Below are 140,956 nucleotides of genomic sequence, written 5' to 3'. Positions count from 1 at the left end.
TCTGCAGCCAGTATTACTTGGTAACTTTGACTTTTTATTACCTAATCTATTTGCAACCGTAACAAATTTTTGTTTCAATGTTTGTTAAATGTTTTTGAAGTGTTCTAAATAATATGTAGCCCTGGCTGAAATTCATTTAGATATTTATTGAAATTATTTTAATGCAATACAAATATTTAAATATGGTGAAGAAAATATAAGTTAATGCCATATGTTGAAATGGTTTCGTTTTTAAGATAAGAGTTATATTTACAGTTTTTAAAAGATCAAAGTTTGAAGATCATGCAGTTGACTGTGTAATCTGCCACACAGCTTAACCTGATAGCAGCCTAATATGTCAATCATCGTCTTTCTTTACTTTTGTTGGGAGGTCATGACCTATCAGCCAATGTAATTACAATCCCAGGTAGAGGGGCGGGGCTTAGTTGTAACCTGCAGAGATCCAGTCAGAGAGACAGAGACGGTAAGTGAACGGATTTGGTAAGGTTTAGTAGGTTGTAGAAGGACATTGTTATCCATTACTGAGGCTCGCGACCAGTTATGCTGTGTTTGGAGTATTGTAATCTACAACAGGTAAATGTACATGTGTGTGTGATTCTATATGCTGTAATTAGCTAAGTGTTGTAGTATGAAACCATCTAGCTATTGTGTCGCTAACTGTGAATAGCCGTTAATAGCACAATTTCCATTAGCATTGCTTTCGTAGCCTACTGTTAGCTTTGCATGTGAAATAATTGAGACAAGCTACCGATAATTCGCAGTGAAATAGTGTCTGGACCTGCTGGCTCAGTTAATTTATTTGATTCAGGAGACGGACATTTGTGACAGTAAAAGAGAGAGGATCGGGGATGCTCCTTTTGGACCACACAGAGAGCGATCTTCCATCCTGCTGGTGTGATGTAGACTGTCGCTGCTGTTTTCTGTTCTGCTGATCTTCCTGCTGTGGTTTACCCGGTGCTCTGCCTGCTGCCATCGCCAAGTTCGCCTTTATATCCCCTTGACTGGGATTCGTGAGTACTGAGTATATTGCACGTGCATTTTATTTTATTGGTTGTGTAAACAAGTGAAACGGCCGTCACATTTTTAGGCCTCCTCTCCCAAGCTTCGATTCAGGCCTGCAACAGGGTTTTTTTTGTTATGTATTGTGATTGCTGAGTATGAATGTGTGAGTGTGGGCCCACAGATAACTATTCAGGTTTACATGTCAAAATTATTTATGCATTTATTTTATTGAAACCTAAGCAGAGGTAACAATTTATAGTATACTCTGATAGCTATATTGAGGCAACATATTATTTTGGGTGTCATAAAAAAATAGGGCGTTATTTATACTGCCCTCACTTGTGTTTATGTTTCTAATACACCATCAATTTTGGGTCTTAGATTTTGTACATGAGGTGTCATTCTGAGTTACAATTTAAAAGAGTAATCAAGGTTAACACAAAACTTACCTAATTTATATTGGAGGCACCAGCAGTTATTTTAATAATATTGAGAAACTGGCAAATTAGCAGTAAAAGAAAATCAAAGAATGAAAACTTCCAGCCAAGCATTGTTTGAATTATGAAAGATATAATGGAAAGTTTCCCACACGGCGCCAAATGTTAGACAGTGTATCGACTGCACGGCAGTGACAGGATCAAAGAAAACAAACGCACATATAATTTTTCTTCTTCATGTATGCTCATTTATCTTTGTTTCAAAATCAGCCAGTCACAGGTACTCTGGGGCACAGGGATCTGTCCTACACTATATACTCCATACAGACAGAAACAGAAACAAAAGAACAGGGATTTCTCTATTTTCTAAGTTTGAGTGGATGGAATAACCAATATTTTGTGTTGCTTGTACGGAAGTGAACTTTGAATGTCTGTCACTTCCACTAATGTCATCTTCTCTCTGTACCCTAGTGACTCCCATTCATCCGCTCCATCTACAACTTCCTGTAAAGGAGATCACATTCTCCGAAACAGTGCTGATCCAGTTCAACTTTTCCCGAGGAGGCTGCGGGGTCATCCATTGTTTTGAAAGGTGTCACTTGACTGTCAGCTCTCCATCGCAGCCCTGCATGGCAGTCAAGAAAAGAACCTCCTGAACCATTCCTGCTTAACTCACCTCCACTGGACCTTGCACATTTTTTTCCATCTCAACATCAAACATAGTGAACGATAATCTAAAATTTATATATTAGTACATTACACGCCATGCGCGCGCCCAAACTTACTTTTCCTGACACATTTAACATTAACTTGTACGTAATACATCCCCATACACTGGGGTATCTCATGAGTCCAGATGCCCATCAATACGCTGTTGCAGGAGAGGTAAATGACACCAAGATATGGCAGTTGAAGAAAAACAAATGTACAGTATGTGATAACAGGACATGCAAGTCATCAATTATCAACAGTGTTATTTTTGTGGTGGTTAGTCTAGATTGATCATGCTAGTAACGTTAACTAGCAAGTTGTTCAGTATAAGGGCGGACGGCTGGGTTAACGTTACGGACAAAAACTATTTGTTCAGCGTATTCTGTGTGTGTGTATCACGTATCCGTCTCCTCTAGCTGTTGTGGTTGATATGACGTAGGTCCCCTAGCTTTGACCAGACACAACAAAAGGTGACAGCAAAGCACTGTGATGTCACGTGGTCCTTTAAATATAATTATAAATATAAATATAAAAATATAAATATATACCAGAAACTATGCACAAAGGACTACTTGCACCCTACTGCTGCTGAATTTTTGATGTTATTTAATAAATGTCATGTTTTATATCTAATAATAATAATAATAAGTTGAATTTATATAGCGCTTTTCATGCTTTTGTGTTTGTCAGTAAATTTTTCAGCTTTACATTTTTAGTAATGCATGGAATAAAAATAAATTAAAATGCTTATAATGATTTATTATTACAACTTAATGTCCAATTGAGTCAAGATCATAAACCATAGTATTTGAATGTGTTAAGGGATCTAATACCTGCTGTTCCTGTGTCAAGGTAAGTCTCCTGAAAGGTCAAATGAAGTATGACACGTATGTTTAATTTAGTTGCTTGGTGGGTGCGATGGTGGGTGTTTTTTGCATAAAGATATGAAAGTAGAGGAAAGAATTAATATATCTAGCCATCTTCGGGTCAAGTGCTCTCTTACTGGAATTAAAATAAATGATAGTGCCCTATGCTGCCATTATAATTTTAATTTAGTTTTTATTGAGATATAACTAATTATTATTTAACTGACTATGTGAAACAGCTGTGACTGTCTGAAATTGTACCAAAATATCATTTTTTTGCAGTAATTAAATAAAAAACTTATTTAGGTTTGATTGTTGCATGCACTTTACAGAAACTATTAATCCTTTTTGTCAAGAAGATTTTCAAAGTTGTCCAATTTCCTGGTAAGCTACTCTCTGGTTCCTAGTAGTTGAATTAAGAGTACAGTATTTTTAAAAATCTGCTTACTCTTCGTGTTAACCCCTCTCTTGGTCTTGTAGTAATAGACTGGTATTTGCAGCAATTAAATATCACCATATCTGAAACCCTTTTAACAATAGACCCAGATAAAATGTAATGCCATTGGGTTCTTAGTGTGACAGCGTTTAGTCAGGTTTTAGTGCTTCTTAAATTTAAGCAGGTAATAGCTCTTCACCACTTATTACATTTTTGGGAGGATGATTTGGATTGATTAATTAAATAAAGTATGAGCACCCAGTGCCTACTGATGTCTGGCAATACAAAACGAACATACTTCAAAGTTGTGGCATTTTCTTTGGGCTACTCAAACAAGCTGCAAAGGAGATCCGTGCTTGATTAGTTTTGCCTGACCTCCTTCTTTACTGATTGGGTGATTAGAGTTCAAATCTATTGGCTGTGAAAGCCACAGGGCGGAGTTGATTATCAAAATGCCACCAGGTGTCGAATAAGCATCTGGTGGCGTTTATTAAACGCCTGGTGACGTCACACGCGTGGTGGCGTTTATTAACCGCCAGGTGGCGTTTATTAGACGTGTAGTGGCGTTTAATAAACGCCAGGTGGCGCCACAAACGCCGTTCAAAATGCCGTGCGAATTGTGACGAATTGTGACCTTTTTGGCTTTCAATATTTGATCGTCGTCGACCCGCAGTATTTACATCTTATCTGCGGACGTAAGAGAGGACAGATGGCGCGAGCTTCTGTGGGCGGAGCCAAACTCAGCAGCCATTTCAAAACTGAATGATTGTTATTCATTTATGTAGTACTATATTTTAATCATTCGTGTCTACCTGACCTTTGGTTAAGAATTTATCTAATAATATTTACAAATACGTTTCTCTGTACATAAGTTAATTAAAGTCCTTAAAGTCCTGTTAATAATATTTAGATTTGTTTGGGTTATTTTCAGTATAGTTCCAGGATAAAGACTTTACTTTATATCGCCATTGGAATCCAATCAGTTTAAAAGGTGTAATGTCTTGATATTATCCAGTTCACACAGAGGTTCATTATGGCTGTAATGTGTTACGTTGGTGAACACCAGATGGCAGCAGGAGATAACATGATGGTGAGCTGGGAGGGAATCATTTCCTAATGGAACAAATCACAGAGAGGAACTCTCACTTTATATGTTTGATCACATCTGAAATGATACAAACTAAATACTGTAGCCTACAGTTACAGTTAAAAGTTCACATAGGGAACATTTAGCTCAATGCAATTTGGTGATTTTAATCAAAGTCAAAGTAAACTTTATTATCCCGCCACGGGGAAATTCATGTGATGAAGGCCATGTGATGACACCGGCTCCATTCACTGAAAGCTCCTGCACACCCCCAACAAACACACAGGTATTCCAGTTATTTGGGCTAAAGACAGGCATAGCTATGCTGCGATGTATGTCAAGTCACCACTTGAACTACAAAGATAAAGATATGATTTGTTCCACTCTGACACAGATGCAAGAGAGCCAATATAAGTCAGGGAAATGTTAAAAGAGCCTGAACACATCCAGCCAGGAGTCCTGAGATGAAGTTTTCTCAGCCAAAACAGTAAAATCCCGAGAGTGGGTTTGACATTGGTGTGCAGGGACTAAAGGGCAAAAGATAGTGAAATGTTGTTAAAAGCTCAAAATACAGCACTATACCCTAAACATCACACCCAGTGGAAAGGGACCTTAAAACAATTGACAAACTATCGAAAATGAATGTTCCTGCAACATTTGAACTCTCCAAAATACATTGTCATATACATACATATATATATATATATATATATATATATATATATATATATATATATATATATATATATATAATTGTTTTACTGCTAATTTCTTATAATTTGTTATACTGCTGCACAGTGTTTGAAGACTGAGTGTAACAAGCCATATAGCCTGAAAGGCCAGAAATTATAGAGGCTTAAGGAGGGACATATTTATATGGCACATCAGTCATGAACAATGTGAATGTTCAATATTATTGTCTTTGTTTTAGTTTTCTTTAGTTTTGTCTTTTGAAAATGCATTTGTATGGGGATAAGAATATGTGTTGTATTTGAGGCAAAGTATTTACAACACATTAATTGACATCCCTTGAAGATCACTTTGACATTTCAAACCCAATATCAGTTATCTTGTTTCTATCTGTTTTTTAGTTTTTTATATAATAAAAGAACTGAAATTAGTTCTTTATAATAAGCCATTTCAGCAGGTACCTTATCTAGCTTGGTTGGTTAGTGCTCCTGCTGTTGTAATGACAGTCGTTATGGTCGTTGGAGACTTGAAACCAAGTCTGAACCACCATCGTTCCACATCAGGCCAAATAGGAGCGTTTGGTTAGTTTCATGTCCCACTACCCAAGTCTGTATCCTTTTGTTTGTGCTAATGGGATCAGACTCAGACTGTGCCAACATTTCCATCTCTATAGACATCTTTGGATAGGTATAGCCCCCACAAACACAGCTAGTTAGCTTATCTAACAGCTGGAACTGACAAAAAAATGGTAAACTCTTAGCAGTCAGGATTCAGATAATCCCATTCCACTGAAAGATGGCTTATATATTTAACAGGCCACATCAGAAAGGAAGTTGATGCAGGTTAATTCTGTAGAATGATTTTATTAGACTTTCAAAAGGCCTTTCATGTTGTGGATCATGGTATCCTGTTGTTAAACTGATGTTATCATTTTTAGATTCAAGAGTTCAATGGACAGAAATGCATTTTTATACACAGCTGCAGTTGAATGAAATAAACTTCCAGTATTTCTAAAACTCAGAAGCACGGAGATATTTTAAAGGGATACGCCACCGTTTGTTGAAATAGGGCTTATCACGGTCTCCCCTAGCTGTAGATAGGTGGGCCAACGCATTTTTTGTGCATGCATTGTTTTAGTCCGGTGCAACACCGGCAGTGCCGCCGCTAGTTAGCATAGCGTAGTAAACGGAATCCTATGTTGCCGGTTAACATGTTGTGAGTAAAAGTGAGCCAACAAAAGACAAAAAACAACCTAGTTACTTGCACTGAGACAAAAAAATGCGTTGGCCCACTTATCTACAGCCCTATTTCAACAAACGGTGGCGTATTCCTTTAAGAGTCTATTTATGTAAATATATGTATTAAATATATATTATATTATATAATAGGAACCTTGTATAAAATAACTTAGTCTTGTCCCTTTATTTATTTGATGTGAGTTTGTCTTGCCAGACTTGTCAACCCATCTCTCCATCGTTGAGTGTGTGTTGTTCAGTTCAGTAAACATAAAACCTGGGAGACTTCTGTGAGCAAACCCTAGAAACTAATGGCACAGCACTTGACCAAATAACTCAATGTGAAATATATTGTGATAGTTTGGTTTTAGTTGCTGGCTAATGTTAGCTTGCTGGCTCACTAGCTAACTGGTCAGCTACCAATACAGATCGAATCAAGAAAAACATAAATATGTTAGGGAAACTGCTAGCCTGACAAGCCAGACCCACATCAAGATTTTGGGTCTGGGAACTCACCATTGACAGGGCTCAATCCGAGAGGTGGGATAAACGGTTGTCTTTCAAATTCCCTCTAGGATAGCGCTACAACCAACCAGAGCAACTCTAACCGACTCTATACACAATGTGATTGGCCCGACCAGAGTTTGGCTTTTCCAGCTCGCAAGCCAACGGAGAGTTGCTTGACCCCCTGGCTGCCGCTAGGGTGCGTCTAGATTTCTAGGCTAGGAAACTGCAGGTATTTTATCAGAATTACATGAATAAACGTTACTAAACGTAACGTGAATAAACTTGAATGCATTCTAATCAGCGATGGTGTTTAACAATAAAAACTACAACTCCCATAATTCCACGCAACTTCCCAACGTCATCAAAAGTCCATGTTTACAATCCATTGTTTTGGGTTGAGAGACCCCTAGCAGCAGAAAGTTACATATTGTTCGTTTAAATGCAAAGTTATTGTGATGGGACCCAAGCACCTCCGAACTTCATTATCTAAGGATATAGCTACTCTGGATGGTATTGCCCTGGCCCCCACCACTGCTGTCAAAAATCTAGGAGTTATTTTTGATTAGGATATATCCTTCAATGCCCACTTAAAACAAACCTCAAGAACAGCCTTTTTCCATCTTCGTAACATTGCCAAAATTAGGAACATCCTATCTCAAAACGACGCTGAAAAACTAGTCCATGCATTCGTTACTTCCAGGCTGGACTACTGTAATTCCTTACTATCAGGTTGCTCAAATAAGTCCCTTAAGACTCTCCAGCTGATCCAGAACGCTGCAGCACGTGTTCTGACGAGAACGAAGAAAAGAGACCATATTTCTCCTGTACTAGCTTCCCTGCACTGGCTTCCTGTGAAATCTAGGATCGAATTTAAAATCCTCCTCCTGACCTACAAAGCTCTAAATGGTCAAGCACCATCATATCTAGAAGAGCTCTTAGTACCTTACTGCCCCACTAGAACACTGCGCTCCCAAAATTCAGAGCTACTTGTGGTTCCTAGAGTCTCTAAAAGTAGACTGGGGGCCAGAGCCTTCAGCTATCAATTCAATTCAATTCAATTTTATTTATAGTATCAAATCATAACAGGAGTTATCTCGAAACACTTTACAGATAGAGTAGGTCTAGACCACACTCTATAATTTACAAAGCCTCAACAATTACAGTAATTCCCTCAAGAGCAAGCAGTGCGACAGTGGCGAGGAAAAACTCCCTCTTGGGAAGAAACCCAGGCTCTTGGTAGGCGGTGTCTGACGGTGCCGGTTGGGGCTGTGATGAACAGTGGCAATAATAGTCACATTAATAATGGAACAGTGACTTCAAATGGTAGTCGTAGTAGTTCATGTCATATCAGTGCGCTGCAGGGCATTACAGGATGTAGCGTGGCCCAGCAGAGCATGCATGGACGTAGCAGGAAGCAGCAGGGTTCAGCAGGACGCAGCATGACATTGCAGGGCACCTCAGAGCTTAGCAGGGAGTGCAGCAGGACCATGGTGACAGCTGCAACCAGGATCTTGGTGCCAACATTCTCCAAGGAAATACGCTGGGTGACAAAACATAAGGACTCCAGGGAGTAAACTCCCCAGAAGCTAGGATTAGTAACAAGCATTTCTGGAACAGGATGCACACAAATGGAAATAGAAAGGGAGAGGAGTGAGCAGCTCAGTCTATCAGGCTCCGCTCCTGTGGAACCAGCTCCCAATTTGGGTTTGAGGGGCAGACACCGTCACCACATTTAAGAGTAAACTGAAAACCCTCCTCTTTGATAAAGCTTATAGTTAGGGAGTGAGGAGTTGCAGCGTCCGCCTAACCAGGCCCACCTGCTTCTCTTCATAGTCGTCAACTTAGGGAGTGAGGAGTTGCAGCGTCCGCCTAACCAGGCCCACCTGCTTTTCTTCGTAGTCATCAGATTTATTTATCATATAATCAATAATATAGTGAGAGTAGAGGGAGGCAGGCCAGTACAGCCCGATCTGGCAGGGGAGAGTTCAAGCCCGATCTGGCACCTCTCTCTAAGCTAACCTGCCTCTCTTAGTTATGCTATTATAATTCTAGACTGCCCGGGAAGTTCCTTCCTTCCTATGACACACTGAGCTGCTCTCTCATCTCTGTTTTCATTTGTTTCCTTTTGTATGCATCCTGTCCCAGAAATGCTTGTTACTAACCTAGCTCTGGGGAGTTTACTCATTCATGTGTAATTACTTCCACCAACTTATCAAAGTATTCTCGTAAGCGTAGAATCTGCCATTCAGAATCGTTCAGAATACATACGAGCGACTTGCTCGAATGACGGCAGCCATGTTGGCCTCCATCTTTAAAATACATTACCCAAAGATGGACATACAGTACAGGCCAAAAGTTTGGACACACCTTCTCATTTATTGTGTTTCTTTATTTTCATGACTATTTACATTGTAGATTCTCACTGAAGGTATCAAAACTATGAATGAACGCATATGGAATTATGTACTTAACAAAAAAGTGTGAAATAACTGAAAACATTTATATTTTAGATTCTTCAAAGTAGCCACCCTTTGCTTTTTTTGATAACTCCGCAAACCCTTGGTGTTCTCTCAATGAGCTTCATGAGGTAGTCACCTGAAATGGTTTTCACTTCACAGGTGTGCTTTGTCAGGGTTAATTAGTGGAATTTTTTCCCTTATTTATAAAAAAGCAAAGGGTGGCTACTTTGAAGAATCTAAAATATAAGACATAATTTCAGTTATTTCACACTTTTTTGTTAAGTACATAATTCCATATCTGTTTATTCATAGTTTTGATGCCTTCAGTGAGAATCTACAATGTAAATAGTCATGAAAATAAAAAGGAAACGCATTGAATGAGAAGGTGTGTCCAAACTTTTGGCCTGTACTGTACCTCCGCCTTTTGCTCTTTTACAGTCAGTGGCACTGTGACGAATGCCAGGGAGAGATTACTCGCCAGGGAAGCAAAAAAGAGAATTAAAACGGCAAAGCAACAGGCAAAGCAACAAGAACAATGTTAATATTGGAGTGGCTAGAGCAGCTGCGTGTAAACGATGGAGACACTAAGAGCTAATTTCGGGTTCGGCCACCGTAGTAGTTAAAACGTGCTCGGAATGGAGGGGCTAGAAAGTAATATTCAGTTGGTTGTCATATACAATTTCACCGCTAGATGGGAGAAATTCTTACACAATGTAGCTTTAAGTATTCCAGCATTCACTCGTGGTAAGAAACAGTTAGATCCTGTTGACTTATGGCGTTTTTTCATTACATGGTACCTGCCTGACTCGCCTCGGCTCGGCTCGTGCCCAGTCCTCCTTCTTCCATTGCAGGTTAATAGTACCGCTGGTACATGGCTGGTTGTCTGCCGCGACCTAACACGACACACACAGAACATGGAAGATGTGTTGTTTTTACTCTCGGCATGTGGCTGTTACCACAGCCAAAAGACAAATTTTGTTTCAAAAGAAGCTGGAGTTAGCAAAAAAAACACTGCTGGTTTAACTATTTAAAAATGGCGGGTTTGTTCAGGACAAACCCATCTGTCGCTAGCCATGATGACGCAGTGATTAGTGACGATTCTCTCTGACCAATCAGTAGTCTGCTGGTTTTCACATCACCTTTTGGTATCGCCTCGGCTCGCTTAGAACATCGACGGAGATGGTACTAAAAAAAAGTACCTGTTAGCAGGTACCAGGGACTTTTTTTCGTAATGGAAAACCAAAAAAGGCAAGTAGAGTCGAGCAGGTACCATGTAATGGAAAAACACCATTAGAGAGCACCAGATGCTTAGCATCTCTTCGGATACACATTGAACGAGTCATTGGAGTTCTCCATCAAAAATATACTGTTTTGCAAAGCACTATCTGAATAGGTTTTACTGAATAATGTAACATACCTAGACAAAATAGTTATGTAAGTATGTTGTGCTCTTACAGATGTCTCTGAATCTGTTGTACCCTCTCAGTAATCCCCCCAAAAACTTAATTTAGACAGATGTAAAATTATGTTTAACAACCCTACTTTATTAAAATGTCTTGTGACAATTTCCTTTTGATGAAATGCTGATGTGTAACATGCTGTGAATGCGTATAGCGTAATACTGTGGACTATTGGTGTAGTGTTGGTGAAAGACAAAACTAGAAGGAATGTAAAATGAAAACCAAGGAGGATTAATTGTTCTAGGGCAATAATGACTATTAGGAAATAATGACAACAAATAAGTATTACAGTATTTTTATTTATTTAATAGCATTTTTTTTTTATCATATCACCCCTTGATTTCTTTTCTTCTGCTGTTATAGTTCTCTGTCATGTCACCAAATGTACAACATTTAGTCTTGTCTATTTTTACTAAATAAAGATTTGTGGCAACACACCTATTCTAATCTTATCACAAAACTAATTATATTTATTTGTTTGTGAATTGATTACTTTACTTTTTATGAATTGCTAGGACATATCCACTGTTTAGAAATTATTTTAACCGCTCTGCTCATCTGGCAGGTGACTCAGCAGAAAATGCGGTGGAACATCGTGCTGCTGCTGGGAGGCGGCTTCGCTCTGGCCAAAGGCAGCGAGGCGAGTTCAAGATCCTCCACACACCTGAAACACACCACCATCAAAACAGATCCTTTACTGACACACCTCTGTGTGTGTGAGTGTGTGTGTGTGTGTTTTCCTTTACACCGAAGTATAAATTGTCCTACAAAATGCTAGTACTGCAATATATCCTACTGTGTGAGGTACTGTGTTCTCCTTAAAGAACACAGTACCTCAAACCCTAATAAACACGAGACAGACAGTGTTTTGTCTTTCCTGATTTGTAGCGAACTGTAAAGCTGTACAGCTTGAGGGCAAATACCATCCAGCTAACCATGTTGGCATGTTTCATCCGGTGATAGATGATTCATGAGCTCCACCCAAACTCTCTGCCTTCAGGCAAACCATGTTGGCAGGTGGTACAGTTCAGGATAGAACACATCAGGCTGGACTTGAACAGAGATGTTGTGGCTCATTGTGCAATCATTACCTGTGAGAAGTCATATTACAAAGAACTTTGTTTTTCCAAATACTTTGTCAAATCAGATGAATGTCTTACTAACGTTTAATAAATTTTTTCTCCCAAAAACTTTGAATTGCCACAACAAGCACAAAGGTTTATGTCCATGACTTATTTCCAGATAGCTATAAATATGTGCAGCATATATATATATATATATATCATTCCTGCCTTTTTCTCCCCACACACTCCTCATTCCTGCCCCCTGCCACTCCTTCCAGTGAAGAGAAATCAGGAACTATGCTTTAGATGAAGGAAGTGGCTCTTAAAAGTGTTTCAGGTCCAGGTTCAACCTCAAAACTCGTTCAGGGACCCAGCCTTATCAGACTGTACACGACACATAGGGAGTCTCCTCCCTGCTCCGTCACACCAGGTTGCCTCGCTCTGTCACATCGGGTTGGCTCCGCCGTATCGGGTTGGCTCGCTCCGTATTGGGTTGGTTGGCTCGCTCCGTATCTGGTTGGCTCGCCCGTAACGGGTTGGCTCGGCCATAACAGGTCAGCTCGCTCTGTATTTTACTGGAAGTCATCACAGAGTTACTGTTGGCCATTGTGTCACCGTCTTTTTTTCTCCTGTCAATAAAACACAATTCTTCTTATTATTATTCAAGATTAGGAGATATTAGCCTGATTAGTTAACATTAATATTACCTTACAAAAAAAACTTTATGAAAAAAAGAATCTGAATACTCACATTTCCTGTAAGATACTTAAGACAGGATCCATCACCACACAGTGACTCACCAACACTGTTAGGATGATGGTAGTCTCGCATAACCAGCTCTATCCCCACAGCGCTGTGGGGTAAAGGTCAGGCTACAGCACAGATGCATTCTGGGATAGGAGAAATAAAAACGCTTTGGGTTGTTTGCATTTCTTTTAACTAATCACATTCGTCTTGGGCGGCGCTAAGCTCCGGACGCAGCGACGGGAAGGAACTTGTTTGGGTGGAACATTTGCACCTCGCAAAAGAAAACGCCACATACAATATTAAATAAAGTTAACTATTGACACAATACATTAACATTATCTATTTCAATTAGCTGATACACGGTTAAACCTCATCAGCTCTTACCAGTGTATCTCTGTGTGTACTTCGTCCACAGCAATCCCACCAATCGGTCCCAAAACGTCCCAGTTAGAGAGGAAATTCCATAAACATATTCTTCTTTATATCTTTACAATCATTCCCCGAAAGAACCAAGCAGGCCTGCCTTGTTGCATGATCAAAACTTTCTTCAAAACTTTTTTTCAGAGAGTATAAGATGAGGGACAAAGCCTGATAACCGATGCGTGTATGTCCGGTTTTAATCTTGAAATGTACTTCCATTGTTTCGGACTAGGGTGGCAGCCATTACCATAGTGTTAACAGAGAGAAAACCAAGATACGTAACTTTTTTTTTGTTTATTGAAAATTAAGATTGACAATTAGATCAAATGAAGCCACAATTAAAGAATCAGCCTTTCCTGTGCGGTGTCGGCCGTGTTTCCCGTTCCCGAGAGATGCAGCTCGTTCCAGCTGCGGTGCCCGTTCCCGATCAGCGGTAGTACGGTGCCCGTGCCAGTACAGCGCCCGTTCCCGATCGGTTCCAGCTGCGACGTCCGTTCCCAATCGATTCCAGCTGCAGCGCCCAGGGCCGCCTTAACCTAATATTAGGCCCCAGGGCTGAGAGGTTTTGTAGGCCCCCCATCTCCTCCATTTATAGGGTCTCATTTTAAAAAAGTGTACTATCTAGGTAATCTTCATCACAAAATGCATTAGTTTTTTCGAGACATACAACAGTGAGTTTTCCCTCTCTGAGCCAGAAAACACCATAATATTGTTATTAACATATCACTGAGTCCACTTGAGCATAAACACAAAACACTTAATTTAACAACCACACACAGCAACTTATGGTGATAATAAAACCAAAATGTGTGAAAGTATGATTTCAAACGATATTATGAAAAACATCACCAACCATCACCTGTCTGCAGACTCTGCACAAACATTGATAATAACTGATAACAGCATAAGCAAAGAACAGCAACAGATCAAAGGAGGAGCCTCTTCTCTGGCCTCAGCGGGCTCTGTGAACCAATCACATGCAACTGCAAACACACACAAACACACTCAATTCAGCACCATGGATAGCAACATGGCCTAATGCCAGGTACCAAAAAGATGAAACTAAGCAACATTTATAGAAGGTTTGCAGTATAAATGTGCATTTCTCTTAAAACAATGCACAACCACAACAATTTAAAACCTGCACAAGCTATAAATACAGCACTTTCTTACCTTTTTAGAAGTGCTTTCGTCTGGTCTTCTTTGAAGAAAAGGTCCTAATTATGTCCTTAAAATCCAAATCACGAAGGATGTCATGCTCAATAGACATCAGTGTGAGATGACTGACTCGGTCTTGCTGCATGCTTGATCGCAGTCTATTTTTCACCAAGCCCAGTTTGGAGAAGGACCGTTCTCCGCTCGCGTTGGTCACTGGCATAGTCATGAATAGCCGTAGAGCTATGTCTGTGTTTGGAAACACTGTATGGAGTTTTCTTCTTCTTAAAAATTTCAGTAACTCCACTGCAGACGAGCTGCTCACATTTTCACCCTGTACAAATTCTCTGAACTGTACCACCTCCTCCACAAAGTCCTCTTCCAAGTCACTGTTGTATTTCCTCTGCAGGCTCAATGCTGCTGAGCGGAGGTCTTGGGGGGAAATCAAGTGCAACCCATTTAAAAACTCGAAGTTTTCACACACCTCTTTGTATGACTGGTACCTTCTGTCCAGTTCTGACACTAAACGGTCAATGATGTAGATATACACAGATGTACAGAAGCGTTTGCGGCCTGATAGCTCGCACTCAGGCTCAGATGACTCATCAGCATGTCTCTTTCTTTTTTTCTTTCGCTGGGTGTCTGCTTTGTACTCATGAGACACAATGGGCGACATGTTCCTTGCAGCTGTCTCAAAGCTATCAAACTGATCCCGGAGGCCTGCTACATATTCACGCAATTGATCCACAGCATTGCACAGATCCAATTCCACCGCTTGTAGTGCAGTACTCACACCCTGGAAACGTTGAAGGATGGCATTCCACATGTTGCACATTAATGCAATTTCCAGTTTGTTCATCTTTTTGTGCAGTGCCCTAGCCTCCTCTCTTGTGCTCAAATTCTGGTGCTCGTCATCAGCAATGTTGAGTAATGACTGCTGGATCCCTGCATAGTTCTGACATAGGGCTTTGGTTGCAACAGCGTGCGCTGACCATCTTGTGTCAGAAAGCGATTTCAAAGTGTCTATTCTTTTATTATCATTGGGCTGCAACCCTGCCCTGATCAGCTGCCAGCGTGAAGTGGTCTTTGATGAAAAGTTGAACAAAGCTTGTACAAAACTGAAAAACTGTTCAGTTTCCTCGCAGCAGTTCACAGTGTTGACCCCCACCAGGTCTAGGGTATGTGCTGCACAGGGTACCCACTGTGCCAATGAGCTGATCTGCTTGATGCGGGCCTGCACGCCTTTGTAGGCTCCTGACATATTATTAGCATTGTCATAACATTGTCCTCTACAGTTATTAATGTCAATGCCCATCTCCTCTAAAACACTAATAACTGAGTTGAACAGTGCTTCTCCTGTGTGGCTTTCAATAGGGAGGAACTTTACAAAGCGCTCTTCTATACAGCCCTCTGGTGATACGTACCGCAGGATGAAAGTCAGCTGGTCCACATGTGTGTTATCTGGCGTGGAGTCCACACTGATAGCGAAATACTTTGCGAGTTTCACTCTGCTGATTACTTCCTCGAGCACTTTCTGTCCCATCAGCTGTATGAATTCCTCACACACATTCAGGGAGAGGTAGGATGGGGTTCCTCTGCCAGCGTTTCCATATTTTTCAATATGAGCCTTTAAAAAAGGATCAAACTGGCTGATCAGCTCCATGCACCCCAAATAATTGCCGTTGTCAGTGTCTCCAAACCTGTGGCTGTCACCCCTGAAAGCAAGTCCCCGTTCAGCCAAAAACTTCACAACAGTAACAACTCTCTGTAGAACCTGTGTCCAGTATTCACACTCCTCACTGAACTGTTTTTTGAGTTCTGAGTCCACTGTCCCACTGTCAGCTGCTTGATTGATGTAAGCGATCATGGCTTTTCTGTGAATGTCACAGCTTTCATGTTCTGCTATACGATCATTAGCATGTTTCCAGTCAAAATAACCCCCACTCACAAATGCTGACTTTTCCTTGTTCTCGCCAAATATTTTGCATGCAAAACAAAACACACTACCTGCTGATGGTGAATAACAGAGCCATTCTCTGGACACACACTCTCCGTTACTGAGTTTGCGTTTGAAAAGCATTTTTGAGAAAAATCTTCTCTGCTGTTTATATCGGCGTTCCGATGCTGACACGTCAGCATCTTTATTTTGACAGGACTCCGGTCCCATTCTCGCCCAATAAGCCCGCACTTTTGTGTCAATATTGTTTCCCCAGCGGCCCGGGTCACTGTTGTAAGCGTCATCTGACTCGTCTCCCCCTAACTGGTTTGCGGCCCGGTCCTCTCTCTGGGGCTCGTGTGCTCCCCCCTCGTCCTCCCCTCCATTTCTGCAGGCGGTCCCCTGCTCCTCTCCAGCTACATCCACCTGCGCGGCCTCCTCCGCCTCCGCTCCCTCCGGTGTGTGGGATAGCGATCTTCCTCCGGTGCTGGGTCCATCTTCAGCATTAGCTGCTGGTTTAAAAAATCCGGTGAGCTTTGGGGTGCTCTTTAGTATTTCTTTTTCGCGCAACTCCTTCTTAATACGTTTTTTCCTTTTCTGGGCACCACTCTCAAACGTTCTCCCCGACATTTTCCACTTCACTCAATCATAGAGGGACACACCCCAAAACTAACTAGAGACATTCTGATAGGTAAGCCCACGGGCCATAGGCTATAGAGCCACGTGGGTCACTCCTAATTTTGATCAATCAGCAGCCACGTAACGTGCGATTAAAGTGATTGACAGAAAACCTGACAAGTTACAAAAGAATATGACCTTTTCAGCTCATCATGAACCTCAACATGTGAGGCCCCTGAACTTGGGAGGCCCCTGGGCTTCAGCCCAGGTAAGCCCGTGCATTAAAGCGGCCTTGGCAGCGCCTGTTCCTGATCAGCGCTAGTACGGCGCCCGTTCCCGATCGGCGCTAGTACGGCACCCGTGCCAGTACAGCGCCCGTTCCCGATCGGTTCCAGCTACGGCGCCCGTTCCCGATCAATTCCAGCTGCGGCGCCCGTTCCTGATCAGAGCTAGTACGGCCCCCACTCCCAATTGCCGCTAGTACAGCACCCGTTCCCGATCGGTTCCAGCTGCGGCACCCGTTCCTGATCAGCGCTAGTACAGCACCCGTTCCCGATCAGCGCTAGTACCGCGCCCGTTCCCGATCGGCGCTAGTACAACACCCGTGCCAGTACAGCGCCCGTTCCCGATTGGTTCCAGCTACGGCGCCAGTTCCCGATCGATTCCCGCTGCGGCGCCTGTTCCTGATCAGAGCTAGTACGGCCCCCGCTCCCAATTGGCGCTAGTACGGCGCCTGTTCCCGATCGGCGCTAGTACGGCACCCATGCCAGTACAGCGCCCGTCCCCGGTCGGTTCCAGCTACGGCGCCCATTCCCCATGTGGCACTGGTTCCCATGCGCTGCTGGTTCTCGTCCACCGCTGGTTCTCGTTCACTGCTGGTTCTCAATGTTAAAGGAATATTATTTAACATAAAAAAGGACTAAAATTACTAGCCCTTGAAGTTAAAAAGTACACATACCATTAAAAGCTCCACACAACAAATAACCATGAATATTTGTAAATTAGGGTTAACTGTGGTGCTGGTTCTGGAATCTGTGCTTATGATGCGGTGACCTGCTGTTGGGGGTCACCGCATCATATGATGCTCTTGCCTCTCCCCCTCCACTCGTTTAAACGTTGGTTTCCAGCTGGAGGAACAGCCCTACACAATCATGGGGATGATTGGTTGCTCCTCTTCGATGCCGTTTCTGAAGATCCTGCGTACCATCGTCGTCGCAGTGCTGTGAAAATAATCGCGCAACTGCCTCCAAAGCCACAGAGTGGCTCGAGACGTCGCAGACAGCAGGTTTTCGAGAAGGGTTTCTTCATTGATCTTAACACATGTGAGTAAATGGCAAACAATTCCAGGTAAACTGTAATTGTTCCAGTTACTGAATGCGTAAGAGATCAACTTCGCCCATGGCACGACGACGCTCATTCTGCCCACTCCAAGAAATTTTGTCGCCGCTGTCTTCTATTTTCTCCTTCCTTGTTCTTTGTCCTTCTTCTTCTTCTTGTTGCTGTGGGTAAAATGAGGATGTTTCAGCCTGCTCTCTGATTGGACGAGGAAGAATTACGTAATATGGTACGATATGAGGGCGAATCGGTGAGGAGGGAAAGGAATGTAACAAATTCACAAACTAACTAACCAACAGAGGCAGAGAGCAGCAAGTCACATGTGCTGCAGGGTAAAATTACTGTTTTTATCAAAGGAAACAGTTGGGTTTAGGAAAAGATCGTGGGTTGGGTTATAAATTACATCAAATTAGCTTTATTGACACCAACGTTAAAGGACGGTACAACCAAAGACAGTTGTTCTAAGTTTAAAGTGTAAAATAATTCTGAATGTTCATCACAACATAGTATGATGAATCAAATCATAGAATATATTTGATATTATTTATATTGAAGAATATATAAGATGAGATATCATTGAACATTGTCATTGTAATGGTGGAAACAAAAAGCAATTATAATTATATTACAATTATACATGAAACTTTTAAGATCATATCCAGGCAAAAATGTCAGTAAGTTCAGGTTAAATACTTCAATTGGTCATATGGTCTAATGAAATAAACTAAGGCTATGTTTAGACGGAAACGATCTGAAAAGAAAACGCAAAAGTGCCGTTGCGTTCTCACCAGAGATGGCAAAAGTATTCACTTCCCGTACTCAAGTAGAAGTACAGATATTTGTGTTAAAAAATACTCTGGTAAAAGTAGAATTACTGATTTAACTTATTAGTTAAATCAGTACTTATTACTTATTAATAACTCTAATAAGTTATTAACTTATTAGAGTGGTAGCTGAGAATCTTCAGTGGACTCTTTTTATGCCATTGCCTACATTTTAAATGGATGTCTGCCAATAGGCCTAAAACATGACATATATGATTATTGTGACAGAGACTGGGACTCCAGGTTAATAAGATTCTGACTGAGTAGTAAGATAGAATTCACAGATCCAGTTTCTCTTTTTTAATCTTCCCCTTAACATTTAAAGGAATCTACATGTATGTGTGTGTGTGCTCAAATATGGCTTCTGGAATGAAAATAAAAGATTTAATATGAATTACTAAACAGACAATAAACAAACATCCATACTACTAGTGCTAACGTTACCACCATCAAGCCACAATGATTTGCCACAAATGAATGCCGCCGAATCTGTCGATTCGCTGCATCAAGGCAACGTACAGTATATTCCCATCCAATTAGATCCAATTAGATTGAATTCGGTAGGCCTATTGATGACGCGAAAAATAATAACGGTAACTCCAGTGAAATGATTTGAAACTTGTTAGTGAGGACTAGATTAGGACTATATTTAAAGCTGATTCTGGTTTCCAACTTTGCCCCAGGTGTGTCTGTTAAAACACGGACGGAGACAACCTCTCTCTTTTGATGCTTTAATAAGATCAAGCAATGTGCAACCTAGCTAACAGGTGAAGAACACAAACAACAAAATCACTAGCTAACTTACTTTAAGTTTGCAAGAAATATAGACCAATACAACAACAGGCTTACATTAACTGACAACATAAGTTACACAATTTACAGTTCTCTGCGCACACACCATCTCAACTGATTTATCCTCTTTTCTCTCACTTTTTTCTCTGTGTGGCGCGTGCCCGCTCACGGTGTAAGGCGCGTGTCCGCGCTATTTTCCGACGTGCACTCACAATCACTCCTGATAGACGACCTTTTGTACAAAACTAAAGTAATGAGCCAATTTTCTAAAATGTATGGATTAGAAAGTACCGATATTCTTGTTAAAATGTAAGGAGTAAAAGTAAAAAGTCGCCACAAAAATAAATAGTAAAGTAAAGTAAAAATATCTGAAAAATCTACTTGAGTACAGTAACGAAGTATTTGTACTTCGTTACTTCCCATCTCTGGTTCTCACTTTTTATTTATCGCGTTGCACTCTCCACACCGCTGTCATCAGACTTTTGCATTTTTACCCTCTGGAGGGTTTTTTGAGTTTTTAAGCCCCAAAAACGCTATCGCCATCTAAACAAAAGGCACATCTGATAAAATATTTTGTTGTTTAAACCCACAAGCGTTATCGTGTAAACAGGGCCTAAAAGTCCAAAGGCCATCTGGCCTAGAGCAAGACTGTGACAAGTACAACGGTTTTGTAAAACGTTGTACGCAGCAATACAGGAGGCCAAACAAGCCAAACTATATTCTTCAGTATATATATATATATATATATATATATTATATATATATATATATATATATATATATATATATTTATTATTATTATTAATATAATATTAATAATAATTAGATTTTATTCATCATACTACAGTGTGTACAACATTATTATTACACTTTACAACTTAAACAACTCTCTATGGTTGTACAGTTCTTTAACATGTTGGCGTCAATGAAGCATACTTGAGTTTGACGAGTCAACTGAAACTTCAATTTTTTTAAATCTCTCACAAAACTTTTCTAACTGAATTTGAAACCATATGTGAAGAATAAAAGGACTGCAGATGCCGTGTTACAGTTGAAGCACATAGAGCTCAACAGTCCCGCCCACAGCGGGTTCCGGAAGTAAAAATACAATGCAATTTCTCCATTGACAATTGGAGTATAAGCCATAAAATCGTAACCGTCGATGGTAGACTTTAAACTAGCTACGACATGACTGAGAGATTGTATATGCTCATATAGACACCAAAAGTTCATTGGGCACCAACCTTGTTTTGAGATAAATGTCTTTTATTCGCGGTGTCTTGGATAAGTACTCCATTACCCACAATCCTGAACAATCCCACAATCCCACAGTGATGCCTCTGATTAGTGGAACTCATGCTGGTGAGGAGGGGGAGGTGCCTGCACGAGCCGTCATGCACATGCGCAAGATGAAAATCCTGTTTTACGAGGATTTACGACACTATACGAATCACGATCTGTTCCACGCTTCTGCCATTAGCCTCCACCGGGAAGCTTACGTTAGTTTAGCTAACAGCTAATTCGCCTAACTGCTAGCTGACAGCTTGATTCAGTCTAAAATAACGTTAACTCAAACTAAACTCTGGGAAAAGCAGGCTACAACTGACGCAACAGCTGTTATATAGTTATTTTCAGGTTTTATTTTGAGGGTCTTTTAAAGTTATTACATGCTGTCTCAGCTAGCAGCTGAATTAGCTGTTAGCTAAACTAACGTTAGCTTCCTTTATTCAGTGGTTTATGGGATGAGTAGTTCCTTTGCTCGATAATACAAATATGTAAACAGTCTTGTACCTTTTGGGGATTTTCTGTTCGTGTTTTTCACTCAAACTATGTTGTATGCTTATGAGTCAAGTTGTAGCTGGTTAGCCTAAGGCCAGTTACACACTGCACGCGTCACGCGAGTGTGTCAGCTGCGTGGCATGTCCGTTTATATTTCGGCTCCCATGTTAACAAGTTAGAGCTTACAAACTGCCTGCGTGAGACGCATGTATGGGCTGAAATATGTGCCACCAGAAACTGAATTTGAATCATTTATATTTGAATTTGAATTGCTAAACTTGAATAATTGCATTGAAAAACTGAAATTAAATCACATAATTTGAAATTGTATTGTTTAATTTGAATAATTGCATTGAAAAATTGAATCTGAATAGTATAATTTGAAATTGAATGTATTCGTTTGTAACTGAAGTCCAATAAAATTTGATCTTCACTGAAAATTGAACTCTCTATATATTCTCACATTCAGTTCTCACTACTCAGATTCAGATCAGCAAATTCAATTTCAAGTTACTGAGACAGACATCCGGGTACTTGGAGGATGAAGGAAGAGCAATCGAGCGCAGATCGATAGGTAGAGTTCAGTGGCGCAGGAATAGCACTAAAGATACCAAACTGTTTTTGGATGTTGGAACGAAAGAAATGACAAAAACCAAACAGCAAGGGATAACAGTTCACAGGTGAGAATGTGTTTTATGATATATATGCCGCCTTGGACCTGCAATCTGAGCTCCGGCGGCAGCGGGAGGTGGAGAGTTCCATGGCCGGCGGCAGCGTCTCTTTCCCCGGGCAGGAACACCGCTTCGTCTCGCTGCTGCGCCGGTCAGAGTGGTGATCGGCAGGATCTTCCACGTAGTCCAGGACGACCTGTATGTAGATTTCGGCTGGAAGTTCCACTGCGTTTGCCGGCGGACGGAGAGAAGCTAAAACGGGGCAGCAGAGTCCGTTTGCGGCTGCAGGATCTGGAGCTCACTGCCCGGTTCCTGGAAGCCAAAACCGACACCACGCTGCTGGAGGCCCGGGCCGTACTGCTGGGACGGCTGGAGGGAAGGGAAGCCCGGGAGAACTAGAACCAGGACTCAGCGGAGCGGACTGTCACAGCCTGCTGAAGTTTAAATCAGAGGTTTCCTAAAGGGAGTATGGCGGGACTCGGACTGTGGACGACGAAACATGATTTTAAGTCTCGTTAAATAAATAACTACATGCAGAAATAAATGAAATGAATAGTGGAGGAGTGAGCCTGGACATTTCAGTCTGTTTAAACTTCACTTTGAAGCAGAACCTCTGAAGGGTGAAGTTTCTGTTTGGACTCAGATCTGTGAACTGATTATAATAAATTTTCTTTTTATAAGCACATGAATTAGTCTCTTTGTTTTGTTTGTTAATGCACATGATGATAAAGCTACACTTTTAAATCACAAACAAAACTAACTTTAATATGTATATAAACGCTCTAAGGAAGGAGACAAACGATCAGATATTAGAGTTGATTAAAAATATTTACTATTTTGCGTTTTAATGTGGAAACATCTTGTATAAACTCAGGGGACTGGCTCTTACATCACATTGTATTGCAGGCTTGCTGATGTACAAAGTAAACCAATGCAATTCAAATGTTTAAATTAATTAACATGTATTTTCAAATATGGATAGTCACAATATTTTGCATGCAGTAGGCTAGGCTAAGGTAAGTAGCGATAGTTCATTTTAAGTTTACTTAAGTGGAAGAATGTGACTAATAAACCTAGGCTTACTTACACCAGGCATTACATTGTGAACATTGTGAACAGGTAGATTATATTATCTATGAGTCTCTGGGTCAAGGCGAGGCTGTGTTCCAAAACTTAGGTGCTGATTGGCCAAGTGGAGTCCTGTGTATCTGAACTCTACCTATCGCTCTGCGCTCGATTGCTCTTCCTTCATCCTCCAAGTACCCGGATGTCTGTCTCAGTAACTTGAAATTGAATTTGGTAATCTGAATTGTGAGAACTGAATGTGAGGATATATAGAGAGTTGAATTTTCAGTGAAGATCAAATTGTATTGGACTTCAGTTACAAACGAATAAATTCAATTTCAAATTATACTATTCAGATTCAATTTTTCAATGCAATGATTCAAATTAAACAATACAATTTCAAATTATGTGATTCAAATTCAGTTTTTCAATGCAATTATTCAAGTTTAGCAATTCAAATTCAAATATAAATGATTCAAATTCAGTTTCTGGTGGCACATATTTCAGCCCATACGCATGCCTGCTAGAAATAGAACCGACGCCTATTTTTCATGCGAGACGCGAGCGTGTTGGAAGCGTTTCCAGGCAACATAGAATAGGAAAATATGTCATTTAGACACAAATACATATTAATAAATGACATCTTGATGTTTGAAAGTCTCTAGGTTTTGACATTAATGTAGATATAAATGTAATAAAAAATTTCAGAGAAAAGATTTTCAAGTGCACCTGTCATACAGAATGAAATATTCTGTAACATATTTTGCAGTCAATACTGCCGACGTTGTCTTGCTTTAATCAAATCAGTAGGCTATATATAAAGGGTAGGATAGACTACAATAACAACGTAGTGTGTGTTCTGAGTGACGGTCCAACATCAGATAGGCTATATAGGCTCTTTACAGCTACACAAAGTTGTTATAAACAGACAGCCCACTTACCCATTTTTCAGAGTTTGAATCTGTCGGCACCACGTCCCGAGATCAGCCCTCCCTGTACCTAGCAGCAGGAGCAGCTCCCTGTCAGACACACTTCTGGTGTGTAGGACACAGAAAACCCCACACCCCCCCCCCCCCCCAACAAAAAAACCCCCCCCCCCATCAAGATATGGACAAAAAAAAAAACAGAAGATCCACGTTGCTCTGGACGGAGACCAGTGAAGGATATTAGAAGCACTTTTCCGGTGAGCGCTGAGCGTTACTGCGCAGCCTTCAACTGAGAGAGACAACTTAAATGTGACGTGAGCAACCTGTCTGAAAGTTGTCTGGTAGCTTGGCCAAAAGAAATCTCAATCGCTCCGAATCTTGCAGAGACGGAGAGCATAGGTATATGTAAAGAGATAACATGGACACAGGCTAATTATTGCTAACTGAAATGCTAGTTAACATTAGTAATTAAACCTAAACAGCTCATGTAAGTCAAAACTGCCTGCGAGCTTCTCCTGTACTATATGGTAATTCCTCTACTATGCGACAGTAAGTCGCTTGGTTATGACACAGTCGTTAGCCTAGTTTACAAAAACGTCTGCTACGGAGCCATAACGTGAGGTACAAGGTAATGGAGCCTTTTATACATTGTCGCGTTTCTTTAGAAATAAACAATGGACCAAATAGAGTGTTTAAACGCTTCAGATGTAAAGTTATTCGCTGTCAAAGTGACGTCAAAATGAATGGCAGTCAACGGAATGCTAATGAGAGGTGATATTGTTGTAGCATCAAAATGGCGCCCTAGGAGGTTCGAGTAGTAGGTTCGAGTTCTGAAGCGAAGCTTACCCCCTTGCCGGAACCCAAGGTCTCTCGGAGGAGGGGCGGGACTGTTGAGCTCTATTGCACAATCCATCAGCAGATCAGTCAGACAACAGTTTTGATCCGTCACTGATGCAACTCGCATGACTCTGGATGTGACACCCTCCCCTGATATCACCCCATTTCTTCCTCTACCAATCAGAAGGCAGGCTTGAATGGATGAACCATGTACCAGAGCTACTGTTTCTCATTTTACCTGTACAAAGTACATCGCCGAAACTCACTCAAACCACCAAAACACTTCATACATGTAAACAGCAAACATTGACATCACACTGACATAACTACCTAAAAATGAACTAAAACAAATTAAATGGTCACTTCTGGCTCCAAAATACCAAGATGATAACGGCCCAAATGCCAACTGCTGCTTCAAAATGGCAGTCCACAAGCCAGTGGGTGACGCAACTGATTCTGCATCCACTATTTTTACAGTCTATGGTCCATCCACACCTTAATGTGCTGATCAAAGGGTACATCAATGAGTCCTGACTCATTGATGTCAAACTGGTGTCTATGTGTATTTACTGTAGGAAACTCTAGGAAAAAGACTGTGTTCATTCAGATAAAGCAATCCGGACGAGCGTTTTCTGCACCTTTGATTAATAAGTAAATTAATCTTATTGGCAGTTTCACACATTAGGGTTTCCTGTTTGTTTAAAATAATGCCAAATATCCATTCCAGTGTTTCCCCTATTCACTCTCAGCAGTGCACCGCCGTAAGTCCTTAACAAGGTTAAGGTATTAAACGGCACTGTAACGTACTATACTAGCTAGACACAGAACATTCGGTTAAAACCGATCGGTGATGGTTTTTTCTCTCCTTTGTTCTCTGTGAAGTTAGCTGGAAGTGAAGTAGCCCCGGTGCGTTTTATGTGGAGTGACTGCGTCGGACTTTTAAATGATTGTCAGCAGCGGATCTTAGGTGTAGGAACCAGAGCTACAAGTACAAGTAATGTTGAGTCTGTTTGTATTTGCACATGTTTAAGTTTCTATATTATTATAGTTATTTGATGTTGATGTACATTGTATTCAACTCAGTGTGTTGTTACAGATTTAATGTACTCTAGTTCTATGAGCTACTGTGCAGGTCTCCTTGCGTTTTGATCAGCGGAAGCTACGGGGCAAAAAGTTTTTTTGACCGTAAAGTAACGTAACATTTGTAACGAGTAAGTAATGTAGAGCAAAGGTCGGAAAATTGGAACAGCAGGTTGGATGTTTTCAATGTAGATTCCTGTCTGAGAGAAGCTCGGGGAAATGTTTGGATGAAATAGAAGACTTGGCTGTACAGGAAAGTTTGCTAATAAATGTGATCCCAGCTAACAATTTATGATTCCCAGAATATTAGTTTTTTTGGTGCAGGAACGTTCCTGAACCTTCCCTGAAGGTTAGGTTTTGGTTAGGTTTGGTTCCCATGAAGGTTTTCTTAACTATCAGGGAATGAAAGTTTTTGGTTACATCAAACATTCCCCTAACGTTGCAACCTTTAGGGAAAGTTCACCTAACTTTGTAACCTTTAGGGATCGTTCCCATAATGTTCTTTTTTACGTTCCCCTAACCTTTAAAAAACTTTAGCAGCATGGTACCAATTTTATTATTACTTTACTGTCTGTGCATGAGCAGGAATGAATTAATGTATATTAGCAGGAATGAATTAACAGGCAAACTTGATGGGATTTAAAACTTTAATATACAATATAAAATTAACAAAATACAAAAAATATAAAAGGCCTAAATAATATATATATAAAAGAATCAGAATCAGTTTTATTGGCCATATAGTAGGGGTGGTACGGTTCACAAAACACACGGTTCGGTTCGTATCACGGTTTTAGGGTCACGGTTTTCGGTTCAGTACGGTTATTATTTTTTCTTTAACAGCATATAGCTAAAATTAGCATATTGAATGCATGTTGCACAAAACGTGCACACAGTGGCAGTTCTATATTGTTTTATTTCATCATAGGTAACGTGAAATCCAAAATGTTCCCACACACCAGACTATAAACGACGCTGGCGCATCCTCCAGCTCTGGGCAGCCTCTCTCCCACTTGACATTTCTGCAGGTGACGTGACGTGACCTGCAGCGGCACCCCACTCCACTTGAGGAGCGGTCGGCTCGGTGTCTCTTAAAATCTGATGAAAATCTTTTAAACTGACCTTTGTCGATCTGAAATGAAGACAGATTCAGCAACTGCATGGCCTATTTCTCGCTTAAAATGTTTTCAGAAACACGTTTCGGTGAACTATTTTAGTACAATATGAGATCGTATTCTGAACGAGCCGCCATGACAGTCTGTTTTGAAATTTGGGACCAGCCAGACCCATGTGACGCGATCGTCCAATCAGCTGCCATGGGTTGCGTTTGTCACGCCCATCCCGCTCGTCATTTCCAATAAGTGTTTTAACATAGGTGTCGAAAGTGGGCACTACGGCAGTAAGAGGTTAGTGCACATTAACAGTGTACTGACGAACCGTGCGGTACACACACGCTCCGAACCGAGACTAGCGAACCGAGCGGTTCGGGTGTTTTTTCATGAACCGTACCACCCCTACCATATAGACACATAATAGTGCAAATGTATTGTGCAAGATGCATATTAGAATGATAAAGTATGTATTGTGTAGGTGAAAGGCCAAAGTGAGGATGACCCCACTTATCAGCAGGTTAGGAGAGTGATGGCAGTGGGAAAGAAGCTGTTGTTGTGTCTGATTGTTTTTGTGTGCAGTGATCTGTAACGCCTGTCAGAGGGGAGGAGGCAGGAGGATGGCAGCAGTGTAGAAGATGGCCAACAGTTCTTGTGGTAGGCCATGCTTCCGCGAAAAAAAAAAAATAGAGCTCCATGGTTTGAAGGCTCAGTCCTTCTCAGCTGGCCTAAAAAGAAAGAAACAAAAGTTTTATATGTCATACTAAGAATGAACACGTTGACAAAAGCAAGACAAATTGCCTTACTAACAACCCTGTTTTTTTCTGATCACAATTATTGATAGTTTTCCCATTCATTTGATTATTATGAACATCACATAGAAGAATTTCAATTTACCGTCTGTGTGGGGCGAACTTCAGTGCTTGCCCAATCAAGTCCTCCGCGTCTGCTGCAGGAGGCCACTAGAGTAGAAGTCAAAATGAAGCAAAGTTGCAAGTCAAATGAAAACCTCTTATCAGCCAAGCTAAGCATAATACTGATGTGAACAATAAAATAACACCTGCCTGTTATTACCCTGCAGATTGTCAGGTCCTGGAAGGCATTCTTTGCCTTTCTGCCCCGCAGGCTATACGGTTTTATTTATCAATTTGTTCCAAGGACTCAGAAGCTCTTACAGTGAGCGATTGGTAATGCCTCGGTGCTCTAGTGAGCGCATGAGAAGGTCTTTTGTTCCCGTAGCGGTTAGATATTTTAACCAACACAGTTAACTGTTGAATATTATTTTTGTCTTTTATATTGTTTGTTTTTTACATTTATGTATTGTGAAATTGAATGTATCTTAAAACTGTGTCTCTTAATCAGGGTCTATTAGTCTCCTAATGCAGAATTATTTATTTATTTGTCTGTTTGTTGTTTATTGTGTTCGATGGCAAACCAGTTTCCCTATCAGGATTAATAAAGTTTTTCAATTCAATTCAATTCAATTCAGAAAATGAAAGCTCAGATGGGCCGATCTGGAATCTTGCTCCTTATGAGGTCATAAGGAACAAGGTTACCTCCTCTTTCTCTGCTTTGCCCGCCCAGAGAATTTGGACCGCCCATGAGAAAGAGAGAGACATCATTGCTTGCAAACAAACAAAGTGGCAAGGCCTCACCCCCACCCTCCACCTTGCCCCCCCTCTTTCCTCCTCATTAGCTACAGACATAGGCGTCGATTTCGGTGGGCGCGTACCTATCAGATTTCGTCATGAGTCCTTTTGTACCCACCACTTTTGTTGAAAACCTCAAGCTCAATTTAGTTAAAGGGGTGATAGAATGATTATATAGAGTATTTCACACTGTTACTTATGGTCTCCTAATGGGGTATGTAACATTGGTTGGGCTGAAAATGGCCTGGTTGATATTTTATTGGCCCTTATGCATCCCTGTGTTTTGGCCCTATTTGTAACAAGAGCTTTTCTTCCAAATATGGTATGGTCATGAATATTTAGATGAGCTGCGCGCTGATTGGTTGAGCGACTTGCCATACGCACACATTAGAGACGCGCGCTGATTGGTTGAGCGAATCCCCAATACACATACATTAGAGAAGCGACAGAATCTCATATTCCAGACACTGCAATGTTTCATTACCAAATTCACTTCTGAGACTTTTTTAAGCGAGAAATCAACTATATAAAGCTGAAATATGGGCTGTGTTACAAAGATTGATGGCTAATTGCAAATTTGGTAAGACGTGTCGGACTTTAGGAGCTCCACACAGTCTGACGAGAAAGCGGCAGCCTGCTGGGCTCCATACCCAGGGCAAAGTCACCCTTTGTGGATACTGCATACGGGGCTCCGCGGCCAGCTGCCGGCATAACTAAATTATATTTACAGTTTGAATTTCGTCACGCCACTTATATAACATCATTCCCCAATGTCTTATAAAGCTAACCGTTGTGTCCGATTTGATTTTAAGGCATTTTTATGAACGCGAGGCGTCTTTGTAGGACGAGCAGCTGCTTGCTATATGTCCCATTCATTACAATGGGGAAATACCGCAGCTAGCTAGCTACACTTTCGCCATAACTAAATTATATTTACAGTTTGAATTTCGTCACTCCACTTATATAACCTCATTCCCCAATGTCTTATAAAGCTAACCGTTGTGTCCGATTTGATTTTAAGGCATTTTTATGAACGCGAGGCGTCTTTGTAGGACGAGCAGCTGCTTGCTATATATCCCATTCATTACAATGGGGAAATATCGCAGCTTGCTCACTTTCGCATAACTAAAGTATACAGTTTGAATTTCGTCACAGCATGAATATTACAGGTTCCTCAAGGTCTTACAAAGCTTAGCTAACACTTGTCCGATTTCGGATTTCAATTGGTGTATATTTTTGTGAATGTCAGAAGTTTCAGGAGGCTAGCTAGCTCTCATTGATGGACTCCAGCTCACCGCGGCTCTATCAATGAGACTTCGCGGACAAGAGGCTTACTTTTTCCCCCGATTGTTTGTTTAAATAACTCAACACACATACCCATTATAAGATTTACTGGAACCTGCGGGCTGCGGTAAAAGATTGCCGGGGCGTAATACAGCTTCGCTGACACTGCGGTCGAGGGTGTAGCGAACCCAGGCAGCACCAACACCGGCACTAAACTCCGACAACACTCGGAGAAAATTTGCAATTAGACATCCATTTTTCGTAAAAGCGGCCCATATTTGAGCTTTATATGGTTGATTTCTCGCATAAAAAAGTTTCAGAAGTGAATTTTGTAATGGAATAGCAGAGATCTGCGTGACCTAGCTAGATTCAGAAAACTACCTGATCTCAGGTCAGTTGTGTAGCCTATGTAAATGTTGGGGCGTGACCGTTCTCTTAATACACCCATGGCTGTGACAAAGGTTCCGGATTTTGGAGGTTGACGTCAACTTCCAGCTTTGTTGGGATTCGCTCGTTTTCAGCGGCAGTTTCAAAAAATGAGATTTTCATAGTAAAGGGGTGTCAATGGGATTTTGAACTTCTATGTATGTCCTATTTACCCACCGAACTGTCGTTATTCAACTATGACAGGGTAAAATCGGTTTTGCATTCTATCACCCCTTTAAACAAAAAAAACACACATATAATTCTTGAGCGACAGATGCCAACAAATCCACAACAATCTCTATCCACACAGGGCAGGCACAGACACAGCCGTTCTGCTGCTGCGCTGGCTACAGGCTTCTCTGTTCACAACACTGCCTGTCGGGACACCCAAAGCTTAACATGGTTTAATGTACCCAAACAACGATAAGTGAGCACCAAATTTCTCTCTTATACTGCTCCTCATAACCACTGAAAACTGTCAAAAAATCAGGGACATATTCCATATCACTGATCGTTGTTTATTTATTTAACCACGTTAAGCTTTTTCCTTACAGCCTCAATGAAGCAGAAACGCGTCAGATGTCAGATAACGTCCATAACAATTGGATTTTGGGTTAGATTGTTTTGACAGTTTTCAGTGGTAATGAGAAGCACTCGAAGGCGTACAAATAACACGGGTTTCTGCCTGTGAAATACGTGCAATGTGTACGCGAAAGTGAAATTCTACGTGCATTACATACGCGGAGCGCTCCAATTGAAGTAATGGGGACCGGTGCGTTTTATATGCACGCAGAGAACAGCATCACACACAAAAACATAGATATGGTTGGGTTTAGAAAAATAATGCAGGGAAAGGCTTTAGTAACACAAGAAAGTCACAAAAACACACTAATAAACGGTTGGGTTTAGGGAAGAAACATTGGGGAAGGCTTAACAAAAAAACACTACAAAGTCGCAAAAACGCGCCACATAAACACGCTAATAAACGGCCTAACAACAACAAAAAAAACACATGCTGAAAATCGCCAAACACGGGATACTGAAAATCGCCAAACACGGGATGCGAACCCCGGTCTCCTGGGTGAAAGTCCTGTGTTTTACCCATCCACCACCCCAACCAACCTCCTTACGCGGTCTCACGTCCCTTTATACTATAAGCGCAGTGGGTTCCATTACTGTAATTGGAGCGCTCCACGTATCTACTGTACGCACAATTTCACTTTCGCGTACACATTGCACGTATTTCACAGGTAGAAACCCGTGGTATTTGTACGCTTTTCAGTGAGACTGGGCTGGAGAAGCAATATGAGAGAGAAATTTGGTGATCACTGATCGTTGTTTAGGTGCATTAAACCACGTTAAGCTTTTTCACGTTATAATTTATAAAGCCCATGAGAACTGTGGGGAGTCAACCCACAGCCGCTCCGCTGCCCCTGCTGACCATGTCAATAGACAACACACAGGCATGTGCGCTCCCCCTCGCAGTGCACAGCACAGCATGGAGCAGTTTGACACACATGGATTCATGGATGTCAATAATGGACGTTAATAACACAGGACTACACGAGCTGGAGGAGCTGCTGACAAAGGGGGCCATTTCTTGCGTTCCTCTGGGGGAGGAGAACGGAGGATTTTACTCCCGTTATTTCCTCACACCAAAAAGGACAGGCGTGGTGCGTGCCATCCTCGACCTGTCCCAATTCAACCAGTACATCAAGGAACGTCCATTCCACATGCTGACGGTCAAGCACGTACTGGAATGTGTGCGCCGGCACGAGTGGTTCACATCTGTGGATCTGAAAGACGCATACTTTTACATCCAAATTATCCCCAAACACAGGAAATTCCTGTGTTTCTCTTTTCAGGGGGCCCATTTCCAATACAACCGACTGCAGTTTGGTTACTCGTTGGCCCCTCACACATTTTCCAAGTGCATGGAGACGGCACTCCAGCCGTTACGCAAAAAAGGAATCAGAGTCCTTTTTTATCTAGACGATCTGCTCGTTTTGGCACCCTCCCAAGAGGAGGCTGCGCTCCACATCTTGGAAACTGTACAGCACCTTCAGACACTGGGCTTTGCCATAAACTGGCAAATGAGCTCACTAGTCCCCGCAAAGACATGTCACATCTATGTCATCAAGCTCAGTTGGAGGCTGCGCCAACGGCAGAGTCAACGCGAGCAAGCACGCGAGCGAAACGATCCCTTTCATTGTCTACACAGCGGACGCAAGCGTCACGGGCAATGCGTGAAATGCAATACTCCGCTCACACAACAAGGGGTAGTAGAGTCGGGTGACTTTGATTCAGATCAAAATGGCAACAGAAGAGGAGTGCATCCTATTGCTAATTTTACAGCAACAAAATAGGCAGCGCAGAGATAGGCGGTGGTATGTTCACCCTTTAAACAGAACAAGAGATCAGGATGGGGAATTTTTGTCTCTGGTGCTTCCCTTTTCCCTGGGGGATGAGGCATTTCCCTTTCAGGAGAACCTGATGCGACCCTATCCAGGTGAGAATAAAAATAATTGATAGCCGATGGAAATAAATGCAGACCAGAAAATAGCCCAGAAGCAATGAAAAAGAAAGTGTGCACGGGTCATAGCTTGTTTATCGATTGTTATATATTTATTGTTAATGACATTCTGCTTCTGACCACACACACATACACATACACATATACACACACACACACACACACACACACACACACACAGTGCTATTACGCACAGTGTGCGTAAAGTTGGCATCAGCCAAGTTATCTGTTCTTCTAGTTCCTGCATGACACTTATTTGTCTTCTCATTAAAGGCATGAACCTGCAGGACAGGAAGCACATTTACAATTACCGATAGGCCAGGGCGAGATCCGTGGTGGAGAATGCCTTCGGTATATTGGCTGCGCGCTTCCAAATTTTCAGCTGCCCGATTGACTGCAAACCTGAAAAAGCGGTGAAGCTCGTGAAGGCGTGCGTGGCTCTTCACAACTTCCTGCGGGGGACTGGAACATTGTTGACGGACCGCGGTGTTCAGTCAGCAGCTGGCCGACTTCTTTTTATCAGATGCTGGCGCGTTTCCCCACCAGTACAGTGTGCTACGATTGGGTAGCACTGACCAATAAATTGATAAAAGGTCGCTTGGAAGCATGAGTTTTGATTTATTAGTTAATACATTACACATTTTAACTAATTTGGTATTATGTGAAAAACATTAATTCATATCCATATACAATACTAAAATTAGGCCTTCTGAACGTACAGCCTAGCCAACATTGAAATGGTGACAGTGTATTTCAGGCTACTGATAACATGTTTCACACAGAACATGACATAACACATGTCAATAACAAATAACGTCAGTAACAGCATGTAGCCTACAATATTGGGAGAAAAATTAAATCAAATTAAAAGGACTCATACTGTCGCATGAGCTGTTTGATGTCGCGCATCAAAATAGCGCTTTGTTTCTGTAGGAGATTTTGTAGAAAATGGCACAGGTAATTACAGAAAGTGGTGTGTATGTCCCTCTTCTCGCTTTCCCTCACCCTCTCTCCTGCCGTATTTTCTGCAGCCTATCGAGGAGGGTACTCTTACATGGATCCATAATCAACCTGTGGCTTTTACGCTTCCCTTTACCACCACGGGAGGCTGATGATGTCGGGGTGGTAGGGGGATGAGATTGTGGGGTAACTGCAGAAACGGTCGAAGGCACTAGTGTTGGGGTGGTGGGAGGGTCAGATAAAAGTGGGGAAAACTAGGATATAGATGAGGCGGGATTGGGGGTAGATGGAGGCGCCTGATCTCCCTGATCCCCCTTGTGCAATAATGCTTTCCTCCTCCTCCTCCTCCTCCTCATCATCATCATCATCATCATCATCATCACGTCGCCCTCATCGTCTCCCTCACCTGCCTACACAGAAAGAAAATGTATGCCTACACCTGTTTCAAACGTCCTGACCAAATCAGTAGCCTACCATTCTCAGTAAATACGCAAGTGCTTTTAGGCTACAAAATTTTGACAACACATTGAAAATACATTGAAAACATTGTTTGTTTGTTTACATACCGAAAAATTTGAATGGGTAGTCCTATGCTTCATGAATTCACTCAACCAGCTAAGTTGAGTCAATATTTTTGGGTAGCCGAAACTTAGCTGCCTCGCACCACTTCTGCACGCCACCTTCCACTTCTTGTGCGCCCTAGTAAATCTGTCACGGGTAACTTTCCAGTCCATTTTCACCTTATCTACGGTCTTTCCAGGCCTCTTTCCAGGCATTTTCCAACGCTATTTTATTGGAGTGTAATTGCGATCTATCATATAAATGCGGATGTATACGTATAAGCTCGCATAATTTTTCCTCTTCGCCCGCCATTGTATTCAAACCTTCTTCTGTAAATATAACATATACTTGAACTAATGTACAATACTTGCAATGTCGCCCCCACCGACAACGCATAGTATTGCGTGCATCAGCGCGTCGCGTAAGAAAAACTGGGACGACACATTTTGCTACGCATTATGGAGGCCGAAGCGTAGCGATGCGTTGAGTCTGTAATGGCCCTAACACTCAGCTCTCACCGGAAAAGTGCTTCTAATAGCCTTCACTGGTCTCCGTCCAGAGCAACGGGATCTGTTGGTCCATTTCCAACTGTTTACTGTCTATGGTCGTGTATCCAAGACTTCCAGAAGTGAAACAAGGAAGTCAGGACAGGACTTCAATTGGTCACCTGAAAGCAGAGGCACTGTCTTCCCCCTACTGGCGTGGGGGTGTAATGGTTGGATTGACCATTACACTCCCTGAGCCACTTGTAAGAAGTGAAATGTGAAAGTGAATTTTCTTAGTTGTGAAAATCGTTCTATTGATAGATTCTTGTTTGAAGTATCTTACCTAATATAGTTAAAAAAACGAAATCAAGCACGAAAGTATTGTTTTAAGCAAAATTGATATCAGCCTAAAAGTAAATATATTCTCTTGCTATGAGACCAATCATTTTTGAGTGAATCTAAATCAAGTAACTGCAAACCTTTTATATGCTACTTCAAAAACTTAAATGGAGCTGGTTTGAATAAACATTTCAAAATCGCACTCAAAACAACCAAAAACAACCAAACGGGGACGTTTTGTGGAGGTACAGTGCAACCACAGCAGAACATTTCAGATGGTTGGTTCCCTTAACGTTTAGGGAACGTTATAACCCTGAGGGTTAAAAAAAAAAAAAAAAAAAAAATAGTTTTTGGTTTGGTTCTAACTAACGTTTAGAGAACTATTAACTAACGTTCCCTAAACGTTCTGTGTTAGTTGGGATGTCTGTTCTCTGGTTATGTGACTGCAAACTTAACTAAAGAAGTGGAAATAAAGAATGAGTCAACACTAACTGTGCATACTTCTGACAGAAGTGGATTTAATACAAGGTTTGATGTTGCTACATTAGGGTTCCCCCACCTGCCAGATCCCATTTTAACCCTTAAGCACAAATATTTGACGAACTGGATCATACACAACAACACAAAGATAAGCTATTAGTGACTCTAAAAGACTCAAGGGAGAAACAAATGATCGACTATACTTCTTGAGAAAACTGTAAGCGACAATGTAAGACATGAGGAATATCAATTGTCTCTAGCTGTGGTATCATCACTTATTGAAGTGCTTCCTACAACTTCCCAACGAACAAACAACATTTTTATAGCTATCTGGAAATAGGTCATGGACAAAAGCTTCTGTGCTTGTTGTGGCAATTCAAACATGGTTAGCCTGAAGGCAGAGAGTTTGGGTGGAGCTACTCTTTTCTCTTTAACAGACTACTGATAATATCAGAAGGTATCATTGGTATGTGGGTTTTACAGTTTAAACTTGTTAAAGTTGATGTAATCAAAGAATATAAGCAACTAACTGAAAGTTCAGGTGAAAGGTGAGTTGTAATTTGGGTTGTAAAGGTGGAACTGTAAGTAAGTAAGTAAGTAAACTTTATTTATATAGCACCTTTCACAGACAAGAGTGGTCACAAAGTGCTTTACAGAAAGAACAAAATAAAAAGAAACAACAACAAATAAAATAAAATACAATACAAAACCATATTGCTAACTAAATGCTTGTCTAAAAAGATGTGTCTTTAAGTGTTTCCTAAAAGTTTCAACAGAGTCCAAGGCTCTCAACGCTAAAGGGAGAGAGTTCCAGAGCCTTGGAGCCACCACAGAAAAGGCACGATCACCTCTTGTTTTAAAACGTGTTCTGGGAACAGTTAAAAGGTCTTGACTTGAAGACCTCAGAGAGCGACCAGAAATGTGCGCGTGCAATAGATCCTGGATGTAAGAGGGAGCTTGGCCATGCAATGCTCTATAAGTAATGATTAACATTTTAAAATGGACTCTAAAACCAATCGGTAGCCAGTGAGGAGCCTTAAGCACAGGAGTAATGTGCGATCTCCTGCTGATCTTAGACAAAAGTCTTGCTGCTGCATTCTGTACAACTTGCAATTTGTCCATGGATGATTTGTTTAAACAAGTGTACAGTACATTGCAATAATCCAAACGAGAGGAAATAAAAGCATGAACAAGCATCTCCATCTCTTTCTTAGAAACCACACATTTATTAAACTGCTAAAAGTGACATTTTACAGAGGAAGAAGACATATAACTCAGATGTTTTAATTCAGTAGAAGTAGCAATACCACCGTGTACAAATACTCATGCATAGCAAGCAACGGATGGATGACTTAATATTATTATATTTCAATCAGAAGAGACTTTGTTTGCAGATATGCAAAAATATTTATAATAAATGTATAATAAATGTACAACGTCTTTTGGAGATTAGACTCCATCGAATTAATATTTGTAAAGGGGTAGAGAACAGGAACATAACCCCCCCGATGGAGACTAAAGACTGGTGGTGGCGGAGAAGGAGAAAACGCAACGGAGCGGTCAGCCGTGAGATGAAATGACAGCTGACAGCACAGGGAGAGAACAGATTTAGAGCAGAGTTGTAATGCTGTGATTGGCCCTTTAATTTCGTGGCTGAGTCTGATTGGTTTAACTGAAAGTGTCACTTCTAAATAGCCGATTTGATATAAGAAGAAAGAGTAGTGATTGACGTCTTCCTGAAGCTTCATAAGAAGGAAATCCAAAGGCCAGGAATATAAGGCCCATGTATTCATCACATTATTATACAGGCAGACAAACAAAACTAGAAAAAAAGAGACTTTGGTGTCAAACAGAATTCAGATTTTCCAATGTCTTCCAAACAAATGAATTTACAAGGAAATCAAATTTATTCAGCAGACCAGAAACTCCTGTGTTCTGAAAGGTAAAATGACCTGAATGTTTGTCTCAATGGAGTCTGGTTCAGCGCACTGTGATGTTACCTCACTGCTGCCATCTTGTGTTGAACAGTGCGTTACAAGTTACATCATTACAGCAACAATGAACCTCTGTGTGAAACTAGATAATATCATTTTTAAAACTAATTGTATCACATTGATAATGTAAATTGAAGTCTGTATCCTGAAAACAAGACTAAAGGAGGCAGGTCACTGCGCCAAACTCCAGAGAAATAATGCTTGATTTAGAAAATATCTGAAACAAGTCAGAATATAGGAGAATATACGTTACTTTGTCAGGAGGTAGGAATGCCGAAAGATTATTAGAATAAAATATTAATATGGCACTAGATAATGCTAGCGAGACATCATGTAAGTAAGCATTGCATTCATAACTTTGAGAACAAATAACAGGAAGGGTGTCTCAGCTAAAGTTGCATATGCTAACTATTCTAACGTTACTCAGGATTAATGTGTTACAAGTTACTTCATTGCAGCAGCAACAATGAACCTGTGTGTTAACTAGATATCTGTTTCAAAAAGATTGATTTAATTGGAAAGCAGTGAAAAAAAACATTTATGAAGGATAATTAGCCTTTCATCAAGTAGCCTATTCCCTATAATAGTTGTATTTTTTTCTTATTTATTACTGCAGATTTACCTCCTGAGGCCTCTAAAAGTGATTTTGTGTTCATGTCTTCAGAGTTCTTTTAGGTTTTTTTTGTATGTTTTTAAAGACTAATTCTGGTATTTTTTTAAGGGTATAACTTAATTCTGTAAGATTTAGGCCAAAAACTTGCAGTAAAATGAAGGGATGTTGTATTGTATTCCCAAGATAGAGCCTATCTGTTCCTGGCATCGCATGGAAGGCTTTGAAACTGAATTTAGACATTTGTACATAGAGAATGTAGGCCTACTGAGGGATGTAAAATAAAATTACTTATTATTATAATCAGTGGTGTAGTCTATAGTGATACGCAGGTATATGCAGTATACCCACTAAGAAAGCTCTAGAATTTTCATATACCCAACCATAATGCCCAATGACACGCAACACCATACTTTGCTTTATTTTTATATATTTTGAATTGTTATCTGTGTTTTACTTCGTCAGATTAAATAACCATAAATTGGTGCATAAAAGTGTATCAGAATAAAGGAAACAAAGTCGTTGATGCTCAAAACTTTCCTGGGGGAGGACACCCAGACCCCCCACTATGATATGTCCCTCCTCCCCCCAAAAGGCACATTCTGGCCCATATATACAGTACAGTATACCCACTATAATACATTAGACTACACCACTGATTATAATAAATGTTCACCAAAGGTCAGGTATATGAGGCTCTAAACATTTTGGAGTGTAAAACTAAACTACAAAGGTAGGAAAACACCAATTATGACTAAAATATATGAATAAGGAAGGAAAAACGGTTACATTTTGAAAAACCGCCCCGCCCACCGAAGGTCGCGCCACCAGCTGGAGTCCTTTACCTCCTTTCCTTTTTTTTTAATAAAGAGCTTTATTAAAGTTTTTACAAAATATAATTTATGAACAGTAGGCTACATGGCATATCAGAAAAACAATAAAAAGAAAAACAAAGCAAACATAATTAATAACAATAAGCTTAATTAATGAGATGTAAAAATGGGCTATTAAAGTGCATTCATTACAAAGAGTCCTTCGTAAAGTGCATAGAGTCTTTCATAAAGTGCAGTATATCACAAGGTCAAACTGTTCCAAGGAAGAAGCTGTTTTTTGTCCAGAGTTCTTCTTCTCCTTAGCTCAGTGAGCACTTGTTTGCACACGTCATCACTATTTATGTCTGTTGAAAAATCACACAGCATCTCGTTTTCCACAACTTGAAGCATACTATACATATGATTATTTTTAACCGTTCCATGTGTTTCTCTGGTAGAGTCTCATCAATAATACAGTACATTACAGATTTATATAAAAGATAAAATTTTACACCATACACTTTAAACTTGTGCCAGACTTGCTCTGTAGCAGTCCATTAAGAGGTGCTGTTGTGTCTCACCTTCGTCGCAGTAAATCATTGGACATTTTTGTTGTTGTTGTTGTTGTTACATAGCAACTCCAAGACACAACAGCTCTGACAGCAAGTCTGTTTATGGACATCAGCCATCTCACATCACGAATGCTCTCAGAAAGGTTTTTCTTTTTTTTAAAGTTTCAGGAACTGGGTTCCTTCATTGTTTGTTAGGTATTTATAATTTATATACCCACCATATTTATAATCATTAATTTTTTTTAAATCATTTTGCTCGGGAGGCCATTCCAGTCTATTTGAAGTTTTTCGTAATCATACATAAAATCACCATAAATCAGGTTATATTCTGGACCTTGTCTGGCTCTCCCTCTCCTTTTCCTCCACTTGGAGCGATCCCCGACCCAGAGAGCATTCCTGGAGATGGCTACTGACACATTTTTAATGAAAGCAATGTACAGTTTTATACCCATATATATTGCCCCTAACCCCCCATATTCTTCGCTTTTATACATGATTTCTCTTTTTGTTACTTCTCTAGTTGTTAGTGATGGGTCGTTCGCGAATGAGTCGGCTCTAAGAACCGGCTCTTGTAGATGAACGATGGGATATCGCATATCGGAAGAGCCGACTCTATTTTTAAAAATATAGCCTATAGAAATTAAATCATTATGTAATAATGAAATATTGAGTGAATTTTATTTTTATTTAAAATAATTGACTAATTCAAAGAACAAAAAAATAATTATATAGGCACACATTAGTTTCGACTGTCTGATCAGCCTCACATTCTGTTCCTTTCGATCATACACAAGGTGTCAACCAATTATACGGCATGAGGGAGGGGCCGAGCCATCTCACACACACACACACACACACACACACACACACACACACACACACACACACACACACACACACACACACACACACACACACACACACAGACACACTGTCAAACTCGGAGGAGAGGACAGAGGAGAGGAAAAACAGCTCTGAAAACAAAACAAAAGCAGGAAAATGAGTCGGAAGCACAGCAGCATTATTATTTATTTATTTTTCTTTAATATGGGTTCTATTATGTTGTTCAGATTCAGATTGTATTTGTTTTGAATGTTTCTATACGTAATTTAAATGCAAATGTTTAATAGTATTATTTTTTCATAACAAATCAATGCATTTTTAAAGAAATTGTGAGACATTCTGAATATGATTTATTTAATAATTTAATTAGAATTGTTTTCACACCTATCATAGTCAAAACATAAATTTTTTTAAAGAGCCGTTTGTGAGCCAAAAGAGCCGGCTCTTTTCAGTGAGATGAGTCAAACGAGCCGGCTCACGAAAAAGAGCTGGAATGCCCATCACTACTAGTTGTACCCCAAACTAAGTTTACACACTGTTTATTTAATTTCATTATCATTTTGTGAGATGGAGGAAAGATGTTTGCTAAAAACAGAAGCTTGGATAAGATGAAAGTTTTGACAATATTCACTCTTGATTTATAATTGGTGTTTTTATTTTCCCATTTTTTAACTCCTTTAACTTCACACAGTTTAGTTTCCCAGTTGAACTAGGACTCTCATTAGCGCTTTCATAGCTCTGCTCTTTGCCTTCCTTCATCATCATCATCACGATCACTGTCATCACTCAAGCTTACAATACCACTGATCGTCACCTCGTCATCTCATTCTCCTCACCTGATTGTCGGGAGACCTCGGAAGGGGCGTTCCCGGTCTGCAGAGTAGAGGGTTGGATGAGATGCTGCTGCTGGGCTGCTGGTTGTTGTTTGGGTCCTCCAGGCTGCTGGGCTGCTGGTTGTTGATTCGGACTTCCAGGCCATTAGCATCTGCCATTGTAGTCCCTGCTTTTTTTTGAGTGACCCCTCCACCGAAGGAATCTATTCACTATTTGTGTTGTGTTGTTCCACTGAAAAGTCCCATTAAATGATTCAAATGGAAATGTGGATGTTGCCCACTGTTGTAGCTTTACGTACATACTACTTTAGTATTACTGTTTGTGGGTTAGGCTACTATTAATGTATTTAATAATACACACGGAGGCAAGGCTGCAGTACGAGCACGTCTTTACTTGTACATAACTCCAACCAACAGGGAGCAGTAAAAACTTCCCAAGCACACTGTAACAACACAACATAGTCGAGCACCGAGTGCTCGATCTAATATACCACACCCCTCTCTTCCAAGACTGGAAAGTGGTCCATGAAATCAGCTACCTAAACTTTAGCCATCAACTCAGGTGTATCACCATTAAACATACCACTTGTCAACATGCACATTTCAATGATCAATAAAGCACGTTTTCCATGAACCAATGGCTTCCAATAAATCACAGCAAACCACTTTTCTGTTCGGTGTTCTGTTGGGTAAGGGATATAAACATTTTGAACATTCATAAAACATTTCAAGTTAAACACTCCTTTACCCCCTACTTTCAACTGTAAACTCTTAGTGTCTTTTTTTTTTTTTTTTAAATCCCTTAAGGCACACTTATTGAATAACAACATGAGATGTCCGTGAGATCAGTCTCTGTACCTGGCAGGGCGTCTGACCGCTCTACCAGCTCTGGTGTAGCATGTGGGTCTGCTGTCCTCGATCACAGGGGAGCGGAAGCGTGCTCCGCAGGATTCTTCCCATCAACATCTGCGCCGGTGACATGTTCAGTCCTGTCACTGGTGTGTTCCTCAATGACAACACCACCAGATGTGGATCAGTGCCGGTCTGTATGGCTTTCTTCAGTGCATGTTTTATAGTCTTTATGGTCCATTCAGCCATTCCATTTGAAGAGAGAAACCATGGGCTGGGCTAGAAAGTGTGAGTTTGAAGTCCCATGAAGCCGCAAATGACTTAATTTCATAGCTGGCGAAGGGGACATGATCACCCACCAGCTCTCTGGGGATCCCGTACCTGGCGAAAACTGACTTCATTTTCTGAATTACTGTGTAAGCCGTTTTATCAGGTATATTGAGCACTTCAGGATATTTGGTCAGGTAATTGACTAACAGAAGATAAAACGGACCATTCTGGTGGTGTGAGCACCATTGCCATGCTACATCCTTCTTAAGCAGCTGTCTGAGGGGCGCCGTGAGTGAGGCTTCATTTGGTATGTATTGCGCCAGGAATTTTGTCATTCCCAGCAGGCGTTGGAGACTTTGTTTGTCTTCTGGGGCTGGCATGTCGACAATCGCTTTAATCTTTGTGTCGTCAGCCCTCTGTCCTGCTGCCGTGATGACATGCCCCATATAGCACGTCTTTACTTGTACATAACTCCAACAAACAGGGAGCAGTAAAAACTTCCCGAGCACACTGTAACAACACTGAGCACCGAGTGCTCAATCTAATATACCACACCCACAGTGGTCCCAGTTACGCACGCCTGCTGCCAAGTGCATTAATAAATGCACATTAAATTTGCAGCCAGCACCATACAGTTTCTCAAAGCTGAGCAAACTTTTCACAGAGCTTGTTCTGCCACATCCACATGTCTCACTTTGATGGCATCCTGTAGAAGAGTGTGCAGTCTAGGGGTCCTTGATGTGAAAATGTTTGGGAACATAAACAATCACAGATGGCCAAACTATGGACTCATTTTTAAATGCCAGGGTGAATTTAGATAAACTAGCATAAGAGTTTAATCTTAAACATTCCATGTAATTAAAATGTATTGAGATAAATAAAACAGCTTGGTGTCTTAAGAAGTGTGCGGATCTTTAAAGAGCCATTGTCCTTCAATGTTTCTGGTCGGTTTTTAATTACTACACACAGTAGCAATCAAACTAAGCAATGTATGAGAACAAAAATAGATGTGACGTTATTCAGCGTTTTATTATTCAACATAGTCCAAATCAAGTGTAATATACCCACACCGATAGATAACATGGCACAGTAACTTGCAAAGGTCTAAACTTCAGGATTTATAACGCAACATCAAGTTAGTATTTTAATGGTGTGGCCAGAAACAATGACTTAGGTCTAATGAATAACAGATATAGTTCACATGAGGAAGTATTTCTCTAGAGGTATTGTGTGGGTGGCTCTTAAAAGAGCCGTTGTGTTGTTGTTGTTTCTCCAGATCAGGTTTAACCTCCGAAGCCGTACAGAGTGCGGCCCTGCCTCTTCAGAGCGTACACCACATCCATGGCGGTCACAGTCTTCCTCTTGGCGTGCTCGGTGTAGGTGACGGCGTCACGGATCACGTTCTCCAGGAACACCTTCAGCACACCGCGGGTCTCCTCGTAGATCAGACCGGAGATACGCTTCACTCCGCCGCGGCGAGCCAGACGGCGGATGGCGGGCTTGGTGATGCCCTGGATGTTATCACGGAGGACTTTACGGTGACGCTTAGCGCCTCCTTTACCGAGTCCTTTTCCTCCTTTCCCGCGGCCACTCATCTTCCGCTAGTTGTCGTCAGAAACGAATGGCTTGAACTCCGTCGACCGGCTGTATTTATATCTTATCGGCGGACGTAAGAGAGGACAGATGACGCGAGCTTCTGTGGGCGGAGCCAAACTCAGCAGCCGTTGCCTCGTTTCAAAAGTTAATGATTGTTATTCATTTATGTAGGACTATAGTTTATAGTTTAATCCTTCGTGTCTACCTGACCTTTGGTTAAGATTTTATTGATAATATTTAACAAATACTTTTCTCTGTAAATAAGTCTTTAAAGTCCTGTAAATAATATTTAGACTTGTTTGGGTTATTTTCTAAAATCTATTTTTTATTTTTCTTGACTCACAGCGACCTGCCATCTTTAGTCTAGTTTCAGGATCAATATTTTACTTTATATCGCCATTGGAATCCAGTCAGTTTAAAAGGTGTAATGTCTTGATATTATCCAGTTCACACAGAGGTTGATGATGGCTGTAATGTGTTACGTTGGTGAACACCAGATGGCAGCAGGAGATAACATGATGGTGAGCTGGGAGGGAATCATTTCCTAATGCAACAAATCACAGAGAGGAACTCTCACTTTATATGTTTGGTCATGAGCCTGATCATCAACATCAGGAAAACACATAGGAAAGGATACAAACTAGGCCTAAATACTGTTAAGTTCACATAGGGAACATTTAGCTCAATGCAATTTGGCGATTTTAATCAAAGTCAAAGTAAACTTGATTATCCCGCTATGGGGAAATTCATGTGATGAAGGCCATGTGATGACACCAGCTCCATTCACTGAAAGCTCCTGCACACCCCCAACAAACACACAGGTATTCCAGTTATTTGGGTTAAAGACAGGCAGAGCTATGCTGCGATGTATGTCAAGACTGTGCCAACGTTTCCATCTCTATAGACATATTTGGATAGGTATAGGCTAGTCCCCACAAACACAGCTAGATAGCTTATCTAACAGCTGGAACTGACGAAGAACTGGTAAACTCTTAGTCAGGATTCAGATAACCCCATTCCACTGAAAGCTGCCTTTTATATTTAACAGGCCGCATGAGAAAGGAAGTTGATGCAGGTGAATTCTGTAGAATGGTTTTTTTGGACCTTCATAAAGGCCTTTGATGTTGTGGATCATGGTATCCTGCTGTTAAACGGAGGTTATCATTTTTAGATTCAAGAGTTCAATGTACAGAAATACATTTCTAAACACGGCTACAGTTGAATGGAATAAACTTCCAGCATTTCTAAAACTCAGAAGCAGAGAGACATTTTAAGAGTCTATAAAGAAAAGAAAATATTAAATACATATTCTAGGATAGGAACCTTGTATTAATGAAAAAAAACTGCGGAGGTAGAACTTTGGGATACAGAGGAGACCGGCTGAGGGGGATCTGAGGGACCGTGAGGGTTGACCAGATGATGGAGGACCAGGATTATGTAGGTGATCCGATGGTAAGGAAGTAGGCCTACTCAAAATATAGGTCACATCAAAAACGTGTTTAAATTGGATACAATGAAGAAACTGTAAAACTTCCACAATATAGACCGACAAATAAGGAGCTCTCTCTTTAGTTAGATGTGTGTGGCTCTTAAAAGAGCCTTTGTTGGATTGGTGGAAGCCAGTACCGGGTGTTTACTTCTTTGCAGGCTTCTCGGTCTTCTTGGGCAGAAGGACGGCCTGGATGTTGGGCAGCACGCCGCCCTGAGCGATGGTCACTCCGCCCAGCAGCTTGTTAAGCTCCTCGTCGTTGCGGACAGCCAGCTGCAGGTGACGGGGGATGATACGGGTCTTCTTGTTGTCGCGGGCAGCGTTTCCGGCCAGCTCCAGGATCTCAGCGGTCAGGTACTCCAGCACAGCCGCCAGGTAGACGGGGGCGCCGGCTCCTACACGCTGAGCGTAGTTTCCTTTGCGGAGCAGCCTGTGGACGCGGCCGACCGGGAACTGGAGCCCAGCACGGGAGGAGCGGGTCTTAGCCTTAGCTCTGGCTTTTCCTCCGGTTTTCCCTCTTCCAGACATTTTTAGATGCTCTCGTGAGTCTCAACTCAGAAAAGTGTTTCCCCAACAGCCGAAACCCTCCTATTTATGTCCACAGAGAGGACCGCGCCGCTTCCAGACAGACCAACCAGAAAAGAGGCTTCCAGCAGAGCAGCAGAGGGCGGCCCGCTCTCACGTTTGGCGGGCATTTTGAAAGGATTGTTCGCCAATAAGCAGCAGAGATCCGGGCGGTGGGTCGCTCCTTGAGGCGGTGCTGAGCTCCAGGAAAGCCCCTCACCAATCAGGAGCCGGAGGTCTGGAGCAGCGTCACCGTCTCACATCCGGGTCCCACAGTTTAAGAGCCGTCTGTCTTTTTGATTCACTACATTTTTTCCTGAACAGAGACAGAAGAAGCCATGGCAAGAACCAAGCAGACCGCCCGTAAATCCACCGGAGGTAAAGCCCCCAGGAAACAGCTGGCCACCAAGGCTGCCCGTAAGAGCGCCCCGGCCACCGGCGGCGTGAAGAAGCCTCACCGTTACAGGCCCGGTACCGTGGCTCTGAGAGAGATCCGTCGCTACCAGAAATCCACGGAGCTGCTGATCCGCAAGCTGCCCTTCCAGCGCCTGGTCCGAGAAATCGCTCAGGACTTCAAGACCGACCTGCGCTTCCAGAGCTCCGCCGTCATGGCTCTGCAGGAGGCCAGCGAGGCTTACCTGGTCGGCCTGTTCGAGGACACCAACCTGTGCGCCATCCACGCCAAGAGGGTCACCATCATGCCCAAAGACATCCAGCTGGCCCGCCGCATCCGCGGAGAGAGGGCTTAAACTGACCTGAGATCAGCCTACAGCCACAAAACGGCTCTTTTAAGAGCCACCTCACTCTCACTCAAGGGCTTGTTCCTCTGCCGCAACACGTTTCACCATCAACTATAAAAGATCAATCATTTTACAACAAAGCGCTCTACTCGGCTACAGTCCAAATAATCCGTACATATCCAAACCTTTCTCATAGCTTAGTAGCCTACAGTATTTGCTATCGATCGAGCAAATAAAATAGACATAAGAAATTGGTCTCTGTAGAGAAATTCTACAGTCCGATTTCAGTTAAATATTTATAGGCTTACAAATAAAAGTTCAACATCAGAAATGTATATAGGCTACAGTAAATCAGTGTGCATGTAGGCCTACATGTGACGTATGAAAACCAATAGTGGTGTTTCTTATTAATAAACGTTACACAGTAGGCCTAGTTACAATACATTTGGAGTGTGTATTATATAGCCTATATGGATTAGTAGGCTATATATGTTAAATGAATAATCAAGCACAATGTGAAATAAAATACCATTTTAATATTAAAAATAACTTTGATCAGCAGAGGGCGCTAAAGCATCAGCAGAAAAGTCCTGCTGCAAATTCCTCTCCTCAGAACACACACCATGGAAGGACACACTACAGGAGAACTAACATATCACCATCACACTTCCACAGCTGATTACTCACATTAAGACATTGTGTTTGTATTACAAGTTTACTGACATTTCTATGTTTAAATAATCCAAATGAGGCATTATTTAATTCTAACTTTTGGTGAATTTAGGAGAAATCTACAGACACAAATAGACAAAGTCTTATTATCCAAATCAACAGCTATGTGTATTTGGTTTGTTTTCTTTCCATCCGTCTGATAATTGTGTTTGCCTGTTGTGTGTGGCCTTTAAAACACCTCCAGACTGCAGTTTACCTGCCGAGATGGAAGATTTGAAACTAAAGTCATGCCATCACTTCTCTTTGTTCGTTATAGTGAGTATATTTCCTTTTTTTTTTTTTTTTTAAATGTGCTCGCTCTACGTGACCCAGACAGATAATTATCTGATTCTTCAGTGTTTCCTTTAGGATTTATTTGTTTTTAGCACTGTCAACAACAACAACCCCGGACAGACAGGCTTTCCAACAGACAGGATCATTTAAAAGGCAACCGCAACTACTGTACATTGGGCGTCTGCCCTATTTCTGATACCGTGGCGCCAGAAATTTTGCCATGGCGGGTTGCCATTTTCAAATAAACATAGAGGAAACACTGTTCTTACATCTTAGTCAAACAGGTGTTGTACTTGAAATGGTTGTGTAACATTTCAGCTGGAGATTAAAGGGTACTCGCCATTTCCTGGTTTCCCACACATGTCTCATGTGAACGGATTATATTTTCTAGCTGATTATATTATTTATTATTAATGATATTGGCTTAGCATGGCCTGATTAGCAAAGTGGAACACACTATACATGTTGCAATACCTGAATCATTTCTGGGTCGTTGATCATATTACCTTGGAACGGAGCCAGGCAAAGTGCGTTTTTATAGTTTTATACATATACGGAGGAGTTTTGTCTCAGAGAGAAAACTCCTCCGCTCACTGACAGGATGCACTTCCCTGCTTTCACTTGTGTCCCTAACTTTGTGAACTAAAGACAGCTTTCAACCTGCAATTCCTCTCTCCCTCACACAGAGAGAAGAGCCTAAAACATGAAGCATTAAATTACAACATGAACACAATGTGTACTGAATAAACAGCAACCTTGATACGTGATTGATAGTGAATCTTACTAAACTTACAGAAAGAAAACTGAGTGTGTGTGTGTGTGTGTGTGTGTGTGTGGGACTTGTAAATGATCTGGATCCACAGTGTGACTACACAGTGAGGTTATATTTAGCCTATCTGGTTTTTAGATTCTAACTGACTGAGGCAAAATGAGCCACAAGATCACAAACTAAATGAAATCATTTTACATATGACGAGGTAAACAGCAGAAACAAAGCCCATTGTCAAACTGAATAACAACAAAAATAAAAGAAAAAAACAAGTAAAAGAAAAAAAAACAATTTGCAAACATCATGAATATAATCATCCTCTTGATCTCTATCTGCTCTGTTCCACTGTCACACACACCTTCACCGGTAATATCTTCACTATATCAGCAATGTTAATGAATGGAAACATCCTCTCAGTGAAAGTGTGTGTGAAGGTGTGTATGTCTGTGTTAGTATCAGGATCAGAGAACGACAGCTTTCCTCTGTTCCAGTCCAGGGTCACTCTGATCCTCTGGAGCTTCTTTGGCACTACCAGTTCAGTGTGATCTGATGATGATCGTGCAACATATTCGCCTTCATAGTACCCTGTTCCCCATAATCCAGACTCTATGTCTCCCTTCCTCTGGCCGGACTCTGCTAACACACCCAGAAACCAGCATGTACTGTCTCCAACCTCAACATCCCAGCTGTGAGTCCCTGAGTTAAAGCCCTCAGAGCCCAGGACACAGACATATTTATCAAACCTCTCTGGATTATCAGGAAGCTGCTGTTCCTCTCCTTGTCTCACACTGGTCAGATCTTCTGACAGGATGAAGTTTGGGTAAGCTGTGTTTGGGTCCAGAATCACAGGAGTGTAGCAGACCATGTCCTTCATCTTGTTCCAGATGTTGAAGCTCAGGTTGCCCAGGTGTTTGGCCTCGTCTATCAGAGCTCCTGAGAGCAGCTGTGGATCATCCAGCGGGGGGCGCTGCTGGACTCTTTCCACTGCAGCCTTGTAGTTCTGCAGGAATGAGATGTCTTCAGCTCTCAGCTGCTCCTCTGTGGCTCTGACTGTGTCTGAAAGAGCTGCTATCTCTCTGCTCAGAGCCTCCATCTTCTCCTTCATCCTCTCGCTCTTCTGCTCCTCTTCGTCCCAGAGTGCAGCCAACCTGGCCACCTCTTCATCTTCTAGAAACTAGTGGAGCTTTTTAAACCGCTCCTTGATCCGCGTCTCTGTGCATTGGGCCTGGACCTTCATGTGTTCTGCTGTTTGATCACACTTCACCTTAACTTGTTCAAAAAGCTTTAACTTCTCCTTTAAGGGCTCCAGAGTTTCCTGAAGTTTCTTCTTGTGTTGTCGTGCAGCTTCATCGACGGGTCTGATTCTGTGGTTGATGTGTTTTTCTGAATCTCTGCAGACCAGACACACCGGCTGCTGATGATCCAGACAGAAGAGTTTGAGTTTCTCCGAGTGCAGACTGCAGAGAGCCTCTGAAGCTCTCTGATCTCTCTCCAGTAAGAAGGCCTCACACAAGTTCTTTAGGGCCAGGTTACACGGTGGGTCCACTGCAGATCTTTTCTTACAAAGTGGACACTCTCGTGTTTGTTTCTCCGTCCACCAGCTCCGCAGACAGTCTTCACAGAAGCTGTGGCTACATGACAGAACAACAGGATCTGTAAAGACGTCGTAACAGACCGGACAGCAGAGATCCTCCACTGATCTGGAAGCCATTTCGTCTCTGAGTGAAGCTGGAAACAGCAGACAGACAGTGCAGTCAGTCATGGCTCCCCTCCCTCCCTCCCTCCCTCCTCTACTAACTTCACTGACATGTACTTTCACTTTGAGTCGTGTTTTTAGTCATAGCCTAGGCCTACTCACCTTCAGTGCGTGGAGTGTCAGCAGGTTGAAGCAGCAGTGTTGCAGTATTACACTTTTCTCTACTGTAGCTGAACTCACTCAGAGGAAGTTGTTAGTTTGGTTTGAAGGATAACCTGCTCGTCTGTTTCTCAATCTGTGTTCTTGTGGTCTGAAATTCCCGGATGTGATTTGCACCGCCCAGTTTCATCCTTATTGGGGATGGATAATATTAGATGGAGGTGACTTGTGTGAACCGTAAATATTAATAGACTGTTGAACCCGATATGGCGCTTACCCACTACTAGTACCAGCTCTAGTCGACTTGGCCGCTGTACCCCGTCCTCCTTTTTCCATTGCAGATTTAGTATTAACTATAAATTATAATTTTCGAAAATACTACTGTTGTGTCGCGAAATGCAGTTTTAAGATTATTTTATGCGAAATGATAAACTTCGAATCTATGGTCTATTTATCAAGATAGAGCCTATTTAAAAGTTTGCTCGACGTTGTCGGAGATGTGAGGTTCCGCTAAATCTAGCATGCCTCGCCACGGATCAGAGGACCGGGCGGCCAGCGCTCAGAGTACCCCGCCAAGAACAGCCCTACCGAAATGTGGCCTAATACCGCATGCCCAGTTGTCTCTGTAGTGGTTGAAAACGAGATATAATTAGTTTGGGATTTAACTAAAGGGCTATCTTGGTCTCAGAGAGCAAATCTTTTAATTGTTCAGCAAATAAGTTTAGGCTGAGGGGAAACATTCATTTATTTACTTAACTTTAACGTTGTAACGTTACCTTTGTCCGAATAGTTTGCTTCTCTTATCTAACGTTAACGTTTTATGCCTGTTATAATGGCAATTATTGTGCATTAAAAGTAAAATTTAATCTGTATCAAAAGGTTACTTAAGTATTACCAGCAAAATGTACTTAAAGTAATAACAGTTAAGTATTTATTATACGGAATGGCTCCTTTCATGTAAAATAATTTAAATGTTGTAGTTTGTCAATGTGGAGCCATAATTTGATAAATGTATTTAAGGAAAAATGTTCAGTACTTGAGTAAATGTACTACTTAGTTACTTTCCACCACTGAAAATAAACATATCTGTCCATCTATTCTAATCTAATTTGAAACAGAAAGGGGAAATGCGTGATTTCAAAAGAGAAAGAAAATAATACCTAATAGGCACCTATAGTGTTCACTATTATAATCTTACTTTTCCAAAGCTCAAATCAAAGAAAGAGACAAAAGAACTTTTACATTAATAGAATATTTTATTTAGAGGAACAAAACAGCATAGCGATGTCCACATCTAAATCAGTAAATAACATCCAAGGGGACAAGAAGGAACTTCATCCTCAGACCAGGAATAAATGATGAGGAAGAAGAGCTGGGGAAGAAAACAAAGATCAACAGTGAAATTGAGTTCACATGGTCTGTCTACATTGGATCTTGCACTGCAATATGAGGGGTTGTTGCTAATGTTTCAGTATGTACTACGCTTTATGTGACAAACCTCTCCGAGTCACAGAGACCCATTTCTTTAATGGTACTTTGTGACGAGCTCGTCCTGGAGAAACATTAGCCCTGTTTCCATTCAAATGTCAAGCAAAACATAAACAAACTTAAAATGTCGCAAAAAAAGAAATGTGAAAAAGGTGTGTTTTCATCAAGTTTGGAGCAAAAAACAAAAGTTACAGCATAGTTTTGTCAGAACTTGGCTCTAAAGGCTACGCATGGCTGTAATCCGCCAGTATAGACTAGACTAGACTAGAAGAAGTAGAGGTTGCTAAGTGGAAACAGAACAAGTCGCCTTGGCCATCTAACCATCTACGAGAAAAACATGGAGAGGTCTTTAGGAAATCTATTTTCTTATCTTATTTGTTCGTTCAGCTAGTATTGGCCACGTTTAATGCCGTCCCAAGACGAAGACATGTTATGGGAACATCCAGGTAGACACCGACAGCAGAAACAGCTGATCATCCTGTGAGTTCAATGTTGGCTACGTCAGAACTTATTCTATTATTTCATTTAGACTAAAACCAGCTCAAGCGAGCTTAAACCCTCATTTGCCCAATTGAGGACGTTTTATCAAATTGTGCCATTTCTATTCAGCTTTTCTAATGCCATACTTCAAAATGCACGTAAAAATACTTGTGAATGGAAACAACTAATGTTTATTCTCAGTTTGAAATTAGAATAAACTTGAAATTTATAATAAAAGGCTTTATTGAACCCCAGAGGCTAAATTTGGTTGTTGCTCCAACTACACAAAATCAGTAAATTTACAGATAGGAAAAAGTTAAAATACGATGTATATAAAACGTTAAATAGAGGTAAAAATAAATTACCAATTAGAAGACAAAATGTCAAGTTAAAAGCGACCAGGGGTCAGAAGCACAAAGAGTCAGCAAGTCTAGTTGATGTAAATGCATACATATACAGTAGGTTATTGGGCTCAGACTCACAGAGAGTTTACTCCCCAGAGGGCCGCACGCTCTCAAAGACGCCGGCTTCCTTCATGGCGGTGAACTCTTTGACGGCGTCGTACTGCTTGTAGAAGTCAGCGTAGGCCTGTTTCCTGGGCTCCGTCACACCGTACTGCGGAACAAAAGACGGGCCGGTTTGGTTTGCAATTAAAACCAAAAATAAATAAATGAGACAGCCGATTGTCAGAAAAGAAAAGCTAGAATTAACCTCAACATTTTGGCCCTGGAAATAACCACAGAGTTAAAAGGGACAGTTATTATATTCTAGGGGGTGGGACTCTCTTAGCACCTTTCCATGCGTGGTTTAAAAAAAAAAAACATATATATATATATATATATATATGCGTGGTATAAAAGTATATATGCGTGGTATAAAAGTATAAAAATCTGAGTTTGCTACTCAAGAGTTTGCTCATCACTTCCTAGACAAAAGCAGCTAGACAAAGCTTAGATTTTGACATATATTTGTCACACACACGTTTTTATGAAATGTTTGTCTACTGAGGTTTTTGTTGTGTAGTCATTCCATGCTTAACCCCTAAACATGCTTTTGGAAGTCACCTTCTCTCCCAGTAATCTTCCACGTCAGAGGCCCAGTCATGTTTAAAGGTGGACCATTGGCTTCTTACATCATGAAACATGAGGTGGTCAGATGTCATGTGATACAGTAGATCAACAGCCTATATGTGTTTTGCCTAATTATTTTATGTACGTCTTATTAGATCATTTGGAAATATTTTTTTCTGTTGTCCATTATACCATCCTCTTTCAGTCACTGTTTTTTCATTTGTACTTGTCTGGAGACAGTAACTTTTAAATAAAAATCAACACAAAAAATAAAATGATGAACTTATCAGAATCGATAACCGAATCGTTCGATGCATCTAAGAATCGCTTATTTTTCCCACCCCTATTATATTCTGAACGTCTGTTGCTGAAGTAGAAGTTAGTCAAGATGCCGTCATGTCTATAAAGTCATTTTAATTTTTTTTTAAATCACGTCAGAGTTGGGATTGGAGCCACGTGGCTGCTGCGGCTCACTCTCACCTTGAAGCCGATTGCAGCCACTAAGGACAGAGCAAACGCAATGGGCAGGTGAAACCTCAGACGCTTTCCCAGCAGCCCCCTCATCACAGGCTTTGCCAAAGACATGATGGATCACCTGCAGAGATAAAAAATAAATAAATAAAAAAAAAGACAAAATTGAAGCTCAATTATTGAGGCGATCATTGCCGTCAATATGAAAGAATATATCTTATATACAGAATGCCTAGTCGAGACAGACTGTAGTCCGAGTAAAGACCCAAACTGCTTTCTACTCATTTCTATGTGGAACGACATGAGACACATTTCCTCTTCCAATAAATTCAGCCCCACAAATACTGGTTTATTTTTGTTTGCTGCCGATACTGATATCAATATTTGGAAGTTTTAAAAATCTGATAACGATCAATAGCATTTTTTTTTTTTAAACATACAAAACAGTCTTGATACAGATGGCTTAGATTTGTTTCTCTATTGTGACCATGATACATAATAAGCAGGACATTTTACAGTAAAAATAAACATGAACGCATAAAAAGGTGGACAAACAAACGCTGCAGCTGGTAGCTGCCGGTCGCTGCATGCGCCCTCCCCAAGCTCAAAGTTCAAAAATAAACTTGCTTTATGATGGAAGATATGTAACCGTGACACCGTTTTTATATCTCCCTAACGATGCGTTATATATCAACAAGTGCATCGTATCGGCCAATGTTAGTCATGTTCTTATAAGACATAAGCAAAACTGGCCCAATGTCAACAACCAACGGTAATGGACTTAAAGAACTCATATTATGCTCATTTTCAGGTTCATAATTGTATTTAGAGGTTGTATCAGAATAGGTTTACATGTTTTAATTTTCATAACACCATATTTTTGTTGTACTGCACATTGCTGCAGCTCCTCTTTTCACCCTGTGTGTTGAGCTCTCTGTTTTAGCTACAGAGTGAGACATCTCACTTCATCTTTGTTGGGAGTCACAGATGCACATTAGCTAGATAAGGACTACTAGCCAGTCAGAAGCAGAGTATGAGGGCATGCCACGCTAGCAGCTAGACGAGCATTATAACGTGTGTTACAATAGAGCTGTTTGGAGCAGTTTGTGAACAGTGTTTTCTGTTGGAGATGGTAAGTCCCTTTGGGCTTTTTCACTTTGTAAACCTATAATGTGCACAAAAAAGATATAGAACATAATAAAGGGAAAAAGGCAAAAAGCATAATATGAGCACTTTAAGGTAGACTACCCGCCAACTTGGCCAGTAAGTCAAAAAGTTAAATTTTGGACACTGATGGTTAGGGTGCATGCCACACAAATGCAACGTCCACAGTTCAATTACAGACCAGGTACGTCATCTCCTCTGACTTAACAAAAAGGCAAAAATAAAATGAAAATAATCAAATGAGAAAAACCTAAAAGAAAAGATGTTACTACACTTCTATTTGCGTGGTTTAGATTTCTCCTAAATTCACCAAAAGTTAGCATTAGATATAGCCTAGTCTCATTTGCATATTAAAACACCCACACGTGTTTATAGTTAATGTGGGTGTTTTTTTTTTTTTTTTTTTTTTTTTTTTTTTTTTTTTTTTTTTCTGCGTTCCTTTTTTGTGGTTGTTGCACCTGTTAGGGCGGGACAAATGACACCGTTATCATACTTATGGACCTTTTTTCACAGCAGACATTTTCCTTGTCATAGTAGGAAAAGCACAGCTGAAATTGATAACCTTAACGATGGCTCCATTCCATCAAGTGTCCCAGTAAGTTATTTCAGTGAGTCAGCATTAGAGCTGGGAGATATGGAAAAAAAATCTAATATCACAATATTGTTGACCAAATACCTCAATATTGATATTGCGGTGATATTGAAGTGTTGACAAAAAATATTTACACAATGAGATTTTTGATAAATAATCATCAATAATAGGCAAATAATAGAAAAGCTAGAACAGTCTGGTAAGTTCAAAAAATTACATCACTTTACTGTAATCCAGCCATTAAAACCAGGGACAGATAACACTGGTCATATTACGATATCCAAAATCTAAGACGATATCCAGTCTCATATCACGATATCGATATATTGCCCAGCCCTAGTCAGCATGCACAATACAAGGGCCTCTTCTACGTGGAATGCAGCCATCATTAATGGTTTTGTATACACCTGTGCTTTTCCTACTGTGTCTGCTGTGAAAACTGTCCATTAGTAGAAAGAACTTGTGACCTAATAAGCTCTGGCCCATCTTCAACCTGAACAGAGCCTAATCACCTGGGGACGTTTCATGGTGAGCTCTTGTTCTTACCCATTTCTGTAGTGTCTTGAAACTGTAAAAAAGGTTTTGTTCTCAAGCCAGAAATCTCCACTTCAGTAGCACTCGGGGTACATAAACCAAACTTCATTCCCATCTACATTCTGAAGGTCACAGAGGGCTTTGTTCATGTATTGCACAGCAGAAGTTAGGCCTATCACACATTTATTCCTAATAACATGGAGTAACTGTATTTTATACAGCTGGTGACACGTTGGTTCTCATTTAAGGAGTGATAAAAAAATAAATTTTGAACCTGGCTTTATCCAATGTTCACATTTCTGATCCGGAAATGTATGGGAACTAGAACATATTTAATCCACTGGGGAAGTTTAACGGTATTATCTTTCAGTTAAAATAATTTCCCTATTCACCTTGAATGTCTCCCCTTAACAGAGAGTAGAGTCAGTGTGGTGCTAACAGCTGCAGCATTGCTAGGGTCAAAGTAGCATAATGGCTATAAGCTTCCTCTCTTCGTCGCATTATATAGTTTCTCTTAACCTACAAAAACAACATAACTAATTTACTGCATGTGTAACTAATATAAGTGTAACTAAGGGAATAGAATATAGGGACGAGTCAGTAAGCATGTAGCTAATGTCTGCGGCACGATGAGCCAACATTAGCTCGTTAGCTCATACAGCTAACTGCGTACCATAAGGAAAGCCGTATATATATCTATGGAGGAAAACGGCAAAATTCCGGATAAATGGTGAAATGCAGGCGTCGTTATTAACGTGACAAAGCCACTCACACACTTAAGTAGTTGAAATTTTAAGAACACTCACAGGTTGGACTCACGACCTTCACAGAAACGGCTAACTCTCAGCTCGGCTGCTTTCCTCTACCGGAAGAGACGCTCTACTGGAGCCGCGGAAGGACAAATTTGAGTCCCATGAAAAGCGAAGTCTTGGCAAGTTAGGTCATTGGCACTCGTCTTCTTTCTTTTGGTTTTAGCGGCAGCTTGCATCCTTAATGTTGCACTACTACCATCTTCTGGAGTTAGTTCACTCCTACAGTTGTCCAGGAGTCAGATGTGTCCCATCAGTCCTGTTCTCATTAGGAAGCTGACCAAGCATCTTCTGCCTTGTCCACTTTCACCACACTTCATTATGTTCTTTGCTCCTGCTACTGTTATCCAAAATCATTTAATTTCGTCATGTTCTTTCTCTCTGATACATATTTCCTTCCACCAACAAGCACATCCTCCGCAGTTTCTGGTAGGCCTACCTCGTAGTGATCATAAAACCCATTTGGCTTCTTCCCTATAATGTAATGTAATTCTCAGCCTGCTTATTGTTACTTGCTCTTTCTGTTTTGTTCTCTTATTTCTCACCATACCTAGCCATACTGAACAAGAGACTGCATTCAAATAAACAAGTTACTGCAGGAGTGTTTAGAGTAAAACTACATGTGTGAAACTAGATCATAAAACACATACTGCTGGTTAGCTGTATGTGAATTCCCTCCCGAGGATCAATAAAGTTGTGTACATCATATTGGAACAATCACCGCTATAGACTACCTCAGTGTTGGTGTTGATATACTTATGCAATTGTGAAGCTGCGTGGCATTCCTGCGGCGACTTCAAATTGTAATCAATCATTTGACATCAACAGGTGTTCCTAAAGTGTTCAGTAAGTGTAATACAAGTTTAAACATCCTCTTAAAATCATCATTATGATCCCTACTGAGTAAAGGGTAGAATACATGATACGCAATTTGACACCAGTAATACATTCAAAGTGTTTATTGCCCTCCAAAATATTACAAAAAGCAAAAAGACAATTAACAAAACCCACCACCTTCTGCAAAAAAACATTTAGCGTTCATATTTTGTGCCCAGAATCACTATCCATCCAAATGCAACTTCATTCACTATGTGATTTCTAACAAACAGAGTGTAAATTGTAATTTCCCCACTGGGGATCAATAAACATTATAAATTATAAAATTATATTTGCTGAAACAGCTTCACTTTGCTGTGGGAAGTCCTCCAGAATTGCTGCCACTCTGCGTCAGGGGGAGGGGGGGGTTGTCAAAACTTTGATTTTGTTAATAAAAAGAAGTATATGAGTTGAAGTTGATAGAAAGAGTATGTAACAACTGGGCACATCTTAAGGCAGATGGCTCCGCTGCAGAAGGGCTCGACAGTCCGTTTCACACTCATTCCCCGTGTTGGCTTCGTAGCCTCGAGGAATTGAAGCAGTGACACGAACGCCTAAATGTACATCCCTCATTAAAAAGTCAGAGTTTAAAAATCAATTTACTTTTCTCAAAGGTAGACAAACTACAGACTTTCTAAAACTCATAAATAATAGGAATGGGTGGCATGAAAGTATGATGTGTTAAACTGTTGTGTAGGCACACACAGTGTGTAAATCTAAAATGAACAAGCATCGCAAGAAAAACAGAGGATGCTGCTTCTTGCCGCACCTCCAAAAAAAGCGATTTTTGCTACCAAGAGATGGTGCTGCCGCTCCATCAGGAGTCAGTTACCTGTACTATCAAAGAGCTAGTTTCTATACCCAGAAAAAAAACATGATCCCACTGCTGTAATGTGGTCTCCAGGCTAGTGCCCCTTCTCCTGTATTTGTATATGTATATGTAAATATATGTAGAATAATAATACAAAAAAGTAATCTGACTTTCTTTATCAATATACATTTCACAGAAAAATAGCATTGGTTCAAACTTGTGTAAATATATCTGACAAATAATTGATTTACTTCCAATAAAAACTGTAAAACTTAATCAAATGATGCATAATTATGATACATTAAAGGTACGTTTATTGTGTAGTCTAAATTGCGGCCTCAAAATATTAAATGAGATATACAACTGGCATGTATTCAAAAAACCAAAACGCTATCAGTAAAACTTTATGAAGATGATTTTGTTCTGTCTTTTATTTTAACAGATGAGAGACAGAAACAGGAAGAAGCTTTATAAACATTTTTATTTGACAAAATACTGCAGATTGTTTAAAGGTCCTATGGCATGAAAATTTCACTTTGTGAGTTTTTTTTAACATTAACATGCGTTCCCCCAGCCTGCCTATGGTCCCCCAGTGGCTAGAAATGGTGATAGATGTAAACCGAGCCCTGGGTATCCTGCTCTGCCTTTTAGAGAATGAAAGCTCAGATGGGCCAATCTGGAATCTTCCATTTGTGACGTCATAAGGGGAAAGGTTACCTCCCCTTTCTCTGCTCTGCCCGCCCAGAGAATTTGGCCCGCCCATGAGAAAGAGAGAGGCATCATGGCTTGCAAACGAATGAAGCATGGCAGTTGGTCAAGGCCACACCCCCACCCTCCACTTTGCCCCCCCCCCCTCCCTCCTCCTCAATAGCATTTAAAGCTACAGACACAGAAATGGCACATCTTAAGTAAAGCTCATTGTAGGACTGGCTCTAGTGGCTGTAATTCTGCACCAAGGCTGAATTTCGGGAAAGGGACTTCAGATACAGTATTAGGGGACCACTAAGACCTATATAAAAGCATCCAAAAAGCAGCATGTCATAGGACCTTTAAAGTTGAGTGAACAAGCTTTGCTAAACATACTCAGTTAATAAAAAAAACAAAACAAGTTTAAACCCGAACAAGTGAAATTTATTTTAGATGTTAGCAGTAAACAGCTTTAACCCAGTTCCCCAGAACAACCCACTGAAACAATGACACTAAAGATGAAACTCCGTCCATCCTAAACTTCACCACCTTCTCTTCCATAAAGTGCATTTTATTCAGGTAAGTATAGAAAATTTTTACAGGCTTCACATACAAACTGCATTGACGGATATTAAAGGAACACGCCGACTTATTGGGAGTTTAGCTTATTCACCGTAACCCCCAGAGTTAGACAAGTCGATACATACCCTTCTCATCTCTGTGCGTGCTGTAAAGCTGTCTGACGGCCCCAGTGGCAGCAGGCCAGCACATAACATGCAGGTGAATGGTTCCAGTAATCCTACTGCTCTGAATTGTGACAAAATAACACCAGCATGTTCCCATTTACATGTTGTGATTTGTAGTCACAGCGTGTACAAAAAACAACGTAACATGAGACACAGCCATCTTCTAACCGTAAACAAACAGGGAACTATATTCATTCTGCTACTTGGGCGGAATGATTTGCTTTGCAGCAATCCTGTCTCACTCCGCCCAAGTAGCAGAATGAATATAGTTCCCTGTTTGTTTAGGGATAGAAGATGGCTGTGTCTCATGTTACGTTGTTTTTTTGTACATGCTATCACTCTACAAATCACAACATATAAATGGGAACATGTTGGCGTTATTTTGTCACTTTTTCGGAGCAGTAGGATTACTGGAACCAGTCACCTGCATGTTCTGTACTGGGCTGCTGCCACTGGGGCCGTCAGACAGCTTTACAGCATGCACGGAGATGAGAAGGGTATGTATCGACTTGTCTAACTCTGGGGGTTACAGTGAATCAGCTAAACTCCCAATAAGTTGGCGTGTTCCTTTAAAAAAAACAAGGCTGCAGGATTATACTCAATCACTATTATCACATGAAGACCTGTATCACCAGAATGTCAGCTTCTCAGAGAACAGATACAGGCAGCTCTTTTCATCTAAGAGATTACCTTAATGTTGTTTTTTAGGTATCATAAACCCCAGTGATTGGTGTCTCCACTCCAAAGAGCAACATGCTGCATGTTGGCAAAAGTGTGTCATGGTCCTGGGTTTTGTTTAGTTTCCAGTTTTATTTTGTAGGGTCGTGTCTTGTTTGACCTCCAGCCTTGTGTGTTTTCCCGCCTATGTGATTGTCTGCGCCTCCCTAGCATAGACAGTTAAATAAATGGACGATGTGACGCCGCAGATTTCCATGGAGACCAGTGAAGGATATTAGAAGCACTTTTCCGGTGATGGCTGGGCGTTACTGCGCAGCCTCCAACTGAGATTGAAGACGTAGATGTGACGTGAGCAACGTGTCTGAAGTTGGAAGTCTTCTGGTAGCTGTGCCAAGAGAAATCTCAATCATTCCCAATCTTACAGAGACGGAGAGTGTAGGTATATGTAAGGAGATAACATGGGCACAGGCTAATTATTGCTAACTAAAATGCTAGTTAACATTAGTAATTAAACAGCTAATGTAAGTCGAAACTGCCTGCGAGCTTCTCCTGTATACAGTAATTCCTCTACTATGTGACAGTAAGTCGCGTGGTTATGACACAATCGTTAGCCTATTTTTACAAAAGCGTCTGCTATGGAGCCATAACGTGAGATACAAGGTAATGGAGCCTTTTATACATTGTTGTGTTTCTTTAGAAATAAACAATGGACAAATAGAGTCTTTAAACGCTTCAGATGTAAAGTTATTTGCTGTCAAAGTTGAGCCAAAATGAATGGCAGTCAATGGGATGCTAACGGCAGGTGATGGCTTGTTAGCATCAAAATGGCTCCATAGGAGGTACACTTTGTGGAGGCTGGTTTACCCCCTTGCTCCCTAGTCTATGTCCTCGACGTTCCACTTCCGGGATTGCTCCGGTGCCGCAGGAAATTCCGCCAGATGCATGTATTTTCGCCGAATATACTCTCTTTGTGTTGGCATTTTATACTCCGGTGGATTGTGAAACTATGTGTCCAATCTGAGTTTTCTCTCGCATGACTAAAACAACTTTGAACGTACACATGTTCCACCAAAACAAGTTCCTTTTTGCAGCGGCTTAGCGCCACCCATGACGATCGTGCAAACTGTGGAGGAGGGTCTGGCAAAGCGAGACTAGCCCCTCCCTAGTCTCGCATTGCCAGACCTTTCTCCACAGTGCTGCGGATGAAGGGTCTGGCTAGTCCACACAGCATTCCGGGACAGGAGGAAAAACATGCTCTGGTTCATTGGCATTTCCTTAAACCAATCACAATCGTCTTGGGCGTAGCAACTGTGTCTCTGCAAAATAGCCTCGGGAAGGAACTTGTTTTGGTGGAAGATGTGCACACAGGGAGGCGAGCGCTGGAATTAAAATGGCTGTCGAGTGTCTAATGTCGAGTGTCGGAGTTTAGAATGCCAACACAAATAAAAGCGGAAGGTGAGGGACATTCCAGAAAATTAACCTCCGGGGGCACCTGAACAGTCCCGTAAATGAAGCGTTGTCGATATAGACAAGCCCCTCCCCGATGTGATAACCTGTTCATCAGCCTTCATGTCACCTGTCTCTCGTTACAACCCCTCGTTGCCTTGTGTATTTAGTCTGCGTTCTTCCTGTTCTCCCCAGTGTCAACTTTACCAGCCTTCTCCCTAGCGTGAGTGTCCCTGTGTTCACTGTTCCTGGTTTTTCCCGTCCTTTTTGATTTCCTACTTGTTACCTTGGGCGTCCGAGTTTCAGACTCGAGTCGCCGTCTCTGCTGCTAACGACACATGAGCTATAACGCCATCTCAGCTGTCTGCTATCCTTTTTTGTCGTTTATCTGTGGCTGTGAGTGTATTATATACCAGGAGTGTAACGTGTGTGTTTGAGACAGAATAAAAACAGTTTAGAGAGCAACAACGCAATACAAATAGGGTCTGCAACTCATTTGATGTGTGTATGAGTGCCACGAGAGTGAGGGTGTGTTCACCAACGAAAAAACAAGGAAATAATCAAAGTTGGGATGATAATTAAAGCAACATTTCTCGGCTTCAGAATCTGGACCCACCCACAGTCTCTGGTTTGATTTCTTCTTTGTTGAAATCATTCTTTCTTTGATCATCATCCAGACTTTCTATCCAACATATTCTAACTGAATAAAGCTCAATTTGGACTTTTTTTTACCGTACATTTCTTGTTTAATTGTTTCCTTCATTCACAGGTCAGAAATACAGCGTAGAGGCTGCAGTTTGTCGATCCAGATTGAAAGTGTCGTCCTGTCAGACGTCTGGGTACCGATCCTTCAATACATATTCGGCTTCTGATTTTGGCGTTATCGTTTCTTTGCCTGAACAATAATTAAAACCATGTCCACCATGTTCATCGTGTCCAGCTGCATGTCTCAGGAACCCGTCCTTCAATCATTCGATCCGTTTCCATTTTTTTTTATGTCCAGGTCTGTTTCACTAACAGTGAACGCACAGTAAAGGGGAATTTGACCACACTGGTCTTTGTGGTTCTCAAGAGTCTTTCAACATGGCATCATGAATTTGCATAAACATACACGCCACTTTCCTAAAGCCAAATGGCGTGTTATCTGTACGAATTTTCAGCTATCCACGTGTATGTCTACGTTGTATACAGCAAATGTAAACATACCCACCACGTGGCCTTTCCACGTTGCATGTTATCGCGAGAACATGACGTACTATCGCGAGAACGTCACACACGTGTAAAAAAAAATTGGGTTTAGGAAAAAAACACAGGGAAAGGCTTTAGTAACATAAAAAAAATGACAAAAACAGGCTTAGGAAAACAATAAACGGTTGGCTTTAGAAAAGAAACATTGGGGAAGGCTTAAAAAAAAAATACACAAAAAAAAAAAAACAGCTGAAAGTCTGAAAGTGGGTGAAAGTCCTGTGTTTTACACATTTTTCTTCCTGTCTCTGAAGCTAAAGGGATTCTCACACCACTGTCACCGTCCACTGGTGTTCTAATGTTGATTCATATTAAAGCTTTAGGGGGCGGCCTCTAGCTCACCTGGTAGAGCGCGTGCCCCATGTAGGCTCAGTCCTCGTCAGAGTCCCGGGTTCAAATCCGACTCGAGGCCCTTTGCTGCATGTCATCACTCTGTCTCTCCCTCTCGTTTCATGTCTCTCTTCAGCTGTTCTAAATGAAGGAAAAAAAACTAAAAAATACTATAAAAAAAAATAAACATTAAAGCTTCAGTAGTCCGACCTAGGGATGATAGTGATTTGACCGTTAACCGGCAATAAGAATTTTGAGTTTGAGTTTTCAGTTAAAACGTTAAAAACAATAAGTTGCATTTGAATCTGCTCTTTTTTTCTCTGCTCGTGGCTCTCTGCTGCTGGACGGCGCTCACAGCGGAGAGCTCCGTGCCACATGGCACTATATCGATGACGAGTGGCGGATTAAATTGTCCGTCCTACACACAGAGTATGCCAGGTAGACGCACAGCTGACAACCTTGTGGGGGGAGGCGCTGCGGACAGGCTCAGACACGCCGCGGGCCGCTGTGGACTTGTGCCAATCGCACAAGCGGTTCCAGGAAAGTGGCTGCACGTGTCCGAGACAATGCACGGAACATCGTGGCTGTCCTACAAGTCTGCAGCTGGACGCAGAAAGTGTCCCAGAGTCCTGGACGGGTGAACTGGGACTCTGTTGCCCGCTTGTCGGTTAACAGTTAATAATCATTTGACGAGGGTCGGCTATCGGTCAGAAAAGAAAAAAACTCGAAATTAGCATCCGTAGTGCGAACTGTGTTTATCAGAAGTCTACGGGTCAACCAGTTTATTTGAATACACAAGCATCCTTGGTACAATTTCCTGTGTTGTTTTCTTCCTCTGTTGGCACATTACTGTCTGATTGTCTTCGTCTGTAACCTGATGGTGACAGAGTACATGACTGGACTTTGAAGCTCTGACGCTTGTCATCATGCGCCACTTCCTCTTTTCAGTTCACGACATCTGTTTGTCTAATAAACACACTCCTTTACTGTCTGGGTTGTTTTACTACCAAATTCAAACTGGTCATCATGGTAGAAAGAGATGTTTTAATGTGATTGGAGGACAGCGTGATATTCAAAGCCATTCTTCAGTGAAACCACTCGCCACGCAACGTTGGTCAGAGAAGAAGAACTAGCCCCTGATGAAGAGGAATGTTGCAGGTGTTCTCCATCGCCACAAGAGGTGCTTGTCGGATGGTTAAACAGCTTCGGAAACCCTCTCCCTGCCAATCACAACTTCTGACAGCGGCACTTGGGGACAGTCCTTATCCCAAGTCAGAATAAAGACAGCCAAGTCTGTCTTTATTTTAAATGTACAAACACGTGCAACACCATGAATGTGTTCCAGGAGAGACTGCCTGAAAATGTGCACCGTTATCCCCACAATTAACGTGTCTCCCACCTTTCTATGATGGCCGTCCAGGCTCAGGAGATAGAGCAAGGCGGGTCGTCCACTAATCAAAAGGTGGATGGTTCGATCCCCAGCTCCTCCTGTCCACATGTCAAAGTGTCCTCGGGCAAGACACTGAACCCCAAACGGACGGTTGGACGGCACCTTGCATGGCAGCTCGGTGTGTGAATAGGAGAGTGAGTTGCAGAGTGCTTTATCAAGGCAGCCATTTAACTAAAAACACTTCTGCCTTCAAACTGCACTTTATATGAACTTGCTCTTTCCTACCCTTATGGATCCAGGGTAAGTCATAACAACAAAGTCCCAGAGAAGAGACACAAAGCAAGACTTTGAAAAGCATAAAGCTGGGGCAGAGGGGTTTTAACATTATGGCTGTCAGTCTGAGGGAAGGCAGGGTTGTTGTTCAAAGTTGTAGCCTTGTACCATCATGGCAGTGGATTGGAGGGTTGTGAGTTTGGAAGGCATACTGTAGGATCATACCATCATGGTGCTTAAATCGAGGGGTGTTGTTAGAAATTCCACATCATCAGGAAGCCATTGGAGCCCTGGAGCGGCATTGGGAGCCATAGGGTCATACCGTCATGATACTGGAGAGGGTCCTAAGGCTGTGGGTCGTACCATCGCTGGGGGCTGCTGTTAGAAGTCATAGGGCCGTACCATCATGGAGGTGGAGCGCAGGGAGTAGCTGGGGCCCCTGAAGTGGTGCCACTTGATGCCGTTGAGCTTCCTGATGTTGTGGCCGACGGTGTAGTAAATACCGTTCAGGTTGGAGAAACCACAAGCGTCAAACCACCAACCTGAGGGAGAGAGATGGAGGAGGATGATGAGGAAGATGAGGAGTGTGATAAGAGGAGGGAAGAAGAAGGGAGGGATTATTAAGGGAGAAGAAGGTCAGATGGATGGAGTCTATTTGTACTTTCAAATAAACACATTAATGTCAGCAAACAACATGTTGTTAGTCAGTATATATGTAATATGAATATATAAAAACAGCCACTGGCCCCCTCACAGTGCTCTGAACCCGGCTTACAGTCACCTTTTCTTGGCTAAATTTAACTGTAAAGACGGCTAAGCTTAACTTTTATGTGACCGGTCGACCGTCGTCGTAATTTCGTGTGTTGAAATATTTCCTTGAGGGAACACTGTGGATGTGTCCTATCTTTGCTTTTGTTGACACACTTTTGTTCCCTCACTCTCTTTCCTCATCTTTTCTTTATTCGACCCTGTTCCCTCTTTTGTTGCTTTTTCATCTTTGCCACTCTTTCTTTTCTCTTTTTAAATTGCAGTAATTTGAAATGAATCACTGACTAACGGTGACCACTGGAGTCGTTTGCCGAGACAGTATTTACTCTCCAAACCTGAGGAGAACTAAAGAGCTGTTTGTGTTGGCATCAACACGAGGTGAGGGGTGACACATGATTGCCTTTAAATATTTTGATCCACAAACAACAAAAATGTGGACTCATCACGGTTTTTCCTATTTGGTGAGATTCATGACTCTCTTCTATGAGATTTATTAATGAAAAATCTAATCATAATCATGGTTCCATCTGCTGAAATCACATTAATCAGATTATAACTCCAAAATGTGTCCATCTTACTTTGGGAATATTTCAAGTGAGAAAGTGCTTGATTTGACAAGATTGATTTTGAAAGTATTTGTCCTGGAGGATGGTGTAACCCAGAATGGAGCGGAGATTTGAAGCCTTACCTCCAGTGAGCATCAGGGCGCACTTGCAGTGGTCACAGTTGTCGTTGTCCTGGTCTCGGGTGCTGAAGCCGGTCCCGTGGGTGGTCAGGCTGCTCTGCCTCCCAGCTGTGCCGCTGTAACCTCTCAGATACAACCTGAGTGACAGGAGACAGGGTGATCCGTTGGCTGGCTGATCCATGAAATGAGCATGTGCAGTTATAAGATATGGTAAGATAGAACTTTATCCCAAAGGGAAATTGATGTGCAGTCGTTGCTGTACAAAGTTGAAGCACCATGTGAGGGCCCTCTGTCCCCAACAATTCAGAGACAAAAACTTATAGATGTGCGTGATTTAAAAAAAAAAAAAAACATTACCGTCAAGCCTCACCATCTGCCTTTGCCCTAAATGTGTGTGAAATAACAATAAATGGCCTAAACTGAAACATTAGTTGTCCCTCCTACATTCTTGCCGATGTACCATGATGATGCTCAAACTCCTGTGAACCAATCCTAGAGACTGGCTCTGTTTTATCATATCATCAGTGTGTACAGTATATTTGTGTGTGTGTGTGTGTAACTGTTAGTTACCTGTACTGCTGTCTCTCACTGGTGAGTGTGAACCGGTCGTACAGGGAGTGGGCGGGGTTTCCCTCCCAGTCCCTCAGCTCCACTCTCAGAGAGTACTGACCCTGGCTGGTCAGCAGGTACATCACTTCGTTACCCAGCCAGTGTTCTCCAAACACGTCCCCGAAGCCCTGCAGGACGGGACGAGGTGGGGTTCAGTGATCCAAAAATTTTTTATTCTGACCTTGACATTAGATTGCATCACTCTCAAGGGACTGACGGACCATTTTGTATTCCCTCCAGCTCCTTTGGAAGTCAACGCTGCCATTGAATCGCCGCTGGAACACCGTCCAGCCGCCACCGCTCGTTTCCATGTCGCAGAACACCTGGAAGAGAGGGAAAAGTAAAAAAAAAAGTTTTGACCTTAGTGGTCCCCTAATACTGTATCTGAAGTCTCTTTTATATAGACCTTAGTGGTCCCCTAATACTGTATCTGAAGTCTCTTTTATATAGGCCTTAGTGGTCCTCTAATACTGTATCTGAAGTCTCTTTTATATAGACCTTAGTGGTCCATTAATACTGTATCTGAAGTCTCTTTTATATAGGCCTTAGTGGTCCCCTAATACTGTATCTGAAGTCTCTTTTATATAGACCTTAGTGGTCCCCTAATACTGTATCTGAAGTCTCTTTTATATAGACCTTAGTGGTCCCCTAATACTGTATCTGAAGTCTTTTATATAGACCTTAGTGGTCCCCTAATACTGTATCTGAAGTCTCTTTTATATAGGCCTTAGTGGTCCCCTAATACTGTATCTGAAGTCTCTTTTATATAGACCTTAGTGGTCCATTAATACTGTATCTGAAGTCTCTTTTATATAGGCCTTAGTGGTCCCCTAATACTGTATCTGAAGTCTCTTTTATATAGACCTTAGTGGTCCCCTAATACTGTATCTGAAGTCTTTTATATAGACCTTAGTGGTCCCCTAATACTGTATCTGAAGTCTCTTTTATATAGGCCTTAGTGGTCCCCTAATACTGTATCTGAAGTCTCTTTTATATAGACCTTAGTGGTCCATTAATACTGTATCTGAAGTCTCTTTTATATAGGCCTTAGTGGTCCCCTAATACTGTATCTGAAGTCTCTTTTATATAGACCTTAGTGGTCCCCTAATACTGTATCTGAAGTCTCTTTTATATAGACCTTAGTGGTCCCCTAATACTGTATCTGAAGTCTCTTTTATATAGACCTTAGTGGTCCCCTAATACTGTATCTGAAGTCTCTTTTATATAGACCTTAGTGGTCCCCTAATACTGTATCTGAAGTCTCTTTTATATAGACCTTAGTGGTCCCCTAATACTGTATCTGAAGTCTCTTTTATATAGACCTTAGTGGTCCCCTAATACTGTATCTGAAGTCTCTTTTATATAGACCTTAGTGGGCCCCTAATACTGTATCTGAAGTCTCTTTTATATAGACCTTAGTGGTCCCCTAATACTGTATCTGAAGTATCTTTTATATAGGCCTTAGTGGTCCCCTAATACTGTATCTGAAGTCTCTTTTATATAGACCTTAGTGGTCCCCTAATACTGTATCTGAAGTCTCTTTTATATAGACCTTAGTGGTCCCCTAATACTGTATCTGAAGTCTCTTTTATATAGACCTTAGTGGTCCCCTAATACTGTATCTGAAGTCTCTTTTATATAGACCTTAGTGGTCCCCTAATACTGTATCTGAAGTCTCTTTTATATAGACCGTAGTGGTCCCCTAATACTGTATCTGAAGTCTCTTTTATATAGACCTTAGTGGTCCCCTAATACTGTATCTGAAGTCTCTTTTATATAGACCTTAGTGGTCCCCTAATACTGTATCTGAAGTCTCTTTTATATAGACCTTAGTGGTCCCCTAATACTGTATCTGAAGTCTCTTTTATATAGACCTTAGTGGTCCCCTAATACTGTATCTGAAGTCTCTTTCCCGAAATTTGCCTTGGTAACAGCCTTGGTGCAGAATTACAGCCACTAGAGCCAGTCCTACAATGAGCTTTCCTTAAGGCCGTTTTACAGTTGTGCGGAGGCTCCACGCAGAGCCGTAGCCTACATAAGTGGCCTGATGTTTATAGTTGTGCGCTGGAGTGTGCGTCGAGCCGCGTGTGTGTGGGGAGTGTGTGGTAGAGGGAGAAGTGAGAGAGTGACGGCGATTATCTTCGGAGCGAGTACTGACTCTAGAGTCCTAGTGAGAGAAACAAAGTGTCTCCCCTGTTCTTTCTGACCACAGTGGGAAATCTGTAGCAGGAAAAGTTCACCCTCTCCTTGATTTCATGTTGTTTATGGAGAAGGAGAACCAGGAAACGAGTTGGGGGAAATGCAACGCTACCAAGCCACGGCTGAGCGACGTGCGTCACAGAGGGGTCTGCGTCTACGCCGGACCCTGCGCCGTCGATTCTACACACAACTATAAAAAGGCCTTTAGCATGTGCCATTTGTGTGTGTGTCTGTATCTATTGAGGAGGAAAATTGAAATTTTCATGCCATGGGACCTTTAAGTACAGTAAATATCAAATACTTTAAGACTTTTACTCAAGTAATATTTTAAAAGGTGACTTACTTACTTTTTTGCTTTTAAGTACTTTATACAAGACTGCGTACATATATGACTTATAATTCTCACAATTTTACCCCCCTCCCCTGGCTCTAGGGATTGGGTATCACCAATGATTTCCCGAATCAATTCTGATTCACAAGGTCCTGATTCAATTATATTCCGGATTCGAAATCAATCAGGTTAGGGGAATTTCAGATTACAAATTACAACACAAATTTAGCTTGGGTACAAAAAAGATCTCATGAGAACTTCTGCTGTAATGTGTACAAGCAAGAAGCAACCCTCACATGTTGTATTAATCAATATCAGATCACACACACAAAGAAGGATTATAATTGGAGCATTGATTATTTTAAGCCAGCCCTACCTGGCTCCATCATTATTTCTTTATTTTATTTTACTTACAATGGCCCTAATACACCGTCACACTATAGATATCTGACAAGCTCGGACACTTCGGCCTTTGTGTACATGTTCTGTTGTGGAAAATGTAATAAATAAGATGAGTGGAACAACTGGAGAACCTAGACGGAGGTTCAGTGGTCCTACCTGCACGGGTTCAGTTCTGTTACCGATGTAGATGTTATAAAGGCCGCTGACAGACTGGCCCGCCTTGTAAGCATCTGCACAGTCCCTCCACATCTGGTCCCTGGGAGGTGACCCTGAACAGGCACATGCACGTACGCACGCACACACACACACACACACACACACACACACACACACACACACACACACACACACACACTGTATATTAAGGCTGGGACGATATGCTTTTGTCCCGATTCGATTCCTTTACGATACATGGGAGCCGATTGGATTTGTATTGCCATTTTCATTTATTGCGATTCTAGGAGTTTTTTAATTCGATAGTATTGCAATTTTCTTTTCCTTCTTTAACAAAAAACTTCTAGAGACAATATACAGTACAGGCCAAAAGTTTGGACACACCTTCTCATTCAATGTGTTTCTTTATTTTCATGACTATTTACATTGTAGATTCTCACTGAAGGCATCAAAACTATGAATGAACACATATGGAATTATGTACTTAACAAAAAAGTGTGAAATAACTGAAAACATGTCTTATATTTTAGATTCTTCAAAGTAGCCACCCTTTGCTTTTTGATAGCCTGCAAACCCTCCGGTGTTCTCTCAATGAGCTTCATGAGGTAGTCACCTGAAATGGTTTTCACTTCACAGGTGTGCTTTGTCATGGTTAATTAGTGGAATTGTTTCCCTTATTAATAAAAAAGCAAAGGGTGGCTACTTTGAAGAATCTAAAATATAAGACATGTTTTCAGTTATTTCACACTTTTTTGTTAAGTACATAATTCCATATGTGTTCATTCATAGTTTTGATGCCTTCAGTGATGAAAATAAAAGGAAACGCATTTGAATGAGAAGGTGTGTCCAAACCTTTGGTCTGTACTGTATCATAAGACATTTTTTAAAAACTAATTGTTTTCTATGAAGAATGCACCTCACGTGTCAGTCAATTTCATTTGTAAAGAAGCACATAATAATTTTCTGCATTCCATCTGTTTTGCGGGAAACGGACATGATGTAATCACTGTCGTCGGTACCGTAGAAACAAAATATTTAGGTGAATCATTGGTCAAAACAAAACAAAAAACATTGATTCCAGGGAAAGGAATGGATTTAAAAAATCCCCGCAAAAAAAGGGCTTGATTGTGTTTTTTGCCCCCAACTGCTCCTTCCAGGCAGCGCTGTGACCGCTGCCTTCAAGGCACTCGACCCTAACCTTAACCTTAACCTTAACCTTAACCCTAACACTAACCATAACACCGATAAACAAAAAAAGGTCACCATACATACGATTTTCTTTTTCTTTTTTTCACCCTTCCTGTATATGTAAGTAAGCACATGCAACAGCAACAGAAGAAGACGAGGCACCACATTTCATTACTAAGATAAATTACAGAAAAATGAAACAAAATGAAGTAAATTAGAGAGCTTTTATTTTTATGATGGCTTGTCTAGACACACACGTGTGTATAGTACAGTTCAATTCAGTTTAGTTAAGAAAGGGACAGTGCACATTAATAAAAAAACACATGTAAAAACAATTAGCCAAAGGCTTTTTTTCATCTGTAGTCGCCAAAGTTTGGACAAAGTGTGTGTGTGTGTGTGTGTGTGTGTGTGTGTATATATATACCTGTAGTAGTAGCCACCATGGTAATGAGTGTGTGGACAGACTCCATTAGCTGAGCCTGCTGCCTCTGCAGAGCCGTGTTGTTGCTGCTGGCGACCCTCAGCTGCCTCTCTAAAGACTCGATGGCCGCCATCTGCGCCCTGATGACAGACTGGGAGCAAACGATGCGGTTCAGTCAGTGTGGACTTCATACATCAGATTTATAACCGCGATGAACCCTCGTTTCCTCCTCCATCCATGAACGTGGAGTTTTGATTTTTTACTCTCTGGCTCTGGTTCATATTTTATGCACTTCACTTTAGATTTATAGATTTTGCTTTTTGTTTGATTGATAGTCTTTATGCTTATGTCAGCCATCTGGGACTAGAGTAGAGTGAACGCGGAGAAACAGTCAAATAAATCTTCCGCACATTTAGATCTGTACAATTTACATTCATGAGGCCAGACCCTCGTCTTGTACACTGAAAGCTCGGCCTCATAAATGTTGCTAATTGATTCACATGAAGTAATCCTGGCGATATTTATAGTATATAGTTAAAACACATATAATATAACATAGTTAATGCATTACACAAACCCCCTGTCCAAACACCTGCTGATGATGGTCATGGACTGTACCTGCAGTCTGTTCTTCTCCTCCTTCATGTCCTCCAGCTCTCCTTTTTGCTGAGACTCCAACCTCTGAACTTTACTCTCCAAACGACTGATGGACAGACGGACAGAGGGAAAGAGACTTTAGACCCTCCATCAACAGCACACTCACAAGACATGTATACACGTTTTTCACTGCAAATCCCATAAACGTTGACTCACAATGCAGCAACGTCTGTTTGGTGCCAGTGTACATTGTCCTTGTTCACATGTGTCAAACTCAAGGCCCGTGGGCCAAATCCAGCCCCTCGCAGATTTTGATCCGGCCCGCATATCAATTTAGGTTCACAATAGACTTTGGCCCACATAGTTTTTGTAGCTTTTTTCAATGTTTTGTCTGACTTTTTTGCCACTTTTTCCAATGTTTTTTGGCCTTTTTTTACGACATTTTTTCCCCAATGTTTTTGCTGCTTTTTTTCAACTTTTTTTGTTGTTTTTTTTCTTTGATGGCTAAGTTACTTTTTTTGGTGACTTTTTGTACGTGAGAAGATTATATGAGACATGCAATAATACAATAAAAGATGCTTGACTTTTACGATGAAATAATAGCATGTGAATAACCTAAACATGTCTGGCTCTGGATGTGATTCTTGTTTTGCAGTGTGGCCCTTCGTGGAATTGAGTTTGACACCCCTGTCCTCGTTCTTACAGAGATCTGGCCACAGGTCACATGACATCAAGAGATTTCCAAACAAAAGGCTACAGAGGAGTTTGATGTTTTAATGATAAAAACCACTGCGTTCTAAAATAGGTTGGTTTGATGCCCCTTTTGATGTGCCTCCCAAATCTGCTATAAATTACTGTAAAAAATAAATAAATCTGTTTATACTTTTGTGATTACAAAATGATGTTATATACAGTACAGACCAAAAGTTTGGACACACCTCATTCAAATGCGTTTCCTTTTATTTTCATGACTATTTACATTGTAGATTCTCACTGAAGGCATCAAAACTATGAATGAACACATATGGAATTATGTACTTAACAAAAAAGTGTGAAATAACTGAAAACATGTCTTATATTTTAGATTCTTCAAAGTAGCCATCCTTTGCTTTTTTATTAATAAGGGAAACAATTCCACTAATTAACCCTGACAAAGCACACCTGTGAAGTGAAAACCATTTCAGGTGACTACCTCATGAAGCTCATTGAGAGAACACCAAGGGTTTGCAGAGTTATCAAAAAAGCAAAGGGTGGCTACTTTGAAGAATCTAAAATATAAGACATGTTTTCAGTTATTTCACACTTTTTTGTTAAGTACATAATTCCATATGTGTTCATTCATAGTTTTGATGCCTTCAGTGAGAATCTACAATGTAAATAGTCATGAAAATAAAGAAACACATTGAATGAGAAGGTGTGTCCAAACTTTTGGCCTGTACTGTATAACTGATGTATTTTTATTAAGGTTTGGTTATGTTTAGGGAAACATTGTGGTGTTGGTTCAATTATAAACTTTGTTAAGGTTATGGGAGCTTCATCGTCATGGTCACAACATTAAACATGTGATTAAAGAGTCAGTCAACACCCCTTCCAGTACTTGCTGCAGTGATGTACGGGTGCACTGCAGGACAACGTGACATCACTGTCGGTCACAGGTGCAACAGAGAACAGAGACAACATCGGTGATGTTGGGTGTGACAACCGGGGGGGGGGGGGCGGTAACATGCCAAGATATACTGCAACAATGTACCCCCCAATTGTTTATAGATCTCAACATTTCCAAACGCAATTGAAGGCAGCTTCATTTCACAGAGAAAGAGAGAGAGAAAAGTTCTTGTGTTTGGTTTGTAAAACTTCCTTGTGGCACCAATAGAGGCAGTGATGTTTCCTGTACGGCACTCCCCCTACCCCCCTCCGCCTCGCAGCCTATTCACACTACTTCCATTCAAAATGAATGGAAAGACCTATACGTTCTGACCGTCTGAGGACCGCTGCAGTGTGTGTGAATGAAGCCATAGACTTCAAAGATACACACAAGTAAGTTTCAGCGACTAACGCGGTGTAAAGGAAAAGATGTTCCTTTGTATTTTGTTAACCATTTCAACATTTCTCTGAATGCATCTGTTCAAAACAGTCTCACTGATATATGAGCTGTAGAGCCGCTTGAGACTATTTATAAAATGATGTATGTTAACTGAGTAAAGTATATGTCAGCTTGTCATTGAAGGGAGACAATATGTCTGAATGGCTATTGAAGGAAGAACAAGCTAAACTTAACCGGAGACATTTCATTGGTTACTGGAAATTGTTAAGAAACCTTGTCATTGGTTTGTAAAAATATTAATTTGGCTGCTTTCCAATAAGTTTAGGCTTCTACACTTGTAACCAGTATATATTCAATGTGTTTCTTCTCTCACTTTTGCTTTGTAGCTTCACTGTAATTAATTACGCATTAATTACATAAAATCTTTGCAATATATCACTTGTAACCATTCTCTGTGTTTCTTTGTGTTATTTGTACTTTGGTGTTTGTATGTGAGTCCTAAAGTACATCACTGGAGAGGGCTGAAAATATCCATAACAGCGGTATGTAAAGAGATCTTTTGTTTGTTCATAACAAACCTCCACGGGGCACCTTTTAGGTTGTGGACTCTGCAACTCAATAATACCATCACCGGACTTACTCCTTTACTGCGGCCATAATTACTGCGTCTGGTAGAGGGCTTTGTCACTTGAATGTAAACATACAGTATAACGTTGTTTTGGGGAAACCTTTTGAAACGACTGATGCTGTTGTTTTTCATGAAGGAAAGTCTCGATAAAACATCAGCAGTAAACTGATCAGGTGTTAGTTTCAGTCCTTCAGAAGCAGAGACAGACTTCTGATGTTCAACCATCATTTATGTTAAAATGATAGAAGACATATAACGTATAGCACAGACACTTCTGTAGCAGCTGGATAAAGGTATTCTGGGAAATGTAGGCAATAACTAAATTAAGGAGTGGAGACGGCAGGCTGAGGGAAAGTAAATGACTATGTCATCACACAATAACTCCTGGAATGTGTCATATTATTATCAGACTGTTTAACAGTGTGTGTGTGTGTGTGTGTGTGTGTGTGTGCGTGCCTACAGGAGGACAGAAATCCAAACTATTTGTACTACAAATCTGTCTGTAACGGCCCAGAGGTTGTTACTCCTGAGTTACTCCCTCCTGTTAGAGAAGCCGTAAAACAGTGAAATAAAGATTAATAACCGCCCATCATTCTTTCTGCCAGAGCAGACTGCAGTTCTCGTTATCTCTGCAGCTGAACCAGCAGTACAGCTGCTGGAAATAGACGCCAGCCCACAGTTACATCAACAACGCGGGGGCCAAGTGAACGAAACCTGATGAAGGAGCGGCAGCGGCTTCAGAGGGAAACATGGGACACTGAAACACTGATTTCCAGTTCACACTCGCTTTTCTGGCTCAGAGTGCAGAGAACAGAAAGTGTGGTGGGTGGGGGGGGGAGGGGCCTGCAGGAGTCGGGTGGGAAAATACGTCTCCGTCTCCAATGTTTCCCAGAATAACTCACACTCTGTGAGTGTTAAATTCTTTGTGCTGTGGTCCAATATCATGAAAATACATTATTTGAAATGAAATATCTCATTACCTTCTGTATGAGTAGATTCATCATTTTTTTATTAGAATTACACCTAGTGTGCTTGTCACTAACGTTCAGGGACTTAATGTCCCGATTCATTTCCTGCTGCAAGAAGACATTAATTACCGTTTACCTATTAGTTTACAGTAAAACAAGTCGCCATGCGACAAGCTTAGCACCGAAAATGTGCTGTTAAGAGAAGAATGAGCTCCAGTTCATCCTGAGAGGAACATGAACGGTTGTACAAAATGTTTTGGTTTGCTTTTAAGCATTTCACCTCATGGTGGCGCTATAGAGGTAACATCAGGTGACCAGCAAAGTCAGCAGGGTTGATCTTCTGGTTACCATGAATGTCTGTAGAAATGCATCAAGTAGAGAGAAGTAGATAGTATTTCACAAGATACGTGAAAACTGTGTTGGCACTGGAGGGAAAGTCAGGGAATGAGGAAAGGATTCATCCTCTGGGAAACGTGAATACCTGCACAAAGTTTCATCTTCATACATCAAATAGTCGATGACATATTTCAGTCTGGACCAAAGTGGTTTACCAGCACTGCAGGAGGATAGCCGTCCATGATAGGCCAGGAGGATTTAGGCCCCCCTGTTCTCCTGTAGTTCAGTAAAATATGAATGTCAGTACATTAACACCCATACAGAAAGAACTGTATGCATTTATTGGACTGTATGCACTTTACCTTCTGCTGATACACTTTATGGACTGCTGGTGCACTGAAATACTGCTGCAGATTTTATTATCCTATTTCTTATCCTATTTATTCTATATTTAAACCTTATTTTTTTAATCATAGGCTAATGAATTACTGCCACTGCCATGTTGCTGGTCCTGAGAGCGAATTTGGTTCTCTGTGTGTCTAACATGCTGAATGACATTAAATGAAATTGGATGTAATGTGAGATCTGTTAATATAACATCCGTTAGCCTTTCTAACCACACTGTAGAACCTGAAGTCCAGTTTGTGCTGAAGTGTAGCTGACAAGAGTCAGACGTGACCCTCCACATGTGGCTCTGTTCCACCTGTGAGTGATATCACTTTACATCCGTAGGTGAGACGTTGGTCACAAAGAGAGCTGAAAACACATGCCCAGCTGCTGGTTCTGATCACTTCAACATGCTGACCTGCACATGAACGACCCGACATCATTCAGTGGGATGAGGACTGATGGGGAGCCACTGATCGCCGTGGTGCTGCGGTTTGTACAGCATGAGTGCATGCGTGCGTGCGTGCGGATTAATGAGTTTGCACACGTCCCCAACTACATCCAAAACACAGACGCTGACTCTTTCTAAAAAAGTCTTTTTTCTTATTTGAACACAGATATTAAATGTTGAGTTCAGGCCTGCAACTAACGATTATTTTCATTGTCCATTAATCTGCTGATTATTTCTCTCGATTAATGGAGTAGTTGTTTGGTCTATAAAATGTCAGAAAATGGTGAAAAATGTGGATCAGTGTTTCCCAAAAGCCCAAGGTGACGTCCTCAAATGTCTTTGTTTAGTCCACAACTCAAAGATATTCCGTTTACTGTCACAGAGGAGTGAAGAAATATTCACATTTAAGGAGCTGGAAGCAGAGAATTTGGACTTTTAAAATTAAAAAAAGACTCAAAAGATTGATAAAATATCAAAATAGTTGGCGATTTTAATAGTTGACAACTAATCGATTCTTCTTTTCAGCTCTAGTTGTGAAACTACAACAAAGAACTATAAGAAAATGAAAACCAGGAAATTCTAAATTTAAAGGGGTGATAGAATGCAAAACCGATTTTACCCTGTCATAGTTGAATAACGACAGTTCGGTGGGTAAATAGGACATACATAGAAGCTCAAAATCCCATTGACACCCTTTTACTATGAAAATTTCATATTTTGAAACTGCCGCTGAAAACGGGCGAATCCCAACAAAGCTGGAAGTTGACGTCAACCTCCCAAAAACCGGAACCTTTGTCAGCCCATGGGTGTATTAAGAGAACGGTCACGCCCCAACATTTACATAGGCTACACAACTGACCTGAGATCAGTTAGTCTTCTGAATCTAGGTCGCGCAGATCTCAGAAAATGTATACATTGTTCATATGCTATTTTACCATTAAATTCACTTCTGAGAATTTTTTATGCAAGAAATCAACTACTTAGAGGTCAAATATGGCCGTTTACCGAAAATTGATGTCTAATTGCAAATTTTGTCCGACTGTGTCGGACTTCAGAGGCTGGTGCTGCCTGTGTGTGCCCCGCTCGTCCTTCCTCCACAGACTTCCGGTGTAACACCGGGTTGCGCGTGTGAGCCCGATTGAGCCCGCGACGTGTACCCGCCACAGCACCTCATACCAGCGCAAAGTCACCGTTTGGGCTGGTGGACTACTACCAAACGCCGCTGCTTTTGACAGAGCTCCAGGGCTCTGCAACTCCCCTCTTCCTGCTAGCTAGCTAAATGCCCGGTGTATGTGAGTGCGCACGCGCCGTGGCGCTTACGCCAGCATTCTCTTACCACAGATTCTAGTTAATCTTATAATGTGTGTAATTATAATGTGTTGAGTTATTTAAACAAACGATTGGGAAAATAAACGCCGCTTGTCCATGAGTCTCATTGATAGAGCCTGCGGCTGGATGGAGCTCTATCAATGAGAGCTAGCTAGCCTCCTCTTAGAATTCCTCTGGAATTCACAAATATTCATTAACTTGAAATCGGAGCTAGCTATCTGTACACATAGGATTGCAGGGACAGTCGCAGCTAACGAAACTCGTACAGCTCACAAATATTCATTAACTTGAAATCAGACACAGTCGTTAGCTTTATAAAACATATAGCTAGTTAGATGTTGTATAAGTGGCGTGACGAAATTCAAACTGTAAATATACTCAAATTACGACCAAAAATGAAGCTAACTAGCCGCAATCTGTACACATAGGATTGCAGGGACAGTCGCAGCTAACGAAACCCTTACAGCTCACAAATATTCATTAACTTGAAATCGGACACAGTTGTTAGCTTTATAAAACATGTAGTTAGATGTTGTATAAGTGGCGTGACGAAATTCAAACTGTAAATATACTCAAATTACGACCAAAAATGAAGCTAACTAGCCGCAATCTGTACACATAGGATTGCAGGGACAGTCGCAGCTAACGAAACCCGTACAGCTCACAAATATTCATTAACTTGAAATCGGACACCGTTGTTAGCTTTATAAAACATATAGTTAGATGTTGTATAGCTAAGTGGCGTGACATGTGTGTAACATTTGGTAAGAGATTGCTGGTGTAACAAGCTCGCTGACCGCGCTCTCACACACGGGCCATTTAGCTAGCAGGAAGAGAGGAGATGCAGGCCCTGGCGCTTTGTCAGAGCAGCGGCGTTTGGTAGTAGTCCACCAGCCCAAACGGTGACTTTGCGCGGGTATGAGGTGCTGTGGGTTGCAGCAGCCGTGCCGGAGCTCAATCGAGCTCACAGCAAGCCGGGGTCTGTGGAGGAAGGCAGGCCAGGCGGCGAGCCCTAACACAGGCAGCTGAACTCCGACACACAGTTTTACCAAATTTGCAATTAGCCATCCATTTTCGTAAAACGGCCCATATTTGAGCTTTATATCGTTGATTTCTCGCATAAAAAAGTCTCAGAAGTGAATTTGGTAAGGAAACATTGCAGTGTCTGGAATATGAGATTCTGTCGCGTTTCTAATGTATGTGTATTGGAGATTTGCTCAACCAATCAGCACACGACCTCTAATGCGTGTGTTTGGCGAGTCGCTCAACCAATCAGCGCCGTCTCTATGTGTGTGTAATGGGGGCTAAGGCTCAACCAAGCAGCGCAGCTCATCTAAATATTCATGACCATACCATATTTGGAAGAAAAGCTCTTGTTACAAATAGGGCCAAAACACAGGGATGCATAAGGGCCAATAAAATATCAACCAGGCCATTTTCAGCCCAACTAATGTTACATACCCCATTAGGAGACCATAAGGAACAGTGTGAAATACCCTATATAATCATTCTATCACCCCTTTAAGGGACAATTAAGTCCAAGGTGTAGCATAAAGCATCAAACCGTTTTGTTGTATGTCAAGAGTGCAAAAACCTGTATGTGACTAAAAAAACTAAAACTTCATCACAGTCTTATGTTCATGCCTTCATACGTGTTTTAACAGCAATGTTTACACTGTTCTCATTACAAGTCAGTATTCTGGGTTCTAACTAACTGAAGCCAGCAACAACCTATATCTTAATTTTTTAGTGCTAGGTAATGGTAAAAGGAATGCCAGATTCTTAGGTCAAAAATCTGACACTGTCGCAGCCTTCATCCCGTAGTGGCTCATCGGCCCATTACCCAAAATAATCAGAACCAGCTCTCTGAACACATTATTGTCATATTTTAAGGTAAAATAAAGGATTAAATGCTCCGCGGTTGTGAAATGTTCCTATCTTTAAGGCTTTTAGGGACCTCTCAAACCACACAGGATTATCTCAAGAATGCTTTCTCATCAAGTCAAAACTAGACTGTTTTTCTTATTTCTTATTCTTTAGCTATATTTTGGAAAAATGTGACCTTTGAGAAGTACTGTGCACGCAGAGGAGTCCACGTACCTAAACAACTGAATAACTCGCTTGTCAGAGTCTTCATAAATAAGACTTATATGAGCATTTATCTGCCACCTTTGTTGTTAAACTTTGGTTACAATTAGGTCCCTTAAACGAGTGGGTTAAGGTTAGGCAACGATCATGGTAAGGGTTAAAAGCTTCCCTGATAACTGTTGGCCAAACAGTCAAACCCAAACCTCCCCTGATGAGGTATTCACTCTGAAACAAACAGTGAATTTGAATGAACTCAAAGCAAGGACAGAAGTGGAACTGAGCAGACGCTGGTATGACGTAGGCGGCGTGAATTACAGTGAAGATACATCTGCATTGTTCAGCCAACTTGGAGTGAAAAAATTCCTCTAAAATGATCGTAAGGAGATGAGAAGAAAAAGAGAGAAGTTTGTATGAAAATAACAAAAAAAGGAAACATTTAGCTCCACACAAACACAGCTGGAGCTTACGCGTTTACTTGTTAGCGACTGAAAACATCTGTTCAACAAACACCGACTGCGAGAAGGCTCCCCCAGTCAAATCAGTGTGAACACGTGAGGCTAAACACGTAAGCCTCCCCGCGCATCACCGCGCATCACCGAAGTCCACAGAAACTGTCGTTCTACCGTAAATGAAGACATATGCCCCCTGAGAGTTAATTAGAGAGAAGAGTTAACACTCATTGTAAAACCTCTCACACTGGAACACACACACACACACACACACACACACACACACACACACACTGGGTTTCTGCCTGTCTGTTTGTATTCTATCTATTACTGCAAACAGAGAACACGCTTAATAATTACCATGCATGTTTTAGCGCTCAGCGCACCGTCCAACTTCACCTCACCGTGAAAAATAGTGAAAATATTGTGATTCCAAATATTGGCATGTCTCGCTGTGGACGTATTTCCATCATCTCTAATGACTTGCTTGTATTTCAAATTTTCTCACTGTTATAGTTGTGAAATCGCTGATAAGGCTCACACACACACACACACACACACACACACTCAGGGTCAATTCAACTGTTTTCAGACATCACCCACAGATTATTGTTCGAAGCAAAGTATTTCTATGTGTCCTAAAACATGTCTGCACAGGATTGTAGGATGTATTTTGCCTTGAAAATGCCTTTGAAGCTGAAAGTTGGTTAACAGTAAGGCTGTCTGGGTGTTAGATGGCTGCGGTGCAGAGACACAGGAGAGCTTTGGACAGACTTTACAATATACATTATCACTGGACATGATGAACAGTGGGTTTCTTTCCTAAATATTTAGAGATGTATTAATGTCTCCATTAGAGATTCAGACAGTAGGACGATAACAGGTAATTAGGTAAGAGAGACGGGACATGTTCAGATTCTAACTGTGGACACTGACTTGATTAACTCATATCAAGAGTTCATTCGCAAAACCTATTATATATTTTCCTAAATCCTGTTTTCTTTGTTTTGGTGCAGTCCAGGGAACATCAATAAAACTGGTGTTTTTTTTTCTTCTTCTTTCATTTCATCTGTTTTTGCAGATGAACTCTTCATATGTTAACTTTTGTTTTTGTATCCTTAGGGGTGCACTTTTACCGGGAGGTAACCTTTGTCTGATGTACTTCCTTTTCCAGTGGCAGAATGTCTTCCGTGCTCCAGTTTGTTTTTTTCTGGTATGGTTTTAAATTTCAGTCTTTTTTATTCGTTTATTCACTTTGCTTGTTTTTACTTTGTGCTCCAACTGTGCATTCATTGCAGACCCTGCCACTCCTATCTGCCGGCCTCCCGTCAGCAGATTCCTCGCCGCTCACCTGTTCCCCATTCCCTCATTAGAGCTCTAGAATATTTAGCAGTCCACATCCACTAGCTCTCTGCCAGATTGGCTTTGTGCCTTAGCTTTCCTGCGTTCACATTATTGCCCGTCTGTTTGTTTATCCTGATTTAGTTTTTTGACCCAGCCTGTGGATTTCAGATTTTGCCTCAGCCTGACCTCTCTGTTCTTAGTTTGACTGCCTGGATTTTTTTTGCATCCTTGTACTTTTTTTTCCTAAATAAAGACTCTTTTCTTTTTATCTCCCGAGTCGTGTTCTTTGGTTCTTTATGTCTTTAAACTGTGGCAGTTTTTGTTGAAAACGTATCCGTTTGTAACCAAATAAAACGAGAAAGCGAGCGTTGGTCACTGTCGCGAGAGAACCTTATCTCAAACGCTAACCATTGAGGGGGGGCGGCGCTACGAATTCTAACAAGAGGGAACACTATTTGACAGGGGGGGACAGACTTCCACACAACACCTGTGTTGCTTGTGCAACTGGCAATTCAGATGCAGCTACCCGTACTGCTGATAACAGTTTATATGAATTTTTGAGTTTTATCAAAAATCTAGGAGGTTTTACTGAAAAAGAATAGCTCGGAGCAGATCATTTTAAGTGCTCATATTATGCTTTTTGGCTTTTTCCCTTTCCTTTATTGTGCTATATATCTTTTTTGTGCACGTTCTAGGTTTACAAAGTGAAAAAGCCCAAAGTCCACCCCAAAGGGACATACCATCTCCAACAGAAAACACTGTTCACAAACTGCTCCAAACAGCTCTATTGTAGTCCAGCCTTTACTTCAGAGACAAAAGTGCGTCACTTTGTAACACACGTTATAATGCTCGCCTAGCTGCTAGCGTGGCACGCCCTCATACTCTGCTTCTGACTGGCTAGTAGTCCTTACCTAGCTACTGCACATGTTCGACTCCCAACAAAGATGGACCAGAAGTGAGATGCCTCACTCTGTAGACAGAGAGCTCAACACACAGGGTGAAAAGAGGAGCTGCAGCAATGTGCAGTATGACAAAAATATGTTTTTTGAAAATTAAACCATGTAAACCTATTCTGATATAACAAATACAATTATAAACTTGAAAATGGGCATAATATGAGAACTTTAAAAAACGCTGAACGTGAACTAGTTCCAGTCATTTTAATCTGCATGAACTGAACAGTAAGTGTGAGTAAAGTCAAATTCCTTGTATGTGTACACATACTGATTTGGAAATTGGTACTCCTAACGTGTGTCTATAGAGCATTATCGAGTGTCTAATGTACAAGAGATTCAGACTTGAAGCGAGATTTGGAAGCAGTGAAGTTTCCTACCTGTTCTTGTCTCGCAGCTGACTGATCTCCGAGGTCTGCAGCAGCAGCTCCTTCTCCAGCTTGTTGGTGGACAGAGAATTCTCCAGCAGCTGGATCTCTATACGAGACGTGTGGTTCAGCACCTGGTGGAACACGTTAAACATAAACGTTAAACGAGGAAATCCGCTTTCAGGTGACGAGGTCCGCAAAGTGGCGACTTGGTTACCTTAGCTTCCACCACGTTGAGTTTGCGAGTCTGCTCGGCAGTGTGAGTGAGCAGGTTCGTTCCGATCTCCAGCATGGTGGCCGTTTGGTTGTGGACGACGTGTGACGGTATGTTAGTGATGCCCGGCTGCACGCTCTTCTGAATGACGTTCTCCAACTGAGGACCAAAAAGACAAAAGAAAAAGATTCAGAGTATGTGATGTGATAGAAGCATTAAAAGGTAAAACTGTCTGCGAAGAAAGACAGAAACAATACAGAAAGGATACACAGACTAATAGAAGAAAAACAAAAGACAAGGCTAACATTGGACTTTAATTAGTCTGGATCAACGGAAGTACATTTCCAGGATAAAGCCTGACAGGCTGTGTTGCCGTTCTCAAAATCCATTTGCTACAGAAACAACAACAAACTTCGAACTAGCAAGCTACAGTTTTGAAAACATTTGGATCGTGCAACAAGGCAGGCCTGCTTGGTTCTTTCGGGGACTGATTGTAAAGATTTACAAAGAATATATGTTTACGGCATTAACTCTCTAACTGGGACGTTTTGGGACCGATTGGTGGGATTGCTGTGGACGAAGTACACACAGAGATACAGTACACTGGTAAGATAAATTCAGGTTTAACCATGTATCCAGCTAATTTATATAGCTCACGTTACTGTATTGTGTGAATAGTGTGAACTTCATTTAATATTGTATGTGGCATTTTCTTTTGCAGGGTGCAAATATTTCACCAAAACAAGTTTTTTACTGAGACTATTTAGCAGAGCCGCCGTCGCTACATCCAGAGCTTAGCGCCGCCCAAGACAATTGTGATTGGTTTAAAGAAATGCAATGTCTTCTGTCCTGGTATGTATCTGTGATGTAGCCAGACCGTACTCCACAGCGCTGTGGAGATGAAGTCTAGTCTTGCATTGCCAGACCTAATTTATTAATTATTATACCATGGTCTGGGTGAATACTTGATTCTGATTGGCTGCAGGGTACTAAAGGAGTTCCAGTGAAACTGACTGTTCCAGTGAAACTGACTGTTTACTGTTCTAAATGAATGCGCTACGTTAAAACTAAAACTAATTCTGAATATCCAACAGTGAGCGTAGTCCTTGACTATAACACACAGGCTGCAAGAAGTCAGTTACGCTGCCCCCCGTTTGTTTCACAGCGAATAACGTTATCTCACATCCCGTTCGCTGTTCAGGTCACTACTTCAGGCTGCGGCCGACAGTAACGTTACACATCGCTGATACACTTGTTTGTAAAAGTCGTTATATTGTTTTGGGGTCAATGACATGGCTGATAGCTAGCTTGTCTTGATGTTAAACATATACTGTCAAATTATTTGTACTGATTGCCAACTGTACACCATGTTATTGACTTTGGATCTTGCTAGCATAGCCTTAGCTCTCTGTCTCAGAGCTGAGCAAAAGTCAACGGTCGCAGCGCTGCCTGGAAGGAGACGTTGGGGGCTTAAAACACCATTGAGCCAGCTGAAGTTTATCGGTGTTTTAAGCCCCCAACGTCGCCTAGGATTAGGCTATGGTTATGGTTAGGTTTGGGTTAAAACGCAGCGCCCAGGATGGGTGCTACAAGGGGCACGGGCACAAGGGGACCACTGGTGTGAATAAAACACTTTAAAGAACTCCTTAAAAAACCGTGTTCGGTTATATAAAGAAGAGGGGGCTGTTTAAAAGACGGCCATGGTTAGGGTTAAGGTTATGGTTAGGTCCCTTGAAGTCAACGGTCGCAGCGCTGCCTTGAAGTTGATTAGGCAATGGTTATGGTTAGGGTTAGGGTTAGGTGCCGGTTAGATGCCTTGAAGTCAACGGACGCAGCGCTGCCTGGAAGGAGACGTTGGGGGCTTAAAACACCATCGAGCTGAGCTGAAGGGTTCTACGAGCTGAGCGGACTATAAATATCTCCCGTTGCTAAGGTGTTTCCCGTTGCTAAGGGTGGCAAGTCGTATCTAAAGTCTGTTCTATTCCCTGGAGGATCAGGCTAAACCAGGGAAAAACTTTAGATTTTGATTGTAAAACATATTAAAAAATGAATTAATGTTTGAAAATAATATATTTGGCAAGTGACCGTGGTATAAGCGGGTTAATGCCCTTCGATGTGTCCATTGTCATGTATTAATGAACTGCGCGTCGGCCGGTTCACGCCTCGCCGTCGGCCATTAATACCGGACAATGGACACCTCCAACGGCATTAACCCTTACATAATTCATTTCTTTCCACAGCATACAGTAACTTTGACTCCCTCATTGATACCCTCGTTGTGTTAAGTCTATCCAGAAGCTCAGCATTAAAATACTGCATACTGAGCACTAACACCACCCACTCAGTGAATCTAGTTCACCAAATCAAACATGTCAAGAGGTCTGGTATATAAAGACGCAGGTCTCTCTATCTCTGGGAATATCAACCAATGCCAACTCGCACTGCCATGCTGTGACCTTTAAACCCCAACAAATAAATAATCCATCCACTCAGCCATCTATTCATCCCTCAGACTCCACGTCTTCAGGGTATCAGTGCCACTGAGAAGCACAGGCAGTTGATAAATATATCGTTGGACCAACAAACAGACTGGTCCCGGTGGGACGGCCAGTTACCAATGCGACTGTTTGATGAGTCAGTGGGAGGACAAGTCAAGGCCACAATGCCCAGATTACATAGGAGTCTGGATCACTTTACTTTATCGGTGGCAGGTCACATCAGCTGTCACTAACTAACTTACTTGACGACAAAACGTGTCTGGTTTGTGGGTTTTCTGCGATAGAGTTCATGTGAGAATGAGCGTCTCTGTTAACGCCACAGCGCAACCATGAGTGGACTTTCTGTAGTTCCAAGTCCAAGTCCAAGTCCAACAGAGTGAGACGTCTGCTCTCGAGCTGATCGCATCATGTCAGTTTCAGAAGTCCCATTCTTACAATCAAACTCATTCATTCAGTCATATTATATTAATAATTTACCTTTAATTAACCTTATATACTTCAGTATTTCGAACAAGTAGCTCATGAAAAAAAATGTTTTGTCAATCTCACTGTTATTTGTGTCAGATCCATATTTAATCAACATTTAGATGAATAAAACCACCCAATTCCTTTTTTTTCCCCCAAAAAAAAAACAATTTTTGCCTTTTTTAAAAATTTTTTTCCTTAAAAAAAAAAAATAAAAAAAAAAACAAAAAAAAAAAAAAAAAAAAAAAAAAAAAAATAAAAAAAAAAAAAAAAAAAAAAAAAAAAAAAAAAAAAAAAAAAAAAACCCCTCCTTTGCAATAATTTTAATGAGGTAAAATGTTTAAAAAATGATCACCTGCCTCTGGATTCAGATCTGCATCATAATATTCAAAGAATCACAGGAGGTGTGGGTCAGATTTCTTTGCAAACAGACACACTGGACAAAAAAAATCTCCTGAGTTTAAGTAACGAAATGCAAAAGGCTTGGAAACAGCACAAAGGCCATTTCAATGTGGCTGAAATGTGGTTGTTATGACTGCTGACAGCTGATTCATTTTTCATAAGTGCTGACTAATCCTCCAGTTTCACCAACGTCATGTTATCATGGCTTTATTCCTCGCAGCGGCCGATGTTATCCACACTGATTGACTTTATCGCATTCATCAGTCTTCATGCTACCCATTTTCATGCGACCCAATTAAAGTTACTCATGTGTTATTATGTTTAGCCTGCTTCAATTCAGCTTCAGATTAAACAAGCGTCGCTCTGTTCAGTCAGAAAATGATTTGACGATCCGTATCGCAGCCGTCACAAATCCAAGTGGCCTTTTACAGGGACGTTTGTGCGAGTGAGCGTAGTGGAACCTGGAACAGGGAGGGAAAACATCAGATGTTGCGATGCAGCGGGAAAGCTAATCAAATAATCAAACAAGGAGAAAATTGGTGGAACGAGCTGGTTCGTTTCTCCCTCCGTGCTCTGCTTCCTGAGATGCTGCGCGGATAAACTTTGACGAAAGCCAAAACTTCCACCTGGCTGCCGCACAGCCCAAACAGCAGAGAAACAAGGAGGGGAAATAAAGGCTGCAGTATAGAATGTTTGAACAGAAATATGTTGTCAGTGGGTGAGAGTGAGAATAAAGGAGAACACAGAGAATTCAGAATAATCGAAATAAGCAAGAAAAGTTCAGCAGGTTCTTTTTTTGGTCTTGTTATTTTTTTGTTGAGTCTCTAGAGACGCAATGTGCTGACTTTTTAATTGACCCTTACTTCCTGCTGTAGGATTAGAACTACATACACATACACACACACACACACACACACACACACACACACTCAAACACACACACACACACACACACACACAATTAGAAGCTACACAAGCTGACCGACGAGTTCTGGGACTACGCAGACAACCCCACGTATGGAGGGCTTGTTTCTGAGATGCTAACTCAAACCACATGTTGGCTTTGCTGTGATCTGGCCCTCTGGGTGACTTCACAGAGGGAAAGGGGAGGGTGGGGGTGGGTAGGTGGTGGAGGGGACTGGGTCACCAAACAACCCCGATAAGAAGACTGACGCACAGGCAAGTAGCACCGATAGGCATCTGGGGTAACAAGTGCACTCGTGGGTCGCTAATGTGTGTCGGGATCTAAGCTGGCAGCTCTGGACCCGAAGGGACGCTGAGTGACTTGACTGAGGAAGGCAAACAGCTAAAAATGGTCCATGTTCATGTTTAGTTCCAAACAGAAAGTAGTTTGACGTCACAGAGCAGTGAAAGGTGAAGCTGTGGAGGTGGATGGCTGCACAAAGTGTTACCATCAGAGACACAGGTTCAGTTCCTTTTCCCATTTCCACCATCCTTTCATAGGCTTAAAGAGGTAACTTAACACGTCTATCTGTCTAATCTTGCTGCAGCAGTGATGTACCGGTGTACTCCGGGACTCTGTGCCATCCACTGTTTGGGGGGTGTGGTTAAAGGTGGATTCGCGTACAACAATCAAAAACAGTATCAAAATCGATGCAGCGGAATTAAAGATATCTTTTTTTATTCCACTCAATATGTTTTCTTGTCAAAACCTGGTGCCTGCATTACCCACAGTGCAACTCGACTTGACAGTGAGACACTAAGAGCAGCTAATGTAGCCTGGAGTCTCTAACCTGCAGCAGAGATGAGCAGCTACAGATGTCTCACTGCTTTCTGACTCCACACCGCCAGATTTATTTCATTTCCAAACCTGTAGTCTTCACTTGTAGACCCAACCGACTCAAGCTGACTCAAGTGACGTCACTTGACATTTCTCAGACTTCTCACAGCTCCCTCTGGAGACACCAAAGGCTCTTACTTTTAAAACATATGCAGGAGAACGTCCCAACACATGGAAACAGACCGATGTGTAAAATTGGCTTTATGACTGTCCTGTCCAGAAAAACATCAGCATTGGTTCAATGGTTTAAAATGACTTAAAGCACAGCAGGAAGAAGTGTGATGGCTATTTGCCTAAAGTTCCCACAACAGTGGGACGCCCTGTTAGCTCCCCTGGTTGAGGGGGGTGCAGCCCATGTGCTAATGCTCAGTGGTAAGGACCAGTCGGCAGTCCTATGCTGCATGTCGTTGCCCCTCTCTCTCTCCCACTTCCCCGTCCTCAAAGGCCAAAGAAGGCCAAAAAAGACCCCAAAAATTATCTTAAAAAAAAAAAGTTTCCACTACACAACTTGCTATTTTATAATCGGGAGTCTTGAAGTCGATGTGGTTTTCACACTACAACATCTTCCACCAGGAGGTATCCCTGGGAAGTGACATGGAACATGACATAATACCACGCAATTCGTTGAACTTCCCTCGTAGTCACGCTTGTTGATGTTGTCGTTGGCACACGTGTTCACGAAATAGCCTGTTTCCACACGTCATAACTGTTTAAAACCTGTTTCCCTGAGGTGGATAAACTACTTCTGGTCTGCAACACAGACAGTAAAGTCCCCCCACCCCCAGGTTTCCCCTCAACCTGTGTCTCGCCCTCTCATTGGAACTTGGACTCCCAGACTTGATGATTTGCAAGACCGAGCCAACCTTAGCCTCTGATTTGGGCCCTTTGTGGGTGGGGGGCTCCAAAAACTGTCGGCAAGTGGGAAACCAGGGCTAAAGTCGTGTAGTTTGAACAAGGCATTAACCAAACTGTTTCAGTGGGTATAACTGGAAGTGAGTATTGCTGCCGGGTCTTTGTGCCAATAGGGGATCTAAATGCACAGAACTATAAGGACTTTTTTTAATATATCTGAAAATAAAAACTTGTAAGTGTCACATAATCAGAGAAACAATGTCAATGTGGGAGAGCAGAAGTTGAAGACCACAAGAAAATGACTGAAAACAAACAGCAACAGGTTTGAACTTGCAACTATTACGTACTGTATATTCCTTCGGAATTCATTCCTATGATTCTTTCACTCCTTTAAATGGACCTTTTTCACAGCAGATATTTTGACTTGTCATAGTAGGAAAAGCACAGCTGGAATTGATAACCTTGACAATGGCTCAATTCCATCAAGTGTCCCAGTAAGCTATTTCAGAGTCAGCAAGCACAATACCAGGGCCTCTCCTAAGTGGAATGCAGCCATCATTAATGGTTTTGAATACACCTCACCGCATTTCCTACTATGACATGTCAACATGTCTGCCGTGAAAAAGGTCTATATATGTTAATCACACACACAGACACGCAACCTTAGACACGTTCAAGTATAGTGCGTTTGTTTGACATCTTGTATAAATGGCGAGCGATAGTGATATCAATCTCTTGAAAAAACGTATATAGTCGTATAAAATGATATACTTGATCTAACTTGGCTTGTGAAAACATCGTGAGCTTGATGACTCTGAACAAAAACTCACATGCATACTTGCAGAGCCGGTTGTATTACTGAGTATCAGAGGGTCCAGATGTTTTGGCTGAATCTCAGAGGGTTATGAAGGAGCAGAGCAAGCCAACAGCCTCAGGCTTCGTTTCTGAGCAGCGCTGCACTTGACAAACTTGCAGGGAAAGTATATCTCTGTCCTCTCTCATTACCCCTCAACAACTTTCATCCCCTATCTCTTTCACTTTCTCATGTATCAACTTATCATCTTCAGGTGTGCAAATACTCGTTTCATCTCATCTATCTTCATTTCTCTCTGTCTTTACACCTTTTTTTACTTTCACTCTCTGTCCCTTTGTATATTGGTTGACGAATGATGTATCATTCTAAGAGAACCACACAGCTTGACGCTTTAATCCGTCCATGTGTCAGACGTAAGACTTTCATCAGTAAATGCTTAAAACGCATACACAAGCTAAAGTGCAGTGCAGAAGGCAAGCTGAGCACTTGTGGCAACTTATTTTAGTCGTCCACCCCATAATATTTAGACATACTTTAAACATTTACTTTAGCATCATTGTAGAGATTCAAGACTTGATGATAAGATAACACAGGTTTAAAGAAAAGCTCTGCATTAACTATGATCTCTAATCTAAAATATGAGTCCTGGTAATGTATTTGTTTTAATGATCTCAATGATCTCCATTTTTGTAGATCTTTGTAGAAATCTGCTTTGTCTTGACCTTCTTTATGAACCCTAATGTGATAACTGTAGAACCCTGTAGAAGTGTCTTTGCATTGTCTGTAATCCAATTTAGAACTTTGCTTTACAGACATACTAATAATATTTGGAAATTCCTGCTCCCGTCACACGAACTTTTCTAATTTTTTGTCTTTTCTTATAATGGCTGACATTCTGTTAACTTCTGGTGAAGCGAGATGTAAATATTAGTAATAAAGCAAATATTTATTCCAACGTGGTTTCCTTGTGGTTACTAAATGTAAAAATGTTTTTTGGTAATACTTGAGAAAAATCATTGTATTATTTTTTGAACCCTTTTTATTAGCGTATTAACTAGGGCTGTGTATTGGCAAGAATCTGGCAATACGATACGTATCACGATACATGGGTCACGATTCAATTCATTGCAATATATTTCAATACTGTGCGTAAGGCGATATATTGGGATTTTTTAGAGTATAATTTTAGAAAAACTAATATTTAAAAAAAGACATGATGTGCATTAAAGGTCCCATGACATGGTGCTCTTTGGATGCTTTTATTTAGACCTTAGTGGTCCCCTAATACTGTATCTGAAGTCTCTTTCCTTGCCTTGGTGCAGAATTACAGCCACTAGAGCCAGTCCCACAATGAGCTTTCCTTAGGATGTGCCACTTCTGTGTCTGTAGGGGTGTGGCCTTGACCAACTGCCACTTTTTTTGTTGAAAGCCATGATGTTTCTCTCTCTCATGGGTGGGCCAAATTCTTTGGGCGGGGAAAGCAGAGAAAGGGGAGGTAACCTTGCTCCTTATGACCTCATAAGGAGAAGATTCCAGATCGGCCCATCTGAGCTTTCATTTTCTCAAAGGCAGAGCAGGATACCCAGGGCTCGGTTTACACATATCGCCATTTCTAGCCACTGGGGGACCATAGGCAGGTTGGGAGAACCTCACAAAAAAAACTCACAAAGTGAATTTTTCATGCCATGGGACCTTTAAAGTCAAAGAAGTTTACTTTAGGTAAATTCAATAATTCAATACACAGAAAATCAAATTGCCAGTTTTTCTGATTGTGGTTCAACGGTTCTTAAATTTTTATAGGCTAAATTAGGCCAAAGTTCAGCCATAGCTACATTGTTAGCTTCTAGCAAAAGCACTGTTAGGCACTGCTAGGCACTGTTAGGCTAGGCACTGTTAGGCAAGGACACTAGTTGTGCGTCTCAGCTTAGCCATCAAGTGGTAGGGGATTTAAACACAACATAAACGTCTGAATTACTGTCTAACATGAATATTTTTGCCCATAAACTAAAAAAATTAAATGTATTTATTTTAATTATATATATATAAAATCGGTTTTGTGTTTTTGAAAATCATTATAGTATTGCTAAATAAAATATGGCGATACTCAAGTGTATCGATTTTGTCTTACACCCATAGTATTAACAGTATTGTCTTATTTAAATGCTTGTTTTGTAATTCAGTCCATTCAGTCATGGTATGCCCTGTGCACTTCACTCCTCCAGTATGCCTCTGAAACAAAACATCTGTCTCGCTGTGTCTCTGTGTCTGCGGTGAGACACCTGTTGAACCCCTGTGACACAGACAGGAATCCCTTAAGGTAGTCTGGAGGGATGGAGAGAGATTTGAACATTTCATTTCCTCATAAAGATCCACCAGTAACTACCGTGTGGTTTGTGTTTCCTTAAAGAGCGCAGGTTCATCAGGATAAGAAATAGCAGACAATAATACAGACAAGGAAACAACATCCAGTATACAGTCACAATACAGTCTGCATGGAGTGCTGCTCGGCTATGTAGAAAGTGTCCCTGTGGGGCTTTTCAGTTTGGGGATCCTACTATTTTAGAAATGTTTAAGGAATCTGAGGCACTTAAGAGAGTAATGGCTTAAAAAAGCCTTTATTATCTCATGGCTATTTAGTGATACAAAACATGCCAATATCCAGGCTATGTTATACTCAGATTAAGAATGACTGGGAGGCAAAACAAGTGATTTAAGACAATAAAAGCACAAATATAACTGCTGTCAAGGGAAAACCTAGTTTCTCTAAAATATTTGGTCTTCAGGTATACGACCTGAATCAGGCGAGGACTTGACAAACAAGAATAAGTTTGCATTTTCCAGGGCAATCCAGAATCAGTGTAAATCTTAGCAAAGACTCAGTCCAGTATTTATAAAATTATTTTTAAAAAAAAGGACTTTGACTGCAGTTCTGAGTCCTAGATCGAGAAAACAAGTTACTTTTGTTAATAAAACATCCCCCCCAATTTCTATGTATACTTCTCACAAACCTGATGTGATGAATTTAAGAGCCTTTGTTTAAATAATAAAAAAAACAAACACATTACTTTCTCCAAATTCCACAAAGTTTCAAGGATTTTCAAGGCCTGTTGGAAACAGAACCTGATGCAAATCAAACACCTGAGTATTATCCTGTAATATCTAGAAATGTTTGGTTTCATAAGATCCTGGGCCTTGCTCAGTAGTGGGAATTAACTGCCTTCCCTTTTTTCCATACACATGTCCTGGCTCGGCTTGACTCGGTTTGAATTGGCTTGATTCGGTTTGACTGCACGCGCCAGCCCAGTACGGCAGGGATTGCATTTCCACTACAACAGTGCTACCTGCTTGTGTGTCTTTGTTTAAAACAAACACAGAGACTTTTAAAAATGTCTCTTTGTCTGGTCTCCTGAATGGATGTGAGTGGAGTCTCGCAACACTCCCTTTTTTGAGGGGAAGAAAGGGGGTCTTAACAGATTTGGTCTGAATCCAGAGATGGTCCATCTTGGGCGTGACCCAGCACAACTCTACGCATTTACACGGTTAATGGAAATCCAAATCGGCACAGCAAGGTTTGACTCAGCACGACCAAAAGTGCCAATTGCAAAACACCATGAGTGCATTTACTCATGATGAGGTTGAGAATTTAATGCATTTTTATTTAACAAAAAAGCAAAGATTAGAGAAACATTCTAAAATCATGTATATGAATTTGTGTATCAGAACTTAGTTTCTTCTTATTCCCTCCCCCATTAATCATCTTACGTCCCCTCAGATTTATTTGGTGACCCTTTGGAGGGACCCGGCCCCTAGGTTGAGAACCAGTGGACTAAACTAGCTATAACAGTAAAATGCTGCCGATGAATCAAATGCAACATTAACAACCAATGGTACACATAATAACATCAGTCACAACTACTTTTACTTTTGATTAAAAGGTCCCATGGCATGAACATTTCACTTTATGAGGTTTTATAACATTAATATGTGTTCCCCCAGCCTGCCTATGTTCCCCCGGTGGCTAGAAATGGCGATAGGTGTAAACTGAGCCCTGGGTATCCGCCAATCTGGAATCTTCCCCTTATTATGGCCAATCTTATGTTGTCATAAGGGGAAAGGTTACCTCCCTTTCTCTGCTTTGCCCGCCCAGAGAATTTGGCCTGCCCATGAGAAAGAGAGAGACATCATGGCTTGCAAACAAGCGAAGCATGGCAGTTGGTCAAGTTTTTTTTTTTCTTGTTCTTACCTTCTGGTATGAGATGATTTGTGAAAACTACCACATGATGACTTGAAACCTTCAGGCTCACTACAGACCACATCCATGTTATTTCCTTTTGATGTACATGTTGCATATCTCCTTCTAACCACACAAACAATTCCTTACTTTATGTCTATTATATTGAGCAGATACTGATCATAATTATGTAACTAGTGTTTTTCAACCTGTCAGAGTTCCTTTTCTTAGCTACCATCATAAACCCGTCCTGCTGTTTTCATTCACGCCTCGTATGTTCCACCATTAGCACATCTCCTGACAGGTGTTTTCTAAAACACCAAACCACTGCGCTGATGTTTAACACATGTTCCTCGTGGGAAATAAAAGATAACAATATCGTGGTTACAGTGCTGTCGGGGTAAGCGGTAAGCGAGTGGAGTAGATGTGATTTTTACCTTTTTATTAGATTAAGAAATTTAAAGAGCAACTTAATACCCTGATTCAGTTTGACTGATATACCCCACCCCAGTTTTGTCAGATTGTTGCTCCAGTAAATGTTTAATGTAAATGGCCTGCATTAGCGCTTCACTGGTCTTAACGACTACTCAAAGCACTTTCACACACTACAGGCGCCATTCACCATTCACACGCATTCAAACGCATGGTGGCGAGGCTGCCATGCAAGGTGCCACCTGCTCATCCAGACTGATCTCATGAAGTGACGTATGTATGACACACCAATTCGTATGCCATTATAGGCATGTTATCAAGACGCATTCTCGCTTTTTAGCGTGTTTATCAAAGCCGCTTGGCCTCCGTTGACTTACATTACCTTGCGATTGCGTGTGAATTGACAGCGTAGCAAGTAGTATGAAAGGCCGTAAATCCGCATAGGGAGGTTGGTCGGGGTGGCGGATGGGTCAAACACAGGACTTTCACCCAGGAGACCGTGGATCACGTCCCGCCTGTCACATTCCCTAAACTCAACCATCGCTTTCTTCTTTTACTAAAGCCAACCCCGTTCTTCTTTTCCTAAACCCAACCCGTCCGCTGTGTACGGCGCTCCAAATGCGTACAGATAACGCGCCACTTGGCTTTAGAAAGTGGCGTGTATGTTTACATGATAACACGCCACCACGTTTACGTCCGCTGTCTACAGCGTAGACATACGCGCGGATAGCTCAAAATGCGTACAGATAACACACCACTTGGCTTAACAAAGTGGGCCTGTATGTTTACGCGACGTCATGATATCACGTTGGCTCATCAGATAACCATTCACACACATTCACACGCCCTTACGCAGCAACAGGAGCAACTCAGGGTTCAAGGTCTTGCCCCAAGGACACTTCGACATAGGACTGCAGGGCCAGGGATCGAACCACCAACCTTCTAATCCTAGACGACCACATGATCCACAGCCGCTCCAGTTTGTGTCTGTCTCTCTCGTTATCTAAACCGACGTGTTAAAAGACATTTTTCTGATGTTCTAATGCTTTGATAATACATCTGCAGGTTGTCTAGAATTCATTGAACGTAGTTATATAAAGGTATGCTCTTTTATCAAGGAGACTCTTCTTTTTTTTTTCAGCTGAATTTTGGTTACAACAAAACATCGCTCAAAAATCTAATGATTTTGGTCTAGGGATGCTGATGTAGATGTGTTCTTCTGACAGATAGCCGACACTCGTTAACTGATCATTAACCGTTAAGCGACAACGGTAACGATAACGGAGTCCCGTGCACCCGTCCAGAACTGAGCCTGTCTCCACCGCATCAAACGGCGAGGTTGTCAGCTGTGTGTCTGCCTGGCATACTGTGTGCGTTTTGGGCGGACACTTTAACCCACCAGTCCTTATTGATGTAGTAGCATAAGTAAGTTAACAGTGCAGTGGTTATTTCCAGCTTGTAAAGAGGAGAGTAAAACAAGAAACAGATGCAATTTTAACTTTCACTTTCTCTACTTTAAGTAGCTCCAATGCTTATTATGAGAAAGCTTTATTTGTGAAAGAGGTAGGAGTGGGAAAGTGGTGGAGAGGACCCAAATTAGTCCTGTTATTCTGAATCTAGTTCCCAAAGGACGCAGCATGAGGACTCATCAGAAGTGGGCCAAACACAAACAAAGCTCTTCCCAAAGAAATTAGGATTGAATCAAAACCCTCTCTGCTGCTACAATCTACAGTCAGCAAAGATGAGGCTTACTCATGTGTGGGCACTAACAAAAACACAAGACTTCCAATGACTCCATGAGCGGCAAATAGCAGCAAATTATTTTTTTAAGCCAGTATAAGTAAAAAAAACTGTTTTGAAGTTTTCTGACTTGGGCAGCCCCAAGTGGTAGTGGTAGTGATTTTTGTGTTAGAATTGCTACAGTCTGGATCAACGGAAGTACATTTCCAGGATAATTTCCTGACCTTCCGCTGTGTTGGCATTCTCAAAATCCCTTCGCTACAGGAAACAACAACAAACAAGCTAGCAAGCTACACGCTGAAAATTAGAACATTAAAGTTACCTGCCGCGGCTGGATGGTATTTTACAGACTAGATTTCAGAAACCAACCAAATAATATGCACATGCTTATTCTGAAGCTTTTGCCCGTATCGCATCGTCTTCATCTTGCTCAGTTTTCATGGGACTGAAGTTCAAACTTTCCATTGTTCTGAACATTTTTACAACGATACGATCTAAAGCTCCACAACAAGCCAGTGTGAGGACTTTGACTGGGAACTGTTATGTGAAATGAGTCAAACCAGCTATAACTAAATAACTAAACTACAACTAAATCTTTTCTAAAGAAGTTGAAGCTTCTTATGCCCAATTTCATTTGGATAAATCATGATTCACCTACAATTCTTGTAACTGACGATGAAGTCACAGCCAGGATAACTGCTTCGATTCCCAGCAGGGACACCAGCTCTGAAATAAATAAAAAAAAGGACCAAGGAAAAGAAAAGAAATAAGAAAAGAAAACTTCCTGCTTCTGTTTAATATACATTACAGCTTTACATGTCTCTCTGACAGAGCTCTCTGCTGTGTCACTTAAGTACATATGGTAGGCCAATGACCGCCGAAACATCTGTTGTGTGTTAGATCTCCAACATTATATCAGGATATTGAAGGGTCACAGCTCTGTATGAGTGTGAGTAAGTAAGTGTGTACGTAAATGAATTAGTGAGTGAGTGTGTCAGTAAATGCTACTATCTACAATGTATGTGTGTGTGTGTGTGTGTGTGTGTGTGTAGTTCTGAGTTAGACTGCCGGGTCACCACTTCAGCCACGACAAACATCTCAATCATCTCACCACAATCAGGACCAGATGGGCTAAGTCAACACAGTGGTGTGTGTGTGTGTGTGTGTGTGTGTGTGTGTGTGTGTGTGTGTGTGTGCGCGCGCATACATCTAAAAGATTCAAGGATTAAGCGTTAACTTGCGTGTACTTTAATGGCGTAGTGTGTGATCTGCCACTAAATTGTTACTTGTTGTTAAAGAGTGAGTAAATTAACTGCATATTTTAATGTTTTTAAAATACCGTAAATATATTTATTGATGTTTTACTACTGCTAATCTACTTGGTAAAAAGCCAGAAAGAAAGATCAGCTTTATGGGTTTGAAACAAACCAATGTTTCTGATCATGGCTTTATCTGGAACATGCATTGCATTCACTTCTTCCAAGACCAGACTTCATAGGGTCTTCCTATCATCAGCTCGGCTCATAAAGCCCTGTGCAGTTTTTTTTGTTTTATAAAAAAGGACAATAAGGAGGCATCTTGAGACGTCTGAGATGTGATCATATACTAGATACATATTTGAGAAAATTGGTATTTAAGTAGCCTGGCTCAACAGATTGCTTTATGGTTCGTGAGGCTCCACGCAGAGCTTTCGCCGTAGACTGCATAAGTGGCCTGAAGTTTATACATACTGTATGTGCGTTGGTGTGTGTGTCGATCTCTTTAAGAGAATAGCAGGGCCGGCGTGTGTGTGTGGAGAGCGTGTGGTAGAGCGAGTTAGAGAGTGATGGTGATTAGCTTCGGAGCGAGAGAAACAAAGTGTCTCCCCTGTGTTTTCTGACCACGGTGGGAAATCTGTAGCAGGAAAAGTTCACCCTCTCCTTGATTTCATGTTGTTTTATGGAGAAGGAGAACCAGGAAATGAGTCGGGGGGGAAATGCAACGCTACCAAGCCACGGCCGAGCGACGAGCGGTTACATTTTTTTTGTTTTTTTTCTTTAACCTGCCCAATTTTTATAGAAAGTGTCCCCAGACAAAAGGCTCCTCAGAGGTTTAAAGTTATAGAAGAGTATGACAATCCAAACCATCCAATCCAAAGACACAGCAGTGCGAGTAATGGCTGGTTGGGATTTACATTTTTTTGAGAATTACTGCTACAGTTCAGGGCCAGTAACGCGTCCTGCTGTGAGACCGTCTGGGTCAAGGATAATGGCCCGCAAGAGGTTAAATGGTCTGATGTAAAAAAAAAATAATAATAATAATAAAAAAAAACAGTAAAAGAATGCAAACAGAGTAATAGTTTGATTGAATTACAAATGCAATTCAGCCCTGAATTATATTCGAGAACAGGGTGCGATGGCTGCAGGAAAGGTGTAGGATAAATAAATGAACTTATTTCTACACTCACTGTACAGAGCAGTACGTTCACACATTCGGGGAAGAAAGTGTGTAACTTTACCTGCATGTCCTAATCTATTTACTATGACAATAAATAAAGCTGGTGTTTTATAAAGTATTAATAACTGCTCCTCTGTGAGCGTGTTTGAACAGATGGTGCTGGATGAACACCACTCGGTGATGGAGTCATAGGCTGGATGACAGACAGCGTGGTTAAAATGAGTCTGGTTAAACAAGAAGAAAGAGTGATTGTGGTCGTAGATGTTTCGGTTTTCGTGGAGAGGAACGACAGACAGCGGTGGAAAGGCAGAGGAGAGGCTCTTGAATAAGGTTTTATTTTGAACGTGAAAAATAAAAATAGAAATACTCTGAAGTACAAAAAGGGGTTAGGGTTTCTCTGAGGTTTCAATTTTTCTTTCATCCTTAAGAAAATGATAACGCACCTTTTAAGAGGCCTGAAATGACTATTTTAGTCGTGTATTAGAGCCAAAGATGTTTAAAAGTTTCCTGTGAGATTTCATTTCTTTGCAGGGTCGGCCTAAACTTCCAGTTAACGCTCAAAGCCACAGGGACAGCCTTTTAATATCATTTTAATACAAAGGTAACAAGATTTTGAAAAGCAGCCAGCTGTGTCACCACAGAGATTACTACATACATTTAAGGTTCTGGATCTCTGGATCAGTGTCTGTGTCCAAACCGCCAGCGACAGACGCCACCCACAAAAGAGCCTGGGTCTGTCCGAGGTTTCTGCCAAAAATGAAGTTTTAGAGAGAGATAACTCTTGTTATGATTTGATACTATAAATAAATATTGAATTGAATTGAAGGTCCCTGCATTACATTAGACAGATCATTGTAATTTTACCAGGTTCTACTTTTTCTAAAACCCCAAATTTCTTGGCACAGATTTTGTTCAACTAATTAAACATAGTGATTAAAGTGACTGCTGATGAGTTTGTATTTCCTGGGAGCACATCCTCCATCTCCAGCAGCAGGAACATCAGTTTGTTTAGGGCAGGGGTCTTCTATGTTTTTTTTTAAGCCAAGGACCCCTTAACTGAAAGAGAGACGGAGCAGGGACCATAGACAGTATATAATGGACCAACAGACCCCGTTGCTCTGGACGGAGACCAGTGAAGGCTATTAGAAGCACTTTTCCGGTGATGGCCAGCTTTACTGCGCAGCCTCCAACTGAGAGAGATAGCGTAAATGTGACGTGAGCAACATGTCTGAAAGTTGTAAGTCTTCTGGTAGTTGTGCCAAGAGAAATCTCAATCATTCCCAATCTTACAGAGAAGGACTGTGTAGGAGATGTGTAAGGAGATAACATGGGCACAGGCTAATTATTGCTAACTAAAATGCTAGTTAACATTGGTAATTAATCCTAAACAGCTCATGTAAGTCGAAACTGCCTGCAAGCTTATCCTGTACTATACGGTAATTCCTCTACTATGTGACACAATCGTTAGCCTATTTTTACAAAAACGTCTGCTATGGAGCCATAACGTGAGGTACAAGGTAATGGAGCCTTTTATACATTGTTGTGTTTCTTTAGAAATAAACAATGGACAAATAGAGTCTTTAAACGCTTCAGATGTAAAGTTATTCGCTGTCAAGTGGCGCCAAAATGAATGCTAGTCAGTGGAATGCTAACGGGAGGTGATGGCCAGGTAGCAACAAAATGGCGCCATAGGAGGTTCGAGTTCTGAAGCGAAGCTTACCCCCTTGGCAGGAACCCCCTACTACATCGCAATTCTTTTTATTACAATGTATAAAACCTAAGTTGCATATTAAACTGGGTCTCCAATAACCTGTAGGACGGCCTAAAGCCTTTATACATATATTTTTGCATAGAATACTAAGCTATTACAATAATGATTGTTGACATGATTTTATAAATCATGTTTTAATGGTAATATCTGTGGATGGATCTTAGTGACTGCCTTACCTATAGGCCAGGACGCTTATCATCAATGTTTTTTTTTTTCACATATAGGCTGATATATTTACTAATAATATGTTGGATTCATGTGAACGCATTCTAATTTTCTTGGAAACTTAACAACAATAATTTGGAGGCCCCCACTGCAGTAACTCAGACCCCCTGTTGAAGATCTTTGGTTTAGAAGAACTGGCTAGCTAATAAAAGGCTAGCATCATCCGCTGCCAAGTGTAATGTTATAGCGCCACATGCAGTGATGCTTCTGTTGCCTGCACCAGAGGACAGCGCATGCCTTTAAGTGGCACCGATATGAGGCACAGATATCTGCATTTGCAATCAGTCCCGTAGTTACCGGTTGTTTAGGAACGTGTTCAGCACCCAACCCTAGTATTGTTGCTGACCATTTTTTATAGCCAGGCTGTACATCTTCTACTGCACGTCCAGCAGGATAACAGGCCATGTCACAAAGCACAAGTCACCTCGAGCTGCTTCCACCAACATGACGGTGAGTTCAGTTCACTCTAATTCCAGAATGATCTCATGAAGTGACGTATGTATGACACGCCAATTTGTATGCCATTATTGGTGTGTTATCAAGACGCATACTCGCTTTTCAGCGTGTTTATCAACGCCATTTGGCCTCCATTGACTTACATTACCTCGCAATGGTGTATGAATTGACGCTGTAGGGAGTAGTATGAAAGGGAGAATCGCTGCGCAGGGAGGTTGGTCAGGGTGGAGGATGGGTAAAACACCTGGCCTTTCACCCAGGAGAGTGGGGTTCATGTCCCATGTGTGGCGTTTCCTAAACCCAACCCTGTTGTTGTTTTACTAAAGCCAACCCCGGTCTTCTTTTCCTAAACCCAACCTGGTTTTCTTTTCCTAATCCCAACCGTTTGTCCGTTTATTGATAATATATATATACACGCCACGTGGCACTTTCTAAAGCCACGTGGCGTGGATGTTCACGCTGTGACGTTGCAGACTGCCGTCCACTGCATAGACATACACGCGGATAGCTCAAAATGCGTACAGATAACACGCCACTTGGCTTTAGGAAAATGCTGTGTATGTTTACGCGAAGTCATGATATCACATTGGTAATTCTCCACGGTCACCTCAATCCAATAAAGCACTTGCTGAGGATGTGGTGGAACGGGCGATGTCATGGCCCACAAATCTGCAACAACTCCGTAATATGGACTAAAATCTCTTAGGAATGTTTCCAGGACCTTGTTGGATTAATGAGACCAAGTGTTTTAAGCTGTTCTGGGGACAAAGGGGGTCCTACTCAGTTTTAGAAAGGTGTAGTTAATAAAGTGGCCACTGGGTGTAGATAAAGGCTGATCAAAAATGAACACATTGGGTGAACATTTTTACTTTTCGTTTCCGTTACGTTAAAATGATCAAACGGGATCTGAACACTCGTGTTTCTGTCCCGTTGGACAGGATGCCACTAATCAATCAAACGGAGTCACAACCAACACGAGCGAGGGCCAAAATTACAAAAGCAAGACCAAAGTCCTTGAAAAAAAATTGTTTTCTGGAGGGTCTCTTATGACTAACTTCCCTTCACTTTGTCACTTCATTTGAGACAGTATTAGTAATAGTACAAACACGGGTTGCTGGTACTGTACGTGTACATTTTTGCTCTTGTATAGTTTCATGTTTTATGTCTTTTCTTCTTTTTTATTCTTTTACCTCTAATTATTAGTATTATTTTACTTTTCTCTATTACCTTACTTATTTCTGGGGATTTTTCTGGGGATCAATAAAGGCTCATCTTAGCTTGTCTTAATTCCCAACATCCTTTTTCCATACATCCCCAACAGTGTTACATGTAAAAAAGAAAAAGGACTTCCATATGTCTGATTACAATCCGTTTTGACTACCTGCTGTCCCCAAAGAGCTGAGGGAGGAGAGAGAGAATTCACTCGTTTTAGAGGTGATAAAAAGGGAATGTTAGAGCCCCTCAGTGGCTGTGATGCTGGGCCTCATGCCAGGAGATGTGTGTGTGTGTGTGTGTGTGTGTGTGTTTTCTGTACACGAGTGTCTGTGTGTGCAGTGAGAATTTAGAGAGAGTAAAGAATGAGAAAGAAGAGATTTTCCAAGAAGCTCTGCGTGGGTGTGGTCAGTTTGGCCACAAGTCACTGGGAATCTCTCCCTCTTTTACTCCCTCTCTTTTCCCCCTCCATCCCCACTTCCACTACTCTCACCTCCTCCTCCTTTCATCTGTTATTCATCTAATATCTCACACTCCATCTTCATACCCCTTCACTACTTATTGCCCTACATCTTCTTTTCTTTTTCTGCCCATACAAAGAAAATAGTTTGCAGAGCTGGAATTCTCTCCATCTCTGCAAAGTTCGCTTTTATTTCCTCTCCTCCCACTCTTCCTCTCCCTTCTTCTTCATCTCCTTTACCCCTCTATCAGTCTGTCCTCCCTTTGCCCTCGGCTTGTCAGCTTCTATGGCAACTGAAATCTCCCACAATGCCATCTCACAGCTGTAGTTAGGCATGACTCTTTAAACTGGGATTTGAAAACAAAATGAACCACCATTCACCATCTCCTTCTCTCTGTCTGACACACACACACACACACACACACACAGAGGAGGAGTATTTTATCCCTGTCCAGCTGATAACAGTCTGTCTGCTCCGCTAACTAATACGGTGGCCTTTTGAACGGAAGATAAATCTCACTTACAGTCTCTCTCTCCGTTTCCTCCTCTTGGCTATTTGTCATCTAATGTATGGTGTCTCAAAGTCTGGCCCGAGGCCCCAAACGGACTGGAGACACTGAAGTGGAGCCCTGATTTCAACAAAGGATGCATTTGGACTGAGGGTGTAACTTTAAGTCAAAGTAGTAATCTGAGTCTGTTGGTTTCCATTTTTCACTTATGCTGACTACACAGTTCTTCTTCCGTTGCTCCCAAACAAATCTACAGTAAAACACACTGAACCTGAACGCACCACATACGCTAATTCATGCCAATAAAAACCTACCGTATGGCGGGTGTTTTGAATGGCTGAACCAACAGAATAAGTTTACTAAACTAAAGCTAAACCAGCGGTGTCTGTTGCAAAGGCTGCATAATGCAGAAATGCATACAACTGTTCTCTACACGCTGAAGCAACATTACAGCAAGCGTGCATGTAAAATGTAAGGTAAAATGAGGACAGATTTTATAGAATTTATTATTTACCGTAAACATAGATGTAGTAAATTTGGAAAAATAACAACGTCAGCAAAACTATCCAGGCAGCTGCTACGGACACAGCACAGCTCATCATATCTTTTGTTTTAGATTTAGATCTTCTCCACTGAAACCTGAAAAGGAAACGGGACTTTTATGTTCTGCTATTGGTTTTCATATCCACAAACAGATCAGCTCCTGAATAGTTTAGTTAGGTGTAACTAATCTTTATATACATTATTGATTAATCTGGCGATTACTTTTTTGATTAATCAAGTTGTTCATGCCCCGTCACAAATTCCTAAAGGCCAAGTTGATGTCTTCGATGTTCAATTAATTTTTGCATTATATTCTACTATATATATACTATATATGGATTAATAGGATTAATTAATAGGATTAATAGATAGAAGTTTCGGAGAATGCACACCACATTCCGCCTGAAACCGATATAGGTCACCATCTGACGCCTGCACCCTGGCCAGCAGGATGCCCAGCAGAGAAGATCACAGTCGGTGTTCAATTCCTCCATGCTCGCCCCTGTGGCCCCTCTGATGTAGAGATGATGATGGACACAGAGAGGTTCTTGGTTGTCCACATACTGAAGTTGGGATTGTAACCATAGGTCGTAGCTGATAGCCATCTACACATTTTCCTCTGTGTTTACTCTGACGTTTACATTTGAAAACTTGACCGGCCAGCTGGCTAGCCAGCCCAGTCTAGCAGAGTCGGCAGGAGGCCGGCGAGTTGATTTTCCGATCCTGATGAGCGACTCATAGCCACATGTCATCACCGTACTTTGAACTGCGTGGCGCGAGAGAGTTGATTGTGATATATGATCTCAACGCTAGATGGGAGAAATTCCTACACATTGGACCTTTAACTAATAATTGTCATATAATTCAGAATACATTTTGCTGACAAAAAGGCGACTGGAGAGGTCTACGCCTTATAGAACTTAATGGAACTCAATCGCATGGTCATTTGTCTTAATGATTGGTTGCAGAACAAGAGGGTGGGTCTTATCTGATATGAGCCTTCCAGAGGACAGAGGCCAAACAAAAGCAAGAAAGTTGGCGTGCTACAGAACTACTTGGGTTTAGTTTCTGTCTGTGTTTATATGGCAACCTACATGAACTGAAACCAACACTGAGCTCTGAGGCATCACTGAATGGTTTGGACCAGGCCGGGCCCATCACCCAGCTGCATAGTTTTCTTGGTTGTCCGAAACCATTAGTACTCGGTACATGTTGCAGCCAGTTAGAAGCTGCTACAGCCACGTTTAGTGTGGATTACTTTATTTGGTATCACCAAATAATTACTACCTGTGTCGTGACAATTATGCAACACGCTCTACCTCCTCCTCCTCTTCCTACACGCTGAGGGTCACCATTAACAAAATGACTTTGGCGTCATCAAAACCCAACAAAACACTGTGCTGTTTAACACTGTGGGGTGTTCGAGAATGCCAGTATAAAACTGAGACATTCCAGGGAGTAAGTAATATTAAATGTTTAAAATCTATGCAAAAAAAACCTAACTCCTAAGGTGAGTGTGTTGGACTAATTGCAAATAGCAAATTAGATATACCGTAACTGTCAACTTCAGGATTTCATGAAAAAGGATCAGTGGTGTTTTGATGAGAAAAACAAGAGAACTGTCTACCGTTGAGAAATAACAGTCCTCGAGAAGTCTTCACCAGCCTATCGGAGCTGATTGCTGAATATTAAAACATCTGTTCTGTGAGATGTAGGCAAAGACGGCAGGTTGTAGTATGACATCTCAATAATCATGTATCCCTTTTGTAGCTGCTGTCACTGTGCTGTTGTTTCTTCTGAGGCATGTTGCTGTGATGTTGGTGGTCTGTCGGTGAGAGAGACGACTCGGTGTGTTTTACCACAGCAGCCAATGAATGGATGACCATCGTGAACCCTCACCTGCTCTGGAGATGCTGATAACATCAAACAACAAATCAACATGGTAAACTGAGACCTCTTCAATTTCTAAGTTCATTAAATCTGCAGGAAGGACATTTTTTTTGGGGGGGGAAATACACCTGCTAGTCCAAAGGTGAACTGCAGTGGACAAACATTTCTCTGTCCACAGGAAAATGTGAATAAAACAAGTCTAAATTGAATCATGAGTTCAAAAACGTGCCTGAACAGCAGTGAGCAGCGCTTTGTCCAGAGAAACCTGAACTCATCGCTTGTCTCTCTCATCGGTTTCCCTTGATATAAAGCATAATAGACCGGCCTTGTGAGCGTGCGGTTTGTTGAATCATGTTATTGAATCAGTGGTCTCGCATTGCCAGAACTATTTTCCCAGCACTGTGTCAGTGCTGGAGTATGGTCTAGGTCACACTATATGTGTTTCTATTACATTTTCAAGCAAATTTTAAGAGAACTTTTGAAATGTTGCAAAAACAAAATGTGAACTAGGTGGCGTTTCTACAGGTTTGGAGTGAATAAACTTGCGTACAGCGTAGTTTGGTCAGAAGTCGGCTCTATAGGCTACACATGGCTATAATCCGCCAGTGAACGGAGTAGAAGAAGTAGCGGTTGCTAACCAGAAACAAAACAAGGTGCCTTGGCCATCTAACCCATCTACGAGTCAATTCAGCAAGTTTTCAATTGTTCACGTCAGCTAGCACTGCCCAAGTTTACTGCTGTGCGGAGAGGAAGACATGTTATGGGACTATGCGGGAAGACGGTGTCAGCTAAAACAGCCGATCAGCTTATTGGGCAAAGTCGTTTCTAAAACTCTTTTTCTACAAATGCAAAAACCACATCAAGCAAGTTTTATCGAATTTTGCTGTTTCCATTCAGCTTTGGTTATGCGATGCTTCAAAATGCACATAAAAATACATGAATGGTTCCACGAGACCGCAGAGGGTGGGTGGTGGGAGAGAGTTTTATTTCTTGTTCAATTGTATTTGTTTGTTCTGTATGTTGTAAAAATATAAAAAACAATAAAAAATGTATCTAAAATATATATATATATACGTATATAAAAATACGTGAATGGAAACGTGGCTGCTGTCTGCACAGGGCTTGTAAGCTACAAGTTTGTCAATCAAATACAGACAGCGACACGCCCCTCCACCTGAGAGGAAAGTACTTTTTTATTCCTATTAAAAACAAAAAAATATATAAAAAATGTTGTTATCGTATATTGTGTATTATATGTCATTTGTTATTATACTTGACTGCAAAATGGATGACTACATGAGATTTAAGTTGAACTCAGTTTTAGCTCTTGCTCACATTTACAGCCAGAGGAGCAGCCTGCTGATTTATTCTACTATTTCTTTTCTATACAATGATGCCTCTAGTCAGGAGTGTGAAGGAAATATATTATGTACTGAAACAGTGAGGTCTGTAAATTATCTTGAACAACTGGGATTATGTTTCTGCATACATTTTCCAAACACTAGTCAATCCAGGGGTCATCATTAAGTTTGATGTTTGGTATGAATTTATATGAAAATTGGGTAGGGTGGAAGTTAGTCCGACGGAGCAGGCCGGGACAGAGAACTTCAGAGGTACAGAGGCGTCAGAGGTAGAAACAAAGCAAGAGAATAGACAAGGGAAGAGGTCTCTCACGTTAATTGGTTATTGCCTACTGGAACATCCACCTGATGCTACAAATTTAAAATAGTAATTATATTATTTCTGTGCTTACTTTTAGACAGACTTGGACACTAGTGTAGTACGTGCAAAGACAGCATGAGCCATAGTTAGAATAGCCACAGGGATAGAAATAAGATGCTGTTTTCATAACTATTTAAATATAATATGAGTTCAGTCAGACAAATCGCGTTTGAAATGTTTACTATAACAGCAGAACATTGTGTTTGGCGGCCAGACTCCGACCTCATCCCTTTCCCCCCCAGTTTGGGTTTCCCTGAGATATTGGGGAGGGATGATGAAGTAGCTTCCCCGCCTGGCCAGAGCCTGCAGGTGGATGCTGGGGGTGGTGGTGGGGCTGAAAGCAGGCAGCGATACAGGTGCAGGGCAGCAGCAATGGCAAAGGCAGAGATGGGGAAATGTGCATCTTAAATAGACAACCAAATTGAGGGGGGGGTGTGTTTGGTAAATGATATGAAAAATGAGGCATGTCACGCGTTTGTACAGCAGTACAGCCCGAGTTGACTGCCTGAACTAGCTCGCATTTATTTTAGACTGTTTTATTTTACCCATTTAAAGACTATCCCTAAGACCGAGGGTCCCCCCCCCCCCTTTGACATGCCCAGTTTGCCCAGGCAGTAATCTATACATGGCTAGATATCAACATTAGGTATTGCGGCTGTAAGCAGTCCAAAAAAGTGCTGCCGCGAGGGGCTAAACACTGAGAGATACACACTGTGACGGGCTCGAGATTGTATTGCAATGATTTTATTCTTCTTCTTCCACACGTAAAATACACTTAGCACTGCAGTTACCAAATGTAATTGTCACCTGGTGAGGAGAATAATTGCGTTAATGCAGCGTGATGCGGTCAACAGAAAGTGTTCGCTCCCAGGCTCACCCCCTCTCGGTCAATTCCCAAAAAAAACCAGGTGCACAGGTGAAGCAAACAAATATCACTTCCGCTCAAACCGCGATGAAAACGCCCTCCACCCACAACATCAGGGCACAACACAATAATCACCAAACAACATGAATGAGACCATAAACAACAGCCAACATGTGGCTCCTACATTAGGTAAGAGGGCAATTGTGGATTTTTGTGATTTGGGCGAACTGAGCCTTTAAGCCGAGCAGTGTAACAGTAACAGAGAGGCTGAACATCCACTTGATACTGACACTAATGTCCAGACACGACCTCCCCCCGAGACACTCACAAAGTGAAACACAGACACCGAACCTCTCCACAGCATTTGTTTCCCCTCAAGAGAAACACTTTCATTACAGACAGTGCCGTAAGCAAATCAACAAACTAAGCATCCTGCAGTACACACAACAATTTATGCCCAGACGTGCTGTAAACGCTTCCTCCCAAGTTGTTTGTTCATGTGGAGAAACTCTGAGTAAAACAGAACACCCCCCCCCACCCCCTCCAAAACACACTTCATATTCTCTGTCCTTTATTGTAATTACATGGAGGTGCGGGGTTAAGGCTACATTTGATTGCGCCAGCAGATTCCAATTGCCGATTAATTACGTGTTATCATAAATTTCGGACTGAGCCTGAAGTGGACTTTCTGTTTTCTTTGCAATTCAGATGGTGCTGGCTTCCCCCAAACTGTGCCTGAGTGCTTTGACCCGGCTGCTCAGAGGGAAAGAGCAGTGCCGGGCCAAAAGGAGAGATTCCTCTCTCAGGCTCAGATAAACAAACACTGAACGGCCAACAGCAGAGTACAAGACGACATGAGTACTGAAAATACTCAGAAGTGATAGGAATAGAAATCTTAACTTTGAAGCTTTTTCTATAGAACAGAATTGGCCCAAAACGAGAAGATACGTACCGTATGCCCTTTTTACTGTATACTGTAACTGGACATTGTTAACTTGATGTTTGGAGCTTGTATCACCTATTGTATACTGCACCTCTTCTGGCATTAAATGCTCTTTTAAGAGTACAATAAAAACATGTTCAGGCAAATGTAGCATTATTTAAGCAACGTAATGTATTTAAAAACCTCTAAAAGTATGGTAAAAAGAAGTTCCCAGAACAGAAAAGTAAAAATACACATGTATAACGTGAGACAGGTGTGTCAGAGGGGAACGAGTAAGAAACTCCCGCACACTGTCTAAGCGGTCTAGTGGTCAACATTTCGGTATTAGACCATCTATTCTAGTCTAGGTCTGGTACCGAAACGTTGCCAGATATTGAACTTATTTTTGCTAGTTGGACAGTGGGCGGTAGTTTCTTTGCAAAAAAAGCAACGTCATATCATGACTTCGGGTAAACATACACGCCAAGTGGCATGTTATCTTTATGCATTTTTAGTCATCCGTGTGTATGTCTACGCTGCATACAGCGGACGGCAGTCTGCAACGTCAAAACGTAAACATACACGCCACTTTCTAAAGCCACGTGGCATGTTATCGCGGGGCTATGTATTATCGCGAGGCTACGGTTGGGTTTAGGAAACGTCACACGCGGGTTGGGTTTAGGATAAGTAGATCCGGTTGGGATTGGGAAAAGAAGAACGGCGTTGGGTTTAGGAAAGAACAAACGTGCAAAGGAAACATCACACGCGAGGACACAAAGGAAACGTCACACGCGAGGACACGATCCCCACTCTCCTGGGTGAAAGTCCTGTGTTATACCCATCCTCCACCCCGATCAACCTCCCTATGCGGATTTTCGCCCTTTCATACTACTCGCTACGGTGTCAATTCACACGCAATGGCAAGGTAAAGTAAGTCAATGGAGGCCAAACGGCGTTGATAAACACGCTAAAAAAACGAGTATGCGTCTTCTTGATAACACGCCAATAATGGCATATGAATTGGCGTGTCATACATACGCCACTTCATGAGATCAGTCTGAAAAAAGAATTTCTCACCACAGTTGGTCGGCACCACTTCACTAAAACTACACAGCCATTCAAAATATTTGACCAATAAACAAGAATAAGGTCTCTTCAGTCCCACAGCACTATCAGTTCAGAGTTTTGTTAAGTTCAAAAGATATTTGATGTTAAACATTGAATTGTCACAAGATTTTTAACCCTGATTCACCCGTTATATTCTGCTCAGTTAAAACTGACTCCGGTGCTGTAACTAAACCTTTTGATAATGCAGAGGTAGACAGGGGAGTCTGATCGTCAGAGAAATCTGTTTTGTGTCACACATTTACAGACCAGCCTTTATGACCTTCAATCAATTTTCCCAGATGTTAGATGAGGGGACAAACATCTCGAGAATGTCCAGCTTGTTATATGTGAATCAGCTGTGTGATGGTTGCTCCAACAGAAATGCTTCACTCAGTGTGAGTCCTGCGCCCTGCTCAGTCGCTCGGTGCCACAGCGCTTATTTGTGATGCGTTAAAGGTCTCAGTGTGTTAAACTGTAAAAACAAACGTGCCTGGCCTGACGATGTGCAGTCTCTGATGTTGGTACAGCGCACTGTCCTCGTCCGTCAACTACGATATAGAACTGGTCTCATTTCACCACCTGACCTGGTGTGAGAAATCAGACACTTTTCTAGCCTGTTGCACGAAATAACAATAACAGATCAATGATCTGCCTTTTGAGATTACTGGCTTTCAAAGATTACTTTACAGACAAAACCTGTTCTTTAAAAAAAAAAAAATACTTCCACACACAGATAACCCAGGTGTGTGAATTTTTAACAGCTTTAGGCCCCGATAAGACAAGGCACGTTTTAGCACTTTGCTCGCTGCTTTTGTATTGTTGAGCGCCTCTCGTTTTCTCGTTACTCCCGACGTCATTTAACTTCACAGCAGGATAACGGTTTGCTGAGGACAAGCTATTCGATGGTAGCCTAGCAAGAATAACAAAACGATGCGTGGGAAAAAAAACTAAAAAGGGCTTTGCCTGGCGTTTTGCAACCTGCAAACGTGCTATGTCTGATGCTACACATTTCCGCTACTAGTGCCAAGACTGTATCTCTTTAGTCCAGACCTTTGCATGGTGAATTATTATTTCTTCACTAACTTTTGGCCAGACAGCAGCAGACGTTGTTGTGTAAGAGGACATTTGGCTCCTCTGACTGTAATTTCCATCTTAAATGTGGGCCAACGTGACAATTTGGCTTGTTAAAATACAACAATAAAAGTATCTAACATGTTTGATACCAAGTGAAAAGACGCAGATAAGTTCAGGGACACAAGGCGGCCATTATTAAGCATAGACAAGAGTCCATCCAGACTGTGTCAAACTGCCAATCCTGAACAATGTTAAAGGTGCAGTAGGTAAGACTTATAAAACTAACTTTCTGTCATATTTGCTGAAACTGCCCCTATGTTCGAGTAGAACTACATGAAGCAGGTAATAAAAAAAAAAAATCTGGCTCCTCTGGCACCACCTACAGATTGTGATTTGCTAAAATCCACAGCTCCCTGTTCAGATGCACCAATCAGGGCCAGGGGCGTTGTCTAACTGCGTGTCAATCACTGCTCATGCACACGCATTCATTCTCCCTCGTGGGGGGAGGGACTTAGGAGACCGTTTTGGGCTTTAGCAAAAAGGGGGGTGAGGGACTGAGAAGTTGTCGATGTTTAAATTCTTTGGCTAAATCCTGGATCTTCACAATCCTACTTACAGCACCTTTAAGTTCACCAAAATGAGGCACTGAAATCTGCGTTGTCACTCATTGCAGTATACCGGTCATTTAGGATTCGGGATTGGGCACCCAACCCTAATTGTGACAATACATCTGTGTGACAAAACATCATCTCTCTCACCAGGGATCTCCCAAATGCTCCCCTTCCTACATTTTAGAAACACTTAAGGAAAACCAGAAAACCCAAGACGTTATAAATTTGGTGTTGCTCCATCATTTCTGAGACCAGAAGTGTCAGCGAGTTTCACTCCCATTTTCAGTCCAATAGACGAAAGACGGTTTTAGACCGTGTTACATTTATTCACAATGTTTGGTGAGCTTGACAAAGTCCAGTGTCAATGCTGACCGAACAACATGAAAAAAAATGCAACAATTTTGCAACTTCATCCTGGAATCGCACCGAGTCTCCCGACCTATAGGTGCCAAAGCGCCCTAACTGACCGTTTGCAACGACTCCTTCAGAGCCTCTGAAACAAAAACTTGTTTGATTTAACACTTTATACTTAAAATATACTGTACTGTGTCAGCCAGTGGGGGGAGAGACCACCGAAGCACTTGCACCATGGAGCAGTGAAACTTTCCACTACAACAACACCAATGAGGTAATTGAACGTGGTGGAGTGGGGAAGACATCAAAGTATAGGGTGGTGAATCCAGAGTGGCTGTATAGAGTTTGTACAGGAATAAACACACGCCCCTGTTTAACTGTGTTTTGTCTCTGATTGAACTCTGATTAGAGTCGCACATGTAACGCCTGTTCCTGGAAGCATTACACCACATAAAGTAAATAGTCCCCAAAAGTGTTTTTATCCACTTCAGCAATACACTTCAGTGTTGAATATGTTTGAAATATAGAGATCCAAACTCTCCCCATAATCCACTGAACAAACTATTTATCTTATTTGTTATCCTTACAATCTTACCAAAGTGTATTTACATGTGATAACGTGTGTAAAGATACTGTTTGCTGTTCACCTTCTGCACTTTGTCAACTCCACTTAACATTTGCTTTGGATCAGAGAGGTGAAGACATTTTGAAAGCAGAGAATGTTTATCAGAAGACCTCCTGAGAAAACTGAGTAATGGCAAAATAATGGTTTTCCAATCCCCACCAAGAGACAGAGAGAGAGAGGTGTGTGTGTGTGTGTGTGTGTGTGTGTGTGTGTGTGTGTGTGTGTGTGTGTGTGTGTGTGTGTGTGTGTGTGTGTGTGTGTGTGTGTGTGTGTGTGTGCGTGCGTCTTATTTCAAAGTGTGTGTGAGTACGCTCATCATTACTGCGGGTGTATTCAAACTGCAAGCAACATGAGGGTGGATAGTACATGCACATGCCAACAAGTCCTCCAAAACATTTGACGATATAGGTCGTTTATTCCTCCCCTCCATAGGAGTGTGTTCCGTCCTCATATCTAAATCAGAAAACGTAACGGTCACGCTCGCGGTTTTAAACACATTGTTAACTAGGGCTGGGACGATTCGTCGATTTTGGTGTGTAAAATTTGTGGAGTTTCCCTTTATTTATTTTATATATATATATATATATATATATATATATATATATATATATATATATATATATATATATATAGCCTTTTGGTATCTTTTACTCTTTATTCAACAGCCTCCACCTCTGCTGTAATCTCCCAGGTAGCCTCGGGGAATCAATACAATTAGTTTGATATCTTTTTCTTACATCATTATCTACTATTAACATAATTGGAGCTAATGAGAGCTGAATAAAAGCAGAGCTTGCTGCTGCTGGCATTGTCATACAGCACGTAGCACTAAGTGGACTGAATTAATGGCAGTAGCTTGAGCACTCGATGACAGGCTGAATAATCATTACAAACACAATCGGCACGTACTGTATTACTCCAAGAACACAAAACACTCTCCAAAATACGTCAGAGATGAAATATCAGCATCCATCTTAAAAACTGGAAGGCTGTGTGTGTGTTTGTGTGTGTGTGTGTGTGTGTGTGTGTGTGTGTGTGTGTGTGTGTGTGTGTGTGTGTGTGTGTGTGTGTGTGTGTGTTTGACGGTGTTTTATTTGTACATTTGTACTATAAGTACTGATTGATTTTCACTCATTTAAGCACGTATTTAGCCTGCGGCATCAAATAAGATCACTTTCACCCTTTATAAATGCTCGTTCTCATTAAATAAGTACTCATGAAATAACATAATATACTTGTTTGACTTGGCCACCTTTCTTGGCAGCCAAGAGATATTTCATCAAAACACGACTTGGTTATCCAGTTTGAAATTAAAGTGAACAATTTAAAAGCTCACTTGAAATCAGCCCAAATAAAAATAAAAAACAAAATAGTTACATGTGGGAGAACCAAACTATAAAGTGCAGCATTTAAATCTGCTATTAAAAGCACATTGGTAATTAAAGGGCAGGTTCACAATTGAGACTTGTATCATGCGGAATCGCGGACAGTGGTGTTGGCATAACTTCAAATTCCTCATGGGGGCGACAGAAACTACGCACCATAGCTTTAAATCAAATTGGTAAACTATCCTTAGCTAGAAAATAGGAACGTCCCAATCAGCTTTTTTTGGCCCCCAATCCGATTTTTTTAATATCTACCGATCCCCAATCCCAATCTGATACTTGTATTTGCTCAGATAATAGAGCTGCACACCGTTTTTTTTTGTTTACAAAATGAACTAGGTCAACAAAGTAACTAAAATATGTCTTCAGCTTAATACATTTAACTTAGTGCAGCAAAACAGTTCTATTTCAGGATCCCAGCAAACCCCCAACCAAAAAATAGTCTCAAATTGAGTTTAATAGTCAATCTTTGATTTTCTTCTTGTTTAATAGATAACTGAACACTTTACACATTTTAAATTAAGAAATTATACTTTATTATACAATACATGAATCCTGGTCCCAGGCTGTAGTGGTTATTGTTGTTGAATACTCACTATTTCGCCAGCAGTGCTGCACAGTCATAACTGACAGGCTAGGCATTACTCAGTCAGGGTAGATAAGAAATGAGCAAAAAAAAGTGTCTTCTCTATACTTTTGTCAAAATACTTTCAGTAATCAGTAGTCTCAGGCATACAGGTCAATGCTTGACACTTGGACTATCCTATACAGTAAGCTATGCACAATTAAACCCCTTTTCCACCAACATTTGTGCAAATGCTGTTTTTTCAAAACGCGTGAAAACCTGCTAAAAACAGGATTAGTAAACACTAAACAGTAGAAAGCAGCATGGGGCCCAGTGATATTGTTACCATGGGTTCCTTCTTTTTTCTGTTACCTATTCAATGTCTCTTTCAAACTCTGTGCTGAATAATATGGAACGATGTTTTAGCGCTGCCTGCATGGAGACAACAAACGCACGTTTATAGCATCGCAACGCAAAAGGAGCTGGATCTGAATATTCGGCAAATGTTGGGTACATGGGTACACTGGTTACCCATGTGTAAGACAAGCACTGATCAGTCCCACCCCTACACCCATGGCCGCCACAACGGGGGTCCTGCTTCCATCACTGCAGATTAGAGCTGGAGCCGTTAAATACCTGTTAACTACTGCCGAGTCATTTGTCCCGGGAATGAATTCCAATTGCAGCCTTTCCCACTAAAGACAAAAGCCAGATGTTAGTGGGATTTTGTCCAATGGGAAAGAGGCTTAAGAGAGGTTTTATGGAGGATATGTTATTGTTGTGCTTTTAGTTGTTCTTCATGAATTGCACTGAATTCTTAACAGCAAACTAAAACTGCATTCCCACTATGAAGAAAACACTGGTATTGGTAAAATGCACAGAACCGATGCGATGCACACGACGAGTATGAAATGGTGACAGATGTATCTGTTCCTTTAACACTGTTAGCTGAACCTTTTCCTAAACTGACATAACAAGAATAATTTCAGTTTGTTTCATATTACAGGATTTCTGGTTGAGTCATAAAAAATGCAGACAATTGCCCGTTGTTAACATCCGGGCCCACCTTATTTCAATATTTTTTTAAGAACTATGCAAACAAAGCAAAAATCATTTTGTCACCTCTCATTAATCATGGGATTACAGTTCCTGCATATTCATCTTATAATTGTTGTTTAATTAAACCACTCTGCTCGTCTCTATTTATTTTACTACTGTAATAAACACACCCACCCACCCACTTACACACAAACACACACACAACTAATAAATTACATGCTCGATTAACAGCGAATACATCTGATATTTTACCCACAAACATACAGTCCTTTCCTTTTCAGGCAACACACACACACACACGCACACACACACACACACACACACACACACACACACTCACACACACGCGCACATGTTTTTTATGCATGCAAATATCCCCTTTTGTACACACACAGAGGGCAGAGGCAGCTCTCAAGGGCAGCAATGGGAAAGTTGCTGACTGTTGGTTTGTTTCTGTTCCAGCTGTTCTGCTGACAGCAGCGTTTCGCTGGGAAAAGCTAATTGACAAATGAACCCAGAAAATATGGACATCCAATGGGAATCAAAACAGCTGATTAGAGAGGGACGCCGTGTGTGTTTCTCATCATGTGTCCAATGAATAGTACAGAAATAGCTCAGTAGAGGACCGTCTGTGTATGTTTTGTGTACAAGCCGGTGTCCACTCACAGTGTGTTCTATTAGAGAGAGAGATGTAAATGGGTTTTACTTTGTTTTTACAAACGGTATGCATCTGAACATGGTCTCTCAAACCGCAACCCATCCGGTTAGACAAAAAGTGTGTGTGTGTGTGTGTGTGTGTGTGTGCGTGCGTGTGTGCGTGCGTGCGTGCGTGTGTAATGTTTCTCAGTAACTGGGTTTACAGCTATTAAAAGGTCTCATCGATTTAGGAAACATTTGTGAGATGAAAAGCAGCTGCAGAGAAGTTATGCTATGGATTTGTTCAACTCACTGTGTTCAACTGCAGTGTGTATGCGCACACACACACACAAACACACACACACTGTTAATTGTTCAAAGAGTTGAACTGAGCGTTTGCTGGCAGGAAGTCAAACTCAAACCACAATTTGTGAAATTTCTCTGCTCAACAAACTCAACTGCATGGTGATGGAGAGTGAGGCTCAGACACTCTGAGTCCACTGAATTAGTTTGCTGTCACAGTTTCACAATTGCTTCCAGCAAGAACCTCAAAAGCCAACTTCTGTCTTCAGCCTTTATTGCAGTGTGTTCAGCTGGCTGCAGAGCTGTGTACCTGCACACGGTGAGGGCAGAAGATCACTGATCATTAGGCTGAAAACATATATAAACGAATATGAACGTTTTTTGTATTGTTCTACTCATAAATCTAAACTATACACAGTTAGCAATATAAATAGAGTTTGAATCCAGTTCTCTCTCTGTGTGTATCTTTCCTCCCTCTCTCTACTTTGTTTCTGTCTTATATTTCCTCTCACCTCCCTCACCTCCCCCTCCTCCCCTCCATTTATCTAAGTTAACTTTATCTCCTTCGCCCTCTTTGTTCCTCTCCGCCTTGATAGTTTGGCTTCACTGTAGTGATTTATGAGTTAACAGGCGACGTGTCTGGAAGTGTTGAACTATGACTTCCTCTCTGTTCTCTCATCCTCCTCTGTCTCTTTGTCAAATTCTCCCTCTTTTCTGTTTTTTTTTTAAAACGTTTTCATTTCACTTACTGTGTCTTTCTTTCCCTCGCATACTGTAATTTTTTATCTAATCAAAACCGTTTTATTCAAACCTCTTGAATTTTTGACGCTTTCTGATTTCCCGAAAACAATCCCTCCAAAAAATTCATTAGTCCCAATGACCCGCAGACTTCTGGGAACGATGATAACATCGTACTGGAATGGATTTGGATTTTTTTGAATCCAACTAAATACTTCAATTTCAACAGCTCAACGCTTTCTGCAGGGAGTCTTCAAGCTCCTCTGTCATCATCATCATCTTCATCATCATCATCATCATCATCATCATCCTGTTCTTGCGTGCAAAGAAGCTAGAAGAAAAGCTAAACAGAAATATGAAAAAGTTTGGAAAACGATCGTCAAAAAAGCCATGTAACATGGGGATCCACTTAATCCACTTAAAACGTGGGAGAGTAGTTTTTTTTATAATGTCCATAAATTGTCTTTTTCTGTCCAATTCAACATATGATGATTTTAAAGCGAAATCAAAAGGCTGAAACCACAATATCCCAGAGGAACTCAAAAAGAGAACCTATTTTAGAGTTACATGGCAGCAGCATTTTGATGACAGCTTGCTTTTGTAACATTTCGGTGTTCCGCGTCGAAAGATGCGATGTGAAATTGTTTGGTAACGCGACCTTAAGTAAAGTCAAGGCACGAAAGCTAAGCAACATACTGCTGTGAACAGGGCAGCCGCTAAACGTATCATATTTTAAAAGGAGGCGGTAGCTGAATGGCTACAGTGCATGACACATAACTGCAACATCAGCTGAATTGACTTTCTTTAGTTCTCTTTTTCTCTCTCTCTCTCTCTCTCTCTCTCTCTCTCTTCCTTTCCGTCAGCTTGTTTGAAGTGAGTCTCCAGCAGCCACTCAGATCCACAGCGTTGATAACAGTCCAGTAATCAGCTGCAGTGATACAGAACGCCGACCTGGCTCCCACTAAAAAGAAACTCCCGTAAACTGGTGGGTTTCTCTTTTTTATCCTTTTCCTCTTTACAGGGCAGTTCAATCATTCAGTAACCAGGCCTGAAAATGAGAGCAGCTGCCTGATTACAAGACAAGAGATGCACACAGTAGTCCTGTTTCCATTTTTCTGCACATTTTGAAGTATTGCATTAGGAAATGGCGTGAAGGTGGTTTTTGCCTTTTTTGAAAAAAGAGTTAATGCGCAAAATGGGAGATGGAAACAGCTTTGCCGAATAAGTTGTGACGTAGCCAACATGTAACTCATATGACTATAGTCCCGGTATCCATCGGATGGCGGGGAGGATCGGGATATGGGTCCCATCCGGTGTGCCGTACACTTGTGGCACAAGGTGCGTAGTGGAGCTGCGGTGCGCTACTGCCCGTGCCTCAGCCACGTCGGGTAAATTGACGAATTGGTTCAACAGCTTGAATCGTATGGCCCTGCACACCACGTATACATACAAGACATTTTAATAAAGGTGAGACTTATAAAACTAACTTTCTGTCATATTTGCTGAAACTGACCCTATGTTCCAGTAGAACTACATGAGCAGGTAATAAAAAAAAAATCTGGGGGCGGTCATCCCCCATCTCTCTCCCCCTTTCATATCTATCCACTTTCAAAATAAAGGGAAAAGCCCCAAAGAAATAATCTTAAAAAACAACAACAAAAAACACCTACAGTGCGATTTGCAAAAATCCACTTCTCCCTGTTCAGATGCACCAATCAGGGCCAGGGGGGGTGTCTACCTGCGTGTCAATCACTGCTCATGTATACGCATTCATTCTCCCTTGTGGGGGGAGGGGCTTAGGAGACCGTTTTGGGCTTTAGCGGAAAGGGGGGAGGGACTGAGAATTTGTCGATGTTCACATTTTTTGGTTAAATCCTGGATCTTCCCAATCCTACCTACAGCACCTTTAACATTCGCTTGACAATTATATGGAAACATGACTAGTGGCAGCCAGAAAGACAGTATATATAGAGAGCATGGTCTGTTTATTCAGGGACCATTTACTGTACAAAACTGGATACTCATGTCTGATTTTCTTCCCCCGTTCCTTCTGGTTACTTTATTTACACACAAGCTGTGTCATTCTGTTACTGAATCAGCAGAATAAGGATGTATTGCTTAACATCCACGCCAACGTAAAGAACGCATGGAAGTATGTGGGCAGTGACAGTTACGGTGTTTGAAATGGACGCATCTATTCGTATCTAAAGGGAGCATATAAATGAGCCTTTAAAATTAGCCTCAAACACCAAATGAGGGAATAAATCTATCAAGTGGTGTTCATTCCTGAAGTAGACTTCAGAGACCGGGAGAATAAATGAATAGAAGCACTGACGCTTTTCTGGAGGCTCACTTAGAAACATTACAGTATGTTGTTTAATTGGAGGATAACCCCGTGAGATACACCACTTTCATTTTAAGGGGCTGTATGTGAATATATTTGCTAAACCTTCCTGATTGAAACTCGGATTCTGACCAATTTTTGGCCAAATGATTTAGAAGTCATCATCTAAACGCTGCCGTGATTAATTCAGTGCTAGCCACATGTCCATGTATGGACGTCTCCTTCAGTCTGCAGGCGAATGTGTAGGTTTTATCAGAATGATGTCCGTCTTAGTCACGTTGACTCAGAAATAGAGGGCACCCGCAGACAAACACACTCATGACCACAGACACTTCCCTTTGTGAGCCCATTTCCTGCATTACTTCTCCTTTTTTATGTTTTCAATTTCTACTTTTATGGCTTCCTCGTCATATTGTGGAGCTTGTGTAATTAGGTTGCGCAATTCAATGTCCTTTTTAAACTTGTTTTCATCTCATAAAATGAAACCTCAAAAATAGTCATATCACATGTTTGGATATGAGATTTGTTACGTCTTTGGTTAATGTTACAAGCTGCAGTGTATAACATAAGCACTCGAGAATCTGACCTTTACATTATCAGATCATAAACCACCAGCCAGCACATAGCAGTCAAACCTTTTTTGAAATACTCAAACACACTCCCGTGAAACACAATAAAGCTGCCTGCTGCGGTAAAACCAAACCGTAACTGTTCCCATCACTGCCTCCAATCTTTAATTATCATTCCCAAGATTTCCCAACAGGGGAATAAACTCAGAGAGAAGTCCAGAGACGAAACCCCATAAACAGTTAACTCAGACTTCACGGAGAATGAATGTTGTGAACATCACAGGAGATTTAAGAAGTACTTAAGAAACAGGGACAAGTGATTTTAAGGGAATGTGTCCTAAGTAGATAAGTCTGCAGTGTCTTGCTCCAGGACGGGATGGACCAGCCCAGTCTCACGGCAGTTTGTGAAATGGTCAAGTTATTGAATATATTGATTTGTGCACAAAAACACGTTTAAGTCGGGGTTTTTTCGTGGTGGTGAGCACAAATTTTAAACTAATGTATTTCAATGGGAAGCATCTTTCGTGATCACAGCACGACTACGGTAGCAAGCAGTATGAAAAGCCGAAAATCGGCGCAGGGAGGTTGGTTGGGGTGGTAGATGGGTCAAAAAATAACAGGACTTTCACCCCGGAGACCGCGGCCGTCTCCCGCATGTGACGTTTCCTTTCCCGCTCTTGATGCTTCCCATTTCGTGATGGCAAGATGAACGTGCCCGTGTACACGAATCAATAGATTCAAAATAACGTGACCATTTTTACGAACTGCCGTGAGAACGTGTTGGATGGGCACCTCAAATCAAACCTGCCTTCTTTAAAACGCCACAGCAGAAAAAAATTAGGAAGAGATGCAAAGGGAAGGGAGGCAGGATTTATTGGATCACATTGTGGATCACTGTCTGTGAGCTCATAATGCCACAAGTTCCACTCCACTGATTTGGATAAAAAAAAATGTTCAATTGTCCTCCTCATTCAATCTGAAATTCAGTTTTCCTGGTGTGTATGCACTTTTAACGATGTATTTGAAAGCCAGTTGCAGCTTAATGAGAGCTGAATTGTCGGCAGTTGTGTTTGGACTGGAGGAGGCTGACGGGCAGATAATGGCTGCCATTAGGCTGTTATTAGTGCTGTCAGTGGGGTCTGCTCCGAGCTGTTTGATGTGTGGCTGTGAGGGATGATGGAGCGTGCACCAGGTGTTTTTTCCAGACCGACATCAATCTGCTCATACTCTCAGACAAGTCTGTTATTATTCTACTTGTGATGTAGGACAGCATGAGTACCAGAGAGCTGAATGTTTGAGATTTTGTTGTCACTTTTGGGCAGAGCAACTGTAACCGTGTGTAGGATTTGCACTTAAATGCACTCAACCGTGTGCATTAAATCTAGGAATTTGCAGGTTTGTCTGTTGCAGTTTTAAAGCTAACACGTTTTTTTCCACTGCATAAATAAAAGTCAATTTCTCCACTCCATTTTAGCTCCGTTTTGGTAAATGGAGTGCATTTATACAGCGCCTTTCTACTTTACCGGACAAAGCGCTTTACCATTTGCCTTTTATTCACACACACATATGTAGGTGATGGCGGAGCTGCCATGTATGCCTGCGTGGCATGAGCGTGACAGCTGTGTGGCGTGTCCGTTTTTTTTATTTCGGCTCCCATGTTAACAGGTTAGAGCTTACACACTGCCTGCCTCGAGCCGCGCCGAAAATGTGTGCATGCTAGAAATAGAGCCAATGATTTTTCACGCGACATGCAAGCGTGTTGGAAGCGTTTCCAGGCAAAACAGAATACAAAAAGATGTTTATATGTCATTTTGACACGAATACATATTAATAAATGACGATGTTGATGTTTGAAAGTGTCTAGGTTTTGACATAAATGCAGATATAAATGTAATTTAAAAAATAAATAATAATTATCGATTTTCAAATATTGCACCTGTCAATACAGAACGAAATATTCTGTAGCCTATTTTGCCGTCAAAACTGCCGACGTTGTCTTTGCTGTAATCCAATCAGTATATATTTATCAATGGGAAACATACATGTGTACAGACAAGGCTAGCAGCAGCAGCGCCGCGTTAGACACGTTTCTGGTGTGAAAAGACATAGAAAACACCATGCAGAAACGCCACGCTCACGCCACGCAGGCAGTGTGCAGCCGGCCTAAGGCGCAACTTGGGGTTGGAGGTTCTTACTCAAGGACACTTCGACATGCGGACAGGGATCGAGCAGCCAACCTTGTAGTCAGAGGACGGCCCACTCGGGTGACGGGCTGTTCAACACGTTTTCATTCCCACAGAAAGATAAGCACAGAGTTGTTTACTTACTCCATGAGAGGAGTAGGGATTGGTTCCACTGCAGAAACAGGACCACGACGCTAATCAGTCTCCTACAAAAGTTTCTGCAAAACAACATGTAATCGCAAGGCATAAAAAAAGTCCGCAAACAAGGCTACTCTATATACGTTTCAGTCCGCTGAGAGGTGAGTGGTGTTACTCTGCTGTAAGCCTGTAAAGCATTACGCCCACTGTAGTTAAATTGTAATCATGAACATGTTTGAAACGCATAATGAGGCACATGTGAAACCTTTAAATGCATGACGATATTTCCTCAATATAATAAATACCATAAACCGCAGCTCAACGGACATTTCACATCAAACTGTGAGTTTATTTCTCCATGTTATTTTCCACTCCAGGACAAACCTCAAGCTACTGACAGAATATCTTGAATTCAAATATACCTCCCGTGTCGCCTCTTTCTCTTTGACATTCTCCTTCTTCTCCCATCAGATTTTCTATGTTGCTGCAGTCTTTCTCTCTCTTTGTCTCTCTGCAGGTTATCATCCAAATAACCTCTGAGCACATCAAAGCGTCGTATCGCAGCAGCAGCAGTTGAAAGCCGGGCTGTGATCTGACCACAGTGGCTTTCCTGTCTCTCTCAGTCTCAGGTCCATTTGAAGTCAGTCATTTGGCAGAAAACTAAACAAGCCCCCTGTTAACTACCTCACTTACTGCTGTTTACGGACCGACTCTCTCAAAAAGCACCAAACCGCTGCAGAGGCCCCACTGAAATCAAAGAACGACGGAAACTTTACACTTTGAACTGGGCTGGTGCAGAAACGGATTGTGTATTATTGTACTTATGGGTATGATTTTTATTTATAGTATAGCTAAAAAGATGTCATGAACTTTTATAACAGATTCCAGCTTAAAACTCAACGTACTTATGTCCGATTTAAATAATATTGAAAGTGGGAGTTGTTTAAAGTGCTCCTATTATGCTTTTTGGGCTTTTCACCTTTCCTTTATTGTGCTATATATCTTTTTTGTGCATGTTATAGGTTTACAAAATGAAAAAGCTCAAAGTCCACCCCAAAGGGACTTACCATCTCCAACAGAAAACACTGTTCACAAACTGCTCCAAACAGCTCTATTGTAGTCCAGCCTTTACTTCCGGGACGAACGTGCATCACTTTGTAACACACATTATAATGCTCGCCTAGCTGCTAGCATGGCACGCCCTCATCCTCTGCTTCTGACTGGCTAGTAGTCCTTACCCAGCTACTGTGTGCGACTCCCAACAAAGATGGATCAGAAGTGAGATGCCTCACTCTGTAGCTCATAGAGAGAGCTCAACACACAGGGTGAAAAGAGGAGCTCCAGCAATGTACAGTACGACAAAAATATAATGCTTTTGAAAATTAAAACGTCTAAACCTATTATGATATAACCTCTAAATACAATTATGAACCTGAAAATGAGCATAAGTTTGCAGTGGGTGCTTTTTTCAGACTTCTTTTCACAGAACTCCTGGGCAGTAATGCCAGTAAGCAAATTATCTTTTCATTACTTTTATTAGACATTCATGTTCCCTACAGGATGGATCCTAGTGACTTTAGGGATCCTCTAGTGCCACCATGAAGTTGACATTTGTGGATTCAATTAAGAATAGCTCAACAACTATCGCATGGATTGCCATGAAATTTGGTTCACACAGTCATGTTCCCCTCAGGATCAATTGTAATAACTTTGGTAATTCCTTGAGTTTAATCATCAGGTCCAAAACTTTGGTTTATGACCAAATACCTGCACAACTTATTACATTAACACCCGCCTCAGTAGTGCTTTGTGTTTAGTCCTTATTTGCAACTATTAGCATGCTAACATACTAAACTAAGATGGTGTTTAATATCAGAATGTTAACGCAGTCCTGGTGAGCATAATTATCGGCATGCTAAAAAAAACGAGCATGGCTAAAAAAAAATTGTACCTTCTGAATGGTGTTCAGGTTTGTCAGATCACAGCTGTTCGCTTCACATTGTCAGTGCACTCCAAAAACAACGAGGTGAAACAACATTACAAACGCCGAGTTAGCCGCTCCGTCATCTGTGCCGCAGTTTGACCAAAGTTAAAAGGTTCTGGTTTTAAGATCTGATTTGTGACTTCCTGGGCTCTGAGAGAGAACATTTGCCACCGGTGACAGCATGAGAAACGCAAATATTGAGAAGAATTTGAACAAATGGAGGGAATGCACTGCGTCTCAGTTTTGGCGGGGGAGGGGGGCGATGGTATACTTCACTGCAGCCAGACTGTAGACACGAGACAGCTGTGGTTCTCTAGGAAAAACTTTGCTTTGTGCAATTCTGCTTCTCTTATATCATATCAAAACTTTGGTTGTGCAGTCCACAAAGGGAAAAAAAGGTATGTTCAGAAAATGCATTTTACATTAGTGTATGCACAAAGCTTTGGTTTGTAACTATCTAGAGCAGAGACAATAAGTTGATTAATGAATAAATCTACAATAATATACAGAAAATGAATCCGAATCCTCTTGTTCCAGTTACTCAATTGGAGGATTTACTTGTCTATCCTTGTCTAACATCATAGTAAACTGCTTATTTTTTTTGGGGGGGGGGGGTTTGGGCTGTTGGTTGGACAAAACAAACCACTTATCATCATTTTCTGAGATTTAGGTTATTTGTGAAAATAATCAGCAGAATCATCAATAATATGTATAAATATCAGTTGCAGCTCATCACAAACATAATGCATTTAAAAGCTTAATAAAAAGCTAATTAGATGAACTGATTCTTCATGCTCTTCTGTGTAATGAACGACAGTTCTCCTGGCCTGTTTGTATTGTTTGCATTGCAATCCTGTTTTCAGGCTACATTAATAGTTAGCAGTAGTTGACTAGAAGAATAGTAGGAGACTTTTATCTTGTTAAATGCAAAAAGACAAAAGTTTGAATAGCTCTCATTAACAGCAACATAAAGGACACTCATAGGACATGAACCAAATAACACAATTTTCCTAATTTAATCTGGATAGAGACACATCATACTAGAACAGGACATTTTATTTAATTCAACCTTAAAAATACCTAAACTCTCTGATGCTGTGGTGCTGTAACTTGGAGCAGAGAGTAGGAAGAAGAAAGACGAAAGAGAAAAGGGATGGACAGAGAAACTGAGAGGAGCCGTAGTTATCTTTTATCTGAATTGAATTAAAGCTGCGATGAGGGGACGGTAACAAACGTGATTGAGTCAGAGAGCGATTAGATTCCCGAAGCCTGAAGGTGAGAGGTCGCCTCTCTGTCTCCTGTCGGGGCTGCTGCCGGGCTCAGCTCTGGACTTGACCCATGTCTCCTCTGGGGATCAACAGTGTGGGTGGTAAACACACAAACACACACACACACACACATACAGTCACACACATACTGGCTTGTTAAAAACACCCGTGAAATCTCAGTGGTTTAATCCCAACCACTCTGAATTGAAACTCTCTGGAGATTAAAACCTTTCTAGTGAAGTCAGTCAATCCCTCCTTCAGGGGAAAAAAATCCACTCTGGTAGGCAGCAGAAATAATCTTACACTGGAATGTATCTAATCCACTGCCTTTCAAACCCAAACAGCCATTTTTCTTTATTTGTTTTTGCAATTTTGTTTATTTTATATATCTTTAAAAAAAAAAAAGTGCTGCAAGTAATGATTTTTTTGATTTTTGATGAACCTCAAGCGATTAGTCGTATGGTCTATAAGATTTCAGAAAATAGTGAAAACTAATATGGTGTTTCTACAGCAGGAACTTTCTCAGAGAACCTTGTGAGGACCTGGAGGAACCATGAACTTGAGTAGTTCCTGTACTAAAGTTCCAGGTGCTAAAAAAAAGTCCCTGCTCCTTGGAAGTATTTTCTAAAAGGTTCAGGATCATTTGCAGCGCTGGCCGCTCCTGATTAATTGAACAAAGATACAACAGCAACTATAACTTGTGTACTTCCTCTATCATAAAACAAGAGGGTACTCTGATACCGATATTAGGATGAGGGTCTTACATTTCTTGTTATTTAATAAAATATAGTTAAATTAAAAAAAAAAAAAAACAGCACACTTCAGATGTGCTGGAAACACAAACAAGAATGTGCAAAAGGGATATTTATTTCCCTAGTTTAGTTCCTCTGGTTCCACACTGCAATGTTTTGTACAAAAGGGGACTCAATACAACATTTGCTTACTAATTTTCAGGATACCACGTGCTTCAAGTTGCACTTTTTTCTTTTTCCAAACGCCACCTACGGTACACGTCAGCATTCTGAAGGCTGAGATGGAGTCAAACATTTCGAATGCTAAATAAATTGGCTGTTATCTCAGCATTCCTTCTGTAAGAATGATGATTCATACCGACTCGGACTTCTGAAAACAGGAGCATTATTCATGCCGCGGCGGAGACGTTTAAATGATTCTAATGATGATGAATGGAGACTCCCTGCACACGCACATTCCTTTCAAAAATGTTTTCTTTCACTAATCCGATTTCATGGACCAACATCACCTGCTGCACCCAAACCACTTCAATCTACACATCACTGAATGTTTTAACTATCAGGAGCTGAGGGAGGAACTGCAACAACTGTAATACCCAGGAAGACGCTGTGTGGTCCCTGTATAGTGCGTAGAGGCTACTGTATTAACCCTCATTGAACATTTATCTTTGCTTACAACAACCAAAAGGAACCTTGTCTGACAGTGTACTGCTTCTTTTGCCTTGCATTAATTAAAGAAATGTGGTTCCTGCACGTATGAATGGACCTTTAAAGGTCCAGTGTGTAACGTGTTTAGTTGTTCATTATCAAAATCTGTGTTGCCCGTTCACCAACGTGTCCTTTTTTATGAATATTTACCACCACAATCAATTCCAAGTATTCTTTTTGGTAAGCTTCGCTTCAGAACTCGAACCTCCTATGGCGCAATTTTGATGCTACAAAACGATCACCTCCCGTTAGCATTCCATTGACTGCCATTCATTTTGACGTCACTTTGACAGCGAATAACTTTACATCTGAAGCGTTTAAAGACTATTTGTCCATTGTTTATTTCTAAAGAAACACAACAATGTATAAAAGGATCCATTACCTTGTACCTCACGTTATGGCTCCGTAGCAGACGTTTTTGTAAAAATAGGCTAACGATTGTGTCACATAGTAGAGGAATTACCGTATAGTACAAGAGAAGCTCGCAGGCAGTTTCGACTTACATGAGCTGTTTAGGTTAAATTATTAATGTTAACTAGCATTTTAGTTAGCAATAATTAGCCTGTGCCCATGTTATCTCCTTACATATACCTACGCTCTCCGTGTCTGCAAGATTGGGAATGATTGAGATTTCTCTTGGCACAGCTGCCAGAAGACTTACAACTTTCAGACAGGTTGCTTACGTCACATTTACGTTGTCTCTCTCAGTTGGAGGCTGCGCAGCAACGCTAGCGTTCACCGGAAAAGTGCTTCTAATATCCTTCACTGGTCTCCGTCCAGAGCAACAGGATCTGTTGGTCCATTCTTCATCCCCAACCGGCACCGTCAGACACCGCCTACCAAAAGCATGGGTCTGTCCGAGGTTTCTTCCCAAGAGGGAGTTTTTCCTCGCCACTGTCGCACTGCTTGCTCTTGAGGGAATTACTGTAATTGTTGGGGCTTTGTAAATTATAGAGTGTGGTCTAGACCTACTCTATCTGTAAAGTGTCTCGAGATAACTCGTGTTATGATTTGATACTATAAATAAAATTGAATTGAATCAAATTGAATTCTGATATACTGTCTGTGGTGTTTCCCAAAGCCCAAGATACATCCTTGAATGTTTAGCTTTGTCCTCAACTCAAAGATATTCAAGTTAATTGTCATAGAGGAGTAAAGAAACCAGAAAATGTTCAAAATGTAAAAAGTTACCCAACTTTTGTATTCATACAAACAGCTAAATTTCAAAGTGGCTTGTTTGGTGCATATTTATCCATGTAGCTCTCACTCGGCCCCCGCTACCAGATGGGTTTGACCCATGAGTTTGCTGTGGGGCAGGGGGAGCACTGCTCCCCTGGTGGCTGACACGGATAATTGCATTGTTTAAAAAATGACCAGAGATTTTATAAATATCTTAGCTAAATAACACAAAACTACTAAATGGTGGTAGGTAATACATCTGATTTCATATACCGTATTTTCTGGACTATAAGTCGCTCCGGAGTATAAGTCGCATCAGTCAAAAATGCGTCATGAAGAGGAAAAAAACATATATAAGTCGCACCGGACTATAAGTCGCATTTATTTAGAATTTTTTTTTTCTCATCTGTCAACTACACAATAGCACACAGAACAACAGGCTGAATACGGTAGGTGTCCGGTATGTTAACGTAACACAGTTATTGAACTATATAATAGCACACAGAACAACCAGCTACCAGGGCGTGGAGCATGGACGTATTAAAAGGCGTGGAGACGTAACTGCACCGTTGACAAGCCCCTCCCGACTCCTTCCTCCAGCTCTGGCCATCTTGCTTTCAGCCCGCGATTAGCCAATTAGCTTTCTTTGTTTTCTTCATTGCAATAAGTGTCACCTTTTCGCCAGTCCCTCACAAGTTTCTCCCTCATATCAAACTTTCTTTCTGCTGCTCGATTACCGTTTTCGGCTGCATATTTTACTACCTGCAGTTTATCTCTTTTCTTTCTCAGTTGTCTTTAGGAGCAGCATTCTAGTTGTCACAAGCCTAGAAAGCCCTCTCGCGGCTGCAGACGGTAATGTTTTCAGTATGAATTAACATTTAAAAACATGTTAAATTATATATATTTTGATATATAAGTCGCACCTGACTATAAGTGGCAGGACCAGCCAAATTAGGAAAAAAAGTGCGACTATACGGAAAATACGGTACTGCTTTATTAAAAAACATATTTCCTGGCTGACGATGGGAGCAGCAATACGTAAAAAACGAAAATGAATGTTGCTAGTCTGGACATCTTACCGTGCCAAGGTTGCAATAAGGGTTTCCTAAATGCCACATTTGATGTCAGCTTACTAACTGATTGCAGGTTTTGTGTAGATTTGGACTTACGTTTATTCCACTTTGTTTAAGCTGCGAAGTAGAGGAAGCCTAGTGACGAGTCCATAGCAAACAGTGTGTGTTGAATGTTACCCAGAGTGCCTTGCTGAATGGTCTCAATATTTTATTGTTTTATTTCATGTGAATACTAGTTTACTAGAGGAGTAACTTAGTATTTGAAGTAATGCAGTAATGCAGGAAGTGTGCATTTAGTTTCCATGCTTATTGTGTTTCCACAACGTTAGTGAGTAAATCTACTGAAATAACCACCACACCATAACAGAGGAGTGGGATGCGTCAGATGAGAATGCAGAGGTTTAATCACATATGTCATTGCTGTAAAAAATAATGGTAATCTGTATATCTTTGCCAAGCGCAAACCAGGTCATACCTTTTTTCCAAATTGTTTCGGTGGGTCATAGAAAATTTATTACTGGCGAGGGGAGGGTCATGTCTATTTTCACTAAAGGTCCCAAAACTTTCACCCGCTGAAATAAATAATGAACAGCCCCTAAAGGCTGTTATTCTTGGTAGTGCTACTACTGGCTTGGCTGTGCATATTAAATAGACACTACTGGTGTTTGTGCGTGGGAGGCCACCAGTGTTGTTGCACCAGCGACTACTACTGATTGGTCTGGGCTCTTGCACATTGGTCTGGAGTTCTGGGTGATTACCATGAACCTCTCATATGTTACTCTCTCCCAGTGAAGCTCATCACCGGCAGGCCAAAAGAAGCAATGGGTGATTTCATGTGACACACAATGATGTGACAGTACAGAGGGAACTAAGCGTAACGAATTGGTTGAAAACAGAAAAATACTGTAGAAACATATCATTTTGAAAAAGGTAGCTGGTAGGCAGGAACAAAGTCCAAGATCTAACAACAGAGAGAGAGAGAGACAGGGTGCACAATCCATCTCATTATCAGTTGCAAACTCAGTCACTCAGACCTTCATCAGACATCAGTTAACTAGAACAAGAATTTTCTGCAGCACTTTTGCAGGATAGATGCAAGTAACGAGGAACACGGTTTTACATTGGCTCTCATTACACACCGCGCAGTCACAGCTCTAATGAAACCACAGACGGAGGAATTATAGTTTGTTAGGAAAAGAGGACAACAGGAGGGTAAGCGCTCACTGCTTTTTTTCCTGATTGAAACCAGCTGCCACTCATCCAGAGCAATAACTTGAAACTTTGATCTCTGTCCTGTAGATCTCCAAGCAAGCAAATCGAGCTTGTTACAATCTAAAATAACAACACACACACACACACACACACACACTGCGTACACAGCTGCTGAAAATGACATTTCCGTTGAAAAATCAGTGCCTTATGCGTCCCTTACAAAATAATCAGTTCTAAAGTTGCTTTAACAACAAATAAATGTGTAATTAAAAAAAAAAACGTAATGTTACTACAGATCATATGCATCAATATAAGACCATGTAAAGGCCAATAAAATATAATTTAAAATAATTAAAATCACATATTATATGCTAATAGCATATACTATAAGGATTTGGGCCTGTCCCCACAATTTTAACAGTTTTATATTGTCTCAATTGTAATCTCATTGTTAAGCAATGTTTTGACATAAATAGATATGTTATCCTAGAAATAGAAGTCACTTTATAATTTTCTCCTAATTTCATATCAGTCCTGTTACTATCACCAACCCCCCCCCCATAAAATGATGGTACAAACCAGAAGTGTCATAATTTCAAGGATGTGAAATCATTTAGATGAAGTGGTTGAAGTGATTGTTAAAGTTAAGTTTCTCTCTTTTTAAATGTCCTATTTTTCATGTTTTATCAGGGTTGTTAAAGAGAGGTCGGCATACAACATCAGTCCTGTTACCATTTTTTAAAGTGTACATGTAAACAATGATTTATTAATCCTGATATTACCAAATATCTAGAAGTAATAACCTTTCAGATTACATACCATGTGCCTTCAGACCTTGACCTGTTAGCTAGAAATTAGCATATTAGCATGAAATCATCAGTCCTGTTACCATCAGTTACCATCAGTCCTGTTACTATCCCAGAGCAATAATACATATAAATAATAAATGGTATAGCTTGAGATGGCCCAACACAATTTCCTGTCATGTTAGGATGTCTTCATTTAATGGGTATTGAAAAATACTATTTTTAAAATTTTTAAAGTTGAAAAGGCACCGATTTTGTGGAATGACCCCTGAGTCACACATAGTTTCTTATTGTTTAGTTTCTCCAGGTCTATCGAGGGGTTAAACGGTCCGGAACAGAGTATCCATCAACATGTACTGTATGTCATATCAATACTACAAAACACACACAGCCATTCTCTAGTGTATGATCAGCCCCTAATCGGGGTGTGATAGTTCGATATTAACCTATATAATCATGCATCGATCGACAAGATCTTCTATAATGAGCTGAGCTTTAACAAGGTTCTTAGTGAAAATGACCAAAACATTCATGAACGTTTTCATCTGTCCTCTGTGAAGATGAAAACAACTTTTTTTTATGCAACTGTCTTTTTCTACATATAATATATTGATGTGTGCAAAAGAGCAGATGGCCTCTTACCTTCTGCAACCACTGCGTGTTGTTCTCCATTGTGCTCTCCAGGTGCTGCAGTTTCTGAGCCGACCATTCGCCGTCGATGGGCGGCGAGTCTCTCTGCACGATGCTTGCCCCGCCGCGCGAGACACCATATTGTTCAGCCCGTGGCGGCGATCCTCCGCCCTGGCATGCGTCCAGCTCCGGCAGGATGAAGGTGTAGCTGCACTGGCCATGTTGGATGCGGTGAAACTTCCTTCTCCTCTCCGCACCTCCTCCTCCACCAGCACCACCGCCACCGCTTCCTCTTCTTCTTCCAGCTCCTCCTCGTTCTGGGGTCGCAACACCGGCTGCATCGGCGACGGCCGACGTGGTCCAGAGCAGCAGAAGCAGCAGCAACAACCCCCCGCTGAGATCTAAACGTTTCATGACGCTCTCTTTGACTGTAATGAAGTGTCTCCTCTCAGTGCGAAGAGGGTCAAAGAGAAGCTCGTTCACGCTCTGACCCCAATTCACTTTACGAACACATCTGTGTGCAGGATGCAGAACGAGTCATGCACAAGTCTCTGCACCTACCGGTCAATCCATCAGGTTGGATTCTGCAACTTAAGCTCGTTCCGTTAAATTTCAGGAGATAACTTTGCTTATGGCTCACACTTTTTTTGAAAGGTAGAAACAGAAAGCAACACCTGTCCTGTGGTTTCCCGTTCCCTCTCCCCACTTGCGGTGAAGATGTACATCAGATGTGTTGGTCAATCTCTTTTTTTCTCCCCCCCCCCCTTTTTTTTTCGTCCTTGGGTCTTAATTTTGTTCTCTGTTGTCCGGTTTTTCTTGTTGATGAAGATGTTTCAGGATGGGTCTACTGGCTTGAGCATGGGCAAGTCCTTTATGGTTTTCTTGAAATTCCCTCCTGTCCTTAATGTGCCAAGTGCAGGGATAAAAAAAATATGGATGGAGAGTAAGTTTAAGTGAGTAGAAAGAGATGAAAAAAAGAGGTTGTGGGTTAAGGATAGGGAACAGTGAATGTCCAAACTGACTGCGAGAATGAAAAAGATGGAGGTGAAAACATCCTCCTCTGGTGGCTCCAGTTTCAGAAGTGGCCGAAGAGAAATACTTCTGCCCCCTTCTTATCTGGTGCTGGCTGAGAAAAGGAGGAATGAGCGAGGGAGGGAAGACGAGGGGGGAGGAGGAGGAGGGGGAGGAGTGGAGGGACAGGCGACCTGAGGGAGGTCTATTAGAGTACCCTCTCTATTTGTAGGCTGAGAGGAAAAGAAAAGAGGGAGGAAGGGAAGAAGGAATGAGAAGTAGCCAGATTAAAAAAAAAAAAAAAGAAAAAGGGGAAGATTAAAGTGAAAAAAAGACGAGAGGCAAAAATAAAAGACAGACATCACTGACAACACTGAGAAAAAGAGGACAGAAAAAGAAACTGAAGCGTTGACATACAGAGGAAAGACAGAAAGAAGTGAGTAGAAGAAGAGAGATCTAAACATGGTTTAGTAGCAGCTGTAATCTTCTCTCCAAACTGATATTCCAGTTGTGAAGTAAATCCCAATGCCTTGTATGGTCATCCATACTGAGTCAGCAACTGGAGGCTGGAGATTTAACTCTGTCCTCTGAAAACACAGCCATGCTCTGGGGCATCATGGGAGATCAGGGGGCCAAGGCAAACCGGCTAGTCCACGTGCATTTGGTTTGGAATCCCTCCTTGTCGCAGGATGTACCATCTCGTCTGTCCTGCTGCTCTTCACTCTACATGGGAATACATACAAAGATTAGTTCCAGACTGATGGCTTGGTCCCAGACTTATGAAACACAAGCTCTACGTGTGTGTGTGTGTGTGTGTGTGTGTGTGTGTGTGTGTGTGTGTGTGTGTGTGTGTGTGTGTGCGTGTGTGTGTGTGTGTGTGTGTGTGTGTGTGTGTGGCGAGGGGGGAGCGATGTGAGTTGTCAATTGTTGAGTTTATTTGCACAGCGATAAACTGTTCTGCAGAAGTTGAGTGATACAAATACGGATAAAATGCTTTGATAAAAGCAAAGCGATAAGAGACACACTTACAGATGTGTGCACGAAGATAAAAATCCTAAAATGTGATTAATGCGATACCTCAACTTAAAACAATAAAAGGCAGCAACGACACAAAGAGCAGCATGAGGTTTACTGTTGAGAAGCACTGTTACTGCACCATCCTCTGCTGGTCAGAGAGGACACTCTGCTCTCATCGTCCTCCTTATTTATTTTGACATAATACGGTCTTATTTTCAGTCCGGCTTGACCTCGGTCTACTGTTACTGCTGTGCTGCGGCATACATCTCCATTTTGGCAGGGCAGGGTCGCTCGCTCACTTAATGTTAGCCAATTGGTCCTTTGGGGGGGAGAGCAGAGGGGTTACACAGCGAGTGGCTTCTGCCCCGACCGGAGATCATTCTCATGGGAACAGGAGTGGACCGAGAGCCTGGTGCACAGAGCTGCGATACATAGAGCTGCTCAAAATCCTCTTGTTGCCTCATTTTCTATTTTAAAAGAGAGAAAAAGTTTAATTGTGAAATAATTTGTTGTCAATGTTGTTAATAAAAAGGTAAGAAATGTTCCATCTTAACTTTTAGTTTGATATGATCTTTTTTTCTTGTGTTTATTATATAGCTATAGCATCTGACCAGCTAACTAAAAGCTGCAAGCAGAGTGCAATAATGTTTTGTGAAATGAGTAGAAACTGGCTTTTTGAGAGACAGTTCAAACTATACCTTTCCTGTAACTACAACCATCCACGTAAAGTAAATTTTTAGCATCTGCCCCAAGCAGCAACCTCCAGGTCTAAAAATGTAAAGGTCCCATGACATGGTGCTCTTTGGATGCTTTTATATAGACCTTAGTGGTCCCCTAATACTGTATCTGAAGTCTCTTTTATATAGGCCTTAGTGGTCCCCTAATACTGTATCTGAAGTCTCTTTTATATATGCCTTAGTGGTCCCCTAATACTGTTTCTGAAGTCTCTTTTATATAGGCCTTAGTGGTCCCCTAATACTGTATCTGAAGTCTCTTTCCCAAAATTCAGCCTTGGTGCAGAATTACAGCCACTAGAGCCAGTTCCATTTCCCATTTTCGTGCCATTGGACCTTTAAGCCGATGCGGAAGTGCCCTAAACCTGCATTCTTTCTAATGGCCAGCAGGGGGCGACTCCACTGGTTGCAAATAGAAGATTGGTTGTTTCGAAAGTCTATGAGAAAATGAGCCTACTTCTCACTTCATTTATTACCGCAGTAAACATTTTCACACTGAGTTTGTAGTGTCATTCTCTAGTTTCAAGTCTTCTTCAATACAGCATAATGTTCATTTTGTAAATTATGGGCCCATTTATTTAAAGGGGTGATAGAAGTCATAGTTGAATAACGACGGTGGGTAAATAGGACATACATAGAAGCTCAAAATCCCATTGACAACCCTTTACTATGAAAATCTCATATTTTGAAACTGCCGCTGAAAATGGGCAAATCTCAACAAACCTGGATGCTTACGTAAGCATTCCAGGACCTGTACCTTTGTCACGCCCATGGATGTATTAAGAGAACGGTCACGCCCCAACATTTACACAACTGACCTGAGATCAGGTAGTCTTCTGAATCTAGGTCACGCAGATCTCTGCTAGTCCATTACAAAATTCACTTCTGAAACTTTTTTATGTGAGAAATCAACCATGTAAAGCTCAAATATGGGCCGTTTTACGAAAATGTATGGCTAATTGCAAATTTTGTCCGACTGTGTGTCGGAGTTCAGCGGCCGGTGCTGCCTGGGTTGCTTCATCGCCGCCCTGCCTGTCCTCCGTCACAGACCCCGGCCTGCTGTGAGCTCGATTGAGCTCGGCCGGCAGCCCGGTGCTCAATACCCGCGCAAACTTACCCTTTTCTGGGTGACTGGAACTACCACACGCCGCTGCCCTGACAGAGCTCCAGGGCCTGCAGCTCGCTGTTCTCCCTCCCCTCTTCCTGCTACCGGGCCGGTGAGTGACTGAGAGAGCGGTCAGCGAGCTTGTTACGCCCGCAATATCTTACCGCAGCCCGCAGGTTCCAGTTAATCTTATAATGGATATGTGTGTTGAGTTATTTAAACAAACAATCGGGGAAATAAACGCCTCTTGTCCTCTTGTAGCTAGCCTCCTCCTAACGAGACCTCTGACATTCACAAAAATGCATTCAATTGAAATCCGTCAGTGTAAGCTAAGATTTGTAAGACCTTGGGGAACTTGTAATATATATGCCGTGACGAAATTCAAACTGTAAATATACTATAGTTATGGCGAAAGTGTAGCTAGCTAGCCGCAATCATCAACAAACTGTAAATATATTAAAATTAATGGGACATATAGCTAGCTAACTGCTAGACAACAAGACGCTTCGCGTTCATAAAAATGCCTTAAAATCAAATCGGACACAACGGTTAGCCTTATAAGACATTGGGGTAGATGTTATATAAGTGGCGTGACGAAATTCAAACCGTAAATATATTATAGCTATGCCAGCAGCCGGCCGCAGAGCCCCGGTAATGCAGTAATCCACAAAGGGTGACTTTGCCCTGGGTATGGAGCCCAGCAGGCTGCCGCTTTCTCGTCAGACTGTGTGGAGCTCCTAAAGTCGTCTTACCAAATTTGCAATTACCCATCAATTTTCGTAAAACGGCCCATATTTGAGCTTTATATAGTTGATTTCTCGCATAAAAAAGTCTCAGAAGTGAATTTGGTAACGATACATTGCAGTGTCTGAAATATGAGATTCTGTTGCGTCTCTAATGTGTGTGTATTGGGGATTCGTTCAACCAATCAGCGCACATCTCTAATGTGTGTATGGCGATTCGCTCAAACAATCAGCGCGCGTCTCTACATGTGTGTATGGGGATAAGGCTCAACCAAGCAGCGCGCAGCTCATCTAAATATTCATGACCATACCATATTTGGAAGAAAAGCTCTTGTTACAAATAGGGCCAAAACACAGGGATGCATAAGGGCCAATAAAATATCAACCAGGCCATTTTCAGCCCAACCAATGTTACATACCCCATTAGGAGACCAAAAGGAACAGTGTGAAATACCCTATATAATCATTCTATCACACTAAAAAAGGCTTACCCAGTGTTGTTGTCCGGTTTGGGTGTTATGTTTTTGTCTTTTTACTTCACAGTGTGTTTCCAGTTCTTAGGAAGTTGACTGTAACATAAAAAAAGTCTTGTTTAGCGTTCAATTGCACTCAAAGTCCGTGCTGTAACAACAAATTGGAAGTACGCAGACGTCCACACAGAGCCTATGCGCACGCCCTCTGATGGCGACATTAACGTCACACTGACCCTTGGGCACTCGCGAACGCTGACATATACTGTCAGCGTTCGGCATAAGGAGTCATCTGTTCATTTTTGCACCTGTTATCGACCAAAATACCAAACTCGAAGCTTCAAAACGATACTCCAAAAACCAATGCGGGAACATCGCGGTGGCTAAGTCCACTTACAGTCAAAGATCTACCCACATCCACATCGCTGTACAGACCAAAATGTTTTTTTTTTTTTCTATTTATATTTTTTTTTCGACCTCCTTGCCTTCATTTGATAGCAGACAGTAAAAGAGGGGGGATAGCAGTGGGGGTTTGACATGCAACAACTGTCCATGGTGGGAATTGGCCCATTTATTTAGAGTATTTCAGGGCTATACCTTTCCTTCATGAATTTTCCTTTCAATCTTTATTCATCCATCCAGATGTGTCTTCCAAATACCAAATTTGATTCAGCCCTTTTGGGTTTTACAGGTTTAAAGATTGGTGTAATAACATTATTAGTCTTAGTCAGAAAGTTGGGGTTGGGTCTCGAGAAGATAAGCTGGGAGATAAAGGGTTTAGGATGGGTGCTTCTCTTAATATGGTGATTGAGAAATGTGTATTGTTCTGGAGAGACACCAAGTTGGTACCAAATGTGGTCAGAGGGAGACTTGTTCAGTATGTCACGACACAACTACAAATCCTTTTTGGCGAGTATCCAAAAGCCAACATGGGAAAGTTCTTCACATTTTAGTTACATTCTTATCAAGTCACTTAAATCACATTCTATCCAATAACCGTTGCCATTTTTTTACCTCTATTTCCCAATAATGTTGCTGCATTATAAAATGTTATCATCCTACTGCCAAAGAACATGAGAACGACATGCTCTGAGATATTTCTGTGCTCTCCACTTTCTTCTATTCATGCTGATATGAGGAATAACAGGAGGGCACATGAGTCATGAAACAGCCCTTTCACCTTCCCTCTGTGGGAACGGACGGACGGATGAGGATGTGTCTTTTTTTATTCCAGGATTTGATTTCAGTTATGTCTGTTTTTCTTTTTGTCCCGTTATAAACTTGATGTTTGCCTCTTTATTTGTCTTCCTTCTCCTTCTTTGCTGTTGGACACATTTACCACATCATGGTTGGCAGTTTTTCATCTGGTGACAGTTTTTAGTTACTACTGGTTTAAGCGTTTCTATTGCTGAATAGAATAGAATAAATCTTTATTGTCCACCAAGGTGGACATTTTTCTTTGGCTCACCAGACATACAAGACAGATAAACATAGAGACAACATCTCAGACACAGTAAGTGTAGTATAAAAAAGATGAA

General features: G+C 41.4%; 6 protein-coding genes across 7 annotated transcripts; 1 reads left to right on the top strand and 5 right to left on the bottom strand.

Annotated features, from left to right (window-relative positions):
- Window positions 1-43,981: 43,981 nt before the first annotated feature.
- LOC120557839 (histone H4) lies at window positions 43,982-44,399 on the bottom strand. Its single transcript, XM_039798475.1, has one exon. It carries the CDS (start codon window positions 44,341-44,343, stop codon window positions 44,032-44,034), a length of 312 nt encoding a protein of 103 aa, XP_039654409.1. The 5' UTR covers window positions 44,344-44,399; the 3' UTR covers window positions 43,982-44,031.
- A 1,469-nt stretch (window positions 44,400-45,868) lies between these two features.
- LOC120557835 (histone H2A-like) lies at window positions 45,869-46,437 on the bottom strand. The gene has a single exon (XM_039798471.1). It carries the CDS (start codon window positions 46,359-46,361, stop codon window positions 45,978-45,980), a length of 384 nt encoding a protein of 127 aa, XP_039654405.1. The 5' UTR covers window positions 46,362-46,437; the 3' UTR covers window positions 45,869-45,977.
- A 295-nt stretch (window positions 46,438-46,732) lies between these two features.
- Window positions 46,733-47,158, top strand: LOC120557841 (histone H3). Its single transcript, XM_039798477.1, has one exon. The coding sequence runs from the start codon at window positions 46,736-46,738 to the stop codon at window positions 47,144-47,146; it is 411 nt and encodes a 136-aa protein (XP_039654411.1). The 5' UTR covers window positions 46,733-46,735; the 3' UTR covers window positions 47,147-47,158.
- A 2,080-nt stretch (window positions 47,159-49,238) lies between these two features.
- LOC120557808 (E3 ubiquitin-protein ligase TRIM17-like) lies at window positions 49,239-51,014 on the bottom strand. The gene is made up of 2 exons (XM_039798430.1): window positions 50,770-51,014; window positions 49,239-50,639 (listed from the first exon to the last, which is right to left on the bottom strand). Exon 2 carries the CDS (start codon window positions 50,620-50,622, stop codon window positions 50,086-50,088), a length of 537 nt encoding a protein of 178 aa, XP_039654364.1. The 5' UTR covers window positions 50,623-50,639; window positions 50,770-51,014; the 3' UTR covers window positions 49,239-50,085.
- Window positions 51,015-52,002: 988 nt separating this feature from the next.
- Window positions 52,003-57,521, bottom strand: LOC120557806 (cytochrome c oxidase subunit 6C-1). The gene is made up of 4 exons (XM_039798429.1): window positions 57,372-57,521; window positions 54,285-54,399; window positions 53,217-53,349; window positions 52,003-52,138 (listed from the first exon to the last, which is right to left on the bottom strand). Exons 2-3 carry the CDS (start codon window positions 54,387-54,389, stop codon window positions 53,224-53,226), a joined length of 231 nt encoding a protein of 76 aa, XP_039654363.1. The 5' UTR covers window positions 54,390-54,399; window positions 57,372-57,521; the 3' UTR covers window positions 52,003-52,138; window positions 53,217-53,223.
- A 3,516-nt stretch (window positions 57,522-61,037) lies between these two features.
- On the bottom strand, window positions 61,038-135,610 carry angpt4 (angiopoietin 4). Of its 2 annotated transcripts, XR_005639022.1 has the most exons (12): window positions 134,351-135,610; window positions 84,793-84,948; window positions 84,588-84,709; window positions 73,252-73,336; window positions 72,637-72,784; window positions 71,007-71,119; window positions 68,140-68,241; window positions 67,880-68,046; window positions 67,313-67,446; window positions 66,259-66,398; window positions 64,206-64,329; window positions 61,038-61,557 (listed from the first exon to the last, which is right to left on the bottom strand). XR_005639022.1 is itself a non-coding variant. In XM_039798428.1 (11 exons), the coding sequence occupies exons 1-11, from the start codon at window positions 134,750-134,752 to the stop codon at window positions 64,291-64,293; spliced, it is 1,608 nt and encodes a 535-aa protein (XP_039654362.1). In that variant the 5' UTR covers window positions 134,753-135,610; the 3' UTR covers window positions 64,020-64,290. The 2 variants fall into 2 exon arrangements, 1 of the variants encoding a protein (XP_039654362.1); XM_039798428.1 differs by lacking the exon at window positions 61,038-61,557 and having other exon boundaries at window positions 64,020-64,329.
- Window positions 135,611-140,956: the final 5,346 nt, after the last annotated feature.

The sequence above is a fragment of the Perca fluviatilis genome, chromosome 4, assembly GCF_010015445.1.
Source record: "Perca fluviatilis chromosome 4, GENO_Pfluv_1.0, whole genome shotgun sequence".
NCBI classification, from domain to species: domain Eukaryota; kingdom Metazoa; phylum Chordata; class Actinopteri; order Perciformes; family Percidae; genus Perca; species Perca fluviatilis.
The sequence above is the reverse complement of the archived record's forward strand: the minus strand, read 5'-3'. Positions and strand labels throughout refer to the sequence as shown.

Bases quoted from the DNA above. Each gene is read 5' to 3' on its own strand.
- LOC120557841 (XM_039798477.1), top strand. From the start codon at position 46,736: ATGGCAAGAACCAAGCAGACCGCCCGTAAATCCACCGGAGGTAAAGCC.
- angpt4 (XM_039798428.1), bottom strand. From the start codon at position 134,752: ATGAAACGTTTAGATCTCAGCGGGGGGTTGTTGCTGCTGCTTCTGCTG. The intron at 68,242-71,006 runs GTAGGACCACTG...CCTCTCTTCCAG, and splicing joins ACAGAACTGAACCCGTGCAG to GTGTTCTGCGACATGGAAAC. The intron at 67,447-67,879 runs GTAACTAACAGT...CCTGTCACTCAG, and splicing joins AGTGAGAGACAGCAGTACAG to GTTGTATCTGAGAGGTTACA.
- LOC120557808 (XM_039798430.1), bottom strand. From the start codon at position 50,622: ATGGCTTCCAGATCAGTGGAGGATCTCTGCTGTCCGGTCTGTTACGAC.
- LOC120557835 (XM_039798471.1), bottom strand. From the start codon at position 46,361: ATGTCTGGAAGAGGGAAAACCGGAGGAAAAGCCAGAGCTAAGGCTAAG.
- LOC120557806 (XM_039798429.1), bottom strand. From the start codon at position 54,389: ATGTCTTTGGCAAAGCCTGTGATGAGGGGGCTGCTGGGAAAGCGTCTG. The intron at 53,350-54,284 runs GTGAGAGTGAGC...TTTGTTCCGCAG, and splicing joins TGGCTGCAATCGGCTTCAAG to TACGGTGTGACGGAGCCCAG.
- LOC120557839 (XM_039798475.1), bottom strand. From the start codon at position 44,343: ATGAGTGGCCGCGGGAAAGGAGGAAAAGGACTCGGTAAAGGAGGCGCT.